Source organism: Brachyistius frenatus, unplaced genomic scaffold, assembly GCF_029030835.1.
Source record: "Brachyistius frenatus isolate BFR_SWC_R1_liver_20210118 unplaced genomic scaffold, ASM2903083v1 Contig_88, whole genome shotgun sequence".
NCBI lineage: Eukaryota > Metazoa > Chordata > Actinopteri > Embiotocidae > Brachyistius > Brachyistius frenatus.
Window position 1 is genome coordinate 1,290,629 of NW_027210687.1, and position 144,179 is coordinate 1,434,807.

Here is a 144,179-nt window from a genome sequence, read left to right on the forward strand (position 1 = left end):
GGGAATACTCCTTTATTTATTGTTGTGGAGTTTGTGGACTTCAACCCCCAAGACAGGGTGGGAAACATCTGGGTTTTATGTTTATAATGTTTGGTTTTGGTTCTTCCTGTCAGTTGCTGCCACGAACATAAAACACATCCCTTCTTGGAAGCCATGTTTTCTTTAATGCAAAAAGCAATCAAAGTTGACGTCAACCAACATGCAAAAAAGAGATTTTCTCTCTTTAACCAGTCATATATCTGTTTTTGCAGTCAAGGTTCTCCCTTCTGTCTCTTTGTTTAGAAGCACCACCAGCTGCACTATATTTTCTTCATGCCAGATCCTGCAATCATTCAGTGCATATTTGGTCAGAGTGTTTAAAGGTCCAATATGTACGTTTTAGTTCAAAGCATTCAAAAATATCTACGATTAATCAACAGAATGTGAAGAATTAGGAATGTTCATGATTTGTCAAAGATGTCCAGATGTCTACTGAAGTTAGCGTACTAACCAGCTGACCCCAGCCAGCCCTCTCTTGTAATACCACTTCACACCTCAAGAAGCAAGAATATTGCCTCTTAATGTACAACGTGGTATTACAAGGTGGGACTTAAATCTTACATATTGCACCTTTAAGTGCTTGAGAATTTAAAACAACCTCAATCCTGTTTTCATTTCGCTCATTCTCTTTAAGATGTCACATGTATTTTTATGCAGAGTACAATTCAGACGGTTTTGACCAAATTCAGCTTTTACGTTGGTCCACGATATTTAGTTAAAAGAACAGTTTGACATTTGGATGCTTCGTTGTTGTCTTGCAGAGACTGAGACAAAAGGATGGTTACAGTTTCAAGTCTGTTTAGTAAATGTGAGGCAACAGTCAGAAGCTGGTTAGCCTAGCTTCTCTTAGAGAACGGAAACGGGGAAACAGCTCGCCTGGCTCGGTCCAAAGTTAACAACATCCATCAGCATGGTGACGGTAAGACTCCTCGAAGTCGCGGCACGAGAGCGTCCGCGAGGGACGGATGTCCCATTTAACTTTCAGGCCAGAAAGCAAATAAGAGTAATTTACAAGATGTTGAAAAACTACTCCTTTAACTTAGATTGCTGATCTCAATAAAACCCGCCCAAATGAAGGGAGTCACACGTTGTATAAAAACAGGTCGTAACGGAAAAAGATGTGAACTATAAAATATGAGCAGTTGAACAATGACGTTTGCTCCGTTATCCCAGCGCTAACAGAAAGAACATTTTGTTCCTCTAATTCTCAGATTTCTTTCTCTTCAGTGTGCTTTCACAATTGTTTGCGTTTATTTACCACTAAGGGTATTAGAAGCGTGCGTTTACACAATGCCGCGCCTACCGTATCTCTGAAGGCGTATCAGCTGTGGGGCCGAGTCGACAAACAACTCTCCCACCAAGGCTTGCCATTTGCAAATAATTAATAACTGAAAAATAAACACTTAACTGAAACCTGAACAATGATCAAATGCACAAAAGCTGGTTCTATACCCGACTGAGTTTACATTATGACCTGAGGACGTCAGAGTCGTTGTCCCCTTTGCCTCGTATGTCAGTGTTACCATTGTGACGGATGGAATTCTTCTCTGTGGTCATAAAGAGACTGTTAGTTATGACAGGCACGAGGTAGTGAAGAGGGCATTGTCAGAGCCTGTTGTGCTGCCCATAATTCCTTGCATTTTCCTGGCAGCCACAAGATGTGACTGATGCCACTGTGAGGATGTGGACGGTTTAGGATGACGTAAACACTTTGACATTTAAAAAGTTAAACATCTTGGTGTTGTGACACATAGGCTGTCTGGATGGGCTTCAGACCGCCTTGTTGAAGTGCCCCACTAAAATAAGGGGAGGAAATAGAGAATGGAAAGAAGTCCATGAGTAAATTCAAATGTTTAGCTGATTAAAAAAACAACACTTTGAGGCTTTAAAAAGAGCCCACTAATTCCTGTGATATTGCTTGACCCCTCTATGTATACATGGTGTTATATGAGACAAGTCTGGGCAGGAGATAGTTGGAGATGTTGCTGGGTGAGAAGCAGGTTACCATGGGGGGAAAATCCTCATTATACCACACATTGCTCTCAGAATGTACGTACACATGCAATGTTTATCATTCACAAGAGGTGTCACATAATGTGCATATTTTTAAGAGTGCACATCGCGCCAGCATGAGAGGAATGGATGGAATCTGTATGTTGAGCTGCTGATCCCACATTGTAACACTTGATACAATGGATTCTCTCTTATTGTCATCAGCTTTCTCCTCAGTGGATTCCATGCGAGTAGACACCGGCAAGCGAACACACAGAAGCACATTTGTGCTTGCATTATGATTTCAGCCGAAGCACAGGATCGCAATTTTTTTCTTTGTCCTTGAGGATGCCACAAATTTAAGAAAACATTTCAAGCTGATCCTGGATTCATTGTCTTGTCTTTTCTTTTTTTCTATTTTTCTGTCATCTGTGTGTTAAGCTGCTGCACATTTGTTATTCATTTCAACATCACACTTCTGCGCATAACAGCACACACACATACACACACGTACTTCTCCGTAGTCTGCTGGGGGAGCAGCATTGGAGCCGGCGACACCAACAGACTTAACAAACTGGTTAAGAAGGCCGGCTCCATCATTGGCTGTAAACTGGACAGCCTGCAAAAGGTGGTGGAGAGGAGGATGCTGAGGAAACTATTATCCATATTGGATAATCCTGACCTCCCTCTCCACCACCTGCTGCAGGGACAGCGGAGCACTTTCTCCAAAAGACTCCTCCAGCTCCGCTGTCACAAGGACAGATACAGGAGATCATTCCTGCCCACTGCAATAAGACTGTACAATAACTCACCTCTGGCAAAATCCATCACACAACAATAACACCGTTGGTTGTCTGTTTTCTTGTTTGTTTAAATCCTTGCACTATTGTTTAGTTAGTTTTAATGAAATTTAATTATTCTATTTTATTTTATTCTATTTTACAAATACAAATATACTGTGCATTTTTATATTTAATATTTTTTGCTGTTGTTTTATTGCTTTCCTGTACCTATAATGCTGCTGCAGCGGAAAAAAAAATTCCCCTTGTGGAATTAATAAAGTAAGTAAGTAAGTAAGTATCTATCTATCTATCTATCTATCTATCTATCTATCTATCTATCTATCTATACACACACAAACACACCTACATCTAAAAACAGTGCCTGTTTAAACAACAAAGCAATCTCATCGTCCTCGGCCCCTCAGGACCCTAACCCCCCTGCCACCTCTCTCACACACAAACAAAGAAAACTGGTTCAACCTCTGGGCCAGGTGTTAGGTGTCCATCACGCAGGTAAACGCTCTGCAAACATTAGACAGTCACTCATGCAAACGCACACACATGATATACTGTACGTCACTGTAGAAACATATCAGTTGCCTTCCATTGTTGTAGGCCTATAGGTGGAAACAATAAGGTGGCCACATCTCCACCCAAAAGCCCTGTAATGAGGCTATTTAGTACAGTATAATATCTCACCTGGAGCAGAAATAGATTATTGCTGCCTCCTCCTATTCTGTCTATTGTCTTCACTTTACCATCCCATTAATTTCTTACTAACCCATTACTTCTTTGTAATCCTTCATCCTTTAACAAATGTAAACCTCTATTGGTGCGACATGCTTGGAAAACATTCTTGTGGTAGTGGGGCATGGTTTGGGCTCAGCTGCAGGTGGGACTGATTGGGGGAATGAGTGACTCAGGGAACGGTGCCTGGAAGAGGCTTAAGTAGCACAGCTGCAGGGAATCACTGATCATCTCTCTCCACATAAAAGCACCTGGGAGGACACCAGAGGAGGGAGGACTCCTGGAGGACACTGGGCTGCAGGTTGGCTGCAGAAAGGACGTTGGACGTGTGCTCGGAGGCTGGGCAGGAGGGCACACGATCATCGGAGTTATTTTGTGTGTTAATAAACTTGTCGAAACTGGACTTTGACTGGTCGTGGTTCGTTCGTGCCGATAGAACCCACAGTGACAGCAAAGATGCAATCAGGCTCGTAGGCCCGCCCCTTAAAATCAGTTTTACAAAGAAACTTTGCCCCCTAGCTAAATGTAGAAACAGACTACTAGTTTTAAACCCTGCACATACATCAGTTTGCACAGTGTAGCTCAAACATATTGTCTAAATTATGTTATGTAAAGAATCCCAATCTGGAAAACAAGCTTCCAAAATGAAAAGCAAATCTCCAGAAATGATGGATGGCTATTGGCCACCACAGACATTCCCCTTCCCTGTGGCCCAGTTGTGCCTCTCGTGTATGACATTTCCAACACAGAGCATCCAGTTCTCTGAAAAAGAAACCCCAAAGATTGCCCCTAAACATGGATGAAAAGACATTAGGTGTGTTGTTTGGTAAAAAAATTTTTTTAAAAAAGATCTATTACCCACCTCCCAAAGCGGGCCCCTTTTTAAAAATATGGAAATAGCTTTACTGTTAAAAATTGTGATCTTCTTTTTTTTTTGTGATTTTTTTTCTTTCAGATGGATGAAAGTCTTGAGAACGGTGGTGGGTGTTTCCTGCATCTTGTTGACCTTTAGCCTTCATATGACAGTTTTTCAATTCCTCTCTGAGGGACGTCCTGTGAAGAACAGCTTTGCAGCAAACATGTGGAAAACAGATTAAGTCTGACTTGCACATTTAAGGCATTTAAGACATTTTTCCTGCCTTTAACAGTTGCTCCAGAGTTTCCAAAACTTAAAAGAAATCTGTGCACCTGAAAGTTCACAGCAGCAGTAACTGGAGCCTGCTGCTGTCGTACACTGCATGTCAGCGTCTTTCATCCACAGTAGTGCCTCCTGTGTGACTATTAAATCGAAAATCTCCCCACCGACTCCCGTCTCATTTCTCCAGCAATTCTACCATCTGGACGCATGCCAGACACACACACACACACACACACACACACACACACACACACACACACACACACACACACACACACACACACACACACACACACACACACACACACACACACACACACACAGAGACACATTAAAACACACAGAGAGATCTACAGCCAGACAGGAAGCCCCCCCACCTCCCCTGTTCCTGTTTCTCACACAGTGTACGGGTGTGTGTGTGTGTGTGTGTGTGTGTGTGTGTGTCTGTGCTCACTCTGTAGAATCTTGCTACTGTAGGCAATCAGCAGGAGACAGGCTGAACAACACAGGAAAAAAACTACACAAAGACATGAGATAGAAGATAGCAGAGAAAAGAAGCATTATCACTGGAGAGGAAGAAATATGCAGAAGATTATACAGACGGAGAGAAACCGAGTCAGAAAGATGTGATTGTGGAACAATGCTGGCAGTCAAACTGTTTTCTTCACGTCTGTCTTCCCTCCCTTCCTCTGCTCTGGTGGAGGGAGGGAGAGGAGCAGGCGCTGTTCACGCTAATACACATGAATGTGATACTAAACTTTCAGAACATTTTCAAAAAGTTGTACTTTTATACTTTAATATATAAAACTATAAAAGCAGTTTTAGTTTGATGAAAGACATGTATTTATACGGTCATCCAGGCATTTTTGATGAACACTGACAAACAGGGTTAAAAGCAGAGGTATCCTCATGATAACATATTGTCATTCAAATCGTGATTTTAAGGAATACTGTACTACTAATGCAATACAGCGCAGTCAAACAGGATTTTTTTCCCCCTTTTTTTAAAACCTTTTGGCAAGTTCATGTGGATTATTATCTAAAATATGAAGATAGGGACATGTTTTAAACGGTAAGGCGCTTCAAGGTGGACACAGTTTCAGAGAAAGTGATATGTTGGCATCAGTTATGTTTGTATCATCAGCCAGAGGCAGATATGAGGTTACAACAAGCAAACAGAAGGAACACCCCTCCGTTTTGGCCTCTACCTTCTCTTTCTCCCATTATCTTCTCCCATTATCTCCCCGCCCCACCCTGATCAATCATATGTTCCAGGCTTTCACCTGTCTGGTAAAGACAAAAGGTCCCACACACACACACACACACACACACACGCACGCACGCACGCACGCACGCACGCACGCACGCACGCACGCACGCACACACACACACACACACACACACACACACACGTGCTTTCCATTTTATTTGCATCCTCAGATTTCCATTTACAGTATTTGCATAAGCACCTGGAGGAGGCACACGACATCTGACAAAGAGAGGTCTAATGGAGTTAAATAAAACTGAAAATGAAGGGACAAAAGAACCTGTGAGTGACTGAAACATGTAGATCAGGAGAGTGGTGTTCCCAGGGTTTTAAAGAGGGCAAAGCTGCCCCAACCCCACAAGTCAACAGAAAAATGAGCATTAACACAAGCGCTGCTCTGATAACAAGACCGACATTAAGCATCTGTAATTTACACAGTCATCGTGGTTTATCAGCATATTCTCCCTCAGCTGAGGAACACACACACACACACACACACACACACACACACACACACACACACACACACACACACACACACACACACACACACACACACACACACACACACACACACACACACACACACACACACACACACACACACACACACACACACACACACACACACACACACACACACACACACACACAGCACACACACACAAGCACAGATCTAGGCGAGTGCACAGAAAACACACTGTTTAATAATTAGACCATCGTGAGACTGGTTAGTTTTACAATACGGATGATGTGTTGTTGCTATAGAAATCCTGCAGCCAAATATTTGATGATCAAGGTAAGACTGACAATCATGCATGTACATTACCAAAAGATTGTTGTTTTTAAGAAAAACAAGCTCTAAAATTTGTGAAAAGTTAAAATAAGAGAGCTATTGATTGTATGTCTGTAGGCCTCATGCTTAAAATTAGAACTAGAACTGCTGCCTCACAGTTTTATATCTCCGCCAACCAGTCAAGCTGCAGTTTACTTCCATGTTTGTAGACTTTGAGGGAACAATGTCTACAACCACCAAGGCTCCCAACATGGATCTTGCTGCAAAGATGATGCACACACATCTTCAACCTGACTGCACAGAAGATCCATAAAGTAACCACAGTTTTAAGATGCACCCCGAGATTAGTGTCACCACTTCAATATCTGACCATAGACTTTATATAAAGGTGGACGTAGGTCTGAAAAGTGAGGCCAATTCAGGTGTACAATCCACAAGTACAATACCACAAAAGGTCACTAGAGGTTGGCTCCAAAAAGCCTTTGACCTCATAGATTTCTATACAATGTCTCTCATGAAGTCAATAATTTTTTTCCACAAGTCAATATGGTGTCATTTGCTAAATCACTCCTTTGAATAAGTTTTCTGAAGGTCCATCTGAAAATAATTCTGTAATTAATTTGATATTTGGCCACAAGAGTTGGTATAGTTGGGGGCTTGCGGGTTTGATTGACAGGTCTCCTTCTGGCTCCAAAAAAACAAGATGCAATAGTCAAGATGCCGAACTAGAGGCTTGAAACCAGCAGTTCACAAACAATGGGTGACGTTATGGTTGGTGGCTGCTTGTATGTGACCAAATGTAAAATAGGATCTTTTGTTCCTGTGTATTGAATAATGGCCTGAAAAGTGTTATGATGTCACGGTGAAGTTGACCTTTGACAATTTGCATGACATTTTTTGATCTCTTCTTATCCTTGTATCCTGTTAGGCCTTAAGTTATGGCCACAAACATGTTTTGTGAGGTCATGGTGACCTTTGACCTGTGATTACCAAAATCTAATCAGTTCATCCCTGAGTCCAAGTGAATTTCTGTGCTGGATTTGAAGACTTTCCAAACGTGCTCACGAGCATTAACAAGGCATAAAAACTCCCATTTAAGTACATTTTCATGAAACTGAAATTAATTTCACCAATAGTTTTAGTTGACAAAATGTAATTGATGAACAAATGATTCCAGCCATGATTGACACGACACGTTTCTGTCCTTTAACCATTCAAAAGCAAGTCTGGACAGCTAAAAATAGCTCTTTGCGAAATATATATCCATTTTTGAAGACATTTTGAAAGACAGAAACGTATAACTCTTTAATATATTAATTTAAACTGAGATATCAGCAAACAGAATACAAAGTACAGTTTCTTGTCACTTCTGTGTCCATTTAAAAGCATTTAAAAATGTAGTAAAAACAAATAGTCCTACTCTGCTGCAACAATAAACTCATGTTTTCTTGATGTCAAAGTAAAAGCTCTGTTTACATACACAAGATATTATAGTATTGTATTATTTTTCATTTGTACTTGTATGAGATGCAGTTTTTTTAGCTTTTATACTAATTTTCAAAGTTAAAATATGTGTGTGTACACATGCAGTAGAGAACGCTGTCAAACACTGTGTGGCCAAAAATAGGCTGCTTGCCCAGCTAATCTTCCTTCCTTTCCATAAACACTCTAGCAGGAGAGGACACACACACACACACACACACACACACACACACACACACACACACACACACACACACACACACACACACACACACACACACACACACACACACACACACACACACACACACACACACACACACACACACACACAAAACTGGTTTCCCTTCCTTGGAACAAAGATATTTTCATTAGCTTTAAGCAGCTCCTTCAGTGGCAGACTGCTGCACCCTCACAATCGTATTGTCTGCACCTTTTTCCTAACTGTGTTTCCATGCTGCTGTGATGACTAAAGTCTTATCTATCTATGTATCTAACTGTTGACCCCCCCCCCCCCACACACACACACACACACACACACACACGATAAACCCAGACAGAGCGATAACAATGGTCATCCTGCCGTGATTCTTTTCAGACAGCGAGTGAGGACAGCTGACAGGGAGCAGGGACACCAACCAGCACTTAACACATGACCTTCCTAATGGCTCCTGACTTTCTGTGTCAGTACTCTGTGAGTATTGTAGTACAGTACTCCTTTTGTGGGACATCAATCTCTTTACAGTCACATTGTGAGGACTCGACTTCCTTTGGGGGACAAAAAACAAGGCCCCATAATGTAAAGGCATTCCATTTTAAATTGAGGACTTGGTTTAAGGTTTTAAGGCTAATCCTCATGCCATCCCCCATCTCACATTCACACACACAAAGATTAAACTGTCCTCATCTTAAAAACAAAATCAAAGTCCTCTTTGAATGTACTACCGTCTGGGATGATTTGATTAATCTCGCTTCCGTACGATCACAGAGCTGAGCATCAGCCAGATGCAATGGCAGCATTCTGAGGTTGAATTACGAAGCCAGTTGGACTGTTTGGGGAGGCTGTTTGATAAGGTTTGGTGCTGGATGCACGGGGGGCATGTGGTCAGTGGTCGGAGTTGTGGCCTGCTGAGCCGGAGTCTGGAGGATGGAGGCATGAAGACAGAGTTGATGTCTGCGTTACCTTTGGCTGCAGCCTGACCAGAATAACTGCAAGGAGTCTCTGAAATTCCTTTTCGCATGGATGTGTGTGTGTGTGTGTGTGTGTGTGTGTGTGTGTGTGTGTGTGTGTGTGTGTGTGTGTGTGTGTGTGTGTGTGTGTGTGTGTGTGTGTGTGTGTGTGTGTGTGTGTGTGTGTACATATGCTGCTGTCGCTCATCTGCGTAGTGGAATCCCCCACTGCTTTTTAAGCAGAGAAGAAAAGAATACCAGCTTGTTACCTTTACTCTGGATTTTATAAAGTGTGCTTGTGGACTGGAATTTGTTGCGAGACCTGGGTGAGTTTCCCAGCAGTGTGCTAATGAGAGACCAGGGCACCAGTGCCTCTTATTTTGGTGGAGAGAGCTGGACTCATAAATGCATTAGGCTTCAACAATTATTTGTTTTCTCACCAAAACTTAGATGAGAAGATTCACACCACTGTCAGGAATATACAGTAAATATAAAACTATATAGATAGCAGTTACTTATCTTAGCATAGCGTAAAGAAGCAAAAACCAGTATGATTCTGTCCAGCTGTAATACAAATTTTGTATCATTTCTTGAATTATTTATTTTGGCAGCATTTTATCATTTGTGATCATTTTGCCAGGAAGCTATGACCTACTTAAAGCTGATTGTTGTCCCATCGGGGTGCCGGATGTGTAGGTTTTGTTTCAAGCAGAAATGTATTGCTCATTGAACACCAGTCTGTTCAGTCTGAAAACTAAACACAAAACAAACCCATATTAAGTGTGACTTGGATAAGTGACTAAATTCATATGCATGTATTATCACTGTAGTATTCACACTGTGTACATTAATATGCATGAATTTTAGTTCATGCGTATACATGTACACAATGTGTTCGTTATGAGGGTGCGCAGCTGTTTTGCATAGCCCATGTTTAATCCATGTGGGCGGACGTTACTTTGCATTTTCGTTGCGTGTACAGAGAAGAACAATCATGTCATTTCTGGAGTGCAGAAAAAACTTTCATCAAAGGCAACTGAGTCTTTCTTACAACTAACAGTTTGGAGTTTACTGAAATTACATGTCAAAATCTGTCTGCAGACACACACAAATACCCGCATCAAGGTCAACTAAGTGCAGCTAAAACTGTTAAAACAGTCTCAGAGGGGATGTCCTGCCATGACGGCAGCAGCTGAGAATTTCAGAAGAGAGTTAGGAAAGAGGAGGAGGTGGATGGAGAGGAAGATCTGAGGCAGGAGAAGACCCTTGCAGGAGAAATCCAAAACAAAACAAAGAACCCCAGATATTCTTGTATATTTCACTACAACAGAGCAGAGCTCAGCCTAATTTCTCTAAATTCAATGAATTGACTGACATCATTTGTCACTTATGATCCAAAAAATGTTTTGATTAAGCTTGAATTAAAATATAAATGAAATTTCTGTTGTTTCAATGCCTTTTTGAGATAAAATATTTGAGTCATCAGATTCAGCCTGTTAATATTTCCAACAAATATGTCATGTATAGTTTGTTTTTTGCTTATGATTTAGAAAGAAAAGTGACATGTGAACACTTTATAGAATCAAATCAAATTCACACTATTTCCAACTGTACTTCATTTTGTTCTGCATGTCCAGGTCATCACACCCATCTTTTTCCCACAAACAGCTCACTTCCTCTTTCCTCTTCACTGCATGACATCTCTGACCTGCCACCCTCCTGCTCCCAAACAAACACACATAAACACACACGCTCTGCTAGTCTTTATAGAAAAAGTGTGAGTTATGTTAAACCTGGTGGTGTTTGTGTGTGTGTGTGTGTGTGTGTGTGTGTGTGTGTGTGTGTGTGTGTGTGTGTGTGTGTGTGTGTGTGTGTGTGTGTGTGTGTGTGTGTGTGTGTGTGTGTGTGTGTGTGTGTGTGTGTGTGGCATTGTTCCCAGTGTGACAGCTTAACTTTTGTGCTGAGTAACTATGTGACCAGAGTCTGACCTGAGTTGATTAGTGTGTCTGTGTGTGTGTGTGTGTGTGTGTGTGTGTGTGTGTGTGTGTGTGTGTGTGTGTGTGTGTGTGTGTGTGTGTGTGTGTGTGTGTGTGTGTGTGTGTGTGTGTGTGTGTGTGTGTGTGTGTGTGTGTGTGTGTTGTGTTCAGACCACTTGCTGAATTGACCAAATGTGCCTGACTTCATGATGCATTTTAGTCAACTGAACTTGTTTGACAGATGATGCAATGCATCGTGTACATTCACATATTTAATGTCCTGACATTACAGTTAATTATATGGTTACAGTTAAACGTATTAGAATAAACGTTCAATACTTTTTATACACGTGCACAATCTTTCCCCATGCTAGCGCTGTGTGCAGGGTCGGCCACAGTGACTACAGTAGCTAGATCCAACAAAAATATAAATGCAACACTTTTGTTTTGTTTGCAATTTTCATGATGTGAAATCTAAGACTTAATCTGTGCACAAAAAAAAGTTTTATTTGTCCCAAATTTTGTTCATAAATTTTGTTCACAAATGTCTTCACAAATTTCCACTTTACCTTTGCCAAAATAATCCACCCACCTGACAGGTGTGGCACACCAAGATGCTGATAGAACAGCCTGATTATTGCACTGGTGGGTTTTGAACTGGTAATAATGAATCACTACTCTAGAAAGTGCAGTTTAATCTTGATTACAATTTTTTTTTTTTCAGTATTAAGCACAATTTTACACATTGCTACATATACGTGTTTTTATCTTTCTATATTAATCCAGAGCATCCCAAACATGCTCAATGGGTGACATGTGTGGTGAGTATGCAGGCCATGCAAGAAGTGGGATGTTTTCACCTTCCAAGAATTCTGTTCAAATCATTGTAACAAGTGGCCATTCAATTCACCAATCCGGGGTAAACCTGTATAGTCATAATTATAATAATCATGCTGTTTAATCAGTATCTTGATGTACCACCTGTCAGGTGGATTGATTATCATTAACGTTTTTCCTGTATTCTAAAAATAATCAGTGCTAACACATTGCCACAACATGAGTTAGATTCCGGCTGGGCTCACTCTTTACATTATCTATATGGTTTGCATTTTCCCGGTCATGAGATTAAGCTGAGCTTTGTGCACTGGATAGTGTCGGCACCTTTTCTCCTCATTCAAAGAACTTCCTCAGTATTTTTAGTGCTTCCATTAATGGGTGTGGAGAGTCAGGCAGGAATAGCAAAGAGGAAAGAGGAAGGATATTCAAGGCATTTCAAGTACAGCCTCCAGCTGTACTGTTGTTTTTCCTCTTCATACAATTCAGTATAGTTCCTACAGCCAGGACTCACATTTAATACAAACACAATGATGTGATCATGTGTATTCCATTTATTATGAATGTAATTCATAATCTTCTATTATATTCTATTTTGGTTTAGTTGTTTTCATCTCCTCTTGGATGATATGCACCCTCCACTATGCACAGATCGGTGCCCAAATAACACAATACGACTCACGTTTTAGTACGTTGTTTTTGATGAGCCACCCTGCATGTGAAGGCAGCGGTGAGCAGTGAACAAAGCTCAAGAGTGGTTTGTGTGAATAAAGTTGACAGATAGTGACGGATGGGCCGACACAAAGAGAATATCACATTACACACTCTTGACAGTGCAGGCAGTTGGAGGAGGGGGAAGCAAAGTAACACACACACGCGCGCGCGCGCACACACACACAAGGGCACTGAGATACACAAGCTTACACACATGAAACTTATAAATGTGTATGTGGACATACACCAACAAGGATCCTTGCACACAGAAGGAGGGCATCGTTTTATAAACTCACAAACAATACATAAAGATATACACAAATAAACATCCTTGGACAAACAACACATCTCTTTTGTTCCCTGATAACAAACCCAGACAAATGATACTTTGTCGACCAATCACATTTTCCTGAAACACCAGGGAGCCCATAAAAGAGCCTGTTCATAAAGTTTGAATGTGTTTGAAAAATAGCAAGTTTGAACATATTAATAGAATAGAGTAATAGAACTTAATAATTCTGCAGACATAACATAATGTGCAATTCACACATACACATACACACATACACACACACACACACACACACAAGTGGTTAGAAAAATGGATAAAGATGCCATTTTAAAGCAGTTGTTTATTGCTTAAAAAAAATTAAAAGAAATAAGTAGAGCATCACTGTCAAATTAACTGTTTGTGGTGTAATCATAAACAGCAGCTTTATATTTCCTGAAGATATTATTATCTCATTGATAGTAAATGTAAATGTCCTCTGAGTTCCTCCGGAATCAATGAACTCCTCTCTTTATTATTTGTTAAATTTCTTCACATAAATGGGAAAATACTAACAATGAAATACCAAATGGAACAGCTACGTTGATTTCAACATACTTTGTTTGACACATAGCTTGCCAGAAATCCATTCAAATCCAGTCAACACCACTCCCTAGTAGACACCATTTTTAGAACAATAAATCAGCTTCCTGCAGTTAATTTAGGAAAAGAATCATGAAAACTGCATCAAACGCGTTACAATGATAGAGCAGGATGCTAAATACTGAATACAGAGTAAACACGAACTGATGAACACTTATATCAATATTACAGTTCCCAAATCAATTGGGAAGAATTTATTTGTTTGAAAATTCTGGTGAAATTTTATATTTTGATCAAAACATTTTACAGTCATTTGAGACATTTGCAGACTCAGACATTTGAACATTTTGGAATTTAATAAGGACTTTGAATATGTCTTTCTATTCTTATATTATTACATACTCCTTTAACGATAACATGAAATAATTCCATTACACAAAATGCCTAATTATCGCATTGTTTGACTACAGGGTTTTGCGAACAAAATACCTTTTTTTCTTTTTTAATGACATTTTATCTTAATTTAGAATTTAATGTGAAAAATATTAATGTCACACATGTATTCACATCTGTTTTTCTTGCTTCACAGGAGTCTCATGCCACAAAATGCCTAATTTATAGGCATCTTTAAAATGTGGGACGTCAAAAGCCCAAAACTCAATAACAATTATGTTGCACTAAATGTTTAAGTTAGAGAAGGTTTGCCAGTCTCTTTTTGCTCAGCTATACCCAATACTGTGCCCAGAAACCTGACAACTGAGTGTCAGTAAATTATGTGAAGGTTGTCATTCAATTTTCAGGTTGAATTAACTTTCCCTCCGTTAAAGGTGTTTAAACTATTTACCTTTTTATGATCAAAGGATTAAATAAAGTCAATTAAAAATGATTTGCAGCATGTTTTGTAACATGTCAAATTTAGCTCGTATTTGTCTTAATAAATTGTGTAGATTACATTCAGTGTTGTTTTTAACTGAAAAATTAAAGTTTTAGTTCATGCGTAACCGGAACCTTTGAAGGGGAAGACTTAAACGGAAGGACACGTGTAAAGATGGCAGACGTCCCAGATAACGCACCTGAACGTGAGTGTTTAAACTTGTTTTTTTGGGGGGGATTTTTATCTCCAAATTAAAACAGGTGACTCGGTGTTTGTTGCTTTTAAATACTGTCTTAAGTATAAAGTTGTGGTGAACTTGTGAGCTACAGATAAACATCAACATGTTCTTGCGTCACTGTTTCTTCTCATCGTTGTAATCAATAACATTACACTTGTAACAGAGTTCAAGGTGTTTGTATTTAGTAAACGCATCAGGCATGATATGTGGACTACAGGGATCTTTGAGATCAAACTAATCGAGAGTCCCTCGTTGAATTGAAGTGACATGAGGTTGTTGTTGAAGTGCTTCTCGGATCGTCATCACTGGTTTAATGTCATTGCAGCAAACTGTGGATTTTGCCCGAGCAAAATAAAATAAACACACAAGGCTACTTAAATCGCTACTGAATATATTTGTGTGATAAAATGCCGCGCTACTCCCGAAAAATTCGCCGAGTCATGGTGACAATCCTCAACGTTCAGAATCACTCTGGAAAATGAGAGCGGACACGTTCTGGTGTTTCTTAATCAAAACCTTCTGCATTATGAAATTGTATACCTTTTTTCTTTTTTGAAGTCTCTATTCTGTATCACAGAAGTACACGTAAACGCTCCAAAAACAGTTTCCTATGCTTCCTCCTTCAATTAACTTGATTGAAATCGTCTCACACATCTCTTAGTTGAATTTATTACACAGCACACACACACACACACGTACGTACGTACGTCACGGACTGTAATACGCACACAACAAGGACCAATGAACCTGCACTACTGTCACTTTTTGACTTACACTAGTCACCTAAAGCACATGCTGCTGTTACGATTGTTGTCTTCAATATTGCTGCTATACTCTGGTGCTGCTTTTACTTATTTCTATTGTGTTTATCTAGTTGTCTTGTATTTATTTATTGTTTTCATTTATTTGCCTTGTACTCATTCATTCGGCACAGCTACATTTTCGAGAGAAGCCCATCAGCGTTTCATCGTACGGGCGTATACTGACTGAATGAATAAAGAACGTTCTGATTCAGATCAGGTTTAATGACCCGTCAAATACAATGAGCCCACATTTCATGTGTTACATTTCTTACATAAATCTCACACAATTACTCCTGACATCTTTTCTACAAATCTAAACAAAGCGGTCTGTAGTGTTCAGGAAAGTAAGGAAATATTGTCTGGCTATAGACTTTAGTTTAACAAGAGCCTCCAGAACATGTGTGGGGTTTAAATCAGTTTAAGATGCTCTGACAAAGCCAACATCCCGTTAACTGAACTCTGCTTTCACTCTTTAGACTGTCCAGGTACAACAAGTGAACAAGCAGGAAAGTCTACATCATGTGAGGGCTGTCCCAACCAGAAACTGTGTGCTTCCGGAGCCACAAAGGCTCCCGACCCTGGTAAGACCATATTTTATTATCTCATCTCTGTGGTTGTGTGATATATAGTCTCTATGGTCTGGTCCGTTCAACAAACAACATGTGGGTTTCGCATTGGATTGACTTTTTGTTGTTGTCTTGCTGTGTATCGAGAAAAGTTGGTTAAAACAACCAAACCCTTGTTTTGTTTGATTGGATTTTTGGTCGCACATCTCATCTCCATCCTTCATCTCCTTTGTTTCATCTCAGCAATCGCAGAGATCGGAGCAAAGCTGTCGACAGTCAAACACAAGATCCTCGTGTTGTCTGGAAAAGGAGGAGTCGGCAAGAGCACCTTCAGCGCTCACCTGGCCCACGCCCTCGCAAGTGACAGCACGAAGGAGGTAACATTGCATTTATGTGCCCAAGAAAATCATAGAGCTGACAGTTCAACAAACAAACAAATACTGTCTTTAATCCAGAATTACACGTATACATACTTATATTTCTTCTGGAGTTAAGGAGGAAGAACGATTGCATGTCAGTTTCCTCTTTTAAGGTTTAAGACGTGTTTCAATCTGTGTTTTCTGGAATGTAATCATATGCCCCTTTAAACTCTGCTGCTATGTCCTCTGACTGCTGTTTACTCTGCAACAGAGGTCTTATCTAAACCCGCTGCTGTGTGCTGTACAAACAATAATATGCCAATAGGGGTCACTGCAAACGTGAACATACAAAGGATTCAGGGAATAAAGTTCAGCACAATGGCTGATAGCTGCAACTAAAATAATATTACCAGAGTCCAAAAGATAAAATCTTCCATCATTTATTATATTATGAAGACAAAAATATCTGTCTTTGTAGTAAAACTCTCTAAAAAAAAAAAAAAAAAAAAAAAAAGAGATATTTATTTGATTTCTGTTTACTCGGTTGCAGAGTGTCTCCTTATTGATTTAGTGTACAGCAGTGACAACTGTGTTAAATAAGTTCAGCTGATTTCAGGCTGCATTTCCAGGTTAAAATGTTACTATATGTTGAACCACCTTGTTAAAGCATGATTTCTCTGGTTAAAATTAAATCACATGTCATCATACTTAACCTTTGAATATTTAACATTCACTGATGCAGTCCGGTCACCAGTCAGCCAACTACTGCTAACTAAGTTCATTCATAAAAGACGATATCATGCATAGCAGCCCGGTCCTTCTCTTATCTTAGGTGTTCTCTTACAAAAAGCTCTTGGTGTCAGAGGGGATACACCACATGGGTGCAAACACCGTCAGCAGTGAGTCTCTGGTTCGATTCCCAGTTGGGTGGACCTTTACTACGTGCAATTTCCCTGCTCTCTTTCCCCCACATTACCATTTCTATCTTTATTGCAAGAAAAAGGCCCAAATGAAAAGATTTTATAGGGGAAACTGACCATGTTTAGTGCCTTTTAAGGAAACCTCCTCGTGGTGGGTCATTTAATAATACTGAACCCGGCACTCAGTCAAGGAGGCAAGAAGATTCTTCCTGTAGCCATGTCAAGAGGTCCGCGTTCACACCATCACCATGCTTGTTGCTGACGTTCGTACAGGATTACAAAGTGTACGATCAGATTAGACCGTCACAGACTCCACTACACTGTAAACTACTGAGTGTTTGTTTTTCTCCTTCTCTCTCTTTTTCTGACATCAGGTTGCTCTGCTGGATGTAGACATCTGTGGTCCATCCATTCCCAGGATCATGGGCTTAGAGGGAGAACAAGTAAGTTGTGGCCAGAAATGTTAATAGCAAGTTATTACAGAGAATCAATAATAACAATAGTTTAAGTACAACACATAATATTCATAATAATGACCACAAACAAAAACAAAGTTTACACGTTTCATTTTAATGGGCCAGTTTGAGATTCTTCCCACACAGTCTGTACTCTGTTGTCTCGTGTGCAGGTTCATCAGAGTGGCTCAGGCTGGTCTCCGGTGGTGAGTCACTTCAGACAGTGTTTGAGTCTTTACTCTTTAATTTTCTGATGAAATTTCATAATATTCATGAATCAAAATGTGTCTCTGTGTGTTTGTTGCAGTATGTGGAAGACAACCTGGCAGTCATGTCTATCGGCTTTCTGCTCAGCAGCCCTGATGATGCTGTGATCTGGAGAGGACCCAAGAAGAACGGTGAGCTTGTGTTTGTGTACGAGATATTTATGTTGCTGTTTCCAAGTGTCACACCTCAACAACCTGCACGGTGTTTGTCTCCAATCAGGGATGATCAAGCAGTTTTTGAGGGACGTTGACTGGGGGGAACTGGATTACCTCATCGTGGACACTCCACCCGGCACCTCTGATGAACACCTGTCAATTGTCCAGTACCTCAGCTCCACCCATGTTGATGGTGCCGTCATCATCACCACACCACAGGTACAAACAGATGTGCTCAAAGGCTGCAAGTCATAGGCAAAATGTGTTAAATATTCATATTCGTTCAAGCTGAGACTTGGCACTTTAGTCTCCATTTTCTAATTTCAAATTGAATGTGCTGTAGCAGTGAGCCTGAAAAATAAATGCTGCCTGGACTGTTAACATTAGACACTGTAAAGGGAAATTCCGCTTGAAAACATTGCCTGCGTCTACTTTCACTCCTGTAGATTCTACTTGTACTTCAGCTGGTGATTTCCCAAAATGATTTTCAACCACCTGAAGTTGTTTGTTCAGCCAGTGGTCTATCTGTAACTCTGTATTTATTTATGATCGTAACACTAAAAGCCACAGACAACAAATGAGAGCTGCTAATGGGCTCAAAAGCTCAAAACACAACAGCTGAACTGCATTATGCAGTTTCCTGGTATTATGAAATAATCATAATGCCCCTCATCTGGACACTGGTGTCGCTGCCTCTTTGTGACACTACAGGGTATCGAGATAATTCCAGCACATGCTGTTTTTGTCGCCGGATATAAACAGTAACCAGCATTATCAGCAGCAGAACCTTGAATTACTTCCTTGCTACATTTGACAGATTGATGTGTTTGTTTGTACAGAGGATAGGAGAGGCATGGTGGATACCAGAGGTATGATTGAATCTCTCACACTGGACAGAAACTAAACTGGTGTAAAAAAAATCCCAACAACTGTGGGTTTACAGGCTCTTTGAAGGTATCCATCCCATAAATGAATGTATTATATTTACAGATAGAAACACAACACGATACTCTCAGGCTTTAGTTGCTGACTGCTCATTATTTTACCCATGTTTTGATTAGGACTTCAGATTTGTTTGTGTGATAAAGAGTAAGTAAGTAAGTTGGTGTTTGTACTAAACACCCACCAAAAAGTCTGCCACACACATATACTCGCCGACAGATTCAATTTCAATTAAATGTATTTATATAACACCGAATTACAACACATTTGTTATTTCACACTTAAAAACAGTGAAATCCTCACCACAGAACTTTACATTGTTATACAAAAGAAGAACTCAATAATTTCCACACGAGCGACTGGGAGGAAAAAAAGTCCCTTTTTAAAAGGATGTAAAACCTTCGACAGAACCAGGCTTAGAGGTTGGCAGCCATCTGCCTCGACCACATAAATACTGCATATCAACCCTGTATATGTGCAGACAATATGAAAACAATGCTGTAGGATTTCTGCTATCTGAACCAGAACTGGCATTAAAGGAGCCATGTGTTGGATTTAGAGGCATCTTTTGGTGAGTTTCCAGATTGCCACTAATTCAGTGCCCCTCAACTCAGCTTCTGCAGTCATTGAAAAACATGAAAGGCCCTTTCTCGAGCCGATGTTTGCTTTGTCCATTCTGGGCTACTGTTCAAGCATAGCGGTGCAACATGGTGTGCTCCATGGAAGAGCACCTGCTCTCTATGCAGATAGAAAGGACTCATTCTAAATAAATATTAATACTTTATTTGACCCTGTAGGGAAACAAGTATGCAACATTATCACAACATCACAGAGCCACTTTCACAGACAGCAATCATAGACATGCACAACTTGCTGACATCCTGCTTAATTATTATGTGCATTATTTGTTGAAAAGTGTAATGGCTTGTGGAACAAGTGAAATAATGGCAACATTTCAAATGAAGAGGGAACGGGGTGTCTGTTGTTGTTGGCCTAATCAGTCTGTCTCTGTTAGATACTCTCCATCCTGGCTCTTGTTACCATTTTTCTGATTTAATGAAAGCACAACTATTCTAGTTTCGGACATTATATTCCATTTCTACCAATAGAGCCCTCTCAATCCTACACACTGGACCTTTAATTAAAATATGAAGACTGCACATGGGTCTTTTAATCTAATTTGTCCACAGTGGCAGCCATTATGAAGGTCCTCAGTTTGTCAAACAATTACAAGTGTACTTCTTGGTAATCTCAGTTGAATCCAATGTTGTTTCCCCGCTGATCATTCTTGTCAGAGTCTGGTGAGTTAAGCATTGCTGCCATGGCAACAACTGGGACTTACTCCAGTTTATGCACAATAAAAAGTTGAATCTGCTTTAAGTTGTTGGTGTGTGTCCTCCAAATAGGTTTTTCATGGGATGTGTGTGAGAAAAACTGATTCAAAACAAACATTTTCTTGCACCTGAAATAGACTATGAGGTCAGACAGCAGCAACCTCATTTCCTCATTCCTCCTGCTCTCGCTTAACCAAATGTAACCGCACGTCAGCCTGGAATTACCCAAACAGAGAAGCCAGCATATCTGATAGTCAGATGACTTGCCATATCCAATTTCTCACGTAAACATTGAAATAAGTTGGCAGGGAAAAGGAAGCTAGTACTGTGTCATCTTCCTGTGCCCCCACACCCACCCTTACTTTGGTTTGATCTTCATTCCCACGTGTTCCTGTTTCTGTGTCTGTCTTTAGGAAGTGTCTCTGCAGGATGTTCGGAAGGAGATCCGGTTCTGCCAGAAGGTGAAGCTGCCGATCATCGGCGTGGTGGAGAACATGAGCGGCTTTGTCTGTCCCAAATGCAAGGTGAGACAGACGCGCATGCGCACACGCAGTGATGCAAACAGGATAAAGGGTCATGACAGTGTACTTGATCTAGGAGCACAGGTTTTCCACCACAGTGCTGTGTGTGCAGAAAGTCGAGTTCCCCAGAATACACCCAGAAAAGAGGAACAGTGGTTGAAAGTGGAACTGCAAAAAGGTTGGCAGACATGCGTCATCTTCTCTAGTTTTACTTGGTTTTTTTTGGTCTGATCGCAGGCTTTGTTTGATTTAAAGGTGAACTGTCGTAAACTTCTGCTGCCAAGTATTTGGTTACCAAAGCGTGTCTGTTGCAGTCTGAATGAGAACAATCAAACACAAGTCGTTCTGACACTCGGGCTGTAGCAGCACCTGCTCAAAATCGCATATTTGGAAGTTTTAAGTGACTTGAACGTAACTCAACGTCTTTGCCTTCACTAACTAAAAGCTCTCCTATGAATATGCAAACAGTCCTCGCCTCTATCTCCACTCATATGGAAAGTCACACACACACGTGCTCACAGGATTGGTTCCAGGTATGTGATGTATGAAAGCCTAACTGTCCGAATCAGTATGTATGTCAACAAAGTTAAAGCCTTTACTGTGTGTTGTCCTTATCACTCAATATGTTTTTATTGCCTGACGTGATATTTTTTGTGGGCAGCCGCTGGATCAGCCTCCAACACTTGATACATGTAATGGTGGTGATTAGACTTAGAAGTATTCTCAAATTATAGTAAGTGAACTGTGGTGAATGGACAGGATCGTTTTTCAGGCCCACACCTGCAGATTTTTCACTCATGCGTGTCTGTGGTTGTGATGATTGAGATAACTCACATTTTCTACTGGAAGCGTCCCACTGGCAGAGATGCATGTTGTATTTATAGATACTTTCAGTGTAGTCATTCAACTCCTAAAAAGCATTCCTCCAATTTTACATGTGGGCACTATGTATGTGTTCCATGGAGCACTGCTTAGCTTGTGAAAACATTTGTTTAAATTCTCCCTAAGCTCAAGAAGAGCTATTTAAAGTCTGAGAAAATCAACAATGCCTTTTTGGGAAACTTCAGATTTGTAATAGAAAGCCTTTCATGCATATTTGGGGCTTAAAAAATGTGGGCATTTCAGAGGCAGGAAATGTCTAAGAAAAGATGCTGTTTACTTCCATTTTATGCTTTGGTTTTCACCATTTCTTTTGATCTCTTTCCCCCATGAGTCCTAGTTTTATGAAAGGGCAATTGTAAATCACCTGAATGTGTCATTAAACCAGCCCATTATAAAGGACTAGAACAGAAAATATTTCAAACTGGTTTATATTTCAAGCTATAAGTGCTTAAAAAAACATCATTTTTTAAGATGTTTAAAAGTCAGACTTTCACAGACAGTCAGGTTTTTGTCAATTTCACCAATGAAACTGACAACTCAGCAAAAAGACAGGGAACCAAAAGTACAAATCAGTGTAAGTCACCCTTTAAAATATTCTTTGTCGTAGTTTCATAGGGCCTGGGTGCTGTGCTGAGCTTGAATTCATAATGATCCTGATTGACTTTAAGTGGCTGGATTTCACGGTGGACAACTGTCATGTTAACTTTCACAACATTTTCTATCCCTGAGCTCCATGTGTATAAATAAGCACAGCACATTTGCAGTTTTACAATCAGACATGTCATACATAACTTAGTTTTTTTCTTTGTCCCCTCTCTTGTAGAACACGTCGCAGATTTTCCCTCCCACCAGCGGGGGCGCCCAACAAATGTGTGCAGATCTAAATCTACCTTTGTTAGGAAAAGTACCTTTGGACCCGAGGATAGCGCGCTGCTGCGATGAGGGCAAGTCTTTCCTCAATGAAGTACCGGACTCTCCTGCTGCTCAAGTTTACCAGAGAATTGTGCAGAGTGAGTGCATTTCTTGAAATATGTACACAGCACGTACACATTCACGACATCTGCAATGTCCATTTGTCTTCTCTTGCATCATTTTGTTACATTCCTAAGGAAGGAAGTTAGACGCACACTCATACGTATTCCTTCTTCCAGTGAAGCCCCTCAGTGTTTTTGATGACCAGATGGTTTAGTTGACGGCCCAAATCCCGATTAAATGTAATGAAAGAAGAAGTGATCACTTTACAAATGGGAAGCAGTCGACGAAAAGGGAAGAAGAGGAGTTGTATAGAAATGTTATCATTCTTTTTAGATCACGAGATCAGACTTGTTGGATCAAATGCGGTTTGTGTAACAGACGATTGACTCGTGGATGTTGCAGGAACAAACACAAACACAGAAGTCCTAACATCATCGTCACCCTCCTCCTTTCTCTCCTCTTCCAGGTATCCAGGACTACTGCTCCAACAGCGCGACAGAGGAGCGGAGCACAACCTGAACCCAACGGACAGCGGCCATGTTGGAGGCAGATCACATGAAAAATGTGTGTTAGAAAACTACTGAATAAGAAACACGTATATAAGAAAGCTCAGAGCATCAATGTTACAAAGTTTATAAAAACTTGTCAGAATGATCTCCAAAGAAATATGTAGGATTTATGACAGGCTGCAGCTTTGATATTGTTGCGCCAGGGTTCCTCTCCCAATGCAGTATTTCCTTAAGAAGTATTTAGGATAACACATTTGAACAAAAGGGATGAATATATAATAATAAATGATTATAGTATTAATTCCCTTGTAATACAATCAAAACTAGTTTCACTTTGTAATAAAGTATCATTATCATTTCATAATAAATAGTAGTCTGATCCTAATCAGCACTTAAACACAATTAAATGTTTGCATTTTGTAATGATTCTAATAAGGATGTAAAATCTTAAAAAAAAAAAAAAAGAATGGGTCACAGATTTATAGATTCATTTTTAAGGAAGGTGAAATAATTGTCTAAAACAGCTGGGCACTTCAGTTTTTACTAGAGCCCGACAGATGCTGGATTTTTGGGGCCAATACCATGATCAATTTGTCACCTGATATTCTTTATATATACTTACATTCACTATATACACATTTTTATAAATGATCACTCAAAAGAAAGTGGCTATGAAACACTTTTGAGATTGAGTGACAAATATATATAATGGAGGCAAAGCAGGATATTTTACAGTTTATCATTGACACTGACTTATTATCAGCAAAACACAACCCACCGGTTTTGTTTTGCTGATAATAAGTTAAAAAATGTCTTCAAAAGTGTCATTTGTATAGCATCTAGTCACAACTTCGGTCACTCGGTTTGTCCTGATTTACAGTAAATTATTTTGTTAAAAACAAACGCTTTGACGGATGTTTTGTTTAATGTGCTTACTTGAATTGATTTACAAAATAAATGACCAAATCACCAAGGACCGAATGAAATAGGCATCCATGATTTTCCCAATTTTACCAAACCCTTTGTGCGTTCATTTCTGGAGTGTCCTCGCATGTACTTTGCGTTATAGTTGTAGTTCCTCCAGGGTTCACTAGAAAACACATGTGAAACTGCATCTGCATCCTGCTAACAGACAAAACAACAGCAGCCACAAGCACACAAACGGTGTGTTTCTCAGATGTGAAGGATAATATGCATATTACACTGCATGTGAGAAACACACACACGGATGCACTACGGCAAATTCGACTTTCATCTAATGATAAATTTGGTTGCAGTCAACAGTTAAAGTAAAAGTATGACTTCTAGCAATAACAATTAAAAAGTCTTCAAAATAAATATGTTCCCTCCAAAAGTCAGGTCTTATAAACGGTTTGAAAACGTTTTCTTGCCTGACACAGAATTAGTCGTAACATTAGTTATAAACTATTCAGGAGATGTTCTACAACTCCAAACTGAAATTGGGATTGCTGTGACAGTGGACAGTGTCGGGTGCGTTTTAGTGGATGTTCAGTCAGCACCATCAGTTAGGTTAGGTTAGGTAGTTACTTTATTAATCCCAGAGGGGAATTTTTTTTCGCTACAGCAGCATACAGGAAGCAATAAGATAATAATAGAACAATAGAAAAGCAATAAAATAACAGTAAAATAGCAGTAAAAATTATAAAATATAAAATGCACAGTATATACAGTACAGTATATATCTATATATATTATATACAAACAACCAAGAAACACAGACAACAGTGTTATTGTTATGTGATGGATTTTGCCAGAGGTGAGTTATTGTACAGTCTTATTGCAGTGGGCAGGAATGATCTCCTGTATCAGGAATGATCTCCTGTATCTGTCCTTGTGACAGCGGAGCTGGAGGAGTCTTTTTGGAGAAAGTGCTCCGCTGTCCCTGCAGCAGGTGGTGGAGAGTTACTATGCATGCACAATGCCAAAAAGATGCCATGCATTGGAATCTTTATACAGGAGGTACAGGACATGGTTCTCACTAAATGAAACTGTAGCAAAAGATTTTTGATATTAAAAAAAAAAGTTTTCCATTATTTCAATATCAATGATTATTAACACCAATCAGCCTCAAGACATTTTAAAATCTTGACCCTCTAACACTTTAATAACAACAAGTTGTAGTTACCTTAACAGATAATCTGTGCTGTGATGAGGTAATTGTGGCTGCCCTATTTCTAAACAACTGGTGCATGGCATTAAGACATGCATCATTGAACCAAACTAGTTCCAATCTTTGAAACGGACGCACATTTGCTGCTTGTGGTGACACAGGTTTGTTTACTGGCAGGACTTACCAGATGTCCCTAGATCAGTTAAACAATGATGGTCATGCCTGATTTTTATGAGATAATCAGTGAGTGTATTTGTGCTGCTGTGTGTAATGTGTAATTGTGTCGAACGTAATACATTTCTTGGCCACCGTTAGACAAAATTAATGCTGCTATAAACGACTGGAGGGATTTTTGAAGATGAAATGTGATGATGAAATTGTGAAACTGAATTCGGGCCTCCTATCAGATCCTCTCCTTATGTAAGCATAATGTAACTCCACTTCCTCATAATAAGAATGATTTCGCTGCCTCCAGGGCAAACGACTCTCTTTTACATAAATTCTCACAATTCTTGAAACAGACCTCCCATCAAACCGCACTAGCACCTCCCTCCATTGATCAGAACGCCTCCTGGACAAAATCAATGTGCCCCATTAAAAAGAAATAACTAAAACTCCTAAAGCTCTACGAGTAGGTGTCTCTCCTGCTGGAGCTCGACGTCGGCACCATGGCTCAGTTCGAGGAGGTTCTGGCCGAAGTGCGACTCGCTCTCACCTGGGCCTCTCCTGCTGAGGTCCAAGCTCTGCTGGAGGTTTTGGTGGAGGAACGGATCATTTCAGAGGCCTACAGCAAGAGCTTGAGTCTGCATCAATGCACTGAGGGGATCGCGCCTGAGCCAGTTTACAGGGAACCAGGATCTGAAAAATCCTGACCAAGGACGGCTCAAACTGGCAGGATCAGAGTCTGTATCATCAGTGGATGAAGATAACAGCGAAAAGTCTGGACCACAAATGAATCCACTGTATGAGCATCAAGTTATTCACAGAAATAATCCCAAACTCCTTCAGGAATTGCGAAAGGGGACAGCAGTGCTCAACCATCACCTCGATCAAAGACTCAGTTCTCCACCGACGGTGTCTGACTATCACTGCCATCTCAGATTAAAGGATAGAAAGGCAGAAGTGCAGAGACGTGCAGCATCGATGCAGAGGCCTGGAAGTCATAGTGAAAGACTGAATGAGGGGAATTTGGAAAATGAGAAGGAGTGGTTAGAGCAGGTAGGGGAGGCAGCTCGGAGGACAGCTGTCCCTCCGTGGCAGCACTGGCACAGAGGACGGAGGATGCTGGTGCCCTTGGTTCCTGGTACGACTGCTGGCTGCTCAACAAATGAAGACATGCTGACGGGTGGTGGAGCACGATGCCCCGCTTTGGATATGGAAGCAGAAACAGAAGTGGCAGCCGCTTGCAGGACACTTGATGAGTACAATTTTAATTGTACAGAGTTAGAGATTACAGACCCAAACTTCAGACTGGACACAGAGGGAGACACTGACACGTCAAAAGAGCTTGATTTCTCTACAAACAGCAATGTGGCAGCAACTGGATTTGATTATTTCACACTGTTTGGGGCAGCAGGAAGTGCCTCACCTGTTGAAGCCTGTGCAGCAACAGACGTAACCAACAACACCAGGGAGAAACTGGACGGCCATGTCGATGTCTCCTGGCCCTGTGACGGGACAACAGACGACTTGTTTTCTTTGACCATGGATCCACAAAGTAGTCTGAATTCTGGACTCCCAGAAGATAATCTTACACATTTACTTTCTTCATGTACACCAACAGACACTCAAACTGTCGGGCAAAACAACTTGTGTGTAGGAGTCACAGATAATCGAGAAACTGTTTCCAGGACTGCTGATAGCACAACAACCTGCAGCACCAACAACAGAGTAACAGACTTCCATGACAATGTGGATTCACACTGGGGTAAGTTTGTGCTCAGTAATCATTATATTTTTGTCCTATTTAAATTCAGCTCAACATGGTTCAAATTTATATTCTTTCTTTTCTTCTCCCTCATTTTTACTCCTGTAACTCCTCATTTACATGAAATGTGAACGTTACAAGAATACTGCCAAGGCCTTGATGTCATGTTTGCATGAGATTCATCAAAGCTGAATGTTTTTTTCTGTCTAGGTTGTCGAGGTGCTTTCCGTTTTGTTTTTGCTGCTCCTGAAAGGCCAGGCCGGATCAGACATGCAGTGTTTGGTTTGTTTGTTGTGGTCATGCCAGGAGGCTTTGATGGTTAAGGTGTGTCTTACTTTTGGTTTCCATTTGACTGCAGCATTACAGAGCACATGGGAAGCTGCCAGATTTCCAGCCTATCTCATAGTTTTCCTAATTCCAAGGCAACTTCTCTGTAATTTCCTCCAGAGGCTGCACAGTCTGTGATTCACACTGATGGACAATTAAATGCACCTGAACTAAATGCACTTATAGTGAAGAAGAACTTTAAGGTGGTTTAAATTGACATTAACGTGTTCTGGGTGATTTGATCATAAATGGACAGCCCTTAATTCAATTCAATTCAATTTTATTTATATAGCGCCAAATCACAACATGGGTTATTTCATGGCACTTAACACATTAAAGTCCTTACAGCAAGACTTTACAATATTATAGAGAAACCCAACAATTCAACAATTCCCACATAAGCAAGGAGGGGGAAAAAAATCTCCTCTTTAAGGGAGAAAAACCTCCAACAGAGGAAAGGAAAAACTCCCTCTTAACAGGAAGAAACCTCCAACAGGACCAGGCTCAGGGTTGGGCGGAGCATCTGCCTCGACTGGTTGGGGTGAGGGGAGAGCAGAGAGAGAAAAGGACAGCATAGAGATAGAAGAGAAGAACTGTTGGTGGAGACGACAAGCGCGGAGCAGAGACATGCAGCTCCATGACGGGACATCTGCAAAAGAAAGAAGAGAAACTACGTGAGCGAGGGAACTGAATGGAGACAACAGACAATAAGAAAAAGCTATGGGAGAGAAAAGGATGGTGAGGTATGAGTCAGTAGGAGGAAAGAAAAGAAGCTCAGCATGTAACGAGGTCCCCCAGCAGCGTCGGCCTATAACAGCATAACTAAGGGTTGGTTCAGGTCCACCTGAGCCAGCCCTAACTATAGGCTTCATCAAAAAGGAACGTTTTGAGTCTAATCTTAAAGCTAGAGAGGGTTTCTGCCCCTCGAACACAAACTGGGAGCTGGTTGGTTCCACAGGGGAGGAGCCTGAAAACTGAAGGCTCTGCCTCCCATTCTACTTCTGGAAACTCTAGGAACCACAAGTAGACCAGCGTACTGAGAGCGAAGTGCTCTGCTAGGATTATATGGTTCTATAAGATCTCTAAGATATGATGGAGCCTGGTCATGTAGGGCTTTGTAAGTCATCAAGAGAAAAGACACATCTGTTCACACTTTGCATTTAATTGCCTCTCCAGTGACCACTTGTGATTGTATCTCACTTCCTCACTGTACATGCGATGAACTTGTACATCACGTGAATATACAAGTGAATAAACAGGTGAAACTCTGCAGACATGAGAGGAGAGGAGCAACAGGTAGTTAGCAAGTTGAGACATCTTTGCACACTCAAGCCTCATTTTAATGCTCCCTTTAGTCTAAATGGAGGATAAATTTCACATTTCTAAATGTCTGAACACTTGATTTAATAATTCGCAACCAGAACTGTCAGGCTCGACCTGATAATGTCGATTCAGGCTAAGATTATTTGACTATTCCAGTGAGTATGAAAAGGTTGGGCTCTGTGCTGCGGTGGACAAATGAACTGTGCAAGGGAGCAGTGGCTCTTTTACCTCTGTGGGTCTCATGTATGTCAGAAATTACAGACAAGGTAAACCAAAAGAAAAAACTGAAGCCAGAGGAGCTCAAATAAGCATCACCTTTTAAAAATGATTATTTGTTTAGTAAATAAACAGCTGCTTATTAGCCGCAAGCTCAGTTTGCAAATACCTCTCCCCTACTTTCTGCCCAGTTCAGCTGTGCTCTGCAGAATTATGCAGGATATTTCTTCTGGTAACCAAAAAAAAAAGATTTTTATTTTTTATTTTATTTTTATTTTTTTTATTTTTGCTTGTGATCGTATGACCCAGAACACATGTGATCAACCTCTTTGCTGCAAGGTCTGATCAGACAATAAAATGTCTTTGATAACATCTTAAAGAGAGAACAGATTGAATTTGGCTTCAGTGAACCACTGGAGGGAGCAGACAGAGAAGAAGTGATGTGGACTTTGCTGTAAGACAAAGTTTTGGCAGAGAGCTTCTCGTCCTGATAATGTTCAGCCCTCTGGAGATTGCTGCTATGTGATGCAATTACAAGGGTGACGCTTCAGTTTCATACATACAGTATGAGTGTGACCTATTATGTTATCTGTCTACTTGGGTAAAGGTGATTATTATTTATCTGGTGGCATTTATGTGTTTCGATTTATTTCCTGTTCAGTTAATGATACAGCTCCCAAATCATGGCAAGAGTAATTGTTTGTACATGTACAGTAAAATGTACAGTAACACTCTGTACAGACAGCACTGGAATGTAACTAAGTATATTTACTTGAATACTATATTGAAGTACAAATTTTAGATATTTGTACTTCACTTATTTTAATTTTATGCAAGTATATACTTTGATTCCACTAAATCTGAGGCAAATCTTGTACCTTATCACCTCGTTACATTTGTCTGACAGCTTCAGTTACTTTTATGATTACAGTTTTTCACACCTTTTCTGTCCAGTGAAAACCACATTTCTTCAAATTCAGTGAATTTGAATCTTTCTGATAAACTGAAGGATTACATATCTCTGTGTTGATCAAATTCTCCTACTTTTTCCAGATGAAAAAAAACTCTTTAAAAACCCACTTGGAATCGATGCAAAATGCCTTATTTTTCTGAGATTGTTGACCTTTTAGAGACATATGGATCGAACAGAGCAGAAATGATGCAAACATGATAATATTGTAGAACATGATGCATTATTGTGGATTAAACTAAGCAGCAGTACATAAAGTAGGTAGAATTAGCTAAACCTTAATTAACTAGAGCACTAAAATGCACATTAATGCAACTGTAATATTAATGCACAACATCTTATAAAATAAAACACTAACAGGAACATTTACTGCATAGTGTGTACTTCTACTTTTGATACTTTAAGTCAATTTTGCTGATAATACTTTCATACTTTTACTAAATTAAGGTTGAAGTGGAGTATTTTCCAAATCTGTGTACAGACCTACGATGTTGTATTTCTATTACAAAGAGAAAGGAAAAGATGAATCCTCAAGCTGAAGCACTCAACCTGAAGACCAAAGTTTAACATGAACACAAAAGTGACTTCTTTGAAATATTCCTAACATACAGTACGCTTGAATTTGGCTTCAGTGAACCACTGGAGGGAGCAGACAGAGAAGAGGTGATGTGGACTTTGCTGTAAGAACGCTTCCATTAGTAAGACAAAGTTTTGGCAGAGCTTCTAGTCCTGATGATGTTCAGCCCTCTGGAGATTGCTGCTTTGTGACTCAATTACAAGGGTGGTGCTTCAGTTTCATACATACAGTATGAGTATGACCTATTGTGTTATCTGTCTATTTGGGTAAAGGTGATTATTATTTATCTGATGGCATTTATATGTGTTTCGATTTATTCCCTATTCAGTTAATGATAACTGGGAATTGGGAATAGCCGCAAATCACAAACAGTCGATACCTCTGCCTCTCTTTGTTTTTGCTTCTCACCTTCCCACCCCAGGTTAGAGAATCATGTTTCCGAGGATTGGCTTTGTGTGTGTGTGTGTGTGTGTGTGTGTTTGTTTGTATTATTCATGATGTTGGGACGTAAACCTGCTTCGTAGTCACATTGTGGGGACTCGACTTCCTTCTGGAGACAAAAAGCAAGTCCCTATAACATAAATCATAAGTTTTTAGTGCAAAGATTTGGTTTAATCTGAGGTTAAGTCTGTAGGAAATGAAAGCAAATCAATGTAATGTACTGTATTCTGAAATGAGGGACATATGACTGTGTTTCTGGTCATGCATGTACAAATTATATGTTGATACACACTCATTGTTTGTTGTAATGTGTGTGGCAGTTTGGCCCGGAAATTGTTTATCTGATTGACAACAGTGAACTGGTGGAGTCGGTATTTTCCACTTTGAAAATCCCCATTGTTCCTTGTCCACCAAGAGACGCTGCGTGTGGGTTGGTGTTTTGTGATTGTTTTATACAGGTGTGGTCACATAGTTGGAACCGGACAGGTAAAACCACGTCACAAAAGAATCAAACATTAACATACTGCATGTAGCATTTAGGCTGACCGCACATGCGGGTAGCACTGTTTAGAAAAGAAAACAGAGATTTAAATGTAGAGATAAATGAAGGAAAAGTTCATATTTAATAATAACAATAATTCAAATGTCCTAGATAACTGAGACTTCTTTCAAAATCATATTAAAGTACTTACAGATGTAGTTATAGTATATATACATATATATATATACAGTATATATGGTGTATATATACACTATATATATGTATATATATATACACACTATATAGATATATATAGATATACAGTATATATATAGGGGCAGTAACAAATCATCAATGTCAGGGACTTTTATGTCAGTGTTGGCTGTCCCCATTTTCAATAATGATCTTCTCAAAATCTCGCTCACAGTTACTTGATGATTTTAGCATTTGAACATCTGATGATAAATCCATTAAGAAGGTGCCCTCATACAAATACAAATACAAATACAAATACAAATACTTAGGTATATGGTTAGACAATAAGCTTCAATTTAACATACATATTGCTAATCTAGTTCAGAAGCTTAGTGAAGATTGTCTTTTTTTTCAGAAATAAACCTTATATTACATTCAATGCCAAGAAAAAACTTATGGAAGCCACTTTTCTGTCGGGGATTGGCGTTGGTGACATTTTGTATAAACATGCAGCCTCCTCCATTTTAAGGAGTTTTGATCCAGTGAACCATGCAACTCCACCTTTAATTAAAGATGCTAAGGCCCTTACTCACCATTGCATTCTTTATAAACTTAGGCATCCTTAGCCACTCGCATACCTCTATTACCCTCTCTGTTCTTGTTCTGGTGGTTATGAGGTACGCTCCTCCATGTGCTTCCTTTTTAATGTTCCCCGGGTTCTGACATATCTGGGAAGAAGTGCTTTTTCCTACTCTGCACCTCGGTCATAGAACACACCACAAAATTATCTAAAATCAGGCACACTCTTATCAATCCATGAATTTAAGGGCATCATAAAGAATGTGGTGACTGAGTCATGTGTTTGTTTCTCTTAAGAGGTTGCTGTGTTTGAATCACTGGTTTGCTGTTTTATTGTGGATTTTGTATTGTATGTTGTGTATGCTGCATTTTAATATGTCTGAATTGTTAGAGCTGCTATCTTGGCCTGGTTTCCCTTGTATCTCAATGGGACTTCTCGGTGAAATAAAGGTCAAGTAACAAAAATAAATAAAAATAAAAGGTTATTTTAGATTGTTGGCCAAGTGCAGAAGGTTACAGAAATATGACATGAATAAGTGGTCTGTGAGAAAAATATTTTGGACACACCTGCAAAGGCGCTCCTGTTGAACTCCATTAAAAGATGCAATTAGGAGCATACAGGAGAGGAAAGGTGGGAGCTCTTTTCTTTCACCAGATTGGCTGATAGAGTTGCTGGTTTAAAATCCACAACATTTGAGCATGCTGTGAATGTGGTAATGCGCAGTCAGTTAATTTTAGCTTTAATTTTACTGTCACAAGAACCAGTGACTTTGTTTTCACTGACCAGGTGGTCACTGAAGAAGTGATGGTTGATTGGTTTTGGAAAACTGTTTGCTGATCAGTAGCTGCAGATTTAAACAGAAACTGCAGTTTTGTTACAGAAATAGGCTGCTGATGTCGACCCTCTGCGCAACAAAGCGCCTCAGCTTGGCGTGTCTGAAAAGTGAAAGTAAAAGCAGAGTTTTATTGTGAGACTGCTGGTTGTGCGCACTTGTTGGAGCGGCAGGTCAGCCAAGAATATAAACTGAGATTAATGAAATTTCGCGCGGCTTGGAGTTTGCTGCGCATCGGGGAAAATACAGCAGGAAGTTCAGCTGTCCTGAGCATCATCCAGGGAGACCCGACAGGTGAATATGACCTTCCATGCAGTGCTGATGGGGCGGGGGGTGCGCGTTTATTCCAAGTGCGCAGGCTTGAAAAGGAAAATATGTCGGGTGGTTTACATCAGTTGTGCTTTTCCTCGATTTATCTGAGCCATCTGTTCATGATATCGAGCTGTTTTATGGAATTTTTCTCAAATGATAGAAGCTTTATGTATAACTGTCTGTGCGTAAAGTGGTCAGTTAAAGAAATAGGTCCGAAATATGCATTAGGTTTATTTATTTTTTTCTGACTGTAAATAATCTAAATTGAAATAGTTAAATTAATATTGCTTTGATGAGAGTCGACGTTTACTTTTACTGTGATGTTTTTATACGAGTTGCACTTCATGGGGCGAATAAACTTTTTTAGTTGGGGGCGAAGAGTGGGGCGAATAAACTTTTTTGCGCCTGCTGTGGTTTGGTGTCTGGGTGGGTTATCCCCCAGCACCCCACGCGCGCGACAATCAAGTTGCTGTCCAGAAGTGTTTGTGAAAAATGGTTTTCCGGGGGATTTCCAGGCAACTGCCAGGATTTAATTGCGCATTCACTGAGGCAACATTAAACACTACAGTAGTAGGCAGCATGGAGACGCGCGTGTGTACATGAATAAACAAGGTATTTAACACTTTCATGACCAGGTTTTAACACTATTCGGTGCTCATTTTTACTTTCTTGCAGCTTTTCTCACCATACCTGTTTGATGAGTTGTATGCAGTTATTATTCGTTGTTGTTGTTTTTTTTACTGAGGGTTTTTCCTGTGTCAGAGCATGCAGCATGGTGCTATATTAAAGCTACAAAGGTCCTTTTGTGTGTTATCGATCGTTATAAGCCATTTCCTCGACACTAGGTTGAAATAGCCTGAGTAGTTTTGTGTCCGATCTCCACCCTTAACCTGTGCAGCAATTGCAGACTAAAAGTTAATTCATAATCGGAAACAGTTGATGCATGATTCATTCAAGATGTATTGGTTCTCACATACAAGCAGAGATTTTAGTCAGATCTGATGGCTTTTACTCAGACAGGGTGTGTGTGTCTGAGGGGGGTCACTCATCTTGAGAATAAAAGATCCCAGGGCTGAAAGAAAAGTTGGCTGTGAAATCTCCCCATGAAGTGCCCGTTTATCTCTTTACATGCCACCTGTCATGGTTGTGTTGACTGGAAGTGAGCAGGAGCACCTTTTTCTGGGTCAACTTTTTTAATGACTGTGCAGCTCCTAAAACATGGGAACTATATCCGCCATCATAGAATAAACATGGGAGGGGTATTGTTTTGTTTACCTCTCTCCAGATGAATGGGATCATCAGTCAGTTTTGTGTTTCAGTGTAGACAAGATAATGAGTCATTAAGACATGCATGTCAGGTTCCCTGGTACCAGAAGTGATGTTGTCTCTTCTACTGTCCAAGGTTTCATGGCTCATTCTATACAGATTGATCCTGATCATACAAAAGTAATTGTGTTTGGGCTGTGCAAGTTCTCAATGGAAGACCAACACTAGCTTTAGCCTGAGGTGCCTCCAAAGTATAAGTTACACCTTGCAAGACAAAAGGGAACCCCTTTACAAGTTGCAATTTTCTTCAAGTCAGAAGTGCACACAGACTCCTTCAAATGTTCACATGACCAGCTGTGAGTCCCAATGCTACCTGTATACTGAACCAGTACTTCATTTATTATCAGACATCACAGGTTTTAGCCTGCGGACACATCTGATGGACTCAGGTGGTCTGACATTCAGGCCCATGTCAACCAGTCTTTATTGGTTCATAATATTATATCCAAATTGCCAGAAACACTTATTTTAGTTATGGTCCCTATATGCATTGTTGTTTACAGGACATACATATATATTTGTTCCTCTTAAAATGTTATAGCTTTACCTCGCTGATGCAGTGGGGTTGTAATGATCAAAAGTTTTTCTTTCTTTCTTTCTTCGAATGGATTTTAAGGTTTTCTTTAACACAGTTGAGCATTCTGACACATTCACACATTATAAACAGAAGTAAGGAGATCTCAAAGTAGCACAAGACTTCTCTTTACACACCATCCTCTGCGGTCCTAACAATGAACAGAAGTGTCCTCGCTTCTCTCCTTCCTATTACTCTCCTTCCTCTGCCCTTGATTTTCCCAAACGACCTGTTTCTATTGTCTTTAATGGCATTTCTTATTAATAATATAATTTGGGGCATTTTTAGCTTGTTTTAACTAAAGGGATTCTGGAATCTCCCAGAAAGGGATTCTGAGGTGCCCCTCAAATCACTGCTTCATGCTGCAGTTCTCCACCTTCAAAAAAACATATATAGGAATAGGGGGTCGGTATTTATCAAACTGTTCAAAGTGACATTTTGACTTGCTTGTAATGTGGTACAAAATGTCCTTTAGTACATTTGGCTTAAATGCTCCACAGACCCTCTTCAAACACTGCTGGCCAGACTGAAGAGGAGAAGTGTTACGTTTACAATCAGACTGTTGGCACAAAAACATAAATATTCATGACTTGTGTTTTATTTTCAGGTAGATTTGCTCAACACGTATTTAGCTATGTAACAGACAACAGCAAAGAGGAAATTCTGAAGTTCAATGTGGAAACGTGTCAAGCTTGATAACAAATAAGAAAGCTGTGGCAGCAGTGACTCTGCCAAACCTTCATCTGATGTTATCTCATCAGTTTAGTGCAACTTCCACATAGTACTTTATGTATTTTCATGTTTTGTTATCAAGGACCAAAGACTGTAATTAACCATTCTCCTCTTTTATTTGCTATTCTCTCTCTCTCTCTCTCTCTCTCTCTCTCTCTCTCTCTCTCTCTCTCTCTCTCTCTCTCTCTCTCTCTCTCTCTCTGTGTGTGTGTGTGTGTGTGTGTGTGTGTGTGTGTGTGTGTGTGTGTGTGTGTGTGTGTGTGTGTGTGTGTGTGTGTGTGTGTGTGTGTGTGTGTGTGTGTGTGTGTGTGTGTGTTATTAGATGCCAAAATGCTGGAAGTGGACCAGGACCCCTTCATCTCTGAATTTGGAGATTTGCCAGGTTGGTGTTGTTGCATCTTCAATTAGATATTAGGCCAGGTAGGGCGTGACATGGTATCATGGGGTTTTCAATCAGATCGAGTCAGATGCTCCAGCTCGCCCAAATATGGTCACTTTGGGCTCTAAGCCGCTCTGATAACAGATAACAGACTCATATAACATACTAAAATCCAGGTTCTTCTGGAAACACATGGGAAAATTGAATGACTGGATGAACCTGTAAATTATGGTCTCAGGTGATGATGAAGTAAGAGATCTGCTATGCCCTGTTTTTATCCAACACAGTCTGAACCTGACCTTGTTAATTCCAATTGCCTATGAATGAAACAAAACTGATGATACGCTGATATCATCATCAGAAAGGACAATATAAAATATAGTGAGGTGGTTTTGATTAGATAATCAAATCAGTGATATAGTTGACATTTTCAAGACATCAACTGAATCAGGACCCCGCACCACTGCAGTTGGGGGTTGTAGTTGCTGAACATTTTCACCTGTAGCTTGTTGTGTTGTTGTTGTGTGGTCTTCTCGGTCATTTCTACCCAGCACTCCTGCAGGAACTGGAATATTTTCCACCCTTGTCTTGATTTATGCTGATAAAGTTGTGATTCGTCCGGTACGACGCAAAAAAGTAATCGAGACAATTTAGAAAAGCAGTTCCACAAACAGATATGCAGGTTTGATGAATTATGAAATTTAAACGGTTCCCTATAGGAATTCTGAATGAGCGGTAGAGCAAACTGTTGCAAGTGTGTTCTCTGATAATGTTTATCATTTGTTTCAGATGATTTATTAGAATACATGATGGTTGATTACCCTGGTAAGTTGCAACCAAACATTCATTCACTCATTTACAGCAGACATTTGTTCAGGTGAAAGATGTATTTCATGTTGCTTGTATTATCAGACAATGCACGTAATTAAACACAAACTCGCATGTATTTATGTAACTTACACAAATTACATGTTTTCCCTCCTAGATACAAATTTGCTCTTTGATGATTCATCGTTGAAGAACACGGATGAACTCGGTAAGAAATTTGTCTTGTTCTTTTGCAACTGCTGACAAATATTAGGTAACAAAATATGTTTGTTCCTGAAATGCAAATAACTTTACTAATTTTCCATACTGTGCATTAACCAGGCTTTATGGTAATGTCTGTATTTTGTCAGGTAAAGAACAGGGTAAGGCTTCTTTTTTATTGGGTTTTAATGGAGTAAGAGAGATAAGGAAATGGCCAAAAATTAAATAAATAAAACAATGTAGTCACTCAGTAGACACTCAGACAACACCAAATAAATACAAGAGAAAAAACACTTTTACACCTCCACACCATGGCAGGAAACATTATTTATTTATGGTTTCCTTCTGTCGGATGGCTGTGAAAAAAGCCATATCTCATGAACACTTTGAGGTAATTTCTTCGCCAACTTTCACTTGGATTCCACGATGAACTGATATGATCAGAGGTCACACTGTCCTCACAAAACTATTCTGGAACAATCTTTTTCTGACTGTTATTCAGTGAAATCACTCAGGAACAGGAGAGGAGATGCTGACCATATTTCACATTCACTGATGTTGTGTGAAGCGTCCATGTTTTTAGACTTCGTGGCTTCTTTGTAGCAACATCTAGAATTGAACCGTCGTTTACCGTTAGGACTTGTTTTCTATCTGAATCGGGTTTATTGTCTGAATTCCTTGAAAGTCTTCACTACATATATTATATGAGCTCTGACGGACATGAATGTAAAGTGAAACTTGACTGGTTGGCAGAGACATTCAACTGCAGTGGTAGTTTTCAGTGAAGTTTCAAGTTCCGTTCCGTTTTTGGGTCATCAGCATGTCTAAAAACAACATTTAACGGCCATAATTTTTAGCTCAGTTCTGAAATGCATGACAGTAACCACAGTTTCGAGTTATTGTGTCTCCTAACTGCTTCACTGATTGTTTTACTTCCTCTTCCATACACTTCAGGTGACGTTCCCATAGCAACAAAAGTACCCAGCCCTGGGGACCACCAGCAGGAACAGAACAACAAACAAACAGACAAAACAAAAACCAGGAGGAAAAGTAAGAGAGGTAAACTACCAGCCAACAAGAACCTACTAAACTCAATTTTAGGCTTAGAGTTACAAAAGTCTGCAAACTTGTACCAATTCATCAGTTGTACTTGTTTGTGCAGCAGGTTTATATATTACCTTTTTGTTTTCCAGTCCCTCAGTCACAACTATGGACTAATGAGAACCCCACAGCAAAAAGGCAAAGAACAACAGGTGACCAGACTCTTCCTTTGTTACATTTCTACATCAAATGTGTAACATAGCAAAATATATAACCTGGTCATTCTCCTATCAGCCAGCTATCATAACTAATGTTTTGTCGCTGTCCTCTTTGTATTTTTTATTGTCAGTCATAACAATCCAGAGTCCAATCTTATATTAACCTAATCTTCAAATCAGCTAACCATAACTGAACAACAATGTTTTTTGTTACTGGTATTCCTTTCTCCTTTCTGTTTAACAATCTGGTAACAACCGTAAATCCTCTCTGCTTTTGCATATTTGAGTTCACTGACTCTAAGTACTTGCTCACCATTTTGCAAATCATCTTACTGTCTTTTTGACATGTGGATGTATTTGGTATACTTTCAGGGAGCCGTTGGCTCTCATGTTATGACCATCCTTTGGGAAATTTGGGGAATTTCTTTAGTTATCACAGTGATCAAGTGAATCATCAAGTCAGCATTCATGTTAAATTAATGTGGAAGGTTCAAGAGTTTCTTAATTGATTTTTATATCATATGGCAATGAAGGTAAACCAATGGCTGCCTGATTTAGAAGGGCAAATGCGTCAAAAATCTAAAAGAGCATGTGTTCAGAGGGTCACCTGATTCATAGTTAAGGAGTTAAAGCCCACTAACACGTAGATATGGTCCCGGAAACAATATTTTCCAATAAGATATGCAGTAAAAAATCTCCATAGAAAGGCGTCCTAAAGGACCAATAATTAATTTATGGTCAGAAGTATTCAGACTGGCAGTTCTGGGTTTCTTTGGTGTCTCCATGTGAGGTAAGCTAAAAACCTTGTTTTAACATTGGTTATTCAACTCTTCCAGGTCAACCAAAAAACAATGAGACGCAGGCTGAGCCAGCTGTTGTTCAAGGTGAGTTTTAACCGACTCCTGCTGGAAATGTATTCTCAGGGAATCTGTTTGGATTGTTAAACTGAAGGGGCAATAAGAAAGTGAAAAATAATAAGGGAGGGCCTAAGAGAAAAGAAGGACAAAGGTTATGTCAGTATGTTAGCAAATAGTAATACATGACTCAAATATCAAGGGAATAGCTACAACTGCACAGTAAAATACCAAATACCAATATGCAGCTGTAATTTTAAAGATACATTAAAGAGACCAAAACATCAGAAGTCTTTGTACATGAGAGCCATTTTACAGACCAGGTAAATCACATGAGGCTGCAGTACGTCAGACTCACGGCTGAAACAGATGCTGGTTGGTCCTGCTTGACTTGGTTCCTGAGAGGCTCTGGAATGCAGGTCAAGAAACAGGAAGTTTCATTTTGAAGTCATCAGATGAAATGTCACATTGATGAATCAAAAGAATAACTTTTACCTCACTTGAACTTCCTCCTGATTAATTTGCTGCTTTTTAAAGATCCATTTTATTTCTCAACGTGATTAAAAATGTCCAGTTTAGTAGTTGTTTTTTAAGTCTCTGTTTGCAATAAGAATGCCTTTTACGTCTTTGACGAAAGAATATGCCTAACACTTTCCTTTTTAATTAAATTTATAACGAGGGCACACTAAATCGACATCGTTCATCCCATCTTTATGCTCTCACTTGCTCTCCTGGCAGTGGCTACTACACCATGTTGTTTTAAATTGTCCTCCAATATTGACATTTTATCAGTATTTTTTTTAACGAAGTTACTCTGCTGTTTACTATCTTTTTGGTCTGGCAATGATATTTTAATGAGGTTGCTCTTTATTTACTTTTTATTTTAATATTTCCAATATTTCATTGTCAGTTATTGCATTTGTAATGTGTACCAGTACCCTGTTCCATGGTGATTTTACACTATAAATAAAACTGAATTGAATTAAATCTCTTAAAAACTGTGCTGTACGCCTGTTTTCATCGTTCCGACTCCTCAACAAAACCTGCTTGCAGAAAATACGTTGTGGTTGTTTTGCAGGTGCCCACACAGGATCATGGCCAAGTCCAACAGAGACTGTGAGAGGCATGTCCACCCCGCCACCAAAAATCCTTCATGTCTACCATTCCCCTTCAGCACATCGCATTCCCATTCAGTTCATCACCATCCCGGACTCTCCAGGATACCAGGTTGTCCATCTCTCTCCTCCTCCTCCTGTTATTCAGCTGCCGCTACCCAACACAGCTGCTGCACCGACATACATACTCGGTGAGTCAACCATTGTAGGGTTTAATTCCCCATTAAATCCAGTCGTCAAGTTAAGAAGTGTTGCTTAGATGCAGCTATGTTAGCAATCACACAACTGTAATAACATAAAAAAGAGTGTCAACAGGCCACTTTTCATAAACATTTCCATACTTACTCTGCCAAAATCTTAGTCCTAGTCCTACTGGATCTTAATGTTGTGTTTGTTAGATAGTTTGGGACAAGGAATTATGTTACAGGTTTTTTTGAAGACTTGCCAGCATTAAAAGCATAGTCTGCCAGGCCTCAGTCTTTGGGTCTCTTTTCTTTAAACTGAACTGCAGCCTACCAACGATATACTTGGACACATGGATTTGGTCAGCCAAGGTTTCATACGTCACATACCTAAGGAGCCAATCCTGTCATCTTGCGGGATGTTTCCCATATTATACCAGCTTGAGCTGTTGGCGAGCGATGGAGGGGTGGTGGAGATAGAGGCGGGAAGTACTGAATGAAAGCAAAGGACAAAGCACATCTAAGTCCCTTTAAGGTGTTAGGGGAGTTTTTTTGGTTTTTAAAAAAACATTTGTGTGCTATTATCTAATGTTTATTGTGCCTGTACTGTATCAGCAGTGCATACTCTAACCACTGTTTTTAATACAGTTCCTGCTGCCTCACCACCCTCCAGACACCGAGTGCCACCACTCTCACCAAGTAAGTAAAAAACTTATTTGTGTGTGCGCGCGTGTGTTTGTCTTTATGTGCTTGTATGTAGAGATGTAACTCTGTCAGTGTTCTGCTAGTTATGGTTCCAACAATTACAGTTTTAGTTCTGCCTGTAAAGTAAAAACATGGAAGACACTCTGTACCAAATACTGTGTATGAATGCAGTCTTTTAATTTGTCTTCTCTTGTGTTTGTAGCGAACGGTGCGGTAGCGCCGACCCACATGAGTTCATCCCCATCAGGTTCTCTCACAGCTAGCAAAGCCATGTCTCCCTCTTGTGCCACACCCGTCTCCCCCAGTAGTGGTGAGCATCAGTATCTGTCTCATTCCTTCCTCCTTCGGAGTTAATGTCATGTCATAAATATTATGAATTGTTTCATTTCAGAGATCATGTCTCTTCACAAGGATTCACCTCTTCCTCAGTCTCCTGCTGTTATTGACATTCCACGTAAGTTACAACATGCTTTCTTCTGATTTTATCTTTAATTTCCTGAAAACACAATTCAATGTTTTGTGGAGGAGCATCAGGGCATTGTATTGTGCTTTGTGCTTCAGAGGTTGTAAAGGACTACATTCAGGAAGCCAAAGTCCACATGAGTCAAACCTGCCAGGATATGGAGCCAGGTCTGAGCTTGACCTCTCATTACGTGGAAGTACAAGTGTGCCAGAGAGAGATTCTTCGCTCTGGAAAAACCACAAGCAAATGCCTGGACAAGGAACTAATCATCATGGGAGATACAGATCGGCAAAAAACCTTGCTGGGACCGAGTCAGGTCAGAGTGAAGTGGTGTCCACAAAGGTTTTACCAGCTCTGTCTGTGTCTTTTCCTTTTCCAACTGATTGTTGGCTATAACTCACAGGGTCTCTCCTTTTCTACTCAGATCTTTGAAAGCTCAAATGGAGACAAGCCGAAACGCTACATTTTGCTGCTTGGAAACGCTGGCATGGGAAAAACCACTCTGATCAAGAAGCTGTGCCTTGACTGGTCCAGAGACTGCATCCCCCAGTTTGACTTTGTCTTCTTATTAGACGGCAAAGACCTCACTTTAACGGAGCCGACCTACAGCCTTCAGACGCTGCTTCTCAACCTCTCCTGCTCTGCCCCGTCCTGCATGGACCCGGACACAGTGTATGCTCAAATACTTGCAGCCCCCAAACGAGTGCTCATCATTTTTGATGGGTTTGACGAGTTGCAGAACTATGAAACTCTACTCCAGGCTCCAGAAAAAGACTCCATAACATCATTGCAGAAAGACAGTAAGGCACAGACCTTCACAGTCAGGCAGTTATACTTTGCCATCCTTCAGAGGGTCCTTCTTCCAGGCTGCACTCTGCTACTCTCCACCCGGCCTAGAGGTGCTGCCACCCAGCTACTCCGCCGCGTGGACAGCCTCCTGGAGGTGTGTGGCTTTACCTCAGCAAATGTAGAGACATATTTGTCTCAATACTTCACTCCTCCTGCTCTCAGAGCATCTGCTTTGGACTTTTTAAAAAGTAGCAGATATCTACATTTCCTCTGCTGTAACCCGGCACTGTGTCAGATGGTGTGCCTGGTTTTAGAACAGTCCAAAAGTTCGGAGGTCCTACCAAGAACTTTGACTGAGCTCTGTCATCAAGTGCTTTGTCTAAAACTGGAAAAAGACAGTGGGGGCACATGCTCATATGTTGCAGCTCAAACACAAATATCTGAAACCCAGACACAAACCTCAAATAGTTCTCAAGTGAAGCGGTGTCACAAAAATAATCGGACAACGTCCAGAGCACAGGTACGCACTTCATCTCACACCCAAAGAGCAAGGAGAGCAAAACAACAGAAGAAAGAGGAAGACAAAGTGGGTGAGGAAATGACTGTTGGCAGGGAAGGAGCTAAAACAGAGAACAGGGAGTTGCTGTTGCAGCTGAGCTCTTTGGCCTGGGAGAGGGTCAAAGACAAGTCCTCTACCCTGTCCAAAGGACAGGCCATAACTGCCAAACTCAAGGCGTTCGGCCTCAGGACTGGTCTCTTTCTCTCTCATCACCTGAGGAAGAGGCCGTTGGAATCAAGTGGTGAGAAGGAGGAAGGAAGAGCAGAAGACAAATGTGAGATGGGAGGAGAACAGAAAGGAGAGAGGAAGGAAAACAGACATGATGACCACGTCCTGTTGTGGGCCAACCCTTTTCTTAAGAGTTACCTGGCAGCAGTCCATTTGTCTTTGTCAAGGTAAAAATACAGTTTACTCCCTTTTCCACTCTTTCACTTTCAGTGCGCTGACACTCTTTCCGTTTCCCCAGGACTGTATCGGAACGAACTTTTCTCCAGACCCTCTCCTTCCAGTTAGGTCCAAAGGGTCGACCGAAACCTCAAAGGGAGGAGATGGAGCTCACTCAGCGATTTGTTGTCGGCCTGCTCTTCCACAACAGGACAACACTGCAGAGGCTTCATTCATACACAGAGAGAGTCTTCAGAGATGTGGTCGTCAGCAAGCTGGCTGTGGTAACAAAACATTTGGAAGGTCTTTCCCTTGGTGACCTGAGCCCTGCCCAGGTGCTTGAGACATGCCACTATGTTTATGAGGCAAGTTTGACCCATGATGAGAGTAGCAGAGACTCTGCCAGCACACGACTGATGAATCGTCTGGCAGCAAATCTTCCCGAATCCCTGACATTTCACAGAGTTCCTCTCAGCCTGCCACATGTGTTCATCGTGCAGAACGTTCTCGAACGAGGTGCAACCGAAGGGAGAACTTTTTGTTTGGATCTGGAGGACTCTGGGATACAGATCTGTGGACTCAGAGCTCTGGTGGGCCTCAAGAACATCAAGACATACAGGTAGTGCGTTTTTTTTTAAAAAGCAGCTTTTTTTTACCCATGGGGCTAATTGAAATCCTGCTTTAGTCTTTTGGTCTTCATCAATGCTCCATATCGTCAATTGATACCGATGTCAAACCATCTAAAATTGAACCTGTGTGTGTGTCCTAGGGCATGCATCGCTGATGTCATCACCCTCTGGGAGCAGCTACAGCAGAGTGGTGATGAAGAGCTCCTGAAAGGGGCAGTGTCCAAGTTCAAGATCCACCCTCTGAAAGCAACACAAGTGTGTCACATAGAGCACCTGGCAAAGCTGGTCAACATACATGTGCACAAGAGTCTATCAGACAGGTAATACACACAAACACACATAGACACTCATACATTTAGATGTGCTCTATAACATGTTAAAATGTGCATTATTCTCAATTGTAGTTCCAGCCAATCAGATTCCATCCTGGCAGAGGGAGTACCAGCAGTCAGAGAGCTACACAAGCTGGAGCTTGAGTGAGTTGAGATTTCATATTTGAATTTAATAGGGATGATGATGATGATGATGATGATGAGCAGGAGGAAGAGGAAGAGGAGGAGAAGGAGAAGGAGAAGCATGATGATGATGATGACATTGTTGGTTCTTCTAGGCTCAGTCCAGAGATCGGTCCCCGGGCTCTTCCTAAGCTGTTGGATCTCCTTCCAGTGCTGCAGAACTTGCAGCACTTGGAGTACGTAAACACACCTTTATTTCTAGTTTTCTCTCAATGCATCACTCTCTGTGTTTATGAGATGTTTTTCAAGTATTTGACAGTCTCTATGTCCTCCTTCAGTCTAGAGAATTGTAAGATAGGGGACAAAGGAGCGGAGAAACTGGCTAATGCATTGATCTCACTGTGTTCCCTGGAGATACTTAAGTGAGTATATGTTGACCCCTTTCTCGACTTATATAGCTATGTGAACTCAATAGACAACAAAAAAATATAGAATAAAATTGCATCATCTAGATTTTATAAAAGTAAGAACTTGATGTATGTGTGTTCAATTGTTTGTTTTCTCCTTCTGGATCCCAGTCTGTCACAGAATTGTATAGAAGACCAGGGAGTAAAGAAACTGACGACCACACTGAAGCACCTGCCCAAACTGCACTGTTTAAGGTACATCACACACACATGTACTCGTCAACACCTGCAAATGTCACACACTTGTCGAGCCACGTAGTTTCACTTCCCTTTCCATCACTTTGTTTGTTCCAGTCTCTACAGTAATGGGATCTCTGACGAAGGGGCAGAGAGTTTAGCTGCTATCCTCCCACAAATGACATCCCTCACTGACCTGGAGTAAGGCCACACAATTCAGATATTACTACACGTTTATTTATTTCATCTGTGTATATTTATGTGTGCTAACCCACAGCAGACAGATGGTGTGTTGTTGTCCGCATATATGACTAAAAATATTTCAACACAAAATATCTTGCAAAAACACAGAGCATCTGTTCCTATATCTAAATAATACAAACAAATGTTATTTCTGTGTGTGATTTTGTGCAAACAACAACAAGAATTGAAACGGCACATCAGCAGAGGAACTTCTAGTATATGGTTTGATAGAAATTTGATGTATATAGTTGATTTCTTGGTCTGTCGCCCCTGATTTGTTACTATCTCTAAGTGCAGTAAAAATGCTCTGAAAACACATTTAAAGTATTTATTCTGTTTGACAGCGTGACGTATAACAAGCTGACAGATGTTGGAGCACAGAGCTTGGGAGCCAGTCTGAGAAACTGCAAAAAGATGAAGACTTTAAGGTGAGCTATCATGTCCTTTTGCTTCACACTGTGTCTTTGTCCAAATCTTCTTCATTTTCTGACTTTGTTTCGGCTCATCTCGTCACAGGATGTGGAACCATTTTATCCCAGGCGGAGTTTTTGAGAGACTTCAGCAGCAGGACAGTCGGATCCTTTGCCAATAGAATGATTTTTTTTTTTTTAATTTTGCAAGCATGTTTACACTACACAATCCAAAGAATGTATGTCCATAGCAAAGTGAGAAGAATAAAAAGAGATTGCACTGCAAACAACTACTGATTTGCTGCTTGTACTAGTTTATTAATAAATACACACAGTGCTTCCGTGTGTCGACTGTAGATGTTTGGTGATTCAAATTAAAGAAGCACATTGCACTACTATAGCTGTACATAGATTACTTTTTTAAATACCTGAAAAGCCTTTTATGCTGCATTTGAAGTGTCTTTTTTATGACAAAAAACTATCTCATTGTTTGCACTGTTTGTCTGTGGCTTTACACTGTATATTGCTTCAATTTAAATAAAGTGTTTATTATTGTCACGTTTATTTTTAGGCTCCTCATCACTACTCATTTCACATGTTCCAGCAGTTTATTAAAAACCTCTTTTCACTTCCTTCCCAAAAGGGTTTTTGTTCTCCATTTTGCAAAATGATCTTCAACAGTATTAAGGCTTCCTACTTTAATATGTTACCGCTGTGAATCCTTTAACATTAAGACTGTATAGAGTGATGTTTACTCGATGTCACCATGATCACCATTTTAGACGGTCAGCATGATTTTGAATGTTAAAAACGTGGTGAGCTCTACTCATATTTAAAAGTGAAATTAAATGGAAATGATCTCATAGGGAAGGTGAAAATGCAAGCAGAAGTGTGGTTGCAGACTGCGGCTAAAGGAGCTCAATTCAGTCCTCACTGTGTGCAGTAAAATGGAGTTATTTTACAGAACAAATCTCATAAATACAAGCATAATGATTATTATTGGTTGATGTGTTACTGGAAGAAGTCAAGCTTGAATCTTGGCAAACGAAAAGGGAAACTGTTTGATGCAAATCACTTTTTCTGGACTGTGAGAAAGTTTCATGTCCACCTACAATCACAGTAGCTTTACAGCTGCATGGCTAATCAGTCCGGGTCCAGCAGCTAGTTATAGTACATCACATCAGGACACGTCATGTCAGTTGTCAGGCCCAGATTTTACAGTCTATTCCCAGCATGCTTTGCAGATGGTAACAAGTGTGAACTCCTGCCTTTATTGAGGTTTCAAAGCAGGCCAACCAGCTGCTGCTGTTTTCTGGTGCTCTGACTCCCTCTTGTGGATAAAATATAACATGACACCAGCAGAGCACATGCTTACCTTCAGTATCATCCGACATACAGCATGAGGACAGTTGAAGTAAGAGGCTAAAAGCTGGCGTTCACCCAAAGTTTATTAAATACACGTTGGAAAATAAAACTCTGTTACATAGCTTATATTAGAGCATGTGCATGTCTGCGAACAAGCAGATGTAGAATGATGACACAAGCACTGGGTGGAGGTTATGTGTTCATGATGATGATGTGGGCAGAGTTGAACAGACCCTGACCTGCACAGTGTGGCATCATGCCTGGGAAGTGGCACAGTCTTCTACCTGCATCTGACAAGAAGGATTTATATTTTGTACAAAACGAGGATCTTCCCATTTTAACAGCTTGATTTTTAAATCTGAATTATCAAACTCATTACATTTACCTTTAGTTAGAAAAAAACAACAACCTCTGCATGATTCAGGAAGCCCTTGTATTGATTAGTTTTGGATCAAATTATGTACAAACATATTCAACAATATTTGATGAAGCATACTATCCTGAGATTTAGTTTCCTGTGATCTAAATGGTGTTTCAGAGCAATTTTATTAAATTATGGACATACTGATTTATACACACAAATTCAAAGAGTAAGTGTTCCCACAAAATATTGCTTAATGGCAGCTTTACTCCAACAAGATGAGAGAATTTGGCATCAGCTACCAGCGATCCGATCCCGGTTGAACTCTGGCACCGACTCTTTGAGAAACAGTCTTACTATAGGATGTGATTTATTTTAAGTTTAAATCCTTAATCTTGAGTTGCAGCATGACTTTTTTCTTTTGAATTCATTGCAGCATGTGGCTGTGGATCTGGCTATATTTAGTGTGCAATTCGAGCTGACTAGGCAAAGTGTTGTTCCAAATGATATCAGAACGGTGTGAACGGAGAACAGAACAGCCGGGCTACGCTGAGACGTTGTGTAATGATCCGTCAGGCAATGAAATTCTGGACTAAAGCTGGTTTACAGTGTGAAACATGCATGTGGAAATATTGTGAGTTTTTTTTGTTTTTTTGTCTGTATGGCTTCAGTTATTTGGTTGACAACCAGCACAATGTCATGATTATCATGCACAATTTGAAGACAGATATGAGCAAATACGGGTTCTTCTGTATCGCCTCCACAATCAGTGTTTAGTTATAAACTGGGCTGCAAGTGCTCATCTTTGATTTACTTTCAAAGCTTATAAATGCCTAGGAAATCTGAACCATCTCTTTACGTACGTCACTGACACAACACGGTTTCCTTCCACAACCAATCAAAGCCCATCTAACTACCTGATTCTCTGCATGATCTCATTTATGTAACTATCCAATTGCCCCATTGCTCGAATCTAGTTTATTATTGCTGTATCAAGAATGTACATGTCATGAAAGGAAGTCTAAATCTGCAACAACGCAAACCACAAAATGCAATAAAAGAGAATTTTAACAACCAAATTAAAAGACAAAACAAACCAAAAAAAACAGTCAATATCATGCATTGAGTCTTGTCAGTGTGTCTCAAGTCTTAAAACCAGAAAAATCCAAAGAACTTTGAGGTTCTTTCATGAGATTTGACACACTTGCTCATAACTAATCTTCTACTGTTCACTTTTGTTTGGTGGAAAATTTAATTTGCACGACCCCAATTATGTGAGATTAAACATAGACTTCCTGTATCAAATAATAAAAAAAAAACCTCTTCCTGGATACTTCAATACTTTCTGCATTACAGTAAAGAGTGCGGCAAGTGTGACACAGTGTTCCTGATCTACTGGCCTGATCTATATCTTACAGCTTTATAGACTACGTCCAGTGTGAGTGTTATGTCTTGCCTGTTCGCCCAGAGTTCCTAACCATGCTCCTGAGAGAGTGTAACATCCCTGACGCAAACACTCAGCATGGATGACCTCAAACAACACATTTTTAATGAAGCCTCTGGAAGCAGCGAGCCTGCAAAACAGCAACTGATTCTGTATCGTGACTCAAACTGTTAAAAACAAGTTGTTCTGTGAGTGATTAAGTATTCATCAGGCCCGCAGTGGGTATTGTTTTCCCGCACTTTGACAGTTCTCACTTTGTAAGAGATCTCACTGGCACTGAAGTGGCAAACTTTCATTAACTGGCTTTAGGGAACTGCCAGGTCCTGCATGGTCTGGATAATTGTTCGGTGTACGGGCTCCCGTATCTGAACTGGCGAGATCTTGTGGAACATGCTCCACATCTCCGAAAACATTCATTTTTCTTCGAAAGGGAACAGCCGTCTCTCTCCACCTGCAGCACGTTGTGCTTGCTTTTCGTCTTTCATCGTGTCCACAGATGCCAGTGCCGACCCCCTGGTGTCCAACCAGACAACCTATTAGACAGGCGGCACGCTGACAGCTGATTTAGTGCAGAGTGCTCTTCCCCTGGGACAGACGCTGATCACGTGGCTGGCGGTGTTGAATCTCTTCCTTCAGCTACCTTCCTTTGAGCCGAGACAACCTGAGGGCGTGGACACAGAAGAGGCACAGCAGATAATCACCAAACATTTCTAGGGAGCTCATATCAAAACATAAAAGAAAAGGCTTGAGATTTCACTCCACGGAAAGGTCTGCGCTTGTTACAGAAAAGAAAGACACGAGAGCAAAAAAACCAAAACCAAAACAGATTTTCTTGTTTCTACTTACTTTTTGACTGATGTGTCTCTGTGAGAAAAAGGCTGCGACAGCATCCCGTTCAGCATCATCACCACCTCCTGAAGTTGTTTTCTCCCCCCCCTTCAGGATCGCCTTCGTCACTCCAGATACCCCTCAAACACGTCCAGTTCCGTGTCCGTGTCGTAGGGGACAGAGGCCGGGTCGGACAGCACCCCGAGGTCCACCAGCGCCTGGTCCATGTCCTCAGGCAGAAATACTATCCCCACATTCAGGACGATGTACTCCATCAGAAAGGCATAGTAGAGGATCAGGACGTTCACAAAGAACAGGCCCAGATAAAACATATATGGGAGTTCGTCCAAGAGCGATTCCACCGAATCTAGTTGGGCATAAATTGGGAGTGTCATAGAAAAGAAAGGAAGCCACGGTTAGGGGGTTCTTGTGTTAGGCCTGGACGGTCTGGAGCTCCAGCTGGAAAGCCGTCTGGGGTGATGGGACCGTGGCGTCCATTTCGGCTCGTCTCGACCTGCGACGGTGACTCGGAGGACGTTTTTTTTTTTTTTTTTTTTTTAGTGGTAGGTTATCTGTCCGGTTCAGAGGAAAACGACAGGAAAACCGGAAGACCAAACGGCAATACGTTCATAGCTAATAATAACAACGGGCGTGCAGTATTAAAATATCCTCTTAGCTGGCTCGACGCCTTCTTGACATCGGGGTCGCTCGGGTTGGAAGAATTCACGCCAGGCGAGCTGGCTTGTGCTAAAAACAGTTGCATGCAATTGCAGCCAAAATAAACGCGAACATCTCAACAGGAAACGTACTGTTGTTGTTGTTTTTTTCTTTCGTTTAAACAAACCCGCTCCGGGAAACACGCGACATTCATAGAAACACGAGTCTGACGACGTTTTTTAACAGCTCAATGTCTCTTCTAACATTTCTGCCAACCGCATCTTAAACAGTCCAGACCACGAAGCGACACCTGAAGCCTCGGCGCGTGATTGGCTCGCCGATTGGCAGACTCCGTTTTGATTGGCCCGTTACGGGTGTCAGTCAGTCCAGCTCAGGACACGTCGCGGGTTGTAATCGTCACCGCCGGCACGCGGAAGTCGACGTTGTAGTTTTTCTCCGCACGCTGCGGCGCTGCAACCTCAACGAAAGAACAACAACTCCCAGACAACCACCCGCCGAAAAGCTTGTTACGCAACGACCCCCCACCTCAATCGGCGCTGCCATCACCGCCTATCACCCTCAGTTTGCTAAGTGGCTATCTGTACGGGAAAGTGGGAGTAATGGATAGATGCCGACACTAACCATTGCTAAAAAAAAATAATAATAATAACAACAACAACTCTCCTGGCAAAACAGCCCCCCCCCACCTTTTTTTTTTTTAAAACCGCAACCATGTTCGGCCGGTCACGGAGCTGGGTCGGAGGACAAGGAAAAGCGAAAAATATCCACTCCTTGGACCATTTGAAGTGAGTAGTTAGCATTACATGTGCTAACGTTAGCCTCGATGATCGCCGGTTGAAAACGACCGTCGGCGTCGTGGTCAGCCCGCTCATCGGCTGCTCAAATAACACCGTCGGAGTGAACGAACCGCGGGTTCCCGGACGGACCAGCCTGCTAAACACCGTCATCTGTCAGGTTGATATCATTACGACCGAGCGCGTAGGAGCTGTACCCTTTAAAAAAAACAACAAACAAACAAACAAACAGCGTTGACGCTTGTTCGTCTCTTCTGGTTCTGGACTATAAAGTCAGCATCAAACATTGAATATTGGTCTTTTAAATGTGTGTGTCGTGTGAGCATCAAGCCTTTAAAGGCCCCTTGTACAGCTGTTTTTTTTTTTTAATCGTCCCGTGGATGATTAAGTCGGCAGGTCGAAGGAGGTGAAGGGAATTACTGGAGTCACCAGAGTCCAAAGTTGTTCCGTTAAACAGGTGCATCAGATGATCGATGATATTAATCGAGCTCACGTCTGTGTTGATATGATAGGAGTGGTTATGAAGCTGCAATGTTTGGATCATATATTGACTCCAAATTAGAAGCAACCTGTCGTAGGCTTGTTGCAGGAACTTTTTTTTGGGGCATTCATGAGCTTTTTTGGGGGGAGAGGGAGGGGGGGCAGTTTTAAACGTCTGTTTGAAAAGTAATCCAAAAACTAATTAAATGTAATACATTACTTTAAAGAAGTAATTAAAATAGTCACATTACTTATTACATTTTTAACATGTTAACTAGCGATCTGGTAACCTGCCTAACGCTGCTCACAGCCCAGTAATATCACCACCAGCCCCGGTGGTCAGTGGTCAGTTCATTCATTATTTAACTGTGTGGAGCAGCTTTGAGAAAAATCTCTGGGTCACTGCACCCTGTCTTTCTACCATTAAGTGTAAAGGTAGTTGGACATGCGCACGCATTTGATCAGAGCTCTGCTTTTATTTCTGTCTTTCACACTTGTTCCCTCCTTCCATGTCTCTCTGTCAGGTATATGTACCACGTTCTGACCAAAAACACCACAGTGACGGACCACAATCGAAACCTCCTGGTGGAGACCATCCGCTCCATCACGGAAATCCTCATCTGGGGCGACCAGAATGACAGCTCTGTGTTTGAGTAAGTCCCAGTAATGTCTTCATGTCTGATCAGCCACCTGTAGCTGTAATATGCAGATGTGACTCCAGCATGGCCGTCAAAGTGAGAACTGTGTGTCTACTTGTTGTCTGGGTTTGCTAAATGTGCACACACTCTTATATTCCCACACTGATGCATTTGAACAGATGCCCACTTGTAAACTAATCAACTGTGAATGCTCTCAGAGCGCCCGCTAGATGATTGCGTCTCATGGATTTTTTTTACAAGTCATGTTTGATCAGCTGATCTGAAGCACTTTGAGCAGGCAGACCTCAGCTCAGAGGCTCTTTTGCCCAACATTACTCACTCACATATGTTTATAATCACACTCCAGGCTACACTTGGAGATCTTTCATGATCCCAACCATAATCTTTTTTGTTACCTTCAGTTGCCTTGCATATGGCGACTTTGCTTACAAATGAGCCACAATGCCCCCCCCCCCTTTCTGACTGCAAACTATCAGAACTGCCTATCAAAGATGTAGCTGATTTGCTTCCTGTCCTACAGGCTTTGCACAAACCTGTAACACCTTGACTTGATCAAACTTTAACATACAGAATAAATTAACATAAATGAAAAGGCAAAAAAAAAAAAAAAAAAAAAAAAGGGGAAAACAGCTAAATGTTTTTTGTATCTAAGATGTTGCTAAAAGCAGGAAATGATTCACATTCTTCAACCCAACCCACTAAAAGATTTCAGGGGACTCTGGCTCGTAAAACTATTGTTTCAATCAGAAGCATCTGATATGAAACTAAACACTCCTGCATGTCATCACCTCTGTTTCCGCAGTTTGTCACTTCTGACTTTATAGTGTAGAACAAAAAGAGCCACTGAGGATGTTGCAGGAGTATTTGTTGATATGAGGAAATCCTTAAAATAAACAAATGAATGCTATAATTTTCTTGGCTCACAGCTTTTGGGTATTTTTGAAGTCTTCCTAATAGTTCATTTGAGATGCAGGCTAACTGGAGCAGACCAAATATTATTATTATGCAAAAATATTATATTTACGCTGCGTAGGATGCAACGACTGGAAAAGTTTCCCTACGTAATGTGTTCAGACTCGTATATTATATATGTGTTGTAGGATAATCTGAGTTAACAACTGAGATCTGAGGGGTGTTCTACGAAGCGAGATTAGTGGGTTAGCGAGGTATGTTGAGACTAAAGCCAGCGTTGTCAGTGTCACGAAGCTGAGAGCCAGCTTTCAAGCTGGCTAGATCACCATGGTAACTGATGCTGCGAACTTAACCTGGTCCGGAACAGCTTATATCGGATCAAAACGTACTAAAGTATCACTTACTGACCAATCAGGTCTCTCTGAAAATTGCCATCACCAATCACAGAAGAGCCAGTGGAGCTTGGTAGGCGGAGTGAGACAGTCCTCAGAGGAGTGAGGCAGTCCTCAGTGGAGTGAGACAGTCCTCAGAGGAGTGAGACAGTCCTCAGTGGAGTGAGACAGTCCTCTGAGGGGGGCAGAGTGTTCAGAGACCTGACAAACCTCTTTCCCCGGTGATTTTCATATGAAATATAGAATAGATTAATTTCACGGTGTTTTCCAACAACAGAGACTGATTGATGCACTTGCTGTACTTATGACAGTAAACCTACCTACCACTTTGAATTCTGATTTTATATTTATTTCTTATTTGCTCCTCAGTCCGTTTGACACCTCCGGGGCTGCAGGTGAATTTATAAGACTAAAACGTTCATACATGTCATGAACATCTAAGAATTAAATTATAAGTTGCTCCTTGTTTGTAAAATATGTTGCCAGTACACTTGTTGATGTTTGTGATTGGTCAAATGATGCAAACACCTCCTCTGTTACGTGAACGTGCTCAGAGTTAACAGAGGAAGCGCTTAACCACCGTCGTTGTCACGATTATCTCTTGACAGCGAGTTTCCGCTTTGTTGAGCTGGATCAGGCAAAGAAAACTTGCTTCGTACTGCAGCCCTCAGGTCCAATGAACAGCAAGCTTGTTTGGAATGTAATGAGCAGTCTGTGAATATTAAATATCAGCGTACTGCCACACAGAAATGATGATTTTCTTCTTTTAAGATTAGCTTTTAGCTCATTTCCTTTATTAGATTTTGATAGTGTTGATATAAACGGTAACATGACGGGGTTACGGGTAATGAATGCAACAAAGAGCCAGAATTTAATCAAGGACATTGTGGGTATGTGGTATGTATGTTAACGACAAGCCGCCAGGATGCTTTATAGGTCAAACATTCTTCTTTGGATCATTATGATTTGTGATGAAATCATCATGAATTGACTCCTTTGTTTGTTTGTGTTTTCACTCCTGTTTGTGATCAGCTTCTTCCTGGAGAAGAACATGTTTGCCTTCTTCTTGAACATCCTGCGTCAGAAGTCTGGACGCTACGTGTGTGTTCAGCTCCTCCAGACCCTCAACATACTCTTTGAGAACATCAGCCACGAGACTTCCCTATGTAAGAGTTTGCATTGACACTCACTGACTAAAGAAATACAAATGTTTGTATGATGAGAGTGATGGATTGTGGTAGCTGGTTGTATTTAAGATGCGATTCCTGGTAAATGAAATCCTGAGGTTTGTTAAGCTTTGATGCTAACAAAGTCTTCTGTCTAAAGTTATGTCTCTTTTTTAAAGTGGATTTGGTTCTGATTCAGATTTTGACAAAATGCGTATAAGCCCCATCACAAGGTGGAATGCACTTCGTTTAAGTAAATAATACATTGATTATAATATTCTGGGCTTCATAAGACTGGTGCTGTTGTTGTTTTTGTGCTGACAGATGGTACATTATGAGGCTGTAATTCATGGTATTGTTGTGTTGGAGTGCATTATACCAATTATGTATTTAAGATTTTAAAATATTAGAAAGAAGTTACAGTATAATTCACTCTAGGACTATAACTAATGATTAATCTATTAGCCCTTAATCAGTTTATAATTGTTTTATTTTTAGTTTGTTGTTGTATTTTATTACATCAGGGCTCAAACAATATATGAAAAGTGTTAGATTTTTTTAAAATGTTTTGTTAGCTGAACAATGCAAAGCATGCTACACTGCCCTTCTTTGTTGAAATATATAATGCATAGCAACCTGTTGTATTCTTTTCTTGTTGCTACGCAACAAAAAGCTCAACGGTTCATATGCTGCCAGTTTCACAGTGGGCTGATATTTTATTAGTATAAAGGAAGTAAGGTTTGCGTTTAGGTAAACTGTAGAGGTATTTAAAAACCTACAGTTGCAGTGTGGCAGCAGGACTGAAGTCTTTCCTCATGTTCACTGCACACAACAGTCGCTGCAGGAGCTCAGCCTCGCTGTTGATCTGAAAACAAAGGCAGTGCACACACATACACACAGATCCACTCTCTGCTTTACGCACTCAGTGTCCTGTTAGAATAAACACTGAGCCTCTCAGCGGTAAATTAGAAGAATGGCAGTAAATTACAAAAATACGTATTTCTCTGCTAAAACACATCACTTGAACAAATCTGATCCAGTTGTTTATGAAGTTGATCTCCTCTCCTCACAGATTATCTCTTGTCGAACAACCACGTCAACTCCATCATTGTCCACAAGTTTGACTTCTCGGACGAGGAGATCATGGCTTACTATATCTCCTTCCTCAAGACGCTGTCACTCAAACTCAACAACCACACGGTGCACTTCTTCTACAACGAGGTGAGGCCACAGAGGGATGGGTGCAAACATGGAGGATCTGTCTTTCAGAGTCTATTATTGGGCATTTTGTGTGACCGACCGGGAGGAAGGAGATGGAACCGAACAATTATATCGGCTGAAAATCAAAGTCCGTTGCTACAATTGAGCAACCTTATGTATTTTTGAAGGTGGACACAAAATAGAAGTCATTATCATAATTCTTTTTCATTTATTAATAAAAAATTAAGTTAATTTGTCAAAGAATGTCGAACGTGCTGTTTCACTTGCATTTTGAGCCAGTTGACCTTATCAGGCTGCTTTTATTTTCTAATCTGCAGCACACTTCCTGTGTCAAAACATCAGCGTCCTGCCTGCATGGGCTGATTTAGGACATTTTGTACACAAGAAGCATCTTTCTCTTTTAGAACGTGATACCAACACATTTTAAGAATATTCTTTGTGATTGTGCGTGTGTCTTTGTGTGTCTGTTCAGGAATAGATGGTAACGCCAAAGAATCCTGACCAGCTCAATGATTTGTGATGTTGTTCCCGTTCAATGTTTCAGCAGTATCTATAGTGTTTCCGTTGGCCTGTGTGCACTGGGGAAAGTTATTGGTGTACTGTTGATGGTAGCTTTACCCCTGAAGCCAAAACCAGACCCATTGTGTAGATCTGAGAGCATTTATCTGGGAAGTCATCTATTACATATTTATTTAGCTTTATTTCACTTTGCCTCACTTGTTTTTATCAATTACCAACAAAAGCAAAACCTGCCGTTCTTTCTTGTAGCGTTTTAAGTAACTTGGCTGACACACAGTAAGTCTGATGGAAAGTAAGAGTTGAAATGCAAAGCTAAATTGCACACAAAAAAAAATGTTTTAATAACATCTTTTAATTACCATAGTCATAAATCTTCCCTCAATTAATTTATCAGAATTGTTTTGAAATCATCTCGATTGAGAGATTCTTGTCCTCCAGATGGCGCCATCGGATGAGCTCTGAGTGTCCTGCCCTGTTCCTGTCAGATCTTCACAAGCCACATGTTTAAAGCGAGAGTACGATCTCCCGGTCTGGGTTTGGTATCAGGGTCACATTTCTTCATTTGCTGTGACTTCTGGGTGACGGTTTCCTCTCTGACTCCGAACTGTCACCGTGGAGGTCGCAAGTGACTGAGGAATGGTTGGGTGGAGGATCAGGCTCTGGCACAGAGAGAGATGGCAGTAAGGTCAAGAGTTGTCGGTTTGTCATATGCGGATCTGCTAAGTGCAACATGCTGGTATCTTAACATATGTCGAATACTGTTGGAGGCGAACGTCCCCGTGGTTCCGCCGGAACGAGCGTTTCACTACAATAGCTTGTTCATATTTTGAAACCAATCTTTTTAACAACCAACACCGACTAGACATTCATCATGGATTTAATAAGATCAGAGCGGATCCACCAGCTCACTCGTAGGCTAGTCGTTTACTGAAGGTAGAGGAATCTTTCATCCTCTCAAAATGTAATTCTTCTGCACCTTCAAATAACTCTTCTTTTTTTTTTTTCTTCTGTGTAAAGCATTGCCCAGATTTACATTTGAACATTTTCTTAGTAAACAGAAGTGATACTATATGTATGCTCCTCTTATCAAAAACACAATGTGTTTCTGTCTCCGTTAGCTGCTTTCTTTCTCTCTCTGTGGTCCTTGACGGCCTGAGCGCGCCTTGCTCACCGGCGCCCCCTCTCTGTCTCTCACACACAGCACACTAATGACTTTGCCCTGTACACCGAGGCCATTAAGTTTTTCAACCACCCTGAAAGCATGGTCCGCATCGCAGTCCGCACCATCACACTCAACGTCTACAAAGGTGAGTCCCGGGAACATGCATGCGCACATGCTAACCATGCATACGTGTGCGCGCACACACACACACACACACACGCACGCACGCACGCACACACACACACACACACACACACACACACACACGCACACACACACACACACACACACACACACACACACACGCACACACATCCATAGGAACTCACAGGGTGCTGGGACTGCCTACCGCCTTTCTTTGTGCTCCCTCTTCTTGCTGCTGCTTCTGTGGCGTGAGCATGACTAACAGGTAACGCTGTAACAAACACACACAAATACAAAGTCTGCTGAAGTTTTGGCTTTCAATGTCTTGTTGCCTTCAGTATGTGGTTTATCATCATTCTAGTGCAAGAGCGGCTTTACCACCGTCCTTATTTTAGTTTATCAAAGGCTCGTTCAACCTAAGTAGTACAGAAAACACAGGTCAAAGGACTTCAGAAATCTGGAAGCAGGTGTTAGGACGGTGGGTCTTTTTGAGCGACGTCCCACAGTAAAACACAGATTAGAAAACATCCAGTTCATGTTTGCTCAGAGCTGGACAGATGAAGGCTTTCATCTTTTGAAGGTGAAATGGCAACAATACAGACGATATGTAGGAATCTTGACAGTTTATTCACAATCTACATGCATCAAGATCTCGGTGTTACCGTCCAAAACGGTGAGTCAGCCATCAGCTGGATCTACTCAGCTGATCATTTTGTGACTTGCACAAGCCTCTTTGAGTGATTACTGGGTATGTGCTTCCAAAATATCAGGCTATCATTTCTTATTCTTTACTTGTAATTGTCTCAGTAAGTGTTGTTATTGAATTTATACATTTTTGTGGCCTTATAAGTAATTGCATGAATTCACATTTGTATGTGGAAGGCAATAGATGTAAATAGTGTCCATGCTGTAAATATTTACCCTCATGGACCCTATGTAATCTATTTATGATTATATTTTTTAGCTTCTCTTATACAATTATAAATACAGGAACTCCTGTCACCCTTGTTATATGCAAGACATTTATAATATTGAGCTACAGATGCAAAAATGAGCAATTAGATGTTCTAATGTGTTGGAGGTTGTTAAAATCCAATTACTTTGAGTATAAATTAGTAGATAACAACCTTGTTTGATTTGTTTTTTTATGTAATTTTTTTTTAACTCGAGTACCGACAGTCAAGAAGGTTAAAGTTCAGTTAATTTACCACCGCGTTGAGCGTCACTGCTTCACTGATCTCACGTGCTCATCTTTACTAACTATGAAGAAACTAACTTTTCAGCAAATCCTGTCTACCCGGCACGCAAAGTCGTTGTTCAAATCCCTTCACCTGGAGAACTACCACCATTGATGCATTAGAGCTGCAAGTCTTTCAGAATACAACTCTAGTGTGCAGCAGCAGTGACGTTGCGAGGTTTTTCCAGCGTCTGTGCTCCCTCCTGCTTTCTGCTCCTCCGGTCCCTCTTTGCTCGTGAGGGCTCGTCGCTGGCTGCTGTCGGGCCGCGGGAGGCGGACGCTGCTTTTTGTGGGTTTCATGTTTATTTTCGCCATGCATATTACAACAGTACCTCAATATACAGTCACTGCAACACACCAACGATGGCTTCATGTCTGTCTCAGTATCTGTTTGTCTTGTCGTGCATGTAACACTTTGTACTGTACAACTGCGCTTTCTTGCGTCGTTCATGACATCCTGACTCTGTAACTCCCAGTTACAGTCAGACTCTCACCGTAGCAGAACTACAGTCATTTATGAAGTAATGCAGCAGTGTGGGAGATGTGTCATTGCTGTTCTGGCCATAGGCTCTACTTTAGAAAGGAATCCTGTCAAAGAGGGAAGCATCAATTTTATGTAAGATCTGTGACCAGATGTGAGAAGATCATACAGAACATCTGTATCTGTGTGGCCTACTCACTGCTGTCATGCAGGACAAGAACTGCAATTTTTACTAATTTCATTTTGTTTTTAAATTAACCCAGAACGTGAATGCTTGGATCATCTATCTCTACACTGAAAAGGGCTCAGTATATGGCAATGAAAACTGCTATAATTTGTGTCAGCTTTATGTTTACCATGTCCCTGTTTGATGCTTCCTACTGATTCCTTGGGACATACACTGCAACAAATGACACCCTGGAAAAGGATTTCACTCAGCTCTGAGACTAATTTAATGATGTATTGTCATGTAGCTTTTCAATGAGGGCGCTGCTTTTCTATTGTCCACATGGTGCAGAGTAAAAACAAGGTGGAAGATCCTGAAATAAGTTGCAAATGTCTACGTAACATTGAAATTTCTTGCACTGGTGTGCCGTTGTTTGCAGTATATCTGTTTGAATAGCTGTGGGGTCCTTCCCAACCTCCACCCCTCCACAGCCGCCCCTTTACTCACATTAACCCTGTGTCTGTTTCCCCCTCTCCCTCCTCCTCTTCAACAACCACTCCTCCTCTTCCTCTCCTTGTCTCTCTCCCTCCTCCCTCTGCGCGCCCCATCTGCCTAACTCCAGTTTCATGTAAGTTGGTTCCATTCATTCAGTCTTTTTCTTAGGGCTGGGTATCCTAGTAACATGTTGACTTGATCTTGTTTCCAGTTGTTCAAACTGTAAATTGATGCAGAGACAGTGCATCTCTAAAGCAACAGATTTTATCAGCGTAGTTGCTGTCAAAGGAAACTTGTCTTGTGGATTTGATTCTGACGCCTCAGATTTGATTTTAAAAGTTAATCACATGTTGTTACCCAGCCTTCTTTGTTCCAAATTGTGTATTTGTTATAGATGTATGGATATGAGTATCCTTGCAACTCTTGTCCATGTAAATCATTCTGTATCACCCAAATATACAGAAGAACCTGCATGCCATTCGAAGTTTTTCTTAATTTCAGCTAAGCTCTTCATGTCAGGTGTCATTTTGGTGATGGGTTTTGGTCATTGTGGCTATTTAGTCAATGTCTCCTTCTCCATTTTGTAATTTATTCATTTAGCTGGTCATTCATTACATGTCTCAATTTGACCTGTGGAGTGGCAACATAAAATGGCTATCTTGGGTTTATTTTCATGTAGACTTCTTCATGACAGGAGTGTTGACATTTCAAATTGGTCGAGTTGTCATTTAAACAACAGAACTGTCCCAGATCACTTCTTAGGTGTTTTCTTTGCTTATCCCTGAGGGGCTCTGTTTTAAGATGCAGTTGGTCATTACTCCCAAAAAAGTTTAATAGATACATAAAAATACCAGAAACTGTCATGTAACACAGCTATCAGATTTGTTGGCTCTGCAGGAGTTGTTGCTGTTCTTGCGATGTTAATTTAAGGACATATAAGTAACGTATATATATTACCTTCATATATCTGTGAATAACAAATTCAGCTTCTCTCCAATTTGACATTAAGGCTCTTTGACCCATGTTAAAGCGACACTCCATCAGTTTACAGCGTTCTTCTTTAAAAATAAAAATAAAAAAATGGAGACAAATTCATGATTGACAGCACTGACTCTAGTGAAATAATTTAAAGCAGTTAATACAATTTCACTCAGTTCTTTCTGGAGCCACGAAAGGGTGTATACGTTGTTTTCCCCCCGCCTATGCAGTAGTACTTCCCAACAGTTGTAAAGACACTTCGATGTGTGAAATTGGTGAAATTCCATCTTTCTCTTAATAAAGAAAGCACCACTGAATAATGGATCAGTGAGTGTGGCAGGCCCAGATCACAAGCTGGGATTACAAAGACAAAAAAATCGGTTGGAAAATTATCTTCTTCTCAATTAATTTCATAAAAAAAAAACACAAAAAAAACCGTCATACTGTTGTTTCAGTTGAAAACTGCACTGGCTTTCCTCTGAATCCCACTCCAGTAGTTTGTTGTGTTAACAGTGGATTGACTGGACCAGTTTGTGCCCTTGATATTAACTTAGTTGGTTAATTTTCCTAATTTGTCTCTTAATTTGAATTTTGTTGTTGTTTTTATTATCATCATATTTAACTGTCATTCTGCTAATTCTCCAGGCTAACAAAATATGTGTGTGCTTTGGACATCTGTGTGCATCTTTGGTGATAACTCCCCTTCCTGACCCTCCTCTCTTCAGTGGACAACCAGCACATGCTGCACTACATTCGAGATAAGACAGCGGTGCCGTATTTCAGTAACTTGGTCTGGTTTATCGGCAGTCATGTCATCGAACTGGATAAGTGTGTGCAGACAGATGAAGAGTAAGTGCCATCTATTTTTCTCAGTGTCCTTCTCATTGTAGCCTGTAGAGGTCAGACGTGTCTCAGGTTTTGTAACTGGTATCCTGCTGCTCTTTAGATGTACATTAGATTTTTATACAGGAACAAGATGCATTGTATAAACTGCTTCATAATCTATTTTTATTTATATTGTCCAACATGTGTTTTTTCCTTCAACTTTAAATCTAAGCCTGTAGATTTCATCTTAATTACAAAACTATTTTTTTCCGACACACCAGTGTCCTTTACCGGCTCCACCACTGCCTAACTAACATTGTTGTGTCCCAGGCATAAGAACAGAGGAAAGTTAAGTGACCTGGTAGCAGAGCACCTTGACCATCTCCACTACCTGAACGATATCCTCATCATCAACTGTGAATTCCTTAACGATGTTTTAACCGACCACCTCCTCAACCGTCTGTTCCTGCCCCTCTATGTCTACTCTTTGGTTAGTCCTGAGATGGTAGGTTACCCGCAAGAGCATTTCTAGATGAAATTACCTTACACTGATGTTCACAGGTGGAAAGCCTGTGTTGTGTCAACTCTTCTAATGACTGTGGTGAGGTGATTGTACACACATGAAAACCCTTCTTCTCTCTCCACACTGAGCCTTTAAAAAACATGTCAGAGGCATGTGTGTCTGTTTTAATATACAGCTTCATCTTTTCATTTTCACTCGGTCTTGTCCATTATTACGATACTCTAAAAAAAGACTGTTAGTCAGTTCCAAGGTGCAATTTTTAAATCGATTCTTTTGCAAGTCCAAGCCTCAAATATATTCAATTTACAATATCCTGAAACAAAACAAAAGCAGTGAATTACATGTGAGAAAAGTAGTGTTTGGCATTTTGCTTGATTAATGAGTTGAAGGACTACAGCAGTGGTTTTGTGCAACAGGCCGAGTGAATCCGATGTGCTTTCAACTTCTACCACTCACAATCATTCCCCAATTTTTCCTGCCTTCAATGGGACCGTGGGTTTTAGCTCATTTTTAGTAAACTATCATAATCAACTCGCAGAGACTTTAATCTTCCTCAACATGGCTGATGCTTTATAATACAACACATTTTCACAGAGCTTCACCATTCAACGTGGTCATCATATTGAATTTCTTAGGCTCTTATGTTCGGAAACTCAACAGGGAATACAGACAAAAGATGGGCATGTCAAGCCAAAATAGTATTTGATAATCGCTCGTAACTAATCGACTATACATTTTTATATTTCAATGACTATTCTAATATTCCAAAATTCATGTCAAGTTCCTAATACAGACAATCATCAAAAATGAATGTTTGACAGTCGTATTAAAAGGCCTGCTCAGAGCTGGATATAAAAAAAATTGTTTTGGAAGTAAAGTTGTAATTAACACAAGGAATAAATGTGGACATGTGTGGGTGTATCACCTGAACATTGTGTCAAATATTATAAAGCTACAGTATGACTGCTTTGGGAAATGAGTAGCGGCATTGATGGTGTAAGCAGAAAGTGGTGATAAGGCTTGAAAAGCAAAACGTGTGACCTTGACTTACCTTTTATTTTTCTGTTTCTTTTCAGTCTGATGAGCGTAAGATCAACCCTCAGGTGTCCCTCTACCTGCTGTCTCAAGTAAGCAACACACACACTAGATGCCTCCACCAATCATCACCAAAGCACTTTAGTTGTGTGACTAGAAGTTAAACTGCCAATTTATCATGCTGGTTAATTCCCCTGTGAATGTGTTATTATTAATAATGTGCAGATATCTATTATTTGGTATCTGCAACCCACTCTGGCACAGTATTGTCAGTATTGTCCACCCTGACTATTGAACTCAAATATATTTCTGTAATTGAATCTGCATATTTTGTTTGTGAAAACCTTTTGTTTTTACTTTACTATTCCACGTGAAGTACAAATGACAAAAATACTCCTTCAGCCTGCCGCACAGTTTGACTTAGAAATTCAAACACGCATTCATTACTTTTGATGCAGTGGTCGGAGGCAGATTCACTTTTGGTACATTGATGTAAGTTTGAGCTCCTATTTTGAATGCAGTCTGTCTAACCTGTTTGTTTTCATGCCTCCACGGCGGGGACAGTTGTTGCAGGAGGCATTATGTTGTTAGCTTGTCTTTCCATCTGTCCCATTCTTTTGAAGGTGATATCTCAGGAATGCCTTGAGGGAATGTCTTCAATGTTGTCGCACACATTCACTCAGACTCAAAGATGAACTTCACTGATTTTTAAAGGGTCAAAGGTCACTGTGACCTCACAAGACATAACACGTTTGTGGCCATAACTCAATAATTAATTACATAATTATGACAACATTTCACACAAATGCAACTTTCTTGGTTGGTTGAGGGCATACAGCTATGAATGGTTCATTCCAGTTAATTATACATAACATCAAATGCCTCACTTCAAGGGAACAAGATCAAAACCTAGGATATGGCTGGACAGTGTATGAAACGCTAGAGGGCTTTGAATTGGAAACAAGGCCATTTCATTTGAAAACTCAGTCAACGCTGCATTTGACCAACCAATGGTGCGACATCATCACTCTCTCACTCACTCAGACATTCAGGCCCCATCGGTTTAGCCCAAAAAAAGATATTTTAGGTTATTGTAAGATGGTATCATTCATTTAAATTATTCAACTTTTAATTACGTTGCACTTGGGTATTTTGTTATTTACTGTATGCTTCCAGACTTTTCTTTTCTGTACAGTTTTAAGGAACATCTAAACCCGGGTAATTAATGGGTGGCCCTTGTGTTCGTAGACATATTGCATGATGTCACGAGTTTGTACAGAGAAAGATATTTTAAATTGGTCAAAACACATTTTAAGAAAGAGATGGAGGGCTGCAGTCATAGCTTAATTTAGTGTTTGTTTTCCAGGTGTTCCTGATCATCCACTATCAACCACTGGTCAATGCCCTGGCAGACGTTATTCTCAATGGAGACCTGTCTGTCTTCACCCCACAGACAGACATACACAGCACACACAAGAACACGGTAACGCACACACACACACACACACACACACACACACACACACAAACAAACAAAGTCAATACGTCAAGTGCACACACAGTACAAACCAAAAAGTTTCCTTTCTCTCACAGACACACATGTTGTACCTTGTGACACGAAAAAGTAAAGCATACACACAAACAAGAAATGCACTCGAGCAAACCTAAACAGGCAACCACATGGACACACGCACGCGTTCACGCACGCACACACACACACACACACACACACACACACGCGCACACACATACTGAGTAGAGTTCCAGAAGTACAAGTAGGTGGTTATGAGATCGCAGGGTCATGGGTTTCTCCATGATTCACCCACATCAAGGCATCAGTATGCAAATTACTCAGCAATGTTTTTTCTTCTTTCCATTTTTCAAACACTCTCTTCCTTAATTTCCATCTCTTCTCCTGTCGAGGCTCTGGACTGAACATTCGGTCTCATTTTTCTTCTGTTTCTGAAAAATTTTCTTTGAATTTCCCCTTTTTGTTTCTTTCTGTATCCTCCCCTTTTTTTGTTGTCTTTGTTTCAGTCTCTCCCTTTTATCCCCCTCACCTTCCCCATCTGATTCCCCTCACCTCTTATTTTTTGATTCTCTCTTCCTTCCTTTTTCTTCTCTTACCTTGAGTCATTTCTTAATTCTTTCTTAATTCTTTGACCATCTGTTTGTAAACCCAGGTGGGTGTGCTGAGGTAGTGAGCATTTCTGAGAACTCTTGTGGTTATTCTCTGTGTGTGTGTGTGTGTGTGTGTGTGTGTGTGTGTGTGTGTGTGTGTGTGTGTGTGTGTGTGTGTGTGTGTGTGTGTGTGTGTGTGTGTGTGTGTGTGTGTGTGTGTGTGTGTGTGTGTGTGTGTGTGTGTGTTGTAAGAAACAGCCTACCCTTTCAGTGAATGTGACTTGAGGTGTGATGTCTTTAAATGTTTGGTGTACCACAGCAACTATTTCTTCAGCAGTCCTTTTCTGTCTCTATTTTGTCGACTTTAAAAGATTCATGGAGAACTGTACTTTAATTGTAGAAACCATTGAAAATGACCTAATCTTTTTTTTTTTTAAAAAAAAATCAAATAAAGTAAACTAGAATCACAGATATGGAATGGTTTTACTGTCACGCTTTTTATCTAATGTCTTAGTTCTTTTTTTTCTTTTTTCTTTTTTTTTTTTTTCATTTTTCTCTTGACTGTTTACCCTCAAAGAAGCTCACAGCAGCCTTTACCAGGGGCCTCAAGCAAACTTAAACCATATTATTCTGTAATTAAGAGTAAGATAAGTTTGTTCTGAATACCAAGAGCAGTGATTACAAATTGAAATAGTGTTATTTAGTTCCATTAAACCAGCTGTGATGTATTTGCCACTGTTCTTGTTCATTGATTCGATGGGCTCATCTCTCTGTTTACATGTGCAAACACTGTATGTTTATTATACATGTTTGCATGTCATTGGACACTTGTATTATGGCACCATGATTTATTGAGGAAAAGGACATTTCTAAAGATTAGCAATGAATAGAAGTATTTTTTTAAATACTTTTTCCCTACATCCGTGTTGGATTGTGGGTTTAACATCTATCCACATCAGACATGTTGTGTTATTGTTTGATTTATTGTAGATGAAAAGCAGGCAGAGGAGGCATGGCCTCTGTTTTTTCGCAGGTGGTCCGATGGTACTTCCTGTTTGGTTGTGATGTGGCAGGAAATTAGGTCACATGATGGAACACTGACACCTAACTCAGATCACTTTCCTGGAACAACTGTGTGTGTTTTTTGTCTTTTGGTTTTTTAGATGTGTCTACTTGCAAGTGCACCAGTTAGATACAAGATGTCAAGTGTGTACCAGTATCTTCTTATAAATACATCTTTGACCTACAAGTGGTATCCTACTTTGAAGTGTGTGTGTGTGTGTGTGTGTGTGTGTGTGTGTGTGTGTGTGTGTGTGTGTGTGTGTGTGTGTGTGTGTGTGTGTGTGTGTGTGTGTGTGTGTGTGTGTGTGTCATACATGCTGCCTGGCCTCCATTAATTTCTCAGCATCGGCTGAGTCTGTGAGCGGTTTACCAGAACATAGTCAGCTCACAGGTGCGACACACACACACACACTCAGATACTAGTTTGTGGTTTAAGTCTGACAGCAGAGACACCGTGTTTGTAACAGCAACTGCAGTAGAATCGTACTCAGATGCAGTGATCCAGAGAGATGATAAAAACATTTTTTAAGTGTGCCTGGCTGCAGCATTAAAACAACTTCTCAAACTATTCTGTGGAGATTAGTAACAAAGGTTTTTGACTCTACTGTGTTTCAGGGTAAATGTCTAAAAATATGGCTGACCTAATCTGAAACACAAACCATTAAAAACACATTGATATTTGACAACCACTTCATGTATTTTCTTAATACTGACAATCTCATTAAATAATTCTCCTGTGAATTCTCTGCGGACTGAAAAACGAGGGAAACCGTTTTCTTGATTTAGTTTGCTGTAAAACGACCTGTCATCTCCCAAGAACATAAAGAGAAAGACAGGAGGGGGTGAAAGAAAGGGTTTTCACAAAAGCAAATGTAAATATGTAATAGTGATTCATATGAAACACAGTGAAGGTTGATGCTGAGAAACTGCAGCGGGTCCTGTTATGTTCAGACTCTACTCCAGGTGCACAAACTGTAGTATATGACCTACAAGGTCACGTGTGTTTCTACACATTTGGTGGTTTGTGTAAGTGAAAGAAGTTCAGTGAAATAGGGCCACGTAGTTTCAATACTGCGAGATATCCAGTTCTCTTCCTCTTCTTTTTTTGTGGCAAAGTCAAATGTTTTCAAGAAATGAAACCACAGAGGTGCGATTATCCTGGAATTTAAGGGCCTCCTGGTTTGCAGCAGCACTGAACTCGGTATAGGAATTATTGTTTTATTTTTATTTTTTTATTTAAGTGCTGCAGCTGATATTATCGACATTATCTATTACTCTGACAATTATTTTCTCAATTAATCAGTTCTTGAATTAAAGATGTCTTGGTTTGTCCAACTAACACTTCAAAAGTCAGATATTCAGTTCACTGAAGTGTAAGACCACAAAAAGCAGCCAATCCTAAGAGAACCTGTAGGCATCTGTTTTTTTTTTTCTTTTTTGAAAAAAACTTAAATTATAAAAATTGCCGATGAGTATTTATCCATCAATCTAACTATAGATTAATTATTGTTGTAGCTCTGATTTATTTTGGATTCCTTGTAGGTCCTCTGGGGTCTCCAGAAAAACATAGAACTCTCATGGACAAGAATGAACAGTACATTATGCATATGAATATAAATACACTTTTGACCTATATAGAATCTATACATATTAATTGAACATATCGTATGAGCCTTTTAGGATGAAAAATGAGCATCACACGCATCACGTAAACTATCATGTCATCTTTCCTCCCTGTAGAGTCAGCTACACCTGGCAGTGTATTGTAACTGTACTGGAGGGATTGCAAAAGTTATTGCGAGGGAATGCAGAAGTGTTGTGAGATAACGAAAATGTGTTACGAGATCAAGTATCCCAATATAACATATAACTTATTGCAAGTGGATGCCTTGAAACCGTCTTGTGTCATTAGCAGCAGTGAACTTAATCAGAGTGTAACCCGCCTGTGTGCCCTACACTGACCTTTTATACAATAACAAGTTGTTCAGTTTGCTGTTTAATCTTAAACTTTCTCAAATTAATAACATTTTTATATCTTTGTTTCCAGTTTTATTTCAATTGTTTTACAAACTGAACTCCTTGTGCAGCTGCTTCAGTCGGCAGTGTCCTGCATATTATCCTGTGCACACGCTAACTTCTTTATTTGTTAGGTATGTCTTTTTTTGTAATTTGTATTAGTCATTTTGATTATTTTCATCTGAATCAGTGAATAAGAGGTGCACCATTAGAATTTGCTGCTATGAACAGGACGCCCTGTCCCAATCACTCAGTTTTACTGTAAGTCACAGTGTTTTCATCACAGCTCAGCTTCTTATCATTGATCATCTGTTTCCTGTAGGGTTGTGTTTGTGCGTTTTGGTGCAAGATTGAGGGCTATATGTGGAATGAGGGTTTCTTGTAGTTCCAGTAAGGTCTCACAGAATCAGCCTCAAAGCCAAAGATCAACTCTGTGATCGTCGTTGTGTCAGGTGGTCATTTTCTCTCTAACTCTGAAAGCTTATCCAGGAGGAAGTGGCTTCTGTGTGTTTTAATGGACTTTGATCAACACGATAGTGCAAGAAGCGTTTACTGCAAGTCCGTTTTTTTCTGAGAAGATATTAGTGTAAGCAGTTTTTTTTTTGTGTATACATGTGTTCTCGTGTGTTCATCTGTTTTTTTTGCATGCACATCTACCAGTAAATAGTTAGAGTAACATTTCTTTCTGGAAATAGGACAGTTATTCTCCTCAGTGTGTTTACTCCAGACATTTTTCTTTTCACTTATATTGTGCCCTTATTTGACTTGTGTATTCAGCACATACTGGGCGATATGCTGCAGAGTTAACACTTTGATAATACTCTAGACATGAATTCAATAGCCAAAGTCACAGAGTGGCTGCTGTTTTATTTTAACCCCAAACATCCTGATGATCACCAGAAAGGATTCCGTCATAATGTAGAGTCGATGAAAATGAAATGTGTGAAATGTAGTTTCATTTGTGCAATATGTCTTCAGTGTTGGTATGCATTGTCTAAGTACAGTCTGAAGTACAGTTTCTTTTTACTTAAATCTTGCTATTAATGGCGCACAAATGTATGTTTCTTCGGAATAAAGTTATGTTATTTCCAAAATGCAGAATTCTATCAAATCAATCAAATGTATCAAACAATTGCCAAAAAAAACATTTCCCCATGGAGACATTAAAGTTTATCGTATCGTATTGTATGACATAATGACTCAATGATCATCACTTCCAGTCATGTGACTGTGGGGAAGTATTCCCAGTCTTCTCGCATCCTTTCCTCATATTGTCGTCTTCTCTGACCCAACAGGCCAGCGGAGGAGGTGTACGTCGGTTCATCAAACCCCCGGAGTCTCTGGAGCGCTCCTTGGAACTGTCCCGCCACCGCGGCCGCAAGAGAACGCAGAAGAGGCCAAACTACAAGAACCTGGGCGAGGAGGAAGATGAAGAAAGGGCGGGGGGAGGCGGCAGCAGTGGAGGAGGACAGGAGGAGGGCTGGGACGATGAAGGCGGCAGAGGAGGAGAGAGGGAGGGCGGCCGTGAGAGGGAGAAGGGAAAAGGTACAGAGGGAGGAGGAAGTGGGAGTTCTAAGGGAAGCAGAGCGAGTGGGGAGATGGCGGAAGGTGAGTGTGTGTCTCAGTGGACACAGCAGTACAGGTGTTTGTGTTTCTTTACCCCCATCGATCAAACGTGGTCTCTCGTGCACCCTGGTTACCCATCAGCCACCACGGCAGCAGCCCTCGTCTCCAAACAGAAAAGAGAGGGAACTAATTAAAACAAGAGAAGAGCTTTAAATGTGATACCAGCTTATTAACATCAATGTTGTCAACTGTAAATGCTCTCTGCTTTGTTGCTTTTAATTTGGGTGTTTAATTAAATGTTCACATCACTGCCATCTCCATGCTTCTGCAGCTAAATGCAGATTAAACTTTGCAGACGCATCATCAGCAGTCGGAGTGTTTTGGACATGAATGATTCCTTAAAAAGGAACAGTGGTTAAAACAACAAATAACGAAAGAGTGTTTAAGTTGAGGCTAAAAAAAAACGTGCAAAAAAAGCAGAACAAAATTCTGTTGAGTAGAAATTCCTCTTTGTCTAGTTTATGGATGAGGCTTCCCTCTTTCCGCTGCATCCCCGTTTGTCACTTTTTGATTTCCCCGTGGTTACCATGGCGACCACTGATCACACATTGATCACAATCTCCATGGCAGCCAGCTGTCCATCTCCACGGTGACAAACCATCCATCCTGTGCTCCTCACCTCTCCGCCTGTCTCTCACTCCTGCTCTGTGTGTTTTCATATCGATACTACTGTGTGTGCCCATTTCACTGATCTGAAGTCATTCCTTCTCCACTTTGACAGAAGAGACTCTTTATGCAGGAGTGTTTGTGCAGAGCTACACAGTCTTAAATCCCTCTGAAGGCCCAAATGCACAGAATTGTTTTGACAGCGTGGATTTCAACACAAATGGTGCCATGGGCAGCAGAGGACGAGACGGTTTCAAAATGAGTGGTTGGGCCTTTTTGGGTGGAAAAATGACACCTAACCTCTAAAGGATTGATAAAAAGTGATGAAATGAGACTGTGCAAAACTTTCTTACATTTTACTGCTCTGCTGTACATTTGAAAATGATACCTGTACTCTTCTCAATAGTAAGAGGAACACACTTTTAATCACTGTTTGAACTGTCAAAGGCGAGAAGGAAATAGTTCAGACTGGAAATTCATAGTCACCTGTGACAAGAGTCCATTATGTTCTTCATAGCTGTGATGTGTGTCATGTGTGCAAAATGTATTTGAGGGAGGGGGTGTCCACATTCATAGACATTTGTGGAAGTAAGTACAAAGTTGTGTGTGTGTGTGTGTGTGTGTGTGTGTGTGTGTGTGTGTGTGTGTGTGTGTGTGTGTGTGTGTGTGTGTGTGTGTGTGTGTGTGTGTGTGTGTGTGTGTGTGTGTGTGTGTGTGCGCGCGTGCGCACAGAGATCGAGATGGTGGTGATGGACAAGTGTAAAGTGTCAGAGCTGACAGAGCAGAACATCACTGATGAGGAGAAGACTGCTGCAGCCACCCGCACACACACACAGAGGAGCAGGTACACACACACACACACACATACACATTTAGCACGCTGAGCTGTAAATCTGGTCTACAGAAGTGTGTGTGGACTGATATGTTCGCTCTCTCTGTCCCTGCAGACCGTTCTTAGACATGGTGTACAGTGCCCTCGACTGCACCAACGATGACTACCACGCCCTGTTCGTCCTCTGCCTGCTGTATGCCGTCTCGCACAGCAAAGGTTATATGCAAGAGCTCATTGTTCACTTCATCTGTACACAGCACCTCCAACACAATGTTAACTTATCCAGATGTTGTTTTACACGCTTCTGACGTTAACTTTGTGCACCGTGTCTGTTTGCTTCAAAAACCAACAGTGTAGGTAATTTGCCCAGGGAGGGCCATACTTTTGCATGCAACTGCAGCATAGGGTTTCCAACCGTTAGCTCACGAGCTGCTGGTTCAATATGCGCATGTTGAGTATCAATTTGTTATTGTTCACATAAAAGAAGCTTATTCAGCTGGTTTGGTAAAACTCAGCTAGGATAAAAAAATTTTTACAGTCAACGTAGCTTAGGGAAAAAGGTTGGAGACCGACAGTATATGCACATGTAATTTATTTTGTTTGTAATTCTAGACCCCTGGTTCATGAAGATAGGAAAATCAGATTTGTATCATGAATATTTCTATAAGACAGCAGTAAACTGTCATACCTGTTCCATTGGTTAGGGTGGAGGGAGCGACAGTAACCAAGTATCCTTTATCTTCTCTGTAATACAGTTTTGACTTCATACATTTTTTTTTTTTTTAGTCTCCAGTGATGTCACAGTGACTTTTGAGCTAAAGATCAAATATGGTGGAGTGGTGTCTCACGTCAAATTTCTAGAAACGAAAACATTTGGTCTTCACATCATTTTTACTTGGTAAATTGTCCAGGAATCTATGCAGCTAGTTAACCGAGCCAGTGCTCAGAATCGTAGTTAACTGACGAGACACTCAATCTGGACAAGACGGCTCGATGGATCGACCTAAAACCAAATTGAAAGAATTCCGCAACATCGCAGTCTTCATGTTTATGGCATGGAATTAGCATTTACCTTCTTTTCTAACCAGTTTGTTTGTTTGCAGGTATAAACCGTGATCTTCTAGAGCGTCTGCAGCTGCCAGTTCCAGACCAGGAGAGGAGCGCTTACAGCCTGGTGCTCGTAGAAAGACTCATCAGAGTTATGAACTTAGCAGCACAGCCAGGTAACACGCACACACACACACATTTGTCTTATCTGTCTTTTTTTTTTTTCCTCTCTTTTTAAATATCCTTGATTGTCATATGCAGTATGCTCAATCATACAAAGTAAAGCCTCAGTTGGATTCCAGTTTGGTTTCCCATTACTGTGTATGGCTGTGTGATGATATGAAATAGTGAACTTAACATGTAGTTTTTTTTTTATGTTTATTTCATTTGCTCTTTGCCAAGCCGAACATACGAGCGTAGACACACGTAACCACAACATGAAGCCAAAACAAAGACCATGTGTACATTTCGTGTTACGCATTAGGACTTCTGGAATTATTTCATGTTAACTTTGCTTTGTTCAGTCACAACGGAAATATGGTAAGTTATCCTCATACTGCTTCATGTATGTCTGTTCCATGCGTGTAGATGGTAAAGTGCGTCTGGCTACCCTCGAGCTCAGCTGCCTATTATCAAAGCAGTCGGTGCTGTCTGGAAACAACTGCATAATCAAAGACGTCCATCTGGCCTGTCTTGAGGTATGACACACACAAACATGTACATGCTACTCCCACACTTACACTGTATGCCTGTCAACATGTCACATGTACACAGACACATGTAAAGGATTTCAGGGAAGCAGGCAGATTAGCAGCTGGATATTGTGCCGTCCATTAAATCCATAAAACAACCTCTTTCCATATAACTGAATCACTTCCTCAGAAGCCGTAGCTGCACGGTTTCTCAGTGAGAGCTAATTTGTGGTTATGATCAAAGATATTTTTCACTTAAAAATGTTGACACACCTCCCGTCTCGCCTCCTCCTGCACTTTGCCCACACCTTCACATTCACTTGTTTTCTCATTAAGTCCCTCTAACTCCTCTTCCTCAATCTCTCCTTCCCTCTTTCTCCTACTAACCTCTCTGGCTTTCACATCATTTGCAGCATCTTGCTCATCCCTCTGGGAAACTGTTCATCTCCTTTTATTTCACTTCCATGTAATCCTCAACACTTACTGTTTCTTTGAATTTACACCTCGTTACAGGAAGTAATCATTCTACTGCGAATGTGAATGTTCAGGATTATTTTTTTGACAAATTTTCCGATCTTAAATTGAATTGAAACCTTGCTCTGATCATTTTGTTTTTTTCTGGCAGAAACCTCTGGTGAGGTCTTGTGTACTATTGGTATTGGTTTAACATCACTGGGGGTTTCTGCTTGAAGAATTTCCCTCCTCTGACACAGTGTAACATACATGATGAGCCCCTTTAAATTGGAGCAGTGCTTATTGAGGAGAAATGGTTATGCAGACGGTTTTACAAGGAATTGTGTTGTTATTAGTGGACATCCACTATGTGCTATCTGATAAATGCAGAAGGCCAGAAAACAGACCTTTGAACGAACCTTTGCTGATTCTCTTCATGCCCTGCTGTGGGGAAATGCCTCACAGAGCACTTGACTTTGTGGAAGGGTCAATGTAAACAACATTATTATCTGATCTTTTATTCTAAACTCAGAGCAGGATGAATATTGTCTGCTAAAGATTGTTTATTTTACTCTCTGACATGATAAACGCAGGAAGCCTTTTTATTTTTGAAGGAGGCATAACATGACACGACACAAGAGTGGCAACATTACATCAACAGCACATCATCTCAGATTCGTATTAAGTGTGAAATTCTCTAGTAGGTACTCATGCAAATATTATTGGCACATGCCACCTTTTCTCAGGAACAGCAATCATGATTGCTCTTGCGAGTAAAGCTTAAGTGGTACAAAGTGAGACTGTTTTTATGATCACAGTGCACTGAAACACTGCATTACAAATTTAAAAAAATGTTTACACTGTCATATATTCCAGTGCTGGAAATTGTGATAATATATGCCACCTAAAGAGAAATACCCATATTTGCTTTCTGGTAGAGAATCAGATAAGATTGTTATCCATTATCTGCTGGTAACCTATAGCTTCCTGGAGCCTCCACTTGTTGCCTGGCAGCTGCTCAGAACCATAAAATAGTGCCTCAGACAAAAAAAAAACTTTGTACAGATTGAACCAAGATGCAACATGTTAATTACAGAGTTCAACTCTTGCATTAAAATTGCAAGTCAAAATCTTTGAATCTTTATTATTTTATTTTATATTTGAATGTTAAATAAAAAAAATATTCCTGCGATGTATTTTCAGCAGATTAAATAACATTTTTCAATTATCTTTAGCTTGTGGTCTACGGAACCAAGACAGTGTAAGACAAAGCAATAACACAATTTTACAGTTTTATCTGACCCTGTATTCAACACAATTTTTGACAGTTAGTGTCTTACATATTCATTATTTAAAGATATACTTTGAATGAAGGTATGGGATATGTTTATTTCTGTGGGCATTTCACCTGAATGGTGGTTCTGACTGTCACATTTGTGTTTATAGGGTGCCAGAGAAGAAAGTCTGCATTTACTGCGGAGATTCTACAAGGTGAGTCCACAAAGTAACGCACCACAAACACACACAACTCACCCACAAAAACCTCCCCAAACATATGAAACAAAAAAGCAAAGGTTAGAGAGAACAGCAGAAACACGCACTCACACTTTTAGACTGACATTGGATATTTTGCGTCAATATCATTTGTTAGGCAAAGGGATTTAAATTCAAAAATAGAATAAAGAGGAACTGCAGCCAGTAACTGGTGTTACACACAGTTTCTCTTGACATCAGTGTCATAACAAAAGCTCAAACAGAACCTACTAATTAAGTCTGCTTTATCCGGCATTGCGCATGCCTTACTGTAGCCTTTGAGTATAACTGAAGCCATTTCCATGAAAGCATAATAGTCAAAACTGAAAGTGTTTTCTATATGCTGCTGGAATTATGGAAATAGGCCAAATGCTTTCAGTCAGTGCTTTCTGTTTCACTTTGATTCTGTTTGGATATCAGTTTTGGATTAAGTTACATGAATGAGTTTTGGCTAATTCCTTTTGTTCCATCAACACAGATGGATGTAGATGTTTCCTTGCAACATTTGGGAAAATGTCGCTGTGATCAGCACGCAGACTGAAAATATTACCACTTAAATTAAGTTAGCTAACTTTGTTCAAAAACAAATTCTCCAACCCTTGTACAGAAGGATTTATCTGCTGTGAGTTTTTTTTTTCTTCCACATGCTTCAATGTGAGTTTAAGACTATTTGAACAGGACTGTGACATCACAACCTTTAGACGTCACTCGTAGTGAAAACCTGAAACCCGCAGCGCACATATAGTGATGTGGAAACAGTAAATCCTTCCCGTGAATTAGTTTATACTTTTTTGACTTATTCGGACAAGCAAACATTTGATCCTCTTTTGAGTAAGTAAGTAATTTTAAGTAATGAAGTTCTTCTGTCAAAAAAGTACCTCCACCTTTGGCCTCAGAAGCTGCTATGTGCCTCCTTCAGCAGAATAACTTCTTGTAGGTGTTCAGCATTATTGCCCGCCAGTCTCTGACATCTTGCTGGAATTTATGACCACTCTTCACGCAGAATTCCTTCACTTTAAGATGTTTGAGGGTTTTCTAACAGGTAAATCCACCCACAACATTTCAATGGCATTCACATCAGACATAATATCTCTTCAAACTTGCCTGCAGGGGATTTAAAATTACATGTGTAATATTTTGGACTTGGATGATGGATGAACACAAACAACTCATGATGAGTGTGTACATAAACAATCGCTGCCCTGTAAGCTCAACAGTTCATGCCCTTCAAACTTTTCGCTTCTGTCCGGCGTTTCCTGTTTTGGGTCACAACATCATTTTGCTGATGGAACATTATTTAAGAATTCCTCTCCATCTCCCATGATTAGACGGGAGACATGACGCACGGCAGATGAAATGGACTTTACTCTTCGTGTCATGTTTCATTTCAGTTTCATTTTTGCAAATAAGGAAGAGTCCTTGTTTAGAAATCCACTGGTGTATTGCATGTAACAGTAAAAGAACGTGGTTATATCAGGTTATGTTGTCCATGTGCACTCGACCGTACTGCATTAATTCCATACAAGGTGATACTTATCAGTGAATGTCGTGAGAATGTGTATGCTTCCTTAAACTGTTTTTACACGGATGAGTCGGTTAGATAAATGATATGAACACGTTTAATGACTCACACGGCAACTATCAGTTCATTGTTTGGGGAAATGAAATTTTGTTATTTTTTTGTAGTTTGTAGAGACCCAAGTCCAAGGAAACGTCTTCAAATGTATTGTTCAATCAAGTGTCCAAAACCTAAAAATATTCAGTCTAAATTAATTCTGTATTATTCTGTGTTATAAAGATGAAAACAGCAAAGCATTACATTTAAGAGGCTGAGATAGTTTAGCATTTGCTTTAAAAAAAAAAAAAAAAAAGATTAAAACAACCAATCAGTTGACGAAATGGTTGCTGTTTTATTTTCTGTCAGTCGGCTAACCAATTCATCAATCCATAAGTGCACCGTTAGATAAGACCACGTGGTAAAGGAAAGGAAAACACATGAATCTGGGAATGTAATAATCTTTGTAGGATGCAACAGTAGCTTGTTAAGTATCTTTAAGAGTTTCAGCTGAGATTGGAACCTTCATTGCTTTTAATTTTCTCTTTTCATGTTTTATCTCCGTGTCTGTACCGTCCAATGAAAAAGGCCATGAATCCAAATAAACAACAGAAAACATCAAGCTCATAGCTAAGACGTATGGCTCGCAGTATATTATTGGCAACAGTAAACGTGTGTTACTGGTTTTGGTGTAGATGTTTCACTGTCTTGTTTTTAACTGACCTTACTGTCGTCACAGGGGGAGGAGATCTTTCTGGACATGTTTGAAGATGAATACAGGAGCATGACGGTTGGTTGGCCTTCGTTTAAAGTGACCCCCCCACCCCCCCAACTTAAAACTGAATCATCATTACGTTAGCTTATTAACACATTTCTGTTGCTGCTTATGTGTGTAGATGTTTAAAGATGTTGTTAATGCATGTGGGCTCTTGGCTCTCATCCACGCATTTATGTTGCAGAGTAAACCAATGAATGTGGAGTATCTCATGATGGATGCCTCAATACTGCTGCCTCCCACTGGCACCCCTTTGACTGGCATTGACTTCGTAAAGAGACTTCCCTGTGGAGATGTGGAGAAGACACGCAGGGTGCGTCCACTCACACACTCCAGCACAGCTGATATTCCACATAACAACCCGTGAGGTCATAAGATTTCAGAGAAATCTGGTCCTGTAGTCGAGTATCCCTTTAAGGCCTTCAGATCTGAATTCTTTTTACTTGAAAGTATGCATTATGAAATACTCATGTAATTACACTGAAACGGTCTTACAGCTGTACATAGTTTTGGTTTTTTGCTTTGCCAAAAAGAACAAGCTTGCCTCAAACAATTGCAGAGCTGAAAGATGAAATATAGGAGTCAGATTTGATGTCAACGTTTTACCTGTTGTTTTCTAATAGTATCTTTTTGCAGAGCTGTTATTCATTTGTTATTTCTGCCGGTTTCAGACAGGTACTTTGTTTTAACAGATCATGTCTCTGTGTGTTTCTCTTCACTCAGGCGATCCGAGTGTTCTTCATGCTGCGGTCCTTATCACTTCAGCTTCAGGGAGAACCAGAGACTCAGCTCCCACTGACCAGATCTGAGGACCTCATCAAGACAGATGACGTCTTAGACCTCAGTAAGACACACACACACACACACACACACACACACACACACACACACACACGCGCGCGCGCACACTCACAGTGGTGTACTGTACACAGGCCACAGCTGATGTGCATTTTTATTTGTCATGCCGACTCCTTTTGGGAAACAGAGTCAAACCTCAACTTTTTTGCAGTCAGTTTAATCTAAGAAATCACGAAAGGAAAATGAGATGCTTGCTTCCTTAACTATAAGACTGGGAGAAAAAAATAACAACCACACCTAAAATTCTCTGAAAACAACTTCCATAAGGCTCCAATTACAGCACAGATATCTGAGAGACATCAGTAATCCTCTCGCTCCTGAATGAGTCAGACAGGGGCCTCTGACTCACTCTCTCCTGAAGAAAGCAGTAGATCTATAACACAGATGTCTGTACCTTAATACCTACATAAACGCACATGCAAACATTCACAGCCACAGCGATGCCGAGACAAGCATACGGACACTCGCACGCAGCTTCCCACACACCGAGATAACCTGCACAGCCTTCTCTTACTGTCACAGGTGTGTGGATGATGTTATGGAAACTTGCACGTGGTTAGCTCTGCAGTGGAGGATGTCACATGTTCACATTAATGTGAACGAGAGGGATTAAACTGTCTCACGCTCAGTGCTCAAACTTTGCAAACCCATACTTAAACCTTTTGTTGTTAGCTTGTGCATGCTTCATACCTCTTGCTCCTTAACGCGTTGTACTAACGTGTTGACAATACAAGTGAAACTGCCCTTCTGTCTCAACCTCCCAGTACAACACTTCTCAGTTGACTGAAGGTCGGGTGCTACTCGGCTTCCTGCGAAAACAGCGAGATTTGCTCATCAACAGATTTGTTGATTTTACTGTTAAAAATCTGCATCACTGTTTTCTAACGAGCCTCTCTGCTCCTTTAATGTGGAAATTTAATCATGAACTCCATATCAATGGCATTGAAGGCCAAATGACTCAGCACGGTCTCTCTGTCTGATGAACTCTGCCAGTTTATCTGGAATCATTTGCTGCATTCCAGTATACATGTTCTGGTTTCCAAATGTAGAAATATCAGGAATGTGAATCTACAAAATATCCAGTGGTTTTTAGAAACTATAATGATAACTTCTCTATGATTGTTTACTTGGAAGTGATTGTACTCAAAACACTTATCATCAAAATTTTAAGATGACATTTTCTTGGAACCAAATAGAGATGCACATCCTTGGCTGTTATCACAACCCTATTATTCACTTCCATTCTTGTGTTGTGTGTCTCACCATAATAAAAAACAATCAAGAACAATGGACCAGAGCAACTCTGTTTAGTCTTTAAATCTCTGGTATTAAGTTGGCATAGTTCACAAATTGTTCACTGTTAAGTCAAAATATGTGCAAGTTAGAAGAATCAGTGATTCTAAAAATACATCAGAGCCTCAGTCGGCTACTCTACATGACCGGAAACACGGCTGCAGCAGGGTTACAAGATTTAAGAAAAGCCATATTACCAACGACCAAGGCTGCAGTGACCACGCTCAATTCACCATTTACTCAACCTTGCATTAAAAAAGAGACTGTAAGCCCTTCTTACTTGGCACAAGGATTATCTGTGGAAAGTGGTGCTACGTTGACTGCTGAGACAGTGAGCGGTCCAATATATAAAGTCAGTCCACGTCCAAGAAAAAAAAAACCTACAAGGTTAAACTATTGCAAACTGCAAAAACACGCACGAGTTTTTAAAGATGAGACAAGTGAAAACGATGACGTGTGCCTTGACCTAAATATAAGTGGAAGGCAGAGCAACAAAACCACTCCTGTAAAGATCAGCTAGAAAGATTTGCCACCTCTCCACAGACTGGTGCGAGACCAGTGTCATCTCTGTCCAGGAGGATCCAACCTGTCATCACAAATAAAAGCAGACTTACAAAATATTAAGAAATAAAACTAATGTAGTCTATCCTTTATTTGTTTTTAATAATGCATCAGATCATCTTAAAAATAATACAGTTATTTTATGGTGACACCATTTTGAATCAGGTAACATTTTAGTGATGTTTCACAGCGGTGTAGTCGGTTGTATTTAATCAGGTTTGTAATCTGGTAATGGTGGTAGCACCATTAAATTCATTTCATAGAATTACTCAAAGAGAAGAGGTTGTGTAGATTCCACCGGGGTTGTTTACTTGGTAGTGGTGACGGTACCATCTGTGCCACGGCCTTTAAAACCTTATCATGTTATCTGTGTTGAGTAGGCTGCAGTTTCTCTATTTCTCTGGAAACCAGTGACACAGCAGCCCCTAGTTACTGCACTGCTGCGAGGAGGTTGTTGTCGCAGATTGTTTCACCATTATGATATTATCAATGGAATTTTGATATCGTTTTTTTTCTTTCTTCAAACTGCATTAAACAAATATAGTAATCTGATGTCTATAAATTACCCGTGTTTTCTGAATTTCTCTTTCTTGGGAGAGGCCTTAAAAAAACAGACTTGACATATAGATGGAAACATAACACCTACTGAAACCACATGTCTCCCTGGAGCTTTACTTTCAGATCTAATTCAGTGGTTGAAACTACGGCGATGGCAGATACCAATGGAAAGAGTCTGTGGCAGATTTAACTAATGCCAGCCTGTAAGTGCAGCAGTATCGTATCAGATGCGACTTTGCTTCTAGTTGGTTTATGTCATCTGAAAAGATTATTTTAAACAACCTGCTTTGTAATAATGATTTTCTGTCTTTCCTTTTAATTCTACCAAAGACTTTCCTCTGTTGGCTTTACTTTAAGCAGAGTGGTTGACTAAGAACACACTCTTACAGAGTAGCAGGGGGACAGGGAGGGTTTTTCCTCATGTGTAAACCTTCCACCCACAAACCTCCTTTTCTGACCAGTAGTTTGCCACTGCTTCCCTTTCACCTCATCCTCTCGTAGCTGTTGAATTGCAGAGCGTTTATACACGTCTGTACCTTTGCAGTTGTTCTGTTTTGCAAGCCGAAGGCCCTGCTGCATTCCCAACAGGAACTTTGCCTCGAGTGGAATATGGAAGTTCTGCAGTTTAATGTGGAGTATAATGATGGACTGTATTGATTTTTAATATGATTGAGCTCTTTTAATAGGTGAAAGTGGCAATTTATTTTTTTACAATTGCTCAAAAAGTCATCATTGATTAATCTAACAGCACTGATTTCAGGCGTTAAACTTTCATAATGAACACGCCCGACTGCAAACAGTTATCTTCTGAGGGTAAAATGTTCAAAACTGGGCTGGCTTGAAACTAAACTGGAATGTGGAGTCACATGTTTTATTTAATTTTTCCTCACACCAGTGAACACAGTCACACTATTGTCTACCTTAGTAAACATCAGCCTGGCAGGTTGATTAAGGGCACTTGATTGCTCAAGAGAATACTTGTGAAGACAGAGAGTTTTAAACACATACTGACAGTGAAGTAAAGTGCGACAGCTGCACACGGCACTGTTGTCTGCTGCTCTTTTATATTTTTTTACTGAACATAAAAGTCATATTTTGCCTGTTTGGGAGAACAGAGATTGTCTCACTTTAGTCAGGTTTGCATTCAGGTGAAGTCTTCTTGGAAGGAATCTAAAAAAAAAAAATCCCGTGATTTATACATGGAAATCTCGCAAAATGAAGTCTTTCATAGAAAGTTGTTTCCCTGCAATTTGTCTATTTGACAGTATTTAATTTTTTTTTTTTTTTTAAATAGTCAGTGGTTGAAACTGCCACTGTTTCAATAATCCTAAAAAGGCTACTGGACAGAGTGTCTATTTAATATCCTTCATTTTCAGGCTGTTATGACGAGATGAGTTGGCTGCCTTCTGTAGAAAAAGACGTTGGAGGTGGAAGGGTTTTTTCCCCATCTATTCTGAGGATTCACTCAATCAAATTTCCCCTAATTTCTCTGACCATTTGCCTGTTGGTGTCCCTTCATTACCTTAGAAACTCGGGGACTACCTCTCCAGATGCAGGTACTTTTCACCCCTCACTGTTTCAGTAGGTACAGTTCACTTCCTGGAAACCACCATTGATCTTTTAAAAGACCACATCGACAGCTGTCTGTGCCTTCAGGAACACCAACAATTGTATGAAAAAACGGTGTTGTTTGCGCTGTAAAACCCCGAGTTTACTGCAGAAAAATGGATCCACCCAGTTTCATGTGTATACAATTAGTCACATAATGTTTTTGTTTTTTTTGGTCAGAATACTTTAGAATAGAAATCAAGGAACCAAAAACACAAAGATATTCTAAAAGGGAAGCGACATGTGAGACTTTCATTGAGACGTTGTACGTCATTGTGCTGTTACATTATTACACTTGAGTGCCAGTCAGGGTAGCTGGTGTTTAAACCAAAACTAGTTGTGTCAAATGAGGTCATCATCAGTTCCACATTTCATGTTCACTTGGCAGAAGGTTTTGTGGTGAAGTGAAGTGGAGTGAAGATGCAGAAGATGTGGGCTCATTGTCTCATCATAATCCTCCCAGACATGTGGGAGCAAAGCAGCTTGTCTGTCCTTTTAAGTGCCTGTGGCAGCCTGTGCGCTTCACCCTGCCTCCTTATTTGTACATGTACCATACATACTGCATGTGTGGAGGCTAAATTAACATCTGCTCTTAAAATAAAGTCAAGACAATAACTCCAGAACATCTTATGACAAACAGGTTTTAGTTGATGAAACCTGTGATTGAGGGGGTAACGCTGTACTCTACACTTCCAGGAAGCAACTTTTATTTTAAAGGTGACACATTGTCTAAATTTGTAGCAAAAAACAGAAGTGTGGTTTTTTTTTGTGGTTTTTTTTAAAGCTACGGTTCCATTTCAAGTATGTTCCAGTGAATTAATCCTCATTAACTGTATGTGTGTGTTTGTGTGTATTTCAGTGTAACATTTTAGTGTCAGGTAAATAGTCATTGTAAGCCATTATAACACAAAGTTGAGGGTTATGTGATGTCTGCATTATTGTTTAATTGATATACTCTGCTACTCTGTTCAGCTACCTTATTTCTGTAATTCAAACAGCATATTTAATGTGATCTGAGCGAGGTCAGCATAACAATTATCCTCAACTGCATATTTCTTTTGAAATAATCGTAAAAAGTACCAAAAGGCCTTAGTTCTACGATTGTGTTCTTTTCCAGATAACAGTGACCTGATAGCGTGCATGGTGGTCAGTAAAGATGGCGGCCAGGCCCAGAGGTTCCTCGCTGTCGATGTGTACCAGATGAGTCTGGTCGAACCAGAGAGCAAACGTCTCGGATGGGGTGTCGTCAAGTTTGCCGGCCTCTTGCAAGTGAGAGAAAAGTGGTGCTTCCATGTCCGAGTGTGTCTTTGTGCTTAAAAGTGACTGAAGCGTGCGCCTGCTTTTATTATTCTCTGTTACACTTTAATTTCTACTATGTTCACATGCGTTTAGTTTTTTTTTTAAAGTCATTTCTCAGTTTCTCACTCAAACTCGAAGTCTCTGTTCACTCACTCACCATATCTTTTATTTTTTTTAGTCCAATCCAATTTTTCTGCTTTACTGTTTTGTTTTGTTTTTCTTCTTTTCGACGTACCGCTGCCCACTGGGCTTTGTCCTTACTGTTTGTCTTCATGTGTCTGTTTGTTGTTTTGTTTTTTGAGAGTTCATCATATCATTTTCACAGCAGATATGCGAGAAATTGCGAAAGCTTTTAGAGAGCGTTCACGTACAGACTTTACTGTCACTTCCTGGTATTTTGAGGAATACTTAGTCATGCTGTATCCTACAATGTCATTCTGACCTCACAGAAGCTAAAGTGACGCACCATTTATTTTTCTCTTTTGAAAATTGCAGAGTTTAAAACAGCTTGTTTCTGTCAAATCTTACAATGAGTTTCCTGTTTGTTTTTGAGTGATTATAAGATCATTCGTTCCTTCTTCCGCTGCATGAATGTCAAATTCATGTCACGTTTGTCATGTCTCTCATCTCTTCAGACACTCGAGTCTTTTTCGTTTTTTTTCTTCCCTGTTTCCGGTATTTGTTTTGACCTCTGTCTCTCTAACACTCTCTCCTTGTCTTTGCTCCCTCTCTCCTCTTCCCTCCCTCTTTAACCAGGACATGCAGGTTTCTGGTGTTGAGGACGACAGCAGAGCGTTGAACATCGTCATCCATAAACCCAGCTCCAACCCCCACGCCAAGCCCCTGCCCATCCTGCAGGCCAACTTCATCTTCGCCGACCACATCCGCTGCATCATCGCCAAGCAGCGGCTAGCCAAAGGTCGCATCCAGGCCCGACGCATGAAGATGCAGAGGATCGCAGGTGAGTAAACAAAAAGCTCTTGGAGCCTTCTGTCAGCACTTCCTCTCCAGCTGTCGCGTTGCCTGCGCAACAGCGTAATTGTGAATCATATCGTATGTTTTCTACAAGACGATCCACTTGTGTGGGATTAAAGTCGACGTACAGTAGCTGCCTTCCACTGCTTTATCCTCGTCAATGGATAAACATGGAATCGCTTCCTTAAACTTGCAACACAGCAATATCAGACAAACATCTACTGTAATGGACATTTGTTCCACATGCTGCGTAGTCCATTATCGTGACTTTAAATGTAAGTAAAAAGTGGACCGACAAAAGAGGGTTTTGAGGAAATATGATTAACTGAATCAAAACTAATCTCTTCATTAGGAACGTCATATTAGTAATTTCCCTAAAATGCATGATGTCTTTCTTTCCAAGTTTAAAAAAAACTGACTTCCTCCATTTTTGTTTTGTCTGGGTTTTTTTTTTTTTTTTTATTAATTTATTTAATTAATTAATTAAATTTAATCAACAGCCCAAAAGTCTAAAATCTGTTGTCAACATGTGCCTGTCCATATTTCATTATCTGCTGGCCAAATTGTCTCATGCTTCTATGTGTGCATTGGCACAAAATGTAATCAGGAATCCTTTTGTCCTGTAAACACTGATGGATATACCCATCAGTCAGCTGTGCTTTCCCTCCCGATGGCCTGATTCTTTAGAATAACACAGACATAAAATCTTGCCAATCCAGCGAAGTCGAGGAGGATGTGAAAGCCTGCCAAAACCGCCATTGCATAAAAGTTTTTTTTATATCCTTTCATTGCCAACACATTCAAACAAAAACATAATCACAGTAAAAACAAACTGAGCGTCAGTTCCTTCCACTGAGTTCTCCCAGATGTTGAATTCAGACCCAGAGGTTAAAGGTACTCTCTCCTCTCACTTCACCCGCTCTGCCTGCAGCTCTGTTGGACCTGCCGGTGCAGCCCAGCGCGACGGAGGTGTTGGGTTTCGGTCAGACAGCCCACGCGTCACCCAGCGGTCTTCCTTTCCGCTTCTACGAGCAGTCCAGACGGGCGCCCAACGACCCCACGGCCGGCAGATCGGTGTTTGCCTCCGTCGATAAAGTACCAGGTGACACACAGACTGCTGCAGCACATACACACCTTCACAACCAATCAAACACCATCGAACAATGACATCCAGCTCAGGTTACTGCTTTCCACACACTGAATATTTGAGTGATATAGAGCATTACATAATCGTATTGACCTTCATTTTTGAGTCTCAGAGGAAACCTTCTCAGTAATCTGACCCGCAAGCCAACTGCTGACTGTGTGTGAGCAGTGGAAACGGATTTGTGGTTTAACCTGTTGTGTCGAAGTGTGACAGTAGTTCACTTCTTGTTTCTACCACCTTACTTACATCAGTGGTTTTACATAGAAATACAACTCATCAGAATGGACCTGAAATTCCCCCTGACCTTTTTTATTTTTAATTTCTGTTTTCCCTTGTTAAATACCATTTGCTCTTGTCTTACATCAGTTTCACTGCCTTTGCCCTGTCTGCTCCTGCTCTGCGCTTTCCACTGGTATATTTTACCTCAGCTGGAGGCACTGAACGGAACTCGTTGTTTTCCGAAGCGTGGGAATCCTGAATTCTGCTCCTGGACATTTCAGTGTGATGATTAGAATAAGTGTTAATCTCTCTGTCAGAATTGAATTTAAACACACACACATACGCACGCACATGCTCATGAGCAACAACTGAAACTCACACAATGTGAGTTGTAACGCAGTGCTAACACATCCAGTGTGTTTGTGTGTGTTTGTGTGTGTCTATGTTGCACCACCCCAGGTTTTGCAGTGGCTCACTGTGTGCCACAGCACAGTCCCTCGCCCCTCTCCTCCCCCTCACCTCCCTCCAGTGGGAGTGGGAGCACAGGAAGATGTGACTCTGTTACTGCAAGCACTATTTCAGCTCAGAGCCCTACAGGTAACACGCACACGCGCGCACACACACACACACACACACACACACACACACACACACACACACACACACACACACACAATGTATATGGACAGTAGCTACAGTTTTAAACACACGTAAGGAACCCCGTACAGTAATAATAAAATGTAGATTCTGCATTATAATATAAATCAACCTTCAGATTACCTGTTAAACTGGTTCCAGACCTGCACTATTATTCCTCAGTAGATCCTAGATGATTCAGGGAGTATGTACACCTGAAATTGTAGCCGGGTGTGACCACTTTGCGTTTGTGGTGGTTGAGAGAAGCTGTCGTTTGTTGCCCGGCAACAAGGTGTGAAGAAAGCTCCAACGTAAAAGCAAATATGCTCTGAGTTTGAGCAGAAACCCCTCCCCCCCCCCCCCCCCCCGGTCTGAGCTGATATTCGTTATTATCAAACAGTTTTTGAATTTTCTGTTTTAATCCTCCAAACTGTCCCCTTACACTGTTACAATGCAAGTATGCTCACGCAGTAGTTTGCGCTGCAGTAGTTAGTGTGGTAGTTTATGCTGTCGGACCATTAGCTCCACTGCTGCTGCTACGTGTACTTGTGTCCCACTGCTGAGAGGTATTTCCACCCTGTGCCTCCTTTCTGCTCTGATGACAGACCTGAAAAAGGTCACAGAGGATCAGATGGTTCTTTACACTCCAAACAAAGAAACCCAGTGGAGCTCCTCGGTGAACGCGCTGGGCTTTGTTACTCAGCTGTCAGTCTGCCTGCCTGCGCAGCACCTGTGGAGGTCTCCTGTTTGACTCAAATCCTTCAGGGTTCTCACTTCCCTTTGGTCATTTATCAATACATTATTTACGCTCTAGTTAAAGGATTAAAATCTGTGCTCGATTTAGGAAAAAGCATTGAGTTTCAACAGTCTGGATTGTTGCGGAAGAATATTTCACACAGGTGCATTTAATCTCTTTTCTTGCAGTACATTTAGTTTGAAGTTACGCTTTTTAATTCTTTAGATTGTCTCTGTGACATGAAAGAAGCAGGGCGGTTGCATTTTAAGATCTTATTAAGGATTCCTCTCCATATACGTTTTAAGATATGTACTTTATGAAACAGTCTACTTTGAATAATAATTTGTGTCTCAAATTCTATTCTACAAAAAATAGAAATGATCTTGTAAAAATCCATAAAATGACACCCTCTCTTTCTCCCCAAATTTTAGAATCTGTTATTCTGCATATGTAAATCGTTTGTAAAGTTTAACTACTGGAGACACGGTGTCTTTTACTTTAGCGTGAGGTTCGCTCTGAGTGTTTGTGCACTGAAGGCTTCACGTTTCCACATCATACTTGTGTAGGTTTAGTTTTGGACCAGAATTGTTGTCCAAACAATTTCTGAGGTCACAGATCAGGCTCGTGGGCCCGCCTCTTAAAAGTCGGATTCTCAGCGAGCACAGAGAAACAAGAAATCCACACGGGGAATCTTTAGAAATGTGACCTCTGAGTTCAGCGGCCTCATTCTCTCGTCCTCCCTTCCCCTAGATGACGGGACGTTTTTAGAGCACACCCCGCCCTCGTCTTCGGGTGGAGAAGGTGAAGGAGGAGGTGAAGTAACCCTGGTGTCCTCTACTCCCTCAACCCCAGTCCCGGCTCCGGCGCTGGCCCCGAGCCTCACCCCGGCCTCGCAGCCAACCATCTCCCTCCTCACCGACAACAACGCTGACACCCTGAGCGTGGAGTCGCTCACGCTGCTGCCCCCCGCCGACTCACCGCACCTGCACCCGTGCACCGGCCACTCCCTGCAGAGACCGGACGCCTCCATCGCCGAGGAGCGGGAGGAGGAGGAGGAGGAGGAGGAGGTGAGTAAAGAAGAGCGGAGAGAAGAGGAAGAGGACGGGTCGCCGACAGATGAGACGGAGACGGACGCGACGGTGAAAGAGGACACCGCGGAGACGACCGAGTTGGTCACGCCCACTGATGAAGCTCCAGACGGAGGTGAGGACACGCCTCCGGAGGACGATGGGGACCTGCTGCGGGAAGGGGACGACACGCCGGCTCCGAAGTCTGCAGAGGAGGCTGAAGATGCAGAGCTACACACTGAAACGCCGGACTCACCCGAGCTGGATTAAAGAACGGGCACTTTGCTCGCTCACACACAGGACGGTGAAGTGTTGCCGAGGGAACCATCCCGCTCGGCCGCAGTGTGTTTCCGTGTTGCGGCCTGCCTGTGTGACGTTGGTGGTCTGAGAGGCTTTTGGAGGCATCTCGCCGTTGGTGTTTGCACATGAAGAAAGACTCTTTTCCCTCCGAGAGAGAGCGGAGGACGAGACGGAGGACAATAGGGACGAACTCAACGGAGGCTCAAAGCACATTTGGCTTTCTGTGCACTCGGGTGTGTCGGGTCGTGTTTTTAACGCGTGTCAAGACGCGCAACCAGCAAACTTTTTTTTTTTTTACTCATTGCAATCGATTGTGTGACGGCTCAAACGCACACGCATACATACATACATACATACATACATACATACATACATACATACATACATACATACATACATACATACAGCACATGCTACTGGTGGGAGCTGATTAACTTCTTTGCAAAGACTTATTTATGTCTCTTAAGTTCACATATCAGGTCACCGCTAATGTTTCGCAGTGGTGGACGCTACTATGCTAAACACACGCGCGCACACACACACACACACACACACACACACACACACACACACACACACACCCCATATTCATACACGGTCACCTTTAATCACTGCATGTCATCCGTTAGCAGTTACTGCCACCGTCAACTGCCTGTGTGTGTGTGTGTGTGTGTGTGTGTGTGTGTGTGTGTGTGTGTGTGTGTGTGTGTGTGTGTGTGTGTGTGTGTGTGTGTGTGTGTGTGTGTGTGTGTGTGAGTGTGCGTTTCTTTCGACACTCGGTTAAATTCGTATTCTTCCACATATAAAGTCATCTGAATTTGTTTCCTGTCTACTAATTTCTGTCCCGTGAAATAATCTGCAGCTTCAGCGAGGAGGCAGCACGTCTGAAACTGTGCACATTAATTTGATGTAAACATGATGTCATCCCACCTCATCTTCATCACTCACCGTGGTCATCGTGTGCCCTGCGAGCAAACGTTTGGATTCTTTAATCTGGACATAAAACATGAAGGCGACTTTTTAAACGCGAGCGGCGTCAACAAAGCATTTTTAAATATGCAGCAGAAGCGACAACACCTGAGACTCCAATCGGTCGGCTCTTTCGCCTTCATCCGTTTCGCAGCACTAACTTTATTTGAAGTCTGTAGTTCAAAGCCTGCAGGGATTAGACAACGGTAATCTGCTCATTTAGGCGAACAAACAATCAGCAGCATCACGAACAAAATGATCGGACAGATCTGAATGGAGCAAAGAAGTGACAGCAGCTCCGCATAAGTAACAATTCAATGAGTATCTCTTTAGTCAGTTCATGCAGTTCACTCGTTCTTCCAGTCTGTCGCTCCACAGGTTACTAACTGAAAAGTAAAATATTGTTTAATATATTTAGAAAAATGTTAATTTGCGTGGATGAAACTCTTGACACAGTTATGCAATATATTTAGAGTCCGTATGTTCGTGATGTTTGAAGTGTCAACTTCAAAGAGTCACAAGAAACCGTTTGTAATCTGCTCATCACTGCAACCTAACCCGGGTTGAATGTATCCGCAGGTTGCCTCGGAGACGATGGCCTCAGAGAAGAGAAGGAGTATAAATAGGAACATGCTTTCAACACCCCGATGAGCGTCATGTCTAATAAAGTAAACAAGGTAGACAGGTATGTTTTTCAGCCACCTAATGGCGTACCATAAAGCACTGATTCCCCCGGGGGGGGGGGAAGTACGTTAACGTTGGCCCACAGTCGTGTTTAAAACCTGAAACTACTGAAATAACACCGAGAAAGACAAAAGAAGGAAAAGATTTCCGATTTGTTTCTCGTTTCCAGAAACCAGTTGCTGCTCCGAGGTCAGCGTCGAGGGCCGAACCCCTCCTTGGCCTCCTCCTTTAATCAGATGAATGAAGCTTTACTACTGCAATAATCCTAAGAGCTAACCAATGAGGGGAGAGATGAATGTAACCGGTAACTTATCTCTCCAAACAGCATGGATTTGAACAGGCTTGGTGTGTTTTAACTTCACTTCAGCACACTCGAATTCTTCATTTCTTTTTTCTTTTTTTTCCCCCCCGTCACCCTCTTTTTCTCTTCTGCCTTTACCTTCCAGCTCACTTAATTTTGTTCTGTGCCATCAGCACACGGATGAAGTCTTAATGCTCGATCATTCTTATTTTCAAACTCTTTACAGTCCTCGACACGTTTATAAATGAGGAATTCAGAGCAATACTCTTCTTTTCTTTTTTTTTTTCATCTTTTTTTTCTCGGAGTATCTCCATCTTGCTCCTGTAAATAGCAGCGGAATGACAGCGGTGATCACTGACATGCTGAAGAGGCTCGGCACAACTTGTAGAGCTGATCAGCAGGTTTCTAAGGAGCATGGGGTCATGTGTCCTGTAACCAGCGGCAACCTCTACCACAACATGACCAGCCTCCATTATTAAGTCTCTGATTGTAGTGTGTGTGTGTGTGTGTGTGTGTGTGTAATATGTTTGTATGCTCTGTAAATGCTTTGAGCTTTTAAACTTGTAATTATTGTTAATGAACTGAAACAGAGAAGTAAATAAAGAACTGCAATAAATTATTCTACTTAATAACAGTGAGTCTGCAGAGTGAGTTGTGTTGTTGTGTTTGCAGACACTGAGAAGGGATTCCGCTCATTCGCTCTCTCGGGCAGGATTTTTGTTTCCCCTTTTCACAGAATTACTGCACAAAACTCTGGTATTAATGGCAGATGAGGTTCTTGTCAGTGTTGAGCAAGAAAACCACAAGATATATTAGAAAAGGTCCGCCAATCCTCGGAACTCACTGCTGTGTACGCCCCCTTACTGAACGAGCGAAGGCTTTCGGTGATGTTTGACCAAATCTGGGCACAAATTTGGTATCTACACCCACACAGATGTTCCCTAAATGCACACTGCAGCGCACACAACTCTTGTGTGGCCAAACTGGTTTGAAAAGTCAAATATTAATGTTTTTAATACAAGATTTAATCCAGTGTCTCCCTTCAATTGGGAGCTCCTGCCCCTCCTGAAAGAAACACATCTCTAGATCAAAACCTAGTACCTGGCTGTACGCCGCGTGAAACTGGAGGGCTTTTAATTTGAAAAGTGGTGGCGTTCAGCTGACCTGCAGTGTGACGTTGATCTCTCGCTCACTCGGGGGACAGACACTCGTCCAGCCGAAAATATTGTATTCGTGTTATTTACCTAATTCATGAGAAACTCGTTTCTTTCCAGTTTAGTGTGAGAATCTCTTCTGCGTTTCTGTCCTCTGATCTCTGTGTGTTTAATGAAGGTCGGAGCTCAACCTCTGCTGCACCGACACCGTGTGGAGCAGACGCAGGTGGGGGGGGGGGTGATGGCTGCCCGGTGGACGATCCTGTTGATAGCGTAGTTTTTTTGGGGCGGGTTAAAAAAAAAAAAAAAAAAAATTAAATCAAGAGATATAAAATGTTGAAATTGATCGCCGAATATACTTGTACAGCTGTCTATATCTGTCTGGCATTTCTGTAAAGGAAAACCTGTGTTACTTTTTACTACCATATGTAAATTTGCTTCTAAAAGCGTTTTGTGAGTGTAAAAGGTGTTTGTGTTTTACCTGAGTTGGTAGCTGTATGTGTATGAGACCCAGTTGGAGGACTTCTGTCACGAAGTTTACTTTAGTCTTCCTGTTATGGTCCCGTGACATCGTCTTGTGGTCTGTACGTGTTACTTGTATCGCGGTTCTTCTCTTCAGGGAAGTCTGCTTGTGTGTGCATAAATGTGAATCGGTTCCTGGTACTGCAGTGATACTGTGTGTGTGTGTGTGTGTGTGTGTGTGTGTGTGTGTGTGTGTGTGTGTGTGTGTGTGTGTGTGTGTGTGTGTGTGTGTGTGTGTGTGTTTTCTCCGTACCAAACCGCAGTCATGACATTAATTGAAGCGTCGAAGGGAGAGATCTCGGATAGATATGTCTGTGCGGTTGAACTCTGCACTCTGTTATGATCACGGATGAACATTTAAGAACTGTATTCATTATAATATGTACGTTGGTAATATGTCGAGTGATTATTACATACTTAAGGTCCTCTGCAACAAAGTTTATACCAGACCACAGAAGATTCGCTTAGCTTAGCACCAAGACTGGAAACGGCTCGTTCTGTGCGTACAGGTATGAAGGTCTTCCTGTAGCCTCGTCATCACCAGGCACCCGATGCAGACTTCAGGAAGTTTACGCCTCCAGCTAACAAAAAGTTGATCACATGCAAAGAGCTGCAGCATGTTCTTTTTACCTGGTTAATTAGGGAGCTTTGGAGGTGCTGGAAGGCTGATTTTGTTATGGCCGAGCTATTCTTTTGATCCTTGAAGGCACCTTGTGAACGGTATCATGTCAACTGCACTCAAATGATGTGTCTGTCTGTTTGTCAGCAGGATTATGGGAAAACAGGCTGATTTTCATTCAACTCTGGGGAAAGGAGAAACCTTTGGAAATTTTGGAGCAGATCTGAATTACAGGGTGGATCCCTTAACGTATATTCCCCATTGGGACTTAAGGCATTTTGCCATATAGCTTAAAATCAGTTAAATAAGTAGTTAAATAGTGACAGAAAATAGGCCATTCTAGAAATACGATGACTCCATTTCACAATCTACATTAATGGGTACAAGTAATCCTGTGAGATGCACATGTACTCAATCAAACTTAATACAGGGAACACTCTTGTAATTCAAATGGGCACAGTGGTTTCACAGGAGGAGAACTGGACCTGTCGGCCTTGGTGGAGGTCTGTGCTCCCCATGTGCCCTTCCAGTTCAATTTATGTTGTGATTTGCACCCAAAATTTCCATTATTCCCCAAAAAAACCTGCCTGTTAGCTCAGAGTGTAAAATTGGCTATAAGCTACCTGTCTACAATTGACAAACTGATAAAGTGGGATCCATTTTTTTTCTGTGTATACCAACATTTTTATGGGCTAATCCTTGGCCCATGCTTCACCCTTTAACCAAATTTCCCGTAAATCCATGCCGTGTCGTTTTTTCATAACCAAACAGAAATAGCCTGAGCTTTTTGTCCTGTTGTGAAAAGACAGACTGCGTGTTCTCTGCTGAGGCATGACACACTGTTCGATGGTCTTACAGTAAATCTTAAGGGTCACACCTTTCAGTGGCAAAGCTTATTCTTGTAACCTGAGGTCCAATGTTTCAACAGTTTCCTGTGAGTCTGTTGTCATCATGCTGTGCATCTGAGATAGCCCACTAACAAAAATGGGAGGACACAAAGGAAACGCATGATTAATCAAGCTTTAGGAAGTTGTGTTTCTTCTTCATTATTTCTCAATGAGAACAGTTTGTTAGTAACAGGAAAGCTTTTCATGAGAAAACATGAGCAAGCAGTGAGACTGTGTGACCGGCCGATACTCTGATTGCACTTAGGACCTCCATCATGGGAGCAGTCCAGTCTAAAGATGCTGTTAGAATCTCTCTCATCTGAAACCACAGACTAAAATAACATATGGTCACAGTGCTGGAGACCGAGCATCTCATTCATACCGGATGTCGCAGAAAACCTTGCTATATTTCTTTCTCAGCTTTGCTGTGAGCATCCTTCTGTTCAGGTGTTTTTTCGGTAGATTTCTGTCGAAGTGCGCGCGCGCGTGTGTGTGTGTGTGTGTGTGTGTGTGTGTGTGTGTGTGTGTGTGTGTGTGTGTGTGTGTGTGTGTGTGTGTGTGTGTGTGTGTGTGTGTGTGTGAATAAAGGACAGAAAACTCCAGGCGGATGATTCCACAGAAATCAGCTGATAAGCGCAGTCGCAGAGCATCTCTCTTCACCTTTCACTTCCCAAAATAGCCGGGAATGTCCTAGAAAAAAAAACAGAGAAGCTGTGAGTGAAACTTCTACATATGATTCACTTGTCATCGGCCCCCAGCCCCACGACAACACACACACACACACACACACACACACACACACACACACACACTCTCCATTTCAAGGTAAACTTTAAAAAAGTGACGATTGATAACGCCTGTATGAATTAAGGCACTATAGTCATAGTGTGTTTATCACTGACTCATGTTTCACTACTGTAGGATTTTGTGTGTGTGTGTTTGTTCCACCCCTGCTCAGCTTCTTCCGCAAGCTGAGATAATTATATCCTCAAACCTGTCGGGCTTTACTTGAATCAAACTGTATTATATTCAGTATGACTCACCAGTGCGTGTGCGCGTGTGTGTGTGTGTGTGTGTGTGTGTGTGTGTGTGTGTGTGTGTGTGTGTGTGTGTGTGTGTGTGTGTGTGTGTGTGTGGCGCCACACTTGTCTAGACCCAATAAAGAATTAAAAATTCCCCAAAAGATCAGACTGATTTATGGTAAGGTTTTGGTTTGAGCATTGGCAGCTCGGGTTATGTTTGAGGAAGGAACTGGAGACCAGTGAAGGTTATAACGTCAGTGCAGAAATTACATGAACACTACACATCTTACAGATGTCATGAAACTGTGAGAGTAGAGCAGATATGCAGATATGAAAAGATAAACCATTTGGAGTCAGAGAGCATCTGATCTGTCTCCATCTAGATTACAGCTCCCACACGTTCTAATTTTGTGAAACATACTGTGTTTCTTAATACTTACGCTCTCTTACTTTTATTTTTTTGTTGTTCTAGTATTGTGGCTGTCAATTGAACTTAAAAGAACAGTTTCACCTCTAAAGTGCCCCAGGTAACATCTCTTTTGGTTGATCTGTATAAAAATGTATATGTAAACCAGGAGGGACTCCTTTTTAGGCCCACTATGGAAATAAGATGAACGCCGAACACACAACGTGTGTGGCGACGCTGCACTCAAATTACTGCGTTTACGTTGCCACTTGAACGTCTCTTCACTGAGACAGACAGATGTTGCTTTGTTTAGGTTATCTGATTGTCTGATTATCTTTCAGAGGTTGTACAAATAACTTTTGGGTCCAATTTCATTTTGAAAGAGGACACGACAGGGAAAGTGAAAAAACAGCCAACAATAGACAGAGAGAATCTTTTTCGTAGTAACCTTGCCATTGACTGCGGCGCTGCATACTTCCATATGCATGTAACATGTTTTATAGTGGTTGCACTGGAAAACACGGCTCTCCCAAAAGCCCCTGTCTAATTTGAACCCTGGCAACAAAGGCAAGCAAATGAACAGTCAGCAGATATGCACACAGTGTGAGGGAACCAGCAGAGGGACCACAGAGTGGAGTGTCGTTCTCCAGTTTAAACGGGATGCATACAAAATAAGTTACAGCAGTTGAACTCAATAGTCGAAGCATCTGCCGCAACCTCTCTGTGAGCTAATGAACGGAGTGACTCTGTGTAATAATGTGTAAGGTTCCTGTTTAATTACGCCTCATTGTGTTTCTCTGTGGATTTCATTTCTAATGAAAACGTCATTTCCGAGGAGATGTCAGTTGGGCTCTGGTTCAATGTGACAGTTGTTTATCAAACACTCACACTCCTATGAGTCATACACTCGAAAAGTATGTCCACCTGGTTAAGTATTACCACACTCATTGATAAAAAAAAATTTAAAAAAAGGAAAGTGACATTTCCAAGTTAGTGATTTGAATAAGCATGTGGTACAAAACTGTAAATGTAAAGTAGAACTAACCGGACTTTGATGTTAGGTGTGTCAAATCAGTAACCCAAAAAATTTCCCACTTCCTCCTGAGGAAGTTTTAATCTGCATGTCTCCACATTAGTTTGAAAGTATTACACACACACACACACACACACACACACACACACACACACACACACACACACACACACACACTATGTGTCACCTCTGATCCTGTTTCTGGTAAGTGTGTGTGTTTCTAAGCGTAACAGTCCATTTACAACCAAAAGTAACCCCGCCCACCTGTCACTTTGACCTACTCAGATGAGTCAATGTGGTGAGAATACTGTACACAAACTTCCACACTTCCTGTCTGTCAGTCTGTCCTATTGTTTGTGAAATAATGTGTGTATCCCTCCCCCTCCCTACAATAACTGAGGAACACATAATTTAAAAAGTAGCTAAACAAAAAGCAAGCAAAGTAAGTTTAAATAGATTTTATTTCAAATAGAGGAAAATCATAATAAAAAAAAATATATAAATGTCACACAGAAATAACAAACTGAATCCGATATTATCTGCCTGGCAGTTGGATGAGAAATGTGACACCGCTCCATACAGTGCATCTAAAGATCAGACCCCGTGACTGATGCCCTCTGCAGTGCGTCATCTGGGAGAGCACACAGGGTCCAAGTGGTATTTGAGTCTTTGGCAAACATTCATGTGTAATGTAAACATTCAACATTAGAGTATTAAAATCTGCTACAGAAAAAATGGTACCCTGTGAGGGTTTTAACAGTACCTTCCACCACGCCTCCACACCTCTACAAGTCCAGTCTCTAAATGTCTGTTTCTGAGCGGGGACAGACCCTACAGCTTCCAGTAGGACAGTCACCACCTCTTTTATCACCCTAATAGTTCTATTATGTCTGTAGTTCTCTTTTAATGCAGCGCTTTCCAACTTCCCCACAACCAACAGTTCTTTCTCTGTCCTTGTGCAAGTTGGACTCGAGTCTTCAGAGGTAATGTATGTTGAAATGTCCATCAGGAATCCCGTCCAACTGGAGACCGCTCGTCCTCGACTGTGGTGATAATGTGTCTTCGGAAACATTTTGCTGCCTTTCGGCTCAAAAGGGTGTGCTGATCTTATCTGTAACCATGGTGACGCAGTCTCAACCTCTACTACCTGTTGAACAGGCTTTACCAACCCTCCCAGATTACTGTTACTTGGTAAAAGCTGCCTTCTTGTTATTAGAAATAATACAGTCAAGACTTTATATGGAAAGCTGGTCACAGTTTGTGAGGGAATTCCATCAGGAAGTCTTGGACCACGTGTGTGAGAGGCAGCTCTGAAACCCGGCCTCCTCCGCCACACAGCTCCATGATGCGCTTCCGGCACAGCTCCTGCAGCGTCGGCTCCCATTTCCTGTACGTGCGGCTCAGGCTCTTCTTGGGAGAGTTGACGTAATGCTCCAACAGGGCAAAGAGCGTCAAGAAGGAGCGCTCGTTTCCCGCCAGCGAGAACTTTTGCCGCTTGTAATCGATGCGCACGCTGACCGGCCCGCTCTTGGCGTGGTAGGACAGCGTGAAGAAGACGTCTTTCTGACGGCTGTCGCGGACGAGGAAACTGCCCAGCGGCGCGTCCCGCAGCATGCGGTGGGCGTCCTCCACTCCCAGAGGGCCCCAGTAAAAGCCGCTGCGCTCGAGCTTGGCCGCTGTCTCGGTGATGACCTTGCAGTCCTCCTTGCAGGTGAAGGTCGGGAAGTGAGTAAGGTACACGCAGGGGACACGAGCGGATCTCTGGGTCGGCTCTGGGTCGGCCGGGCGCTGAGGCTGCACCGGCTCTGCGTGAAGGGATGATGACGTGGACAAGGGCGAGGATGCGGACAGGGATGAAGATGAGGATGATGAGGATGAAGACAATGATGAGGATGAGGAGCTTGACGAGTGGGTTTTGTCATGGCCTTCCACTGTGCTGTCGGCTACCATCCTACAGGGGAGAGAGGCCCCAAACCCTCTCCCATTTCTGACCACCACACTGACATCCTGAGAGAGACGAAGAAGAGGAGAGCGAGGGTTATTATCTTCATCACTCATTAACCAGCATCATTTTACAACAGTTTGAACAAACATCTTCCTGAAAAGTTAGTGGCAGCAAATGTTATTATTCACAATAACACGCAACATTTAAAATGTCAGACAAGAACCATGTAAGGCCTGTTGCTCTACTTCCATGTGTGTGTGTGTGTGTGTGTGTGTGTGTGTGTGTGTGTGTGTGTGTGTGTGTGTGCGCGCGCACACTTATTCAGTGACTGTCTCTATAAATTAGAAGTGTATTGGAACTTCCACCAAGAGGTGCTGTGTTTGATATGACTGGGATTTGCGGTTTGGCTGGTATGCAATCTGCGCTGATGTCAGCCACAGACAGATTACTGTACGCTGCTTGTAGCCACACACACACACTCATTTAGGGTGCTTATAAACAGCCCTGTTTCTTGAACAAATCTTCTGAATCATCAATTTGAAATCAAAGCTTTTAAAATTAGTGGCAAATACAAAATTGAAAGAAAATACTTGTATTTTAAATAGAAAATATTCCTCTTGTATGACTTTTTTTTTTTTTTTTTTTTTATAAATGCTTTGAAATCCTAAACTATGAACCCTGACCTTGTTAGTTTGGATGATACAATTAGCTACAGCTTGTACAAATCAACAGGCTTCTCCCGTTTGTGATTCACCTCTTCTCCCTCTGGTCTAATGTGAATGATCTTACATTTGTACAATAAACTGTGGAAAGTTGCACTTAATTCCAAGAAAAATCAATGATTAAAAGGTGACGTGGTGTTTCAAAAAAAAAAAAAAAAAAAAAAAAAAAAAAAAAATCCTCAATGCCATGACAATCACATGCTCAAGCCATTTGGACAGACACCATCCAAACTGACTATATCCCTGACTTTAAAACCCTTTTGATCTCCAGAGAAACTTGAGTTTGCGCCACAGTTTAACATTGTGATTCAATTACTCGTTTTTCCCCTCCACTGTTCAGGGTGCAGAAATAAAGCACCCACGATTGGTACAAAGCTCCATTTCTGTCCTCTTAAACCAGCCCAGCAGTACAATATAAATCCAGTCTGAGAAGCCTCACCGTTTTGCTCTAACGACAGCGGCGCGTTAAGGATCCGTTTAATCCCTCAGTGCAAATATGATGCAAGTAATCCGTGACAAAGCGCTGCATGGAGGATCGGCCAAACTGTCACCCGTCGAAAGAGCTGCCTGCAATCCCCACGCCGTCGGCTCGTATATATATACGTAGCGTGGTTATCGCCGTCCTATACAGCTGTATGCCCCCTCCCCTTTTCTCTCTCTCTCTCTCTCTCCCTCTCTCTCTCTCTCTCACTTCAGCTGCAACCAGGCAGTTTCTCTGAAACACAACCGAAAGTGAAACTGATCTGCGCTCCTCTTTCTATTCGTTTGAACTCGTTATTATTAGGAGAATTTAAAGAAAACCGCAAAGCCACATGACAGCAAGACGTTTACAGAAAGACAGGTGACATATTCGTGTAATGGGAGCATTTAAATATGTATCTCACTGTGTTTTTTTTGTTTTTAGCTTTCATACATTCTTTAAAGATCTATGGGCTAACTTCAGATATGTGTGCTTAAACAGCAATCGTAAATTGATTGTGTGGGATGAGCTTGCACGAAGCCATTTACATAAAAGAAAAAAGAAAATAAACTGAATTCAAGTATCTTGGTTATCAAGTTTTCGTAGTTTAGTTTCTGTGATCAGCTTAAACTAATTTTGCCTGTGGACATATTAAGATAAGATAAATAAAAAAAATATTCATACAGCATGCTACAATTAAACAAAACAAATAGGAATAGAAGGAGTAACAACCATAGAACCAATAGGAAGATCAAAGTCTACCAAAATCAACTAAAAACATTGAAAACCATAGAGACATCAGCCAATGAAGATAGGATGAGATAAAAGCAGCAGTTAATAGTTAAGTCTTTAGAGTACTTTTTTTTTTTTAAATGCTGCAGAAAATGTGTAAAAAGCAGCTGTAAAGCTTAAATCAGGCTGCTGATGGAATCGGCCTCAGTTAATCCCATTTGGGTAATGATCTCAGGCAAATGGCCAAATAGTTACAGGTCACTTTTGTGGTTAATTATTGTCTGAAATGCTCCTATTGTGACATCCTAACAGTCATTTCGCTGTTTTGTCTGTTGGAACTTTGTTTTCTTGCACATATTCAGTCATTTTCATTGTCTATTTTAAAAAAAAAAATATTATTATAGTTTAGCTGCACCATAATGACAGCAAAGGAACGTGATATAGTCAACTTATGTTGATTTTTTTTTCTCTCCTGGAAATCCGACTTTAACAGCATTCATGTTTCCTTTGTATCATAAGTGAAACAGTTTGCTTGTGAGGCCCGACACATTTCAGAGAACTCTGATGCAGTTGGATGAACTCCAGACAGTTGGCAAGTAGCTGCATCACAAGCTGTATAATAAAATCGTCTGCAGGTGAGGTCATCACTCGTGAATCCTGTTGATATTTGCATGAAAACATCTCATGTTGAAGTGATGTTGTGGCTCCCTCAACAAGGACAAAGTCTGTACTCTGGATAAGTGCTCTCGTTCTCACTTTGCTTTGCTTCACTCGTGAATACATCTCCCCGCCCTAACTTTGTTTTGTTCTTCTTCTGCAGCGTCCTGTTGGTACAGGACAGCTTTGCACAAAACAGAGAGAAATGAAAGTATGCCGCTGGCCACTGTGGCAAATGGTATTATCAAAACATAACTGTTTTAGAGAGAGAGAGAGAGAAATAAAGCGTAATCATGGTAATGTTACCAGACAGAAAGTTAAGGAAACACTGGAGGTCAGCTGATATTGCTTCAAGAGACAGAAACAGGCAGGAGGACACATGATAGCAAGTCTACCCTTTGTGAGGTCAAAGTGTCTCTGTGTCACTGTTAGTTTAATTTAAACAGCATGACTCTGACTCAGCTAGTACTCAGATCAGCCTGGCGCTCCCATTATGCATAGAAAATAGTTCTAACTCTGCACTCCTCATGGAAACCCAGCAGAAGCAGGCTTACAACTCTTTTGTGTCCCCTTCCTGAAAACTTCTGTTTAGTTGTTTGCATGTGGGAGTTACATCAGCATTCTTTTAAATAACTGGCAAAAAGCATTTGTTGTGTAAAAACATTTATGTTTGCACAATTCAAGCTATAAAACGGCAAAGATCTGTTTTAATTTGGGTTTTCGTTTACTTTTAGGACCTGGTCTCAGTCTGAAACGTCATTGTTTGTTTAACTTTTACAAGATTTTCCTTGTTCTAATGCTTCACTCGATATGTTTAACTTGTGTATTTTGTGGGTGGCCTGGAGAGTACCTCATCATATCGCTGCAGACTGACGCAAATAAAGAGAGAGACAGAGGGAAGGAGTCCTGCGTTTACTGCCCTCTGGGCTGGGCTCTGAGTTGTCAGCTCAGTAATGAGTTCAATGAGAAATACATCCTAATTTTAACACTGGACGTACACCACTGCTGTTTCTGCTTGAGTTGGATTTACTGCATGCCTTGCAGATGTCCAAATTACTGGCATCTCGTGCTGCATATGTGCACATGTGTTTTGTGTGCAATATAATCATGCAGGCAATGTTTGTGTGTATGTGCCCACATGTTTCCTAAGTTTCATTTCTGTGAAACAGGGAGAGACGAGAGACTGAAACACAGCCGGATCAACAGAGTGCGTGTTGTGTCTAAATGCAGCTCCTAGCACACTGCTGAGAGTGTGTCTGGATGCATGTGTGCAGAGAGAAGATGCATTTAGTGCATGCATTCACGTGAAATCTAACTGTAAACATGCACCAGTTTTGGAAGATTTGTTGGAGGTTTGATGGATGAAAAGCTTGCTGTATTTGAAAGTATTCTGTGTTGGAAGTCTCACTGATTGATGGCAGATGGATGAAAAATGTTGAGTGGGGAAAATAGATTTTTTTTTTTTTCTTCTATTGTTTCCAGTTCTGCATTGCAGTGTAGTTGCTGGGGAATCAGCATTGAACATGTCTCTGCACATAGACGCTCTGGACATTTTCCCAGCTCAGGCTTTGATGTTGTTTTTCACTCTTAACTTCTGAGGTCTGCAGAGATGTTGGCAACTATTGAATTGTATCAAGTTGTCCTGCAGACCTACAGATCACACAGTGTTTCGTACAGTTTTATCTGCCGCGGATGAGAACAGCACAGACTGAAATCAGATCCTGAGCAGGATCGGTGTGGATGTGTCTTCACAGGAGGCCTTTGTGTCAGGCAGACTGAGACGTTTGTGTCACTGAGGCCTTCTGGTCATTGTTGCTCACTGTCTCTCTCCACCCGGCGACAAAACAAATCTGCACTTCCTTTTCTGCAAAACGGGAATTCTTCAAAGCACATAGTCATCTCTTTGTTTTTCTTGTTCTTTGGCTCTGGTAACTTTGCACATTTACTAACAATGTTGCCGATAAGAAATTGTGTGTTTTGTATAGCCTACTATTCACACCTTTGTGTCTCTTGTTTCTCTGGTATTCAGTGACACCCATTGTTATTATTTCTATTATTCCTCATTATGCTGCTCCCATTTCATGTTTGTTCTCGTTCTGTGCCGTTTCTTCTCCATGCAGTCTCACTCTGACTGTCTTTCCTGTTCTTTCCTCATCCGGGCATTTACTAACAGTCACTTATATTACGGCAGCCTCAGCTGCCCCCCATGAGGTCTGGCTCCATAGCAGAATGTACTTTCATTATGAGAAAAAAAATATATATATATATATACCTAACATTGTGTTATTATGTTTTCCACGGCATCACTTTCACTTTTGCTGACATTATTATATGGTGCTCTGACTGTAACAATGATAAGGTGGCGCCTCGTTATCTTTCAGTAAACGCTACAAAATACACACACCTGCTATGAACATGCTGTCAGTCTTTTTGTGCTGTGGGCATTATTATTGTGTCCTGGTGTGATTTGGTGCAGTAAACCAGAAGCTGAATCATAAAAAAAAAAAAGCAATATTGGCTTTATTGTCTGCTTTTCTTGTGTGTTCAACAATTTAATTGTTTTTCCGCTCAGTGATGAGCTAGACCTATAAGTGTAATTATGATGCACTTTACAGGAAGGAAAGGGGGAAGAGCAAGAAAATAGAAGCAGAAAAAACACAAGACAATAAAAAAAAAATAATAATTATGCACATTATTTAAATGATGATGTATAAGACTTGAAAAGTTTGTTGAAGGTTTTCTTACATTCCAGGAAATTGTCGTGTTTGGATGTTACTGTAAAAAAAAAAAAAAATTATGAAAAGGCCCCACTTTTGTTCTTATTACCCCCATAAAATAGATCATAATAATTACTCATTTGAGCTTTTGCCAGGTACCAAAACACTTCCCTGCTAAAACTTGTAAACTTGTTAATATTAAACCCAGTGTTGTAGACATGACAGTAGTCTCTCTGATTGTTACTGTATATAAGTGTTGGTTAGAGGAAGGACAAGAGCCAGCGGGCCTCAGCCGCACCTGCCTGAAGTTTCTGTGAAGTAAATCCAATAGTGCCTGTCTTCATCTGTCAAAATAGAATTGGGATGAAAATGGAAGCAGAGTTGCAGTGAAATGAGAAGCTGCATTTCAGTGAATCTTTACTGATTATAGGAACGAGGTTCTAAGAAATCACTGGGACTTTTATGACTTTCCAAATTACGAAACTAAAAGCACTTCCAGGATCATAAACTCACCATATCTGTTGTACAATTTAGATGATATCTAAATGGCCTATGGCTCACATGTCATTCTGCTGAATGTAAAAGTACAAATGTTTTCTGTGAATTCCTGATGTGTCTGGGAAGCACTGCAGGACTTTTATTGTTACTGCTGACCATTAGAATATCTTATAGACGTCAACAGTTTCCAATTCTGATGTATTCTTATGTCATCAGACCACAAGAATTCACAGGAAAACTCTGCATGGATAATTTATTCTTTGCAATCTGTGAATTTCATTTTAATCTCAGAGGTTTTATGCAACAAGCTGTTGCAGAGTTCCTGTTCAGACGGGTCCTTCTGCCATGGCATCTTGATTTCTACTTCAATAAGTCATTTCTAGCTTTTTCCAGGCTCTTCTCTTCCTGTAATAGAATGATATTTATCCTGTATTACATAAGAACAAATAAAAACCTGCAAAATGATCATGAAATCCCTTGAAAGAAATCTTATAGATATATTCAACTTTATCATTGTACTCTCACTTGTTTTTGTTTGCTGACTGTCCTTTGTTTCACGAACTGAAGGATCTTCGTTTCCTTTGTATTTTGACTGAACAGCTTGCTGTGTCCAGAAAGTCCTCATTAGAACAGTACAGAAATAGTTTTGGAACAGATTCATTTTCCGGCTCAAGAACACATGTTCAGGGCTGCCATTTAGAGTCATGAGATACGACATCTTCTAACCATAAATTGACTTTTAAACCATACAACCTGTATTGCAGGCACAGCCCTTCTCTCAGAGGTCATTCATCAAGTGAAACAATTTACAGTGATACAGTCAAGAGGTTTACTTGAAAAGAGTGGCTGTGCCAGAAAGTCAGCTGTCGGACTGGGTCGTCAGACGGCTGTACTGGTTAAATGTCGAATAGATGTTTCCTGATTAAACATCTTCTGGAGAATCTCACAGCCACTGGGAGGAAGATGTGAATGTCTTCCTCATGTGGTGCACACACTGAGCCAGAAAACCTACTTTGGTCTGTCGGTAAAGTGCAACTTTAACTTTTATTTCATTCATTAGCTATCTGGATTTTATTGTTATCCACATAATGGAGCTGTTGGCAGACCGCAGGCACATGAAACAGCCTGTAAGTGCAACTGGCGAAGAAAAGCAAACTCTGGGAAGTAAAACCATGTGAACAACTGCTGCCTGCTGCTTGACAAGGAGTCCAACTGAGTGTTATGTTTCTGTGATTGTCTTGATTCAGATCACTGACATCAGCACTGAGAGAAAAGGCACGGAGGGGAGACTATTCTTTCATTATGCCTTTTTTGGAATTTTAAAAACTCAATGGATAGGCATTAATGCTGTGAGATTAAAGTAAAATGTCCTGAACTTCAATCACAGAGTCCTTCACATCAGAGGACGAGCCAGTTGGGTATTCTATCTCTTGAAGCTAGCGGTGGAAGAAGTACTCAGATCTTTTCGAATGTAAAAGTACAAACCATCATTGTAAGGGTCCCAAAGGAACACAAACGGTCACGAAATACATGGGAGAGGTCGCGAGAATAGAGAAGAAACATAAATAAATTCTGCTACACATATATTTATTCATTTATTTACTTAATTATAACATTTCTGCTTTGTTGTGGCTAAATTGGGATTTTTTTATTTATTTATTTATTTTTTAGCGTCAGACTCTTTAAATAAATCTGAGAGGGTAAATGTCTTTCTGGCAGAACTGCTCACAGCTGGGAATCACTGGTTTAATATTCACAAAACTTTACTAATTCACTAATCTGAGGTATTACTATTTACTAGAGCTGTCAGATAAATGTAGAAGAGTAGAAAGGAAACATTTTGCCTCTGAAGAGTAGTAGGAGACAAGTCTAAATGAAGATATACATATATAGTATATTATAGATAGATAGATATATACTTTATTAATCCCTCAGAGGGACATTTTTATGTCACAGCAGCATGTACAGTGCAAAAAAATTGAATATAATTTAAACATATACGTTTGTTATTAATAATTAATGTATTATAAGTACCTTAAAACTGTACTTATGTATAGTACTTGAGTTAACATACTTCCTACCACTGCCTAAAACATACAGTAACAGTAAACAAGATGGCGCCGCGCTAGCGGCAGCCTGTCGCAGCAGCTCCCCTCCCCTTGTTATTAGTATTTTAAACCTTTCTTCTCTCTTCGGAGTTGTTTTTTGTTTTTTTCTTTCTCTCGTGTTCAGTTAACGGACCGTAATGGACCGTAATTTTTCCACGTTTCTGGCTGGGGGCTCTGTTATTGTTTACTCGCGTGATGAGCTGATCGTGCTAAGTAGCCCTCGACTGCTGCTGCCCGTAGCGAGGCCTGAGATCCCCGTTGAACTTCGGAGAAGACGGCGGGGTTGCAGAGCCGGAGCTAAGCTAAAGGCGGAAAGGAGGAAATATAAACCAGCGGTACCGGCGATCTTAATGGGGAACGTGAGGTCGTTGGCCAACAAGACGGACGAGCTCGGCGCGCTGGTAAAGACCCAGAGGGAGTACCGGGAGTGCAGCATCATGTGTTTCACCGAGACATGGCTGCACTCACATCTCCCGGACCACAGCGCGGCCGTACCCGGCTTCAGGACTGTTCGGGCGGACGGAGATGTTGTGCAGAGCGGTAAGAAGAAAGGTGGAGGGATTGCAGTCTATGTGAACGAGAGGTGGTGCAATCCCGACCACGTGTGTGTGAAGGAACGTTTCTGTAGCCCGGACATTGAACTTCTAGCCGTGGGGATGCGCCCTTATTATTTGCCGAGGGAGTTCACGTCCTCCATTGTTATCGTTGTTTACATTCCTCCATCAGCCGACGCAGAGGCAGCAGTGGACACCATCCACTCCACGGTGGCTAAACTACAGACTAAGCATCCCGGTGCATTTTTGGCAGTTACTGGAGACTTCAACCACACCAGTCTGGATAAAGTACTGCCAACTTTGCACCGGTATGTGAACTGCCCCACAAGGAACAATAAAACTCTGGACTTACTGTATGCTAATGCCATGGATGCATACAGTGCTACTGCCCTTCCCCCCCTTGGTAGATCAGACCACAACCTGGTCCTGCTGACTCCCAGGTATGTTCCCCTGGTGCAGAGGCAGCCTGTGTCCACCAGGACTGTGAGGAGGTGGACACAGGAGGCTAAAGATGCCCTGCAGGACTGCTTTGAGTCCACGGACTGGAATGCGCTGTTTGGACCACATGGGGAGGACATCAACAGCATGACGGACTGTTTCACAGAATACATCAAATTCTGTGAACACACCACCGTACCATCCCGGACTGTAAAATGCTTCCCCAACAATAAACCGTGGATCACCAGTGACCTGAAAGTTCTTCTTAATCAGAAGAAAGCAGCCTTCAGGTCTGGGGACAGGGAAGAGCTCAGGAGAGTGCAGCGCCACCTGAAGGAGAAGATGAGGGAGTGCAAGGACTCCTACAGGAGGAAGCTGGAGGCCAAACTCCAGCAGAACAACGTGAGGGAGGTGTGGACCGGTATGAAGGAGATTACTGGGTTCAAGGGGAGAGAGAGACAACCAGGGGGCTCCCTGGAGAGGTCAAATGAACTAAACTGTTTCTTCAACAGGTTTAGTTCACCGCCCTCATCTGTCTCCTCCACACCTCACACCTCCAAAACACCTCTGCTGCCTCCCCCCCTCTCCCCTCTGCGCCCCCTGGTGAACTGCATAGAGCCCTCAATCTCACAGGGCTCTTCCTCCATCCATCCCCCCTCACCCCTCACCCCCTCTCTGTGACGACTGGCCAGGTTAGGAGACAGCTGGAGAAAATCCACCAGCGCAAGGCTGCAGGACCTGACGGCATCAGCCCCGTGGTCCTGAAGACCTGCGCCGCCCAGCTGGCTGAGGTCCTACAACACCTCTTCAACCTGAGCCTGAAGCAGGAGGAGGTCCCGGTGCTGTGGAAGACGTCCTGCCTGGTTCCTGTCCCCAAGAAGAAGACTCCATCTGGCCTCAACGACTACCGTCCGGTTGCCCTCACATCTCATGTGATGAAGGTGCTGGAGAGGCTGGTCTTGGCCCACCTCAGGCCGCTGGTGAAATCTTCTCTGGACCCTCTGCAATTTGCGTACCAGCCTCGTGTGGGAGTGGACGACGCCATCATCTACCTGCTGCAACGAGCTCAGTCTCACCTGGATGGAACCGGTGACTCTGTGAGAATCACTTTCTTTGATTTCTCCAGTGCATTCAACACCATCCAACCACTGCTGCTGAGTGAGAAGCTGCGGGTGGTGGGGGTAGATGCGCCCACCGTCTCCTGGATCACTGACTACCTGACAGGCAGACCACAGTTTGTCCGTCTGGGCAGTGTGCTGTCTGATACGGTGGTCAGTGGTATTGGAGCTCCTCAAGGAACTGTTCTGTCTCCCTTCCTGTTCACCTTATACACAACTGACTTCCAGAACAACTCAGAGTCCTGCCATCTGCAGAAGTTCTCTGATGACTCTGCAGTGGTCGGATGTATAAGGGACGGACGGGAGGATGAGTACAGGGCAGTAGTGGAGGACTTTGTGGAGTGGGCGGGAAGAAATCACCTGCTCCTGAACGTGGCCAAGACCAGAGAGATGGTGGTCGACTTCAGGAGGAAGGCGACGGCTCCACAACCGCTGAGAGTTCTGGGAGAGGAGGTGGACATGGTGGAGGAGTACAAGTACCTGGGTGTGTCCATCGACAACAGACTGAAATGGAAGACCAACATCAATGCTGTCTACAAGAAGGTGATGAGTCGACTCTTTTTTCTGAGGAAACTTCGATCCTTCAATGTGTGCAGCATGATGTTGGAGATGTTCTACCAGTCTGTTGTGGCCAGTGCTTTGTACTTCGCTGGGGTCTGCTGGGGGAGCAGCATTGGAGCCGGTGACACCAACAAACTTAACAAGCTGGTTAAGAAGGCCGGCTCCATCATCGGCTACAAACTAGATAGTCTGGAAAAGGTGGTGGAGAGGAGGACGCTGATCAAACTATTGTCCATCTTGGATAATCCTGTCCACCCTCTCAACCACCTGCTGCAGGGACAGCGGAGCACTTTCTCTAAAAGATTCCTCCAGCTCCGCTGTCACAAGGACAGATACAGGAGATCATTCCTGCCCACTGCCATAAGACTTTACAATAACTCACCTCTGGCAAAATCCATCACAGTACAATAACACTGTTGACTGTGTTTCTTGCTTGTATATTATATGTATATTATATGTATATTATATATATAGATATATACTGTACCGTATGTATATATATATATATATATGTTGACTGTGTTTATTGGTTTGTTGTATATAATATATATAGATATTTAATGTACTGTATATATACTGTATGTACTGTGCATTTTATATTTTATATTTATATTTTTTATTTTATTGCTTTTCTATTATATTATTCTATTCTATTATTATTTTATTCTATTGTTTCTATTATTGCTCCTGTATGTATGCTGTTGTGGCGAAAAAATTTCCCCTCGGGGATTAATAAAGTATATACCTACCTACCTACCTACCTAAACATGATGTAACACACTCGTGCTTAATGATGAGGAACTTGAACACCGTCAGCACATCCTCACGCATATACTGAATGTGTCTGAGTGTGGGGGTTATATGATGTGCTTTTTGAACAGAAAGTACACAGCGTGTCAGATCACGTTACTGAAAGCATGCTGAGATAAGATATGTGATCTGACTCTTGGCTCAGTTTGAACTCAGACTGGTCACTCGGACTAGAGGTCCGAGCTTCGCTTTTATGCCGTTAATGACATAATGTTGACCCTTAGTGTTACCAGGAGTTTAGCTCAAAATCTGAATTTTGTTTATATGATCCACAAATACCAGTTGGAGTTTTATATCCAGTAATTTGGAGATTTATCAGATGCCATATCATTAGTGGTTTATAATGTTCTGAGAAAACTCTAAAGAACTCTGGTAAATTATCACAGTGATAATTATATTAACTTCTCGCTTCTGGTCTGAGGATTACTAAAAATTGCTCAAGTGTTTTTAAGGGAGTCTTTTGGCACTCCCTACTTGTTGGTCAAGTTTCCTTCAGAACTATTCCTGTATTATACAAGCAGTGTCAACCCAGCTGGATAAGCCCTCCTCACGCCTATAGTGCACCTCCAAGACACTTAAGTCAAAGCTCCTCTTCTGTGCGACCTCTTTATATCTGCCCACAACATATTTACAATACGTAGATCTGTAAACGGTATGATTGATTCAGTTTAATTTGACTTTTTTTTTCGAGAAGATTTGCACAGTGAGAATACAGTAATGTGTTATGTGGGTATGGTACGTCCTCGATGTGAAAAAAGGTTTTCCAACATTACACAACAACGCGTGAGGAATTTCATCATCCTTGTTTTTCTGGTTTTCCAGATTTATCTGTAAGCTCTCTGCACTCTGTTTGAAATGTATGTGAAAGGTAAAATCCTGAAGTTAGCTCCACCACATTCAGCTCATCACGGGCCAAAGTCTGGATCTATGATGTCATGGATCAATACATAATGAATATCCAACTGAAGTTCTGAAACAACTGGAAAAGGATGTAGTTACTCGTATTTGACTTTGTTATGAGCTCCTATTAAGTGTTCTGTTGGCTTTACCAGTTGGCATCAATGCAGTGTGTGTTTAAACGTTCACCTCCTGCACCACCTCTATTATGTTTGCACAAATACCACAGCAGTGTAACAATCTCAACACGTTTCATAGAGGATAATGAGCAAAAACATACAGAAATAAGTTATGATTACCAAAATATATGCACATGAATGGTAAATGTTGTCTTTGTTGTTCATCTGTGATGTCAACATCAGATGAGATGAGATCTGCCCAGTTGGTTTATCACATGGTGAAAATCTGAGAGTGCTCTATTCAATTTAAAATCCCACCTTCTAATTAGACATTAAACAAATACATTTACATGCAGTGGCTGTAGTGAGCTCGGTGTGTAAAAGGGTAAGTAGTCAAAGTGAAACTGAAATGTTCTCACCTCTCCAAGTTGTTGATAAGAAAATAATTCCTGCTCAAGTATAGTTTCCTTTTTCCCTCCACTTTCTGGGAAAAGAAGTTACAGTTTAAGTGACAAAGCAATTTAGACTGAAGTGTTGAATGGAGCAGGGTGGAGAGCAATATGTTGTTCACTATTATCTGACCTGTAATGAGTGTAAGCAGGCATGCAAAACAGGTATTCATTTTACAGTTGAATGACTAATCAATTCAATTCAACTTTATTGATATAGCGCCAAATCACAACATAGGTTATTTCATGGCACTTAACACATTAAAGTCCTTACAGCAAGACTTTACAATATTATACACAGAAACCCAACAATTCAACAATTCCCACATAAGGAATCACAGTGGTACACCCAAATAGCTGCACGCATATATATATATAGGTGTCAGACTACTAACTTCAAACAATGATATATATATTTGCACACATGTACAAGAATAATTTATGTAAATACAAGTCTTCAACAAACTCTCCAAGTCTTACTGTAAATGCACATACCCTTTATATAATTATGTGACTGCAGGCGAAAAGTGTGTGTGTGTGTGTGTGTGTGTGTGTGTGTCTGTGCAAAAACTTTACATGCTGTAGGGTATTTATGTATGTCAGTTTGCGTGAGTGAGTTCAATTTGTGGTTTATATATATATATATATATATATTTGCGGTTGCGTTGTGACAGAAATGGTCGTTTTCAGGGAACACGAAAGTGAAAGTAAGATTTTTATTTAAACAATCACCATCCTTATCTAAACATAGGAAGGGAAAAACAAGGCATAATGTTGAGCAACTTGTGTTTTTCTTTTGTTATTAGTATTACTAATGAAAAAAGCATTTTGAACACGGTTTGTCTTTCATGAGTGGAGCAGAACCTGATCAGGTCTTCTCAGGGTCCTGTTTTTTTTATTGTACACATCAACACATGTCCTGGTTTCAGAAGCCTGGATCAACCCTTATCCTGGTTTTGAGATATAAACTTCCTGGACTATAGAGACTAGAACAACGTGGCCTGTAAACATTTGATCCAGGTTTCTAAACTTTCTATGTTGGGGAAATAATAAGCAGCTACCATCCAGAATTAAATAATTGTAAACCTTAATCAGTTGGTGTTATGTCATTAAAACAGTAATATGATCTACCAAATTGCTTATGTTCAATATAAATCTCATAGACCTATATGATCAAAATCAGGATAACATGCTTATTTCCAGTAAACTCCCTCAGTTATAACTAAGACTACATAAAATAATACCCCTGTGATATCATTACCACTAAGACCAGAGCTGCTTTTGCTTTATCTTATATAATATAATACATCATATGTTCATAAGCCGCAGATGATGCAGCATCAAAATGTTAACTCCTACTCTCCTCGTGAGCATGCAAACAAATTACTTACCGGATACATGTTTATCGTACACAGTCCTAATCGTAATTTGAATCTTTCCACTAAACAGTGTCAGTCACGAGTTAACGTTTGATAAATACAAATAGATACAGACACAGACACACCACAACTCTGTGGTCAAACTCAGCTGAAGTCATGTGACCTCCTGTTAGCTTCCCAGCAATACATACTTTGTATTGTTCCCCCATATAACCTAGAAGTTCATGAGTGTGTGAGTGCATCTTTATTTATAGTACATGCCTTCAAAACAACACTTGAATCACGGGAGATATTTTTTTGTTTTAGCAATTTATTTCTTATTTCCAGGCATCATTACTAACTGTGGGGTGGATCAATTTTAATAATGGTATCAGACATGACACCCTCTGATTTTAACATTTTAGCCTGCATGATCTCATTGTGCTAAAAAATAATCTGTAGCTGAACAGAAAAGTACGTTTTGACGCTCCTGGAATGACACTTTTCACTTTCAAAGAAATTAAATGATGAAATGAAAGTAACATCGACGTCATACTGTTAGGATGTAACAAAAAAGGGCCTAATCCTTTGCTGTTGAAACAGTGGCTGTGTTGATGGTCAAATGCGTGTGTGTGTTTGTGTTTGTTTGTTTGGGTGTCCAAAGCCATAAAAAGAGGGAAATGGCACTTCTCTGTAATATTTTTGCATTTCAGAATAAGAGGATGTCTGTAAAGCCTTTACAGTAAGTACACACACAGACACACACACGCACGCACACACACACACACACACACACACACACACACACACACACACACACACACACACACACACACACACACACACACACACACACACACACACACACACACCACAGAAACTTGGATATCACACTAACCCTTAAGAAGGCTCTTTTGGATTTTAATGTGTTTTGGCAGTTGGGTCATTAATGATGCCAGATCTTTAAAAAAAAAACAACAACATCAAAGATAATGTTAGTGACAGAAGTTACAGTTACAGATCATTAAGAACTGAGGGTGTGTTTGCATAAGATTTAGTCTGGATTGGCTAATAATGTGTATTACTGAGCACAAGGACATGATGATGAGGAAGAGCTACAATAACAACAACCTTCCAAAACCCGCTCCAGTGTTTCACAGAAACACCTGGGCTGTTTCTTATTAGACAAAGCTGAATTTGAGCTTGTTGATTTGAGGCATCGTCACAGTCAAATTCACCAGTTGGCCCACAGTCAAAAATCACAGTCGATGATGATTGATGAAGTCCATTTAACTACCTTGGTTTCATGGATCAGGTTTTGGGCAGCCTCATTGTCACACAGTTAATTTGTCAGTCAACAAGAAGAGAGCCAACATTAATGTTATTAGTCAGTGCTTTTCATACTACATTACAAACGTCTGCTGTCCTGACACTACAGTTCAAAGGTTTACTAAAAAAAGGGGTAAAAAAAAAAAGAAAAGAAATAACACTGATTAATTTCTATGATATTTTCTTTCTCTCTCTTGGTTGCGTTTTTGTTCAACTTTGAAGGATTTTTTTTAAAGAATAATACCACTCTTATGTCTGTGCAGTCACGTAAAAAGCCAGCAGCCATTTATCTTAGCTTGGCACGAATGGAAAGAAAGGGTTTGTCAAAAGAAAGCAGCCTCCATCTTTTAGCACACTGAGTTAATACTCCACATCCACCTAACATAAACAAATAGCGGCCTTTGGTCCTTTTTCATTTTCAAACAGGGAGCAGTCACTATCTAACATTTTTTGTTTACTTTCATGTTCTTTGACGTTACTCCTTCGCATGTTGTGAATGAGAGCAAACTATGACTAGTTTGGGATGTCATTGTCTGAAAATATTATCAGTGTCAGATTATCAGACTTGACAAAGATATTGTGTGGTCTGACCATTAAAACGACAGGGTGTTGTTTAACTGTGACTTCCTGAAGTCTTGTAACGCCTATGGGGTTTTCTGGGAACCAATGGAGATGGCATTCCTTTGATGATGATGGAATGAGTTGCACAAATAGCAATACATCATTAAACATGATGTCTTATTGATAACTGCATGTGCAGTGGATACAGTATCCAGTTATTTGATGATATGCTTTGGATAGTTTCCGCATTCCCAGCAGTTTCTTTTTATGACTGAACAGTCAATAAACCGCAAGTTATTATAATGACAGCACAAATCCTTTCATTCTCATTACCGTCAGGATTATCTGAGATCCATGTGTGGTGGTCATGTGTTAGTGCTGCTGTTCAGTGTACAAAAGCTCTATCCAACTGAGAGAGTCACATGCATAGTCGCCTCAGTCCAATACAGCAGGCATGTCCAAAGTCCGGATTTCATACGGCCCGCAGCTTCGGTCTTATAATGTGTTAGTTATGGCTCGCTAGCTCTGTCAGAATAAATAAATCATACAAATGTAAATATGTAATTCCTCCTTTCACCACACGGTGGCAGCGCCGTTCTCACGCTATCTGGCTCTGCATCCGTGCCGCCAACCCTTCTCAAATCATTTCTGCAATGGCGACCGCAAAAAAAAAAAAAAGAGAAAAGTTGACAGTGAGGGCCGCCGCTTTCAGGAGCGGTGGGAATTACAATACTTCTTCACTGAAAATCAAGGCAATTGTGTTTGTCTAATTTGTAAAGAGGCGGTTGCCTTGTTTAAGGATTTCGACGTAAAGAGACACTACAAGACTAAACATGCTACAACGTACGACAAGCTAACGGGGAGTGGCCGCGCTGAAAAAGTGAAGCAACTCCAAGCTGCTCCGGCATCACAACAGAGAGTCTTCAAAATTTTGCCAAACATCTCAAATTTAACGACGTTATGAAACCAGTGGCAAAGGCAATCAATTCTATTCGCTCTGAAGCTCTAACCCACCGACAGTTTCAGCAGTTCTTGCGTGACATCCAGGCTGAATACGGTGACGTGATACATCACAACGATGTGAGGTGGCTCAGTCGGGGGTCCGCACTGCAGCGATTTCTCTCTCTCAAAGAGGAAATTGGACATTTTTTGGGGGTGAGAAGGGACAACCAATGGAAGAACATGATGCTCCTCCACAGCTGCAGATGGAGCTCATTGAGCTGCAGTGTGACGATGAATGCCGCGGAAAACACCAGCAGTGTTCTCTTGTTGACTTTTACTGGCACCTGGACAAAAGCAGGTTTCCAGAAATGCGGTCATTCGCTAAGAAAATGCTGAGCTTATTCGGCTCCACATATTTGTGTGAGCAAACATTCTGTCATGAACTTTAACAAGAACCGATTGAGATCAAGGATGAGTGACTTCCACTTGTGTGGCATTTTACGCATCTCAACCACTGCTCTCAAGCCAGACCTGGCCTCTTTACTTAAATCTAGATCTCAGTATCACCCATCCCATTAGTGTCAGCAAGTTATCTGTTCCTTGATCAATCTGAAATTGAGTGTTTTGAACGGTAACATCTGTCACTATTAACAGTGAAAAGCCTAAAGCACACTAATGCACTTGGACTTATGGCACTTATGTTATTAAACCCTTGAATAAGATATGTGTTATAACTGTTGATGTTATGTACCTGTAGATGTGACACAAACTATTACTTTCTGAAAGATCTTGTAAAAGACAAAGGCAAAATTCACTTGTTTTAAAGTTTAATGGTAACAGACCACTTCGCATTACTTATAACTCCTGTTTAAAATGTTCATGAGGCAAAGATATTTAACTCATGGAAATTGAAGGTATTCTATACAGTTTGTTCAATGTTATCTGACTGAATGAAAGGCAGAATTGTGTTTTTAGAGTTGTTCACGTCTGCCTGAGTGGCTTATATTTGGTTACATTGTCATTTGAAAAATAAAGTTAATTGTGACAATGAAAATTGTTTTATAACAGTGTATATTTTCATGTAACTTTTGTGGTTAAAAAAATGTCAGAAGGAACTATTGGCCCCCGGGCATCTTCACTTTATCAAATTTGGCCCTCTTTGCAAAAAGTTTGGACACCCCTGCAATACAGGAATCAGTTAACAAATATATGTTTGCCTTCATAGCATGTGTGAGTCTGTCAAATGTTCATGGTAAAAGAAAGAACACAAGAGCTTATCCGTTTGCTTGTGAGGAAAAACAAATAGACACTGGGTGTAATGGAAAAATGTAATATTCTGCGTGTGTTTGTGTTTGTGCATTGGAAAACAACATTCTTGGCTGTGAGGGGTCCTCGCGTTAGAATATTGAGCTTTTTGGCAGATACAAGGACACATGTCTTGATGGTTAGAGATTGTGTTAAGTGTTAGCCTTGTAGTCTCCACTTCCCAAGGAATTCATGTGCAATAAAAGATAAGAAAGATAACTTCTCTCTTGTGAATCTTTTCGTCTGAATTTCCATAAAAAGGGAAATTTACCCTCAAAAAGAAGTAGACACAAAGGTAGAGGAAAAAGTTGGTAAAATACATCAAAAGAACATTTTGAACAGCAGTGATTTGAGTTTGTGCGTTTCCTCAAAGTACACGTGTCCAAGTGGCGTGTGGTGGAGTCTTGGTGGAGGGTAATAGGTGATTGTAACTAATGACTGCATTACTCAATGAGGATGTATGCTTTTATTATCAAGCCAATAACCACCGGTTTGGGTGGAGCTTCCAAGAAAAGTGTCAGACGGTTATGCTTTTTAAAAAACTACAACACAAGGCCCCATTAGAGTTCAGTGAAATAGATTTTCAACAGATAAATAACATTCAGAAGGAAATTCTGATTGCAACAATCCTATTATAAGTATCCATTAATCCTAAAGACATACATGTAGGAGGCTGTGAGCTGCCCACTAATTGTAAAGTTGTTGGTTTAATCCCCAGGTCCTCCTGTCCACATGTTGAAGTGTCACTGGGCAAGAAACCAAACCTTGAGATGAGCACCTTGAACGGCAGCTATGTTGCTACTGATGTAGCTAAGGTAAAACGGTGCTATAATGGTGCAGACCATTTACCATTTTTACACATCAAATGCTGTACATCACCACTAAAATTTGATTTAATGGAGCCAGTTTTTTTTTTTTTTTTTTAAAGAGATGTCAAGTTCATATGAAACCATTATTATGTTCAAGATGAAGGAGGCCCCACATTATTTATATAAGAGTATTGTGGACCTCAATGTATTGTCTGAGAAATTCAACTCTCTCTCTATATTCTATATGTATACTACAGTTTGGCTGTGAGGTCAGTGCACACAGACAACCTCAGTTTACAGTACAGCAATCAAGCGAAATGAAAAACCATATATGCAGCTTTGTCTCCCTCTAGTGGCAGATAATAATAACAACTTCAAAACCGTGCCAGCCAAGGCTTCTTCTATTAGGATATCTATTTATTTTCAGTTTGAATGTTTATGCGTTATTGTGTGAATAAATACAATGTCAGATTTTATGTTTACATGTGGTGCAGAAAACTGCAGAGAATTACAAAAAGGCATAGGATAAGAAAAGACGGTGGATGCGCAGTGGAGAGTGGAACTGAGGACAGAGGAAAAGACAGAAGCTGGCAAAAGGTTGGGAAAGTACAAAAAGCAGTATTATGTATTAGTACATTGTCAGCGCAGTGTCAGGTGAACACAAGATTACTGTGTATTGGCTAAACTCAAACTACAGCTCGTAACCACTAGAGTGCAGTAGTGAAGGAGAGAGCGAGGGAGAGGCAGGTCATAATGAGGTGCTGTGTGGGGGTGTTTTGCTAGATGAGAGATGTAGATCACCAACAGGCTGGAGTTAGAAAGCCTCTTACTATTTTTTTTTCTTCCCTCTGCTCTCTCTCTTTTTTTTATTTGCCTCCATGTCCATCTCTCTCTCGTCTTCTGTCTCTCCCATGAGATCCAGTCATTGTATATAAATAGCAGTACAGTACAGTACACAGTGTAATGAGTATTTTTTTTTCATGCTTTCCTCATCACTAATCTGATGATTATGAATTGAGGAATTCTTATGGAGCAATTATTGTCAGCAGACTGTATGTATGCATAGATTCTTGAGTGGGCAGAGGACACACTGGGAAATTTGCATTCTACCACATCCACCTCTAAAGAAAGTGCAAAATAAGCAGCTGCTGTGTTACTACTGTATCTCTGAGTAATATCTGTCTTCAAATGTTGTAAGAGCGTTGGGGCTTTTCATATTAATGGTCTGATCAGCACATCTGCAGGGTCTTTATGTGGTCAGACTGTGAGAAGGTGCATCCCAACAAAAGCAAATATAAAAGTAGTTTTAAAGCCAGTGAGGGATCATCACTGAGTTCAACAGGTTGGTTATGTACCCTGTGCTGAGGGCATCTGGATGCAGTACCTCGGCACGTGTTATTTTCTCCTCTCTAACAGGTGAAACAAAGCAGCTCGAGGAGGAATGTTGTTTACACCCTCCACGGGCCAACAGTGGGAGTTATCAGCAACACAGACCACAGTGTGAGGGGAATTGGCTGTTCTCAATGTGGGAGAAAAAGGGATAACGTGCTGAAAAATACCACAAGAACAGCAATATGTCCTCGAGCAAAACACTGGCTTGTGTGCTTCTTGCCAACACAGGTGTGCTGGGACAAAAAGGTGCACACAAATTCATAAACAAAGTATTGTTGATTTTGTTTTACATGTAGCGCTTGTTAAATCCACAGCGGCATTACATACTCATTTCTGTTTTTTATCCAAACGGAGAGAAAAATATTTAAATGCTTGCATGTGTTTCTGACTCATGTAACATGCCATTATATTTCTAATTTGTCCTTTTATCATTTTGGGGGATAATAAAGTATATGTAATGTTTGAAGAAATGCTTTTACTTTAATAAGAAGAAGAATATAGAAGGAGAGACGGAAGGAATATTGAATAGCATTTGTATCTTATAAGCCCAGTGGCAAGAAGGAACTGTGATGTATTACAGCGTTTCCTCTAGTTACCCAAAGACCAACACAGACCTCGAAAACTACTATAGGCAGACAATGTGATTTCTAACAACATGGTGTGACAGATGGTATGTACCCTCATAAAGACAACATGTGAATGAAGATCTTATGATGAGTCATGGTTTAAAAATGAAAGCAAATGGGTTTAATTGTAATATCTAGCAGCCATTTCATGACAAACTCCAAAGATCAGAAATATTCTTGAAAAGTTTCAGAGCAAAATTTCATCAAGCATCACACTCTGCATGCAGAAGTGGCTAAACTTGCAAAATACAACTCCTGTGCTTACTGTTGAGACCGGCTCTCATTGTTTGACAAGAAACAGAGAGTTTGGTCCCGTGCACAGCTCCTCACATGACCTGTTTGTGCTACTCAGAGCGAGTAAACAAGATTTCTGCTAAATCCCTGGCCCTCATTAGTAATGCAGCTATCACCCATGCCAATTATTCTAAACTCATAAACACTTTACAAACTACACTGAGTCTGCAATCACTAATGAGACAAATTTTAGTTGACATAAATAGCATAATAATGATATTTATGAAGAAATGTAAGACCCGGGCAGTGTGCAATCCAATATTCAAGTTCAAAATGTACATTTGCATAAATGTTATCAATTCAGCACCCAAAGACAAAATGCAAGTTTCTTATTTAGCCATTATCTTCTACAGTAAATACACACACGCACGCTATAAAAGCCAATTATATTGCACACAGTTAGTATACTGAATCACACACCAGTTTGACACCTGCTGGAGGTGTCAAACAGCAACAGCCGTACACATAGACACAACAACAAATTTAAGCACGGCCACAATTATATGCAATAAAGGCGCTCATTCAACCTCACACACACACATACGCACGCACACACACACGCACACGCACACGCACACGCACAAAGCCAAAGAGAGGGAGAAGTGCAGGTATGCAAATGCAGTGTGAAAGCAGAAGAATGAGCTTGCTGTGGTTTCAGATCAATGATGCTTGAGCCATATTTAACAACTCTTAAAATGAGAGCGAGGGAGCGAGGGAGCGAGGGAGCGAGTGAGGGGTGCAGTGACAGAGGGGAGATTAGAGATGGAGGTAGAGTGAGAGAGTGAGACAGACAGGAATAGAAGAACTCGGTAAGTCATCAGAGACATACCGAAGTTACATAAGTGAGGTAATTGTGCCTGTAAGTGTGGGTTCGTCTTACCTGTGGCTAAACGTACCTGTGTGTGTGTGTGTGTGTGTGTGTGTGTGTGTGTGTGTGTGTGTGTGTGTGTGTGTGTGTGTGTGTGGGCTACCTAATACAGCAGGGCCTGTTCCCTCCACAGATCGGCTGGTGTAGGCCACAAAGAGTGCATGAGAGTAGTATAGACAAAATGTGTTTGTGTGCATGTGAGGGTTATAGCTTCAAAGTACTTGCCCTTGTGCAAATGGCTGACCACATGCATGGAAAACCGTAGCAGAAAATGCAGAGGTGAAAACACAGCGATGTTTGCAATACATGACGGTAAAGAAAAGAAACGGAAAAACTGACTCCAGACAAGCGAGCTAAACTCGATACAGCAATGCGTCTAAAGCGTTGTAGTTAATGTGTGTATGTGCATGCATCTGTGGAAACTGTGCGTCAGAGTGTGTTCTGTGCTGTAGTCAGTAGATGATGAAGGAAACAACAGCTTTATATAACAACACCCTCCCTTTATGGAAGAAAAAGATGAGAAGAAAAAGGACCACAGAATTGGAGAGGAAAGACGCTCAGAGAGAGAGAGAGAGACTGAGGCGGAAGATGGAGAAGTGAGACAGAAAATTAGAAGGTATTTTAGATATAGATTGACATCAGCCGAGGAAGACGTGGAAAATGGGTACGAGAGAACAATGAGGAAAATAGAAAATCTGGGTTTTAAAGACATACAGAGAAACTGGCTGTAGATCACATGAGCGACACATGAGGAAGAGACTCACCTGCATTGTACAACATTCATTTGACATCATTCTACTCATCAGCTGCTTTCGCTCAACAACATCTACTTGTTGTTCTGTTTTTCCTACATTTCCCAAAAGACTTTTCAACGCTCGCCAGAAAACAGGCGCAAAGTTGTTGCGTTAGACCTTTATCATGGCAGCCATTTTGACGAATTAAAATACAAGTCACTGGTCTGACTGACTGCGATGAGAGCCATCATCAATGTCATTAGTTACTTAGGTTACACCCAGCTGTCACCTCAGTAACACCCAAGTGTAACCTAACTTTTCAAGTTTAAGTGCAAAGACAGAAAGAGTGAAAGGGACAGTAAGAGGAACATACTGCATCTTGAAGTCTAAGACTATTGACCAAATAGGAATTTTCATAAGAGGGAAAGCTCAACAATAACATTAAACTAGCTTCCTTCGTGTCAGTAGGTCACCCTATTTTTTAATATAACTAGTTCCACCGGTGTTTTCCAAGTTAAACCTGCAGCACTGAACTTTTGTCTCCCCCTTCAGCCAGCGAGAGTAATTACAACAAAACTGCTCGCCATGACAGAGCATGACCGTCACGCATCCATCTGGCCAGAGAGGGGATGTCTCATCAGACACCAGATTTAAAAGCTCTGTATAATGTGAAATACAGAGAGATTTATCTCGTAGTGATCGGCTTCTTCCGCACTGTGTTGAACTCATTTGGCAAATGTAATAGATAGAATAGAACGAGCGCATCATAGGTTAAAACCACCTGCTGTGAGAGAGGTCTACTTTTATCCGTGCCTCTCCTGTAATGGACTTCTCTGTAATATTGTTGTAAGACACTGTAAAATGGGGAATGTAAGAAACACTCCAAAGTGTGGTGACATTTAGCATTTTAAACGGTGTAAACGTTGTAAAAATTGTGTTCAATAATTCAAAGGAACGGGCAAATGTTGGCTGCAGCGCCAACAGACTTCTCTTCATGCTCGCACCATATATGTAGGCTATATTGATGGCAATGCCGGCCTGTTCGGTTTATGACCAAAGACCCACAAACCTCATGGCACTCCCCTAAGTCCCAGCTGTATACTCATCAGCAGAGCGGTCCTGGCAAACATGTCAGCATAGTTACTGTGACATGCATGTTTTTTGAGTTGCTAACATGGCTACACACTTTGTTAAAAGACAGGATAAAAAATAAAAAAAAAAAAGCTTGTAAAGTGTGAGTTCATGTGATTTTAATGATTTGAACTCGTATTCAATAGCAGCACGTGAGCTAAGTTTGGCAAAATCATCTATCAAACAAAAAAAAACAAAAAAATGGAAACGTGAGCTACCACTCCTGTAGATCTTTAAAAGGAAAACAACTGAAACAGATTAGTTTGGGTGACAGTGGTGACATACCGGCTTTCATCAACAATATTTCATGGACATCCACGCTGCCTTGACTGTACAGACGCTCTCACCGAATGAAATAGCCCCGAGGAAACGTTACATCACATCCTACGTATTGATGAATCTGAAAGAGATCAATGGCTTATATACGAGAGGATGAGTCACTGCCACAATCTATACGTGCTCACAGCCTAATTAAGATCCTCGGAAGTGATGCTTATGTCACTACCAGAGTCTCCTGATGCCTGTCACCGTTGCAAATTAAACTGTCTCTGTCATAACAGTCTGTCGGCAGTCGAGGCAGACAGTTTTGTAAGAGTGCTAGTAGTTGTTCCTCTCATGTAAGTGGCTGTGTGAAGAAGTGAGGGAGGTTTTAGAGACCAGAGAGGTTAAAAAAACAAGTGAGCCGGTAGCTACGTCTACAGTAAACCTTGTATTGATGAGACCGGGCTGGACTGCAGGCGCCGCTATCTGTCCTGCTGCTAAATCAATCTCATGTAGGTCATTCACTGCCAGCTGACAGTGCGCGCGCATGTGTGTCTGTGCGTGTGCGTGGACAGCATGGACCATTTGGGACGACGGTTGTCCTGAAATGAGATTCTGTGGCCTTAAAACAGGTGGAAGATTTAAACTACTGCTGTATCAGATTGCCTTTTAATTTTGTGTTGTGTAACTGAGGGATATGTAACACTCGACCGTGCTTGTGTGTTGATGTTCTGCTTTACACACACACACACACACACACACACACACACACACACACACACACACACACACACACACACACACACACACACACACACACACACCCAAACCAGTCATAAATGTTACTATATTGAAAGAAACAGGTGCTTCCAGGTTCTAGCGTCTTTTTATGAGCCTTCGCATTCACTCATCAAATGACTCAAGGCGTCATATAATTGATGGGTTTCATTTCCAAAATACCTTAAATGTGTCGTGGAGAACTCGGTGGCACGAAATCCATCCAACAATCGCAGATGATGATCCTTCAAAATCCCTTTCAAAGCAAAAGTCTTAAGATGAGTCAGAACTCAACAACTGCGCTCGCTTTCAATGCCAGCTCTCAGACGCTAAGGGAAGAGAGTCTGGGTTTTTTTCTCCCTTTCCCCAAATGTTGATTTCTCTTTTTAGAAATGAGGACTTTAATTTCAAATATTGGAGAATCATTTGATGTGTTTACTGACTGTGAACGATATTGGAGATGTAGGAGACGACTCTTTTTTTCTGTTGTTCCACATATTGTACTTATACAACGTGCTCTAAATAAAACTGAATGTTCAAATGGAGCATTTTGAATGTAAAAATATGATTTCTATACGGAATCAATCAATAGGCCGGCAGCTTGACAGTTTGACAGTTTTTCCAAACTATGAGTCTTTGGCAGAATTTTGATCATTTATGACAAAGGAACATTCACACTGTAAAAAAATGTCCCTTTGGGGATTAATAAAGTAACTATCTATATATCTATCAATCAAAAGGCTTGAGGATAGAACACGGAACATGATTTATCATTGAAGGGAGAAGGTTTTCTCCCTTCAATGATAAATCATCTTCCATTTGAAGGCAGGCTCCATGATAAAGTTTACCATCCCCTACTATACCATCGACACTGATTAGCCACATTACTAATATTGTGCAGGTCCCCCTCATGCTGCCAGAACTGCCCCGACCCTCCCGAGGCATGGACTCCTCAGAGGGCGTCCCTGTGGTGAGACATTAGCAGCAGAGCCTTCGAGTCCTGTAAGTTGCGATGTGAGGACTCCCTCCTGGATTGGACTTGTTTTTCCAGTGAATCCCATGAACAGATCTGGGGACTTCGTGATGTCGTCCTCAAACCAATCCTGAACAATTTTTTTTTGGGGTGGTGGCGAGCTCCATTATCCTGTTGAAAGAGACCACTGCTGTCAGGCAATACCATCACCACGAAGGCTGGATGCGGTGCGCTGGTTAAGGTGGGTGGTTCGTGTCAAAGTGACATCCACACGAAAGCCAGAGCCCGAGGTTTACCAGCAGAACATTGTTGAGAGAATCACTCTGCCTCGGCTGGCTCGCCTTCTTTCTGTATTGCGTCTTGCTGCTGCCTCTTCCCCGGGTAAACAATGCACACGCATCCAACTGTCCACACGACGTCAGAAGAAAAAGTTGTTCATCGGACCGGGCCGTCACCTTCCATCGTTCCACGTCCTCGTTCTGACGCTCGCGTGCTTATTGTAAGTGTTTTCAGCGGTGGACAGGGCCCATCCCGCACTGTTTGAATTTCAAGAGGGGCAGAACGTCCCTATCGAAGTCTGAAGGAGGTGCGTCAGGTCAAGAGTGCGACCGAGGGCACGCCGGCGGTCTTCTCAGACGTTTTGAGGCGTCTGAGGAAAAACATTCCGCACAATGAAACTTGGGCTCTTCCACATGACAGTGCCCTCACTCACAATGTGTTGAAACGTTTCTCGCCCGTGAAGAGCATCACGTCCCAAACCCCTTACTGGTCTGTTTTGGTCTTTCTGCCACTTCTTACCGTTCCCCATAACAACGTTCAAGCTGAAGGCTTGATTTTTTTTTGACACTTGAAGAGATCCAGCGAGAATCCGTGAATGGCGCTAGATGCTCTCACGGGACCGGGCTACCGGGGACTGTCCCGGGCATTGGCAGGAGAGCTGGGAGTGATTGCTGCTCAAGGTCACTGCTTTAAAGGGGACGATGACCAGACCTTAGTAACAGTTGGGTATTTCCTTTTCAGGATTATACCCAACATATCTTTTCATTTACGGTAATCGAACATTTTTTTTTTTTTTCCACTTGATTTTCTATCACTTTCACTGTGCATGCCTTGTGTATCAATAACACATCATAAATTACAAATAGGCAAAAGGATGGAGTCCGTATAACCCTTTGACTTAATAGGACAAAAATCACCAGCCATTCACCATGCAGATGATCGCTTTATTAACATCGCTATGAAGCATTAGCTTTGATAGACTCGTCCAACTGCACTCATTCTGTAGAAAGTGTCAGAGGGAGACAAATGTGCTTTTACAGTTCACCTTCTGCAAACAACACTTATCTTAAATGTCATGGAAAAGTAAACACGTCAAAGCTCTTCGCTCGCTCTCTCATGCACACACACACGCACGCACGCACGCATGCACGCTCCTCTCTGTCGCTCTCACACACACACACACACACACATGCACACATGCACGCTCCTCTCTCTTTCTCTCTCTCTCTCTCTCATACACACACACACACACACGTACACGCTCCTCTCTCTCTCTCTCACTCACTCAGCTGCTGTCAGCGCATTCAGAAGAAAAAGGAGGAAGCAGAAGGAAGGCAGTGCAGCTGCAGCCCGTCTACTCAACTCAAGGACGATAACAAGAACCCAAACAAACAACCGTAAACTAACCATCCACCGATCTCAGCCCTGCGGTTTAAAACGAACCTGCCCGGACCAACGCACGCGACGACTTTTGCGACTCCAGAAAAGCGTATTTTTTTTTTTTATTTTTTTTTTCCCCCGTTTGTTGTATTGTTGTTTTTTTTTTTTTTTTAGACCAACAGGTTGGTCAGTACAAGTAAACATACCGACAGCAGCACAAACACTCGGAGAATGGCTGATTCGGCGGCGGCCAACAGTGACGGGGAGGACGGACCCCGTGAGCCCATGCGGGGCTTCGCGCGCCAGGGAGCCCTCCGGCAGAAGAACGTGCACGAGGTGAAGGACCACAAATTCATCGCGCGCTTCTTCAAGCAGCCCACCTTCTGCAGCCACTGCACCGACTTCATATGGTGAGGAGCGCACATGGGGATGGACGGAGGGTTCTCTGGGAAACAGTTCTCGAAATGCATTGCTTTCAGTTAGTTCACCGCGTTTGTTGGTGCTTATATTGAAGGTAAAAGACGGAGAGATGTATTGAAAATAAAAAGCCTTTTTAGTTTGGACATGGGATGTATTATAGGTTACTACATAAGAAAGATCTTCAGGGTAAATTGGCTTTAGTTTCATGATTCGGTTTGATCACAGCTTAAAATAGGAAAGTAGAGAGAGAATAATGATGCCCATTGATATGAAAATGACAAAATGGCAGTGTTTGGTATTACATCATTAAGTTACAGCAGGAATATAGAAAGTAGGAGGTCTGCACTGGCTGCACATTTTTCTCAATATAAAAATTGATTTCAGTCTTATTCTTGTACTTGTTGATACTATATGTGTAAGGTAGGGCAGGAGCGAAGACAGAAATATGTGGGCTGCACCACCAAAAAAAAAAAAAAAAAAAAAGGAATCGCTGCAGACCATTGTTTGATGGTATTAGGTAGGCAGAGGAACTGACAGAGACTGATAAAATAAAACACGTTATCCAAAAGCAGAGCAAAGCAATGAACTGCAGCCAGCAGGGATAACCTGAGTGGTAGCAGAAAGTGTTTCAAGTGCGCTGGCACAGCGGCTGACACAACTTCAGCCTTCCGCCTCCTCCTTCTCCACCTCCTTCATTTGTCTTCCTCTCAGTCACCTGTGCAGACATGTCACCCATGCAGCCCACCAGGGTTTACCAGACAGCGATACAGCCTGCTACGCTCAGGTTAATAAATGAATCTCCAGCTCTAGTTTGGCCTAATTTGTCCCGTTTATTATTATCCGTGCTGTGCACTATTCCCAAAACGACTGTTATTTAAGTCCTGTGACAAGCTTTTTAATTTGTGAATGGCTAAATGATTTGGCCTAGAAGACTGTGTTCATGGGAATGTAATGTGATTGTAAATACACCTATAAAAATGAATAAAGCGCACCTTTTGTAATAGTTTGACCTGTTTAGATAACCTCTCTCTCTCTCGCTCTCTCTCTCTCTCTCTCTCTCTCTCTCTCTCTCTCTCTCTCTCTCTCTCTCTCTCTATCTATCTATCTATCTATCTATCTATCTATCTATCTATCTATCTATCTATCTATCTATCTATCTATCTATCTATCTATCTATCTATCTGGGTCAATAAGCATAATGAAAAAATAACAAATTGAGCACAGTGATTTCTCACTCTGAGAGATTATCTATTTGTAGCCACAATATGAAAATGAGCTGGCCTGAGTGGGTGTTTATGCATATGTGTGCACCTGTAGGCATCCCAGCCTTCCCCATACCATTGACTAGGTGTGGCTGACCATTTTACCCCAAGGCAACTGCAGCCCTTACCAACAGAGCAGTGCGTGTGTGTGTGTGTGTGTGTGTGTGTGTGTGTGTGTGTGTGTGTGTGTGTGTGTGTGTGTGTGTGTGTGTGTGTGTGTGTGTGTGTGTGTGTGTGTGTGTGTGTGTGTGTGTGTGTGTGTGTGTGTGTCAGTGTGTAAGTCAATGTGTTTGAGGGCCTAATTTGACCTCAGTACATTCAGTATACTGTTCATATGATAATTGACTGTCCTCTCTGCTTGCAGTGTGCACTGGTTTTGTGTGTTTAATCTGTTGATTGAAGGCTTTAGTGCTGCACAAAATTGGCACACAGTTTCGGTGCAAATATCTTGAAGTGAAGTGGGAGGACTTCAGACTTGTATTCAAGCTTTTTCTGTGTGGATGTCTGTCAGGCAGGGTGTGTGTGTGTGTATATACATATATATATATATATATATATATACTGTTTTAAACTTGTTCTGTGTGTGTATTCTCTCCACAGGGGTTTTGGCAAGCAGGGATTCCAGTGTCAAGGTAAGTCAATTAAATGTGCACACACACACATACTGTACTACACCAGTTGGTGGCGCTCCATGTTGCCCCTCTCCTCTCTTCTCTTCTTTTCTCTTCTCTTCATGTCTTTGTATATTTAGTTTTTTTATTGACATATCACAGTGTATTATTTCAACTGGGTTTTTAATGAACAGCCTTTCCAAAGCTCTATTCTCAACTTAAAACCAGCTTGACAGGTCAGTCAACCTCCTTAAGTCAAAGCACGAGATGGGTTATTGTTAGATGCTTGAAAATAGGCTGTATCTTTACTGAAGATACAGAAATATGGCCTGTTGAAGTTGTTTTCATCTGAACAGACTAACTCAGTGCCATGTTTCAGCTTTTTTGAACGATTAGTGGGAAAAAAAACAATATTTGGGAATCGATATTGTTCAACAGAGTCTGGAAGTGGAGGCAGGACGTTTGTGATTAATTCATAGAGTGAAGCATTAAGTTTGTGTAGGTAAAGTTATGAAACAGTAGGAGGAGGGTGACCAAGACTCAGGAAATAAATAAATATCCCATTTATTACACCTACAGACTCTGAAACACTCCCAGTTGCATTATCAAAAAGGGAGATGTTTTTTTGAAGAAGTCAGACATGTACAACGAAAACAATATCTCTTGTTCACAGCAGACATTTTGAAATGTCCCGAGGCAGTGAGCCACGACCCGGAAACTGGAGCAGCAAAATGAAATTCAGCCATCAACAATTACCTGTAATTTTCCTCCTGGGACATTTCATCTTGAGTGAAAAAGGTCTAATGTCTAAATTGATAAGTGAGCATGGTGTTTTATCAAGAAGCTTAAAATTGAAATGCCCGCCCCCCTTAATGGAGGATAAAGTAAGAGGTTGAAGTCTGTTCACATATGTGATCACTCTGCAATGAGAAAAGTGTCGACACATCTCAATTTTGTCAACATGTCCTCCAAACCGTACGGATGAGCCCCTGTTCAGGCACCCAAACAACCTGGTTCAGGAAAGAAAAAATGCCTTGGATTAAAACATTTTTAATTTAAACTATGCTGTGTTACGACTTCCTTAAAGTTATGCAACCTTTGTTGTCATGGCAACAGGAAACGTAAATTAAGAAAAACTGTCCCAATTCGTGGTCAGAAAGGGGAAGGAAAGAGCCGTCTACTGCACCCAAATCTGCGGTGCCATCAAACTATCTAGCCAATGCGCCTCTTCATAACAAGATAAAACTCTTATTATGTAGCCGTTGTTTGAATTTATACAAGATCATGGTCGTGTCGCTCGATGTTGCTAAACTTTAGACTCTAGCTCATAAGCTGCTTGCATAAAAGATCTGGAGGGTCATTTCTTGGATAAGGGTTTTGCGGCTGTGGCAGAATGAATCTCGTTAAGTACTAACTACCAGACTAACTGAGAAAACCTGGTCTCCTTAAAACAATTCAAAACTTTCCAAACCGCGTAGCATCAATCAGTTCTAAAGGGTTTCGGCGCTGCGTGTGTATGCTGAGAAACACCGAGGCTGCCATTTTAAATAAATGCAAAATTATGTAGGAAAACAATTCAGCACCAGGTTGCCTCTCTCTCCTCTCCTCTCCTCTCCTCTCCCTCTGTTCCTTCCTCCCTTTGTATATTTGATCCACACTGAAACAAATTCAGCTTCGGCTTTGCAGCCGGACAGGAAAGGATATAAGCCTGCGCAGAAATGTGACAAAAATATGGAGGTGATTTTGGCATTTGTATTTTATTTTTTCAATTTGCTTGAAGTCCCATGTTTTTTTTGTGTTTTTTTTTTCTTCACTGTATTAACAGCCAAATTGGATGTTCAAGGATTTTCACGTCTCCTAGCAACAGTGAAACATTCAGACGCCACCCCTCTATGTGCTGTAGGATGGAAGAGGTGCTATTCAACACAGCAGTGGGTTAGCTGGTAATTAGCCCGTGTGTATATGTAACGTGTCAACAGCATCCTTCAGGGGTCGCTTCCGTTGCGCTGTAGGGGGCCTCAGTGCCTCCGGTGAGGAAGAGGTGTGCAGCAGGTGTGTGTTGGAAGCACCTATCCGGCTGAACACCGGAGCTCGGAGACGACTGACGTGTGACTAAGAGAACAAACAGAGTATTTCACATCTAATATTTCAGATCTCTCGCCAGTCTGTGCCCAGAATAACGTAATAATGTGTGTTTGAGCGTGTACGTGTGTGACAGAGTGACTTAGCAGTCAGCAACAGTTTGCACTTATCTCTTCCATCAGGTGTGTGTGTGTGTGTGTGTGTGTGTGTGTGTGTGTGTGTGTGTGTGTGTGTGTGTGTGTGTGTGTGTGTGTGTGTGTGTGTGTGTGTGTGTGTGTGTGTGTGTGCATGCGCACACGTTGGCGTGTGTGTCCTGAGTTGCTCTTTGACCCATTTGCCCCGTCTGGAACAGGATATCACTTCCCCATAGAGCTCGGGGAGAAAGGGAATTCCTCTGCAAGGTCACACACACACACACACACACACACACACACGCTCGCACGCACGCACACACACACACACGGAGTTAAGTGAGAGATCAGTGTTTGGGTGTGCTTTGCCTCTTGGCTTTACATGGTTGTGTTTGTTTGACAGTCATATAATTCTCTGAGTACTCAATGGAAGCTGTTTGTGTGAATACTTTACTGCATGATTTGATGTATTTCTGCTGGTGATTTGTATTTAGTAAAGAAAGATACACGAAGAGAAAGACGTTTTCTGACATTATCGTAAGAATTATTGAAACAGCTGTTGAGATAAATAGTAGTTATGGCCTGCATGCCTTTCAGTAATTTATCGCCAATCAGATATGGCAGGTTATGTGTGAAGCTCCTCTGTATGTTGTGTGACCTGAGTGGAAAGATCAGTGGCATTACTATCCTGCAGGTTTTATATGGATTGATGGTACAAGGTAACTAAGACCTTGTTTTCTTCTTTTACATTTCCTGTCACTTCTTTTAATGGGTCTGGTACTACGAAGGTGAATGTTAATGGGTTCAGCAAAATGTTCTGCAGCGTTTGAGATTGGGACTTTTTTTTCTCTTGGTCTTCACCCTGTCTTGTCATGAGTGGAAAAATAGGAAGTTATTTGCTACACAAATACATTTTATGATTTTCCATTACTTTGAGCTATCACTAGTTACCCTGTGTTCTCTATTGTAAACAAATCAGTTTATGATAAAAGGACTTTCCCTGTCTGTGTCCACGGCTGTAATACTCTGCCTTGCTTTGTTTTATACATTAAAATCCTACCGACAGACTATGAAGTTCAGTCAGAAATGCTTACGTCATTAAATCAAACGTATCTATTCAGTTTATGCTCTCTGCCATGTTATAAATCCAGATTGTATGCTGTAGATTCTGCAGCGATCCAAGGTTTGGGTGCAGTTGAATGAAGGAACTCTGCTTGAACAGCAGCTTGTAACTGGTTTCAGACAGCAGCACGAGGATGCAGCTTGTGGTAGTATGTCTCATTCGGAAGTCTGTGGCGTAGAGACGCGATCAGATGTTTTTTTTAGATCTCATTAAAATCTGATTTCATGCATAGGCAAGGCATATAACTGTGTTTTTAGGCTCTTAAGTTTTGTCAGCTTTGTCTTTAATTATAAATTCAGTTGTTAATTGTTATTTAATTTAGGAAACATGTGAACTTTCTATAATACACCATCAAAATTTGCTGTGAAGAGAACATGCTGTGTATTTTAGCACCTTAAGTTTGTAACTTCTCAAACCAATGGTGCTGCCTAAACCACAACTCTTGTCCATCTGTAAGCTCAGCGTGCCTGAGTGCTGCAACCAGTTACTATTTTCATCATAGATGAATCTGTCACTTATCAAATTATTAATTTATTTACTAATCAAGTGTTTGGGCTTTAAATCGGCAGAACATTTTGAAAAATGCCAGCATCACTATTTCCCATTGATCCTTTGATGTTGACTCTTCCTCCTATTGTGAAGCTTTGACTTGTTCGCCCACTTACAGGGAACGTCAAGAGACAGGTTAGTTTTCCCCTACTGATGCTCTGTTGTTGCCATAGCAATCCATCTTCAAATCCCATGTTTTGTCCATCAACAGTCCAAAACCCAAATATTTTCAGTTTACCATCATAGCGTCACGATTCATTTATTATCAAAATATTGACAGTCAATCAACTATTCATCGAGATTTCGTTTTTTGTTAATTTTTGTGTTCTTCGTGTTTCCTTGTGTTTTTAAATTGATAGGAAAAATAATTGCTTTATTTTCATAAAGAATAAAAAGGAAGTCAAAGCCAGCTGTTTGAATGGGGGTTTACTGCTAATAAAAGTAGTGTGGCTGTCTGGGTTTTGTGCATTGTGTGACTGTGTATGAAGTATTGTGGATCAGAGCAGCTGACTACCTTGCTGTTGTTGTCACTGTAAACAATGAACTGTAATGCCTCAGTGGGATCCTGTTGTCTCGTTTTCCATACACTAGAAAGAGTCTGGGACTCAAAGGACAGCAGCAGTTTGTATAATGTAACGTGGTGTTTCTAAGAAGGGCGTGTGTATGAGTTTTGAACATATTTCATACTTCCTTATGTTGGGAGTTTGTGTGTGTGTGTGTGTGTGTGTGTGTGCGTGCGTGCGTGCGTGCGCACACGTGCTTCACATTCCATTTAATGAGCTGGTGAGCACTTATATCCTTAATGGCTGCTTGTGCAAAGCTGCGTGCGCTCTAATGTTTCCACGTGATTAGTTTTGTGTGTGTGTTTATGCACGTGTTCCCTAAATGAGTGTTAGTAATGAGTTGGGTTTCAGTTTGTAGCGGCCTGTCGAGTGTCCTCCACTTTCTCCTCACAGACTTAATGGACAAATTATCCCTTTGGAGAGCTTAAGAGGGATGGAGGGGAGGCTGAGTGACAGGAAGTTTGAGAAACATGGAAATGAGGGGGGCGGGAGGGGAGAATTTGGTGGGGGGAAAAAAACAGAGCAGATGCATGAAAAGATGGAAAAGAAAAGATATTAAAATGAGAAAGGGGGTGGAAGGAAGACATAATGAATAAGTGAGGGTGGAATTCATTTAGGGAAGAAGGAGAGACAGAAGGGGGGAGAGTGTGTGTGGGAAGGGCGTAGGAAGGACAGGAGCATTGCATGCTATCTTCCCGAAGGCTGAAAGGTACTCGTATCAAGTGCACGGAAAAACAGAAGTGTGGAAGATATATTACATGTCCTTCGAGAGGAATCACCAAAAAAAGTGATGTTTTCTCTGTGTAATGTAACATGGTGTAATATGAAACATATAGAGAACATAGTGTACATGGTGTATATATAGAAAATGAAAGCAGAAAGAGAGGACTGAATAAAGAGGAATTTGTAAAGATTTAGGAAGGATACATTTGGGCAGAAACAGGAGATGAACGCCAATTTCTCCATAATGTATTCAACCTTTTTACTGAATCATCCTAAAAACTCATTTTATAGTGTGCTGTAGATGTGCATACTAACAAATGCTCTTAATGATGATACCATTAGTATGTTTTTTTGTGTTTAATTTAAAATAACAAAACTAAAGTGGTGTGTTTCTGCATACTTAATATATATATATATATATATAAAAAAATAGAATAAATTAAAACTGCAAGCGGTGATGTACGGGCCCTCGCACTCCGGCGCGCCACCTCCCCAAAGCCACCTCCCTGAAGCCGTCTCCCGAGGGACCGCATAGCCCCGACAATTCGATGAAAACAAATTATTTTAAGAAGATTTAATCCCAAACATGTTATCTATCCATAGAACCTAAATTCAAGTCGGGGCGACAAAATCCCTAAGAGGAGTTCGACAAAGTACAACGTATCAGAATCGCCCAAAATGGTGACTAAATTCAAAATGGTGGACTTCCTGTCGAGTTGACGTAATGGTGCAATTTAACTTTTTTGTGCGTCTAGGTGTGATACACGTGTCCACCGGATTTCGTGAATTCAGGTAAATGTGGCCGCCGGGGCATCTCTTTAGGGGGCGCGCTCGAGCCGTCGACTCCACTAGAATATGACATTTTTCACCGGGAGACATACAGTATGTGTATCCACTTTCATGAGTTTTTGAATATGATAAAGCCTCCAAAAAGGCAAATCACTTTACGTAAGGATAAAAAGAAGAACGACTAAGAATAAGAACATTTTTATGAAAAACAATAGGGCTTTCGCACCGATGCTCTGTGCTCGGGCCCTAATTAAACAAGGCAGAGGGTTGAAAATAAGTGAAAATGGTATGCTGGAATGACACTCAAGCAGAGAGGTAGTGGGAGCTATTTTTTTTTTTTTTTTTTTTTTTTTTTTAGCCAGGCAGAGAAGATAATAGACAGGCAAGAAGAGGTAGAAAAGAGGTGAGAGAGAGAGAGAGGAAGAGGGAATATATAATGGTGTAGGCATGGAGTGTAGATAGATTGCACATAAAACAAGCCCATAAAGGTGTTGTTTGCTGCAGATTTTAGCACTTTTCAAAAGGAAAAAAATGTATATACTTAGTAAAAGCACCGTTCAAGGGCTCTTTTCAAAGTTTCGCTTTGACTGATGCCGTCTTTTGCGTTGGGGTTTAACCGGGTGTCTCTTTGCTTTCAGCAGCAACCGTCAAGCTGCTGTTGGGCACCGTGCCTACAGTTCCTCTGGATTCACATGACACGTTTTCCACCTTTTCATGAGTCTGTTCAGGCTCAAATGAGTTTGTGAATATTTGCAAACACGGGTGTCTGGCGGTGCCGAATGCAGCTCAGGTGCAGCTGTAACTCCAACCCGCGTGGGTGGGAGGTCTTAGGATCCAAAACCTGCCTCCTACACACACAAACATGCACATGCACAAACACATAAAATGCATGCTCAGAAACAAAATGGATATTCATGCATGAGCACATTAAACGCAGAAACACACACACACACACACACACACACACACACACACACACACACACACACACACACACACACACACACACACACACACACACACACACACACACACACACACACACACACACAGAGCTGATGTTGAGGTGTATCATTGGGATCCTGCAGCAAAGGAAAATGTTTATCCAGTCTTTTGTTTTTCCTCCTCCTTCATGCTCTTTGTTTCCACCTGTTTCTTTTGACCCGCTGCTCTCTCCTATCTGACTCACTCTCTCTTTCTCTTCTGTTTTTCTCTCTCATCTTTACCTCCTAACCCTTCTTCTCCACTTTTCTGTTTGTTCCCCCTTTTCTCTCCGACTTGCTTTTCCTTATCTCTGCCCGTGATGCCCTCTTCTTACCCTTCCTTGTTCCTTCTTCTCCCCGTATCTCCTTCCCTACTTGTGTGTATTAGTTCCCCCCCGCCCCCTCTCCTCCTTCCACCATTCCTCCAGCTCCCCACTTCTCCTTCTCACCTCTCTCTCGAGCTCCCCCTCTTTCTCTCTCGTGGCTGTGTGTTGGAAGCTGTGGGCTTTGATGCTTTTATAAATATCTAAAGTGTTCCACAGAGAGTACCACCAAATGGGATAGATGGATAGATGGGGGGGGGGGGTGGAGGAGGAGGGAGGGCTGAGTGTGTAGGTGTGAAGGGAGGACATCAGATATCACTAGAAAAAAGAAAGCAAGGATTAAAAAGTGGCAGAGGCAGACAGAGGTGTTTAGTGAAATAATAATTGATCAACCTGTACAGTTCTTAGTTCTGCATGTTTCAGGAATACTGGGATCTGACAGTGTATTATTCTTTGCTCTAGCCTATTTTCATTACAATCTCAGATCCACCATTTAAAAATCCTGCTGGGAGAAAATTTGAATAAAAAAAAAAAATAGCTATCATAATTTACCTTAAATAACATCAGGAATTTTCTTGAAGTTAATAGTTTTTTACCTGTGTTATAGTTTGAGTCTGTTACAAGTGGCAATAGACAGTGATGTCACCACTGATCGGCGAACGGTCGTTATGAAGCCTCGAGTTTGTCTTCACCAGCTTGCTTGCTCGGAAAACAGTTTAGAATCAGAAGTGACTTTATTTGGACGAGCTGGGGGGAGCGAGCAATGGATCTGACTCGATCTGATTGGAAACCTGATAATACTGTGCCGCGCCCACCGATAGCGAAAAACCTGACGGCACTACAGGCCTATCAATCAAACAGACACGGCTCCCCTCACCCCCCCCCAAAAAAACCACAGCTTTTTTGAGATTTATTTTCGAAACAATATTTAAATAATTTTTCGATGGACCACCAGAAAAATAATAGGAAGGAGTGACTTTAGCAAACAACACCATCAGAACTTGTGGACAAAATGTATTTGTACATTATGTACTTTATAATTCATAAGAGAAGTTGAATGGGAGTCTATGGCGCTAGAGGCTTTTTGGAGTCGACCCTTCGCAGCACTCAGTAGTATTGCAGCTTCCGCATTTCCTCACTGGCCTCATTTTTCAGACCCAGAAACTACGTGCACTTTTATATAGTCAATGGTTGGTTACATATTCAAATAGTTAGTGTCGACTGCCAGAAGTTACCCATAATGTAGTCCAATGTTTTTTGGACCCGTCCATCCACCCCTACCCTCCCTGGCTTGGTTACTTGGTCAAACAAATATCCTTTAGGGGGTATTACACAAAAAATACATTGATTTCACATTTGAAAAAAAACTCGTAATCACTTATGACCTCATACACATGATTATGCACATGTGAATCATGTATTTTGCCGATGGGAAACACGTAGTTTTGGAACATTTTCATGGTGTAATGTGTAAAGCTCATGTAAAAACATCTCCACACATTTTCCTCATGTTGTCATATGTTGCAACATGTGGTAAACATGTTTCATACTTGTGATCATGTGTCCCATGTGGAAAACATGGCAACTCGTGTGTTTTTTCTGTCAGGGAATGCAGAATAATCACAGCTAAGTGAAATAATCTTGTGATCTCTGCTGTGAGAATTTCTTCGTAATTTGTGTTTTAGATTATACCGACAAGTGTTTTCCAGTTTCTTTTACTTTTTACTATTTACTATTGCCACTGTGAGTGTTTGACTGGACGAGCTGTTTTAGAAGCTTCTCCACCTTTACAAACACAATTCTTTAAAAATCTTAAACATAACAAAGTTAATATATGAAAATGAATACTAAATATATCATCTTTGGAACTTAGTTACCCTTACAGTAGCAACAGAGTCAATGCATTGTTTGAGTTCTTCAAGTTGGTCTTCTGGTTGTTGTCAGTGACGCGATGACCTCGTCCAAACAGCTTTTCAAGGACTTTATTTGCAGCATTTTCAAGAGTTCACGTTATATAACACCATTCTGCGGCCTTTCATATAACACCACTGTAGTGTGTTTAGCTCTGACAGTGGGCCTCCGTCGACATGTTGATACGGCCAAAAATATTGCATTATAGTGTATTGATTTGTCCATTATTCCCCTGCTGCTTTTCAGACACAATAAACTTGCATCCTAAACAGCTTATGCCCATGGCGCACAGCAGCAAGGTATGAATCATACTCCATGTTTTAGGTGGGATGGCTCACTCTTCATCATTACTCGTGGACGAGATGCTGCTGTTTTTATTGCAATGAATTTGGAATTTTGTTGTACTACTGCACAGCCCCGGATGTGTGTACAGCATTCATGTAAATATTCATAGTCATTGTACATTACATTTACAGTAACAGAAAACTGTACACTGTACTGAAGTGAAAACAGGAATTAAGGAAATGGTGTTATTGGTCATATCAAAACTAATTTAATAAATCCATGAAGAGTAACGGAGTGCAATCAAAGCAACTTAAATAGCTGCAGTTTAGAAATGTAACAAACAAACAAATCCATTCAATCATTAATACAGGAAGCAGGATGTTATTCCACAAAGAATTAATACAAAGGAATATGAGTTTAAACAGCTCAAGCTTAATTTTTTTTTTTTTTTTTTTAAAGATTTTGTAGTTTTTCAGTAAATGTGGTTTAACTAGGACTCATTTATGGGTTTGTTTGTGTAAGTTTTTCAACCAGTTATTTCACAGTAACACCCAGCATGTTTCCTCCCATTACTGCTTCCTCTTCTCAGTTTAATGTGTCGTGTGTCGTGTGTCGTGTGTGTGTGTGTGTGTGTGTGTGTGTGTGTGTGTGTGTGTGTGTGTGTGTGTGTGTGTGTGTGTGTGTGTGTGTGTGTGTGTGTGTGTGTGTGTGTGTGTGTGTGTGTGTGTGTGTGTGTGGGTGGGTGGGGGTGAGTGTGGGTGGGGGTGGGGGTGTGGGCGGGGGTGAGTGTTATTATACCACAGGTGTGTGTGTGTGTGTGTGTGTGTGTGTGTGTGTGTGTGTGTGTGTGTGTGTGTGTGTGTGTGTGTGTGTGTGTGTGTGTGTGTGTGTGTGTGTGTGTGTCTGTGAGACAAAGTCTAATTTTATTTGTCACTAAGGACCAGCTCCTTTTGCTCTGATCTACTTTCACACATCCGAAGACTCTGATCACCGAGCTTGTGCTTGTTTTTGTGCTTGCACTCACTTCCAGCTACAGATTGACAGAGAGTCTCCTTCAGGGCTTGGCTGTCCTTGCTGCTGACATTTGCGGCAATTGTACACCCGTTGCCACGGCGACACCTAGGAGACATATCAGGAAGGATCAGACAGACAATGTGGTCAAGCTTGTTGGACATCTTACACACCCAGAAACCAAAAAGGCTGGGAAGCATGGTGCCTAAATTTAGATCCTTCCTTAATCAGAACAAAATACAATAATGTAAATGAAAAGTCGATCAGCAGAAAGTATTTTGAACATGTGGGGTTTAAGTCATAATTCAAACAAAATGTACAACCTTTCCCTGGTTGTAGCTTTTCAAATGAGAGGATTTGATGCCTTTCTGTGTCCTCTATACACTTATTAAACTTAATATCTCTGAACTTTGAGTGATTTGAATTCACCATATATGACAGATTGGTGACTTTAGCAGGTGACCAGGCATTATTAAAGCTCCTGTGAGTACAATATGAAAGTTTGCAACTTTGGTGGTTCTGTCCTTGGTAGCAGAACTGAAGCCTTGTTTGGGTAAATTGTGTTAATACACAGTAATATACAATATTTTATCCCTCCACCATGTGAGTGGATGCTTCTATAGTCCAGTGCCTATGTATTGCACTTGTCAAATAAAATAACTGTGAATATAATTCATAGTCTGAGGAAATAGCCTTGGCTGTAATTAGTTTGCCCTGTATGGTTCTCAAGCTTATGTCATATAGTCAGTAATAATGACAATAAATATTGAACTCTTTGCCTGGTAGATGATAGACATGACAAGACGAGGTCAAAACCTAATATATGGCTCGACCATACATATATGAAAAGCTAGAAGGCTTTTCTTTTCATTAGACTGAGAGAAGCAGCAGCAGTAATGTGGTCAATGTACTGTGACTGTAGGTGAAGAGGGAGCTAAGCCGTAAGACTTTGCTCTCTATGTACCAGTTGGTCCCGACCGTCGTCTATAGTCATGAATTCTGCACAATGACTGATAGAATAAAATCGTAGAGCGGATCAAGATCCCACAAGCTGGAGTAAGTTATGGGAAACAAGGATGTGGGGTTTTCTCTGCTTTTCCTGTTGCCACCGGACCACTAATTGATCTAATCGGTTTCCAACATCTGATGAGATCATCGACTTTATATAAAAGTGGACGAAGCTTCCGTGGCTGAAGAGTGAAGCCAATGTGGAAGTGCCTTTAGGTGCACTACCACTGAATGCCACAAGGGGTTTGTTCCAAAAAGCCTCTGTTTTCATAGACTTGCATTCAAATTCTCACATGAAATACAAAGTCAATCATATTTTGCCACAAGTCACGATGGTGTCATTTGCTAACTTCACCCCTTCTGATTCGTTTTTTTTTTTTTTTTTTTGTGGTCCCTCTGAAAATAATGCCACAATTATTAGATATAAGGCCTCAAAAACAGGATTTTTAGGGGTGTGTCTCTTTGATTGACAGGCCTGGGATCCAGTCAGGTTGCTGCAACAGGTTGGCGGGTGTTATGTCCTCAGGTTCTCAGTCAGATTGCTTCAGATTCACCACTCGCTCCCCCCAGCTCGTTCTGATATGATCACTTCTGGCTACAAACACACAAGATGGCGACAAACACAAATGCCAAACTGGATGCTTCAAACTGACAGTTTACAAACCGTGAGGTGAAAGTAAGTTTCTGTTTGGATGAGGTGAGCTTCATTTGAAATGAAAGTACAGTGAACCCTCGTTTATCGCAGGGGTTACGTTCCAAATAGAGACCGTGATAGGTGAAATCCGTGAAGTAGTAACCTTTTTTTTTTTACAATTATTATACAATGAAATACTCCATAATACATTGAAACCAAAGAACAAAACCTTTTTACAGGCCCAAGCATTTGTTTAACAAATAAAAGTACTGCATAAATGTTTTTTTTTACAAATAACTACTGTACTGTAAAATAATAATTTTAATCATCAATACGAACTGAAGGCTTCAAATTGCTGAGATCGGCACCGCCCCACTGCGACCCGAGTCATTGGATTAGAACGGGAGGAAATGAAAAATGATTATGAAAACAAATACAAAGTACAGTAGGACAAATAGTGACTCGTGTATTTCACTGCTCTTCTGACTGAGCCGCTGCATCCTGACTCCGCTCTGCAGCGGTTCTTTCTTCTAAAGCCGGCGGTGCAGGTGTGGTTTTTCGAGAGAAGAACATAGTTATCGGTAGTTGTTGTCGCTCTTTTTTCTTCTGGGCAAAAAGATTCTTATAAACCGACATGCCACCATCGATTATTTTTAATTTGGCAAGCTGTTTTACGTACGTGTACATATTAAACCGCAACGTTATTGACAAACAGGTAGAGAAGAAGCGGAGAGACTGTTTAGCCAATCAGAATGCAGAACACAATGCACGATGCAAATCCGTGAAGCAGCGAGACCGTGAAAGGTGAACCGCGTTATAGCGAGGGTTCACTGTACATGAAAATGGTGTGTATGTTAAGTATGCAGTGGGTAGCTTACAGTGAATGTGTGTTCACATGTGTAAATGAAAACCTGTTGTTGCCATGCATATCGAGGCTATAGCGGTATGGCGGTATGGATGTCAATGTTAATCTCTCTATTATGTCATCCACCACTTTAGTGCTGACTGAAATACTTAAATAACTTTTAAGGGGCCTTTATGACATGTTGCATTACCATTCATGATTGCCTGAGAAGGAATCCTTATGACATTAGAGATCAACTAGTGTCATCATAATTTTGCATATAATGGACAAAATAAAGGTAAAGGTTTACTAATAATGTATTCTTGATGGTTTTGTGCAACCCTAGTCTCCCCTCACAGAAAAGCAACTGGAATTTCACTTGCAAAAACACGTGATGTGATTGTGCACGTGAAACATGTATTTTGCCCACGGAAACCCTGTGGTTTTTTTTTCATGGTGTAATGTGTGAAGCCCACTTAAAACTTTTCCACACGTTTTCTCCACGTTATCGTGTTGCAGCATAACGTGTCATACATGTGATCACACGTGTGCCATGTGGAAAACATGGGGAAGTTATGTGTTTTTTTTCTGTAAGGGTCCGTAAAGCCGAAGGTGTTTCTAACTCGGTCCTACTTTACTTTCACCACAAAAGTCAAACGCCACCTTTGCTCATTCTCTCTTTAACCCAACACTTGTCTCCTACATGATCGCTGTCACAGGATCTTTGCAGCACTCGTTATTGGCTGTCTGTCGCGTAGGTGATCTACGAATTGAACTCGATCCATTGCAGTCAGGGCAAATTGGTGCTGATGATGAGGAGCTAAACGTCTAAAACATGAGTCATGGTGTGTAGGTGTGATGGCCCACCTGGATTACTAACTGCTGGGGGAGAGGAGCTGCTGTGCTGCTGCTGTGGGTTTGAAAGAGTTCTTTGAAAAGGGCTGCAATTGTACGATGAGTTTGGTTCCAAACTGAGAAAGCGATGATATAATTTCTAGTACAGAAGGTCTGTCACTTCCTGGGTTGTGCAAATATCACAGATTTCAGAGATATCCTCTTTTCACGGTTGTGAAGATGCTGCTCTCCTTCTTCGCTCAGACATCTGTAGTCGAACTGTTGTTAGTAAAAAATGATTTCACCAGCAAAACCTTACTAATATAAAATCTGATATTTAAATTTGATAAAGTTGCTGTGTGGTTTACTTGGTGTAAAATGTTGTCAAGCTCATGATAATGTCTTTTTATGACATGTTTATGATGAGTTATGGTGTTTTTCAGTGACTTTATGTTGTGTTTAACCTGCAAGCATTGCTGGCAGTGAAAACATTCAGAAGATGTGTGTTTCAAGACTTGGCACAGAGGCTTGCTTAAGTTCACAACAATAAGGATTCATTCCAAGTTTGGTCTTTCTGTCTGTGTTGTGTTTATCTCGCTGC

At 41.1% G+C, this 144,179-nt stretch overlaps 6 protein-coding genes across 11 annotated transcripts in view; 4 read left to right on the forward strand and 2 right to left on the reverse strand.

Annotated features, from left to right (window-relative positions):
- Positions 1-14,831: 14,831 nt before the first annotated feature.
- nubp1 (nucleotide binding protein 1 (MinD homolog, E. coli)) lies at positions 14,832-24,015 on the forward strand. Its single transcript, XM_069710059.1, has 10 exons — positions 14,832-14,887; positions 16,200-16,304; positions 16,533-16,666; positions 17,943-18,011; positions 18,197-18,229; positions 18,331-18,421; positions 18,510-18,664; positions 21,135-21,245; positions 22,948-23,134; positions 23,566-24,015. The coding sequence occupies exons 1-10, from the start codon at positions 14,857-14,859 to the stop codon at positions 23,616-23,618; spliced, it is 969 nt and encodes a 322-aa protein (XP_069566160.1). The 5' UTR covers positions 14,832-14,856; the 3' UTR covers positions 23,619-24,015.
- Positions 24,016-33,783: 9,768 nt separating this feature from the next.
- On the forward strand, positions 33,784-47,050 carry ciita (class II, major histocompatibility complex, transactivator). The gene is made up of 22 exons (XM_069710058.1): positions 33,784-33,902; positions 36,875-36,934; positions 37,721-37,756; positions 37,917-37,967; positions 38,915-39,019; positions 39,154-39,213; positions 40,056-40,103; positions 41,152-41,379; positions 42,019-42,069; positions 42,278-42,385; positions 42,467-42,529; positions 42,637-42,854; positions 42,963-44,281; positions 44,353-44,889; positions 45,040-45,219; positions 45,304-45,375; positions 45,510-45,590; positions 45,693-45,776; positions 45,933-46,016; positions 46,116-46,199; positions 46,586-46,669; positions 46,758-47,050. The coding sequence occupies exons 1-22, from the start codon at positions 33,809-33,811 to the stop codon at positions 46,831-46,833; spliced, it is 3,723 nt and encodes a 1,240-aa protein (XP_069566159.1). The 5' UTR covers positions 33,784-33,808; the 3' UTR covers positions 46,834-47,050.
- Positions 47,051-48,081: 1,031 nt separating this feature from the next.
- dexi (Dexi homolog (mouse)) lies at positions 48,082-51,616 on the reverse strand. Its single transcript, XM_069710060.1, has 2 exons — positions 50,668-51,616; positions 48,082-50,482 (listed from the first exon to the last, which is right to left on the reverse strand). Exon 1 carries the CDS (start codon positions 51,042-51,044, stop codon positions 50,775-50,777), a length of 270 nt encoding a protein of 89 aa, XP_069566161.1. The 5' UTR covers positions 51,045-51,616; the 3' UTR covers positions 48,082-50,482; positions 50,668-50,774.
- A 260-nt stretch (positions 51,617-51,876) lies between these two features.
- Positions 51,877-92,671, forward strand: clec16a (C-type lectin domain containing 16A). Of its 4 annotated transcripts, none has more exons than XM_069709974.1 (23): positions 51,877-52,112; positions 53,126-53,254; positions 55,597-55,730; positions 56,803-56,951; positions 58,672-58,777; positions 62,859-62,982; positions 63,289-63,463; positions 64,558-64,608; positions 65,883-65,999; positions 71,011-71,323; positions 72,680-72,791; positions 72,895-72,995; positions 73,883-74,002; positions 74,415-74,524; positions 76,418-76,462; positions 78,799-78,849; positions 79,019-79,147; positions 79,558-79,678; positions 84,830-84,981; positions 85,768-85,972; positions 86,918-87,088; positions 87,812-87,949; positions 89,475-92,671. In XM_069709974.1, the coding sequence occupies exons 1-23, from the start codon at positions 52,039-52,041 to the stop codon at positions 90,059-90,061; spliced, it is 3,414 nt and encodes a 1,137-aa protein (XP_069566075.1). In that variant the 5' UTR covers positions 51,877-52,038; the 3' UTR covers positions 90,062-92,671. The 4 variants fall into 4 exon arrangements, with proteins under 4 accessions (XP_069566075.1, XP_069566078.1, XP_069566077.1 ...); XM_069709977.1 differs by having other exon boundaries at positions 89,577-92,671; XM_069709976.1 differs by having other exon boundaries at positions 51,878-52,112; positions 71,011-71,260.
- Positions 92,672-98,842: 6,171 nt separating this feature from the next.
- Positions 98,843-100,942, reverse strand: socs1a (suppressor of cytokine signaling 1a). The gene is made up of 2 exons (XM_069710033.1): positions 100,795-100,942; positions 98,843-99,695 (listed from the first exon to the last, which is right to left on the reverse strand). The coding sequence occupies exon 2, from the start codon at positions 99,636-99,638 to the stop codon at positions 98,940-98,942; it is 699 nt and encodes a 232-aa protein (XP_069566134.1). The 5' UTR covers positions 99,639-99,695; positions 100,795-100,942; the 3' UTR covers positions 98,843-98,939.
- A 26,684-nt stretch (positions 100,943-127,626) lies between these two features.
- Positions 127,627-144,179, forward strand: part of LOC138627560 (protein kinase C beta type-like) — a 99,249-nt gene continuing 82,696 nt past the window's right edge. For all 3 annotated transcript variants that reach the window (XR_011311396.1, XM_069709979.1, XM_069709978.1), the window contains exons 1-2: positions 127,627-127,902; positions 129,775-129,806. Coding sequence is in view for 2 of the 3 variants with exons in the window: in XM_069709979.1 (XP_069566080.1) it covers positions 127,724-127,902; positions 129,775-129,806 (211 nt within the window). In the remaining variant the exon portion in view is untranslated. The remainder of the gene's footprint in view (positions 127,903-129,774; positions 129,807-144,179) is intronic.

Bases quoted from the DNA above. Each gene is read 5' to 3' on its own strand.
- nubp1 (XM_069710059.1), top strand. From the start codon at position 14,857: ATGGCAGACGTCCCAGATAACGCACCTGAAC. The intron at 14,888-16,199 runs GTGAGTGTTTAA...TTCACTCTTTAG, and splicing joins CCCAGATAACGCACCTGAAC to ACTGTCCAGGTACAACAAGT. The intron at 23,135-23,565 runs GTGAGTGCATTT...CTCCTCTTCCAG, and splicing joins TTACCAGAGAATTGTGCAGA to GTATCCAGGACTACTGCTCC.
- ciita (XM_069710058.1), top strand. From the start codon at position 33,809: ATGAAATTTCGCGCGGCTTGGAGTTTGCTGCGCATCGGGGAAAATACA. The intron at 44,282-44,352 runs GTAAAAATACAG...CCGTTTCCCCAG, and splicing joins GTCCATTTGTCTTTGTCAAG to GACTGTATCGGAACGAACTT. The intron at 46,017-46,115 runs GTACATCACACA...TGTTTGTTCCAG, and splicing joins CCCAAACTGCACTGTTTAAG to TCTCTACAGTAATGGGATCT.
- dexi (XM_069710060.1), bottom strand. From the start codon at position 51,044: ATGACACTCCCAATTTATGCCCAACTAGATTCGGTGGAATCGCTCTTG.
- clec16a (XM_069709974.1), top strand. From the start codon at position 52,039: ATGTTCGGCCGGTCACGGAGCTGGGTCGGAGGACAAGGAAAAGCGAAA. The intron at 58,778-62,858 runs GTGAGTCCCGGG...TCCTCTCTTCAG, and splicing joins CACACTCAACGTCTACAAAG to TGGACAACCAGCACATGCTG. The intron at 78,850-79,018 runs GTTGGTTGGCCT...TTTATGTTGCAG, and splicing joins ATGAATACAGGAGCATGACG to AGTAAACCAATGAATGTGGA.
- socs1a (XM_069710033.1), bottom strand. From the start codon at position 99,638: ATGGTAGCCGACAGCACAGTGGAAGGCCATGACAAAACCCACTCGTCA.